The sequence below is a fragment of the Harpia harpyja genome, chromosome 6 (genome assembly GCF_026419915.1).
Source record: "Harpia harpyja isolate bHarHar1 chromosome 6, bHarHar1 primary haplotype, whole genome shotgun sequence".
Taxonomy (NCBI): Eukaryota; Metazoa; Chordata; class Aves; order Accipitriformes; family Accipitridae; genus Harpia; species Harpia harpyja.
The window spans coordinates 2,898,541-3,037,256 of record NC_068945.1 but is presented as its reverse complement, the minus strand read 5'-3'; the positions used below and the strand labels follow the sequence as shown (position 1 = coordinate 3,037,256).

The 138,716-nt window shown below is 40.7% G+C and overlaps 1 protein-coding gene across 4 annotated transcripts; it reads right to left on the bottom strand.

The window, feature by feature from the left end:
* Nucleotides 1–32,386: 32,386 nt before the first annotated feature.
* FBLN1 (fibulin 1) lies at nucleotides 32,387–122,279 on the bottom strand. Of its 4 annotated transcripts, none has more exons than XM_052790136.1 (17): nucleotides 122,258–122,279; nucleotides 99,796–99,895; nucleotides 91,872–92,007; nucleotides 85,649–85,820; nucleotides 83,076–83,135; nucleotides 80,758–80,859; nucleotides 78,723–78,860; nucleotides 76,340–76,477; nucleotides 73,822–73,965; nucleotides 72,861–72,989; nucleotides 72,230–72,355; nucleotides 71,533–71,652; nucleotides 70,561–70,692; nucleotides 69,886–70,009; nucleotides 56,291–56,433; nucleotides 54,154–54,285; nucleotides 32,387–33,598 (listed from the first exon to the last, which is right to left on the bottom strand). In XM_052790136.1, exons 2-17 carry the CDS (start codon nucleotides 99,885–99,887, stop codon nucleotides 33,459–33,461), a joined length of 2,028 nt encoding a protein of 675 aa, XP_052646096.1. In that variant the 5' UTR covers nucleotides 99,888–99,895; nucleotides 122,258–122,279; the 3' UTR covers nucleotides 32,387–33,458. The 4 variants fall into 4 exon arrangements, with proteins under 4 accessions (XP_052646096.1, XP_052646093.1, XP_052646095.1 ...); XM_052790133.1 differs by lacking the exon at nucleotides 122,258–122,279 and adding an exon at nucleotides 116,050–116,744; XM_052790135.1 differs by lacking the exon at nucleotides 122,258–122,279 and adding an exon at nucleotides 115,497–115,655.
* Between the last annotated feature and the right edge of the window lie 16,437 nt (nucleotides 122,280–138,716).

Below are 138,716 nucleotides of genomic sequence, written 5' to 3'. Positions count from 1 at the left end.
ACAAGACTCTGGGTCTTCCCATTAGTCTTGGGAAAACATCTTGTTTATCTCCCTTTCTGTGTGGTCTGATTTAGAGGCAGGACGGGAAGGGCAATAAAGCAGAATATGGCATTTGTGTCTGCTAGACTTCATTTTTGTCTTTTACCCATGCTCTCCCCACACTGATGAAATAGCCATCCTTGCCCGCAGGGTGAATCGGCTAGCAGGCTCATCAAGCCCCTGGGGCTGTGCTCAGAAATAACAGGCATCGGGATTCACGCTGTTCAGTGCCCTGGTGCAGAGGAACATGCAGGATGAGATAGTTCTCATATAATTAATGCAAGGTAAGAGGCCTGAACTCCGCGGGCCACGATCTCTGCTCCTCTGCTTCTGTTTTATGCCAACATCATCGAAAGCCAGAGACGTAACTTAGACAAAATCTGTGTTTTCCCAGCTAGAAACTCCATCCAGCTACATCTGGTATAACTTCCCAAACTAACAACCACTTGCCTCCTAAAATGTTATTTACACCTATGCATGCCTGACTTCTGAATACGATCTGTAGTTTCCCAGCACTGTCACACTCAGTTGGACAAGAGAGGAGTCACTTGATAAATCAAGAGCAGGTAACACTCAGTTTCTCCTAGCAGAAGACAAAGGTTTGTAAGACCATCATGTTAGGCGAAGAGTCTGAGTATGGTGTGCACCTTCATTCCTGAAGCAAGGAGTGCCTCTACCAAGGAATCTGTTATAAATCACATTTTTAGTGAGACTGGCAAAGCTGCATAACTCTGGCCTCGGGGAATCTGTCTAATTTGTCAGCTAAAATTCAGTCTCCTGATAGAAAACTAGTCCATTCATGCTTTGTGAAGGCTAATTACCCATGGAAGGAATCTGCTCAGGGAACTGTCAGCAGTGATGTGGTGTGGCACCATCATCCGGCTGGGAGCTTCCCAGGGAAGGTCGGCAGAGTTCCCCCTCCTCCGTGTGCCGAGCCTTAGCCGTGCAGCTGCTCTCCCCCATCTCTCCTTTATACGTGCACATCACTTCATGGCACGGTCAGCGGGATGTCCTGAGAGAGAAGCGTCCAGATGTGGCACTTTTGCAGCTTGCACCCAGTAGCAGGTTGTCCTCTGCGTCTGGAAGTGGTGGGAGCTTGCTGTGGTCAGGATGGTCTAAAAGAGGCAAGATTTGCAAGAAAAGGTATGTTTTGTTAGACCATTAACAGAGTTGTAGAAACCAGAGGGGTTCTTCTGTACCCACGTCCTTCTTCAGACCTGCAAGAGAAGCTGCTTACAAACTCGCTGTCACTTATGCGTCAAGACAGAAGGGACACAAGTAACATACAGCAAATAGAAGCTTCCAAAAATAATCTTGGGAAGAAACACTACTTAAATTCTTAAGAACTTATTTTTTGTAATCATTCAAGTGCATTATGAACTGTAGAAACTCCAGCATTGAATAAATTGCCACAGATTTAACACTCCCCATATCAGAGAAGACCGTTGTTTCTCTACTGGACCAATGAAAGTAGTTACAAAGATTTTCTAACTACAGATCACAGTTTAATTCCCTTCCATATTTGTTAGGTGTGCAGTGTATTCTTTTTCTTCTGGGAAATAATCCTCTGTTGTTGGTCATAAACTTCAATGAGCTAAGTACCTCTAGCTCCATTTGTTCCATCTTAGTAGCATTTTTAAATGACCATGTTTTAGCACTGCTAAATATGTGGCCCAAACTTTGAGTGTGTCACTAGAATAGCGATGAAAATGGGAAGAGATGTTGGAACAATGGTTGGATCTTGGGTAAAAAAATGATTATTCACAGTTATTAGCAACCATTAGAAACCAGAGGTTCTGTACTTGTCAAGGACAAGTCATGATCCTGTAAAAAATCTCTTCAACTGACTGTTTAACTTACTTTAGGAGTTATTCATCATGCAGTTGCAAACAGGTCTCCTGTACTGGATTAATTGTATTAAACAAGGAAAATAGGGTATGAATAATAAGATAATTACTTGGAAAACAGTTATGTCCAGCCTCAACCTATCTATAGCTGCTTTTTCATTTGTTATTATAGAAAGACTTAGTTAAAAAATACTGTTACTAAAAATTGATCGCTGCAATTAAAAAGTGTCATGTGGATTGACCGAGTAAGCTTGAATTCAGCAGCATGCTGTAACCAATGCAAGTTTGCAAGAAACTGAGCAGTCTTGGGATGGTTAGCAACCTTCAAATAACACCCGTGTTTAAGTTTCTTGGTGTACCAAGGCCCCTCTGTTCTGTTTGGCTCCACCAAGTTTGTGTGTTTGTTCTATTAGATAGCATCAATAACCAGTCTCTTCTCAGAGTGCTGTGTAGAAAAGGGAGCGTAACTGTCTGAAAAGAGGCCTATTAAGTGTTTGCTTTTAAATCAAAGAACACTTTTGAAATATTAAATAAAGAGGGAGTACAATATATAAGTCACTCCAACCATCTCAAAAATACTGATACACATTAATGATTTACTTTGGGCTTATATATCTATTTGCTTTCGTATTCAAAATGCTGCACTGTTACCGTGGTAACCCAAATATCTCACAGAATTTAGCTTATTCACCATCTAAAGTACACCCTCTTAAGGAAATTCATACAGGTTCTCATGAGAGCACTTTTCCCTTTTTTACCCATTGTTTGTAAAGGAAGAAATAATGACTGGTTTTGTTGTGAATGGGCCATTTTTGTCTTTTCTTCTTCCCCTCTCCCATCCCATTAATGATAGCTGACATTTAAACATGACGGCACATTCAGCCACTGTGTTCACTGTTTAACAACGTTCCCAGTCTTGAGTTGGGCTGCTCTACTCCTGTATTGATGCATGTTGATATGCCACAAAGAGCCTTTCTAAGAAATTCCTCTCCTTATTTTAAAGGATACCTTCATTCTCAACAGTCTGGCCTCTCATATATTCCCTTAAACAAGAGCAATGTAGCTCTGCTCTGGTACGCTGGTATTTTACTGGGGCATCATTAACTGGGACATATTTCAGCCCTTCTTACCATTCAGGGCTCTTTCAGCCCTTGGTGCAATGGCAAACGTCAAGAAGAGGTTGCCAGTGATCCTCACAGCCCCGCTTCTGCCCAACGGCATTCCTTGGCAGGTAGACAAGGATGGGGGAAAGAGCAGTAAATACACTGTGGGACACTGTACCTCCCAGAAGCCAGGGATGACTTAAATTGTCTGCCTTAAAATTGTCTGGCCTCCCACCTGCACTGGTGGTGGTTGCTGACGATCCAGCTCAGGGACTTGAGCCAGGCGAACGTGATGGCCGCAGACTGATGTCGGAGCTGGCAGCTCTCGGAAAGGGGCAAGTCCTGCTTTGTCCCGGGTGCCAGTTCCCACCCTCGCTCTGTTTTTTGAGGTCTAGCAGTCACCCGGCAGAAGAACGAGCTGATCCAGCAGGAAGGCTGGAAGCCGACTCCAGGACTCTCTGCCCTCCTTCCTCCCGCCTGCTCTTGGTTACTGGTGTCCCACACCTCCCCATCTCCCACGCTGTGCTGCTGCGAGAGTTTCTGTGACCACTCATCCTTCTGGGTTGGTGACCTAAACTGACCGTTCCGCTTTTGCCACATCATATCCATATGCATATTCTTGTCATTATTTGCATTAGTTCCCGACACCAGCCCACCACGTGGTGGGTCAACACTCACCTTAACGCAAGGGAGGAGATGGGGACCTGCAGGAGTGCGGGACGGGGAGTGTGAGAGGGCAGGACGTGATAACTGCCATTGCCACCCCTCCCGCAAAGTGTGACAGGGCAGGTGGTTTTGGGGAGACAGGTCAGAGCTGGAAAGGAAGATAAACTTTGCAGTTTGTGCTGGGCAGATGGCCACCTGTAGTGCTGTGACACAGCCCAGAGCTACGGCGGACCTAGCCCAAACTGGACCCCAAGCAAGCCACAGGCAACTCCTGAACCAGAAAATGCCAGCAGCATCCCTTCTGTCCCCTCCTGGCACAGGGCAGCCTGGGGCTGCCCGCACCTTTCTGAGCACAGGGCAGAAAGACGCCAGTTGACAGAGCTCTAGAGAATTAGGTCCAGGGAGGAAAACCTTCCTGAGAAGGGGTGGATGGACAAAACCCCACAGAGTCCATCTGCTGTGCAGGTACAGCGTGGGCGCAGCCGCACGCTCACCCTCAGCACTCTGCTAATGCCAGAAACAACAAGACGGCTTCTCGAGCGCTGTGGTTTACATGACAAATCAATGTTTGTTCCAGATGTTGATTTTTTTAATTAAGAAGATTTATTCAGACCGATGTAGAATAAATGAAAGAAGTAAACGCAAGCTTAAAGCTTCAGAAGAGTTTCAAAGCTCGTTACTCAACATTATTTACTTGCTGCGTAATCTCTTCTCATCACTCATTGACCTCTGGCAAACAAAGAGTTGAGCTGACAGCAACTTCCAGCTTCCTTCCTCAAGCCAAGATTCTTAAAAATACCTTCTTTTTATAGCTGTATTTCAACTTCTACAGACGCTTTGTCCAATAATCTCTCTTAAAAGCACTGTCCTACTTGTCTTTCATATTTAAGAAACTTGCTAAGAGGACTTCACAGTAAGCTAGCTAGGTAGATTATTTTTTCGTAATGAGAGTAAAGGGGGAAATAATTCCAAAAGAAATTAAGCCAACCTGCTTGTACAAAGACAAAACCTCTTTTCTTGATTTGTTTTTCTTTGATTTATAAACACATTTTGTTAATCACTGCAGGGTTTCTGAGGGAAAAAATGTCTGAGATCCCTACACAACAATGTAAGTTAGACACACGCATGAAGCAGAGAAGAAAAGATTGACTGATTTAATGATTAAACAAAAAGAGAATGTGTAAATGACTGAGGAATGTATTAGGGAAACATATTAACTGCAGTTTCTCAATGTGTCTACCTTTGTGTTCTTAATAATTCACTTAGAGGAGATGCAGAGGTGGACTGTCTCAGTTAGCTCTTGCTAACAGTAAATATAAAGAGGTTTTACCCATTTCAGTCACAAAAAAACCCCACCAGGCTATATCCACTTTGCGACAGTTTATAAATCTACCTGTCTCAGAGCTCATGAAATCTTTCCAAATTTTGGATGACGTTATCTTCATAACATTTTGAATTTGGATGAAATAAAGTATTTTTCAGATTTTTTCAAACACAGTAACAATTTCTTTTTTCTCAGATAGATAATTCTATGAAATTGTCCAGGTTTTGAAGTGGGAATGAAAAATGTTTATAAACATTTTAATGTGAAGGAGGAAAGAAATTTTCATTAAAAGCTTTGCAGCGCTTGGATAAAACCAGAGGAAATAGAGTGCATCCTAATCTAAGTAGAAATGACAACACACAACTACTTTTCAGTTTAAGTATGGAACTGCAAATACTAAGTGCCAGCAATACAGCCTCAAGGAATATTGTGGAAAAAAGTACAGATTGAATTTGCTGGTTTAGCAAAAGAAATACTTAGTTTCACTGAATTAATTGGTCACATGAGCTGATTGAGCTCAAGTGATGGTATTTTTTCCAGTCACGCTGCAAATGAAGGTATTTTGTAGGAGTTACCTCCAGCAGATGAACAACCTTCTGCTAAGCACAGATGGAAAGTAAATGGCTTTGAAAATGGAAGTTACTCGGCCACCTAGAAGCTCCCATTGACCTCAAACAAGGACAAGCATCTCTGTGATCCCTGTGCACAGGAGCCATTCCCTCCTTACATTCTGATCGCCTCCTGCAGCTCCGAGCATCGCTGTTAATGCACAGGGACTGAACCTGGGCTAGTTTGCTCTATAGTGACTTGTCCTTGGAGAGCCCTTACACTCTAAATCAGATTTGATTTATGTATACTAACACGAACTTCATCTCCTCCTTACATCAGTTTGTGAATTTATTGGAAAATAACGTCTGGGTTCGCCCTTAGAATGAGTACAGCACAAATACCATCAGGGCAGTATCCCAGGAGCTTTTCCCGTTCTAAGGGACAGAAACAGCCTGGGTCTCAGCTGGCATTCAGTTTCTAGCACTTCCATTGACGTCTCTCAGCAAAGGTAGAACCGTAAAATGGTGCCTGTTGAAACACGATCAATTACCGGCTCTGTTGGCACAGGACCAGTCTATCTCAGGCAAGCTACCAGGAAGGGAGGTGTTATTTGTATTGGGTGTTGGGGCAGCAGTGAGAAAGCCATGATTCCCTGTGAAAGACGACCAAGAACAGGACAGTCTCTGTCTGGGGGAGTTTAGCTGCTACCAGCTTGGGTGAGATCTGAACTGATGACCGTCAAGTCAAAAGGTTCTGCAGTTCATTAGCTGCTTCACGCGCCAAACTGCTCTATCGCACCATTTCGGATTATGCCACGCTACAGAACGCGTCTTTGTATAACGCAGTGGAGTTTTGCTCACTGCAACGTGTGAGCGTGAGTTACTGCTAGCTAGGGGCTAGGGGCAGAGCTACTCCAGGAGCACGCCAGGGATAAAACTGGGATATAGAGTTATAATTGCCTCCTTGGAGTAGTCTCTCCTCCTTGTTCCAGTTGGGAACATGCTCAATTACTACCCATATTAGGGGCATAATATCTTCTCCTCCATGAAAGCTTAGCTGTGTTGCCTCACAAATTATTGGAAAAAAATCCAAAGCGCCATCCATTTATGACCGCTTCCATGTTCCTCCCCTCCCGCCCCTGCAAGAGCCATCCCACAAAGCTTGCTCAAGCAGCCCTGACCATCCCTAGCACTGCGAAGTGGTCTCAATGCGTGCCTGTCCAGAGTGGTGAGATGTAAGAGAGGAATACGTGGCTACAGGTTAGAAAGGAGAAGCTTGAAGTGCTCTTTCCTCCTTGCTTTATCGGTTTGGAAATGGAGGGGTGGGGGAGAAGAAGTAGTTTCTGGTTGTAGCACGCATTTTCCTAGCTCAGCTTAGCTGGAGTACGCATGCTTGTGGTTCATCCTCACAAATGCCATGTCAGGCCCTGGGCCAATACAAACACCAAGTCTGTCTTTAATATATGTAGTGAAAAAAATAGTTCCAGCTCACTCCAAATTAGAGTGTGTTTGCAGAGAGAGGGAGGAAATGAAGAGGGCTCTGGTAGTTGTAGCAGAGTAATGATGATCTCTGCCCTTAATAGGTTATGTTGCAGAAAGCACGGCTATTTTCCCTAGCTGGCATGCTTTAGAGTTGATTATAATACAAATAAAAATGTATTCAAACACACCAGGCCAAAGACCTCAAAGGAATGTATCTTAATTCTGTATGGTAAAAGTTTTGACCGGACTGTGGGAATTAAGGTGCCAGCACATCCGTAACTTGAGGGAGACACAGGTGCTTTATGCCACATGCCAGTGTGAAACCTCCATGTTCATTCCTGATAAAGACATGTTAACAAGTGACACGATATTTGTTGATTTTGTCTTTAAAATATTCCCATGTTGTAAAAGTCTGCAAAACCACCTCCCCCAAACTCAGGTGTTGGTAAAAACATTTAAACCTGACATTTAAATAGGCTAAGATCTTGAAATCTTTTTCATTTTCTTGCACCTGGAGATCCAGTCATCCATGCAGCCGAAATAGCATGAACAAAACAAAACAAAACAGAATAAAATAAAACAAGACCTTTGCAAGAAGGGCAGCAACTGAAATGGATCTTGATGAGTGTTTGATCACAACAGAAGACAGGAAGAAAAAAAGAGAAAAGTTAACTTTGTTTGTGGGTCACTAAATATTAAATTGAAAACAAAAGACAGCATATAAATTAATAAATTATTCATGGCAATTAGTTTGCCAAGCATAAATCCGTGCAATTTTCATTGAGAATAAAGATCCCAGTCTGGTTTCCTGGCCTGATTCCAGATAAGGTAATTACATTGTGCCTACTTAAATTTCCCCTTCAGTTCAGCATGATGTATGTGTCTTCCTCTCTGAAAACTGTTGTCTAACAAATCTAAAGCCTGCCACTCGCCTTTCGATGTCGGGTAGCTTTGGGTTTTGCCACAGGACTCTTTATACGCCCAGTAGGCTTCATATTTCTTAGCCTGATAGCACTAAAAATAGAGCTCAAGCCGTAGCATTGCTAAATCCTGATATTTCTAAGGTTTTCACACGATTAAATATTTTAATGCCCTTGAGTGAAAAGTTTCAGCCATGCCAATAACTCACAATTCAGCCCAGAAAGGGCACTGACTTTGCCCAGCCTCCACAAGCTGCTGCATGTTTTTATCATTAGTTAGGAACCAAATTTCAGTCAGGCTACCCTCCGCAGATATGAACCTTGCATCTTAATGCTTCCTTGTGGGCTGGGGATTATCTACACGTGACTTCAAGTTTCAGAGCAAGCTTAAAAACAGCTCAAAAGCAGCTGAAGGCTGTTCCTGCAGCTCCACCTTTTGGGAGCTGGGGATCAACCAGGTTGCTTGAGTTGGTTATTTCTTTACTAGAGAAGGACTTAACCTTGTTGTATTTGTGGCTGACATTAATCTCTCAAATAGAAAGAATAAAGCACCCTGGAGGTTTTAAAGATGTGTTGATTCCTCACAGAAAGCCCTAAAATGCATTAGGCTGGAGATATTTTTATTACAAGTAGTTTCTGAAGGCTACTCAGTATCAGCAAGGACCCCAATTTATATATACACTTATCATCATCATAATAACATTTTCATCTGTCCTTTCTGCTTAAGATTCACTCAAAATCATTGTGCCAGATTGAGATGCGCTGTAGGTAGACCATGTCAAATATAACAGCATCTGGTCCACATCAAATTCAATACTATTCTTGTACATTTGAGATGGATTTGGTTTCTAATCACCCACTTGCACCCTCACAAGTGATTGCAACCTAGAGGCTTCATGAAGTAAGGTGCTGAGTACTTTCAGCACTGTTAGGCAATTTCTGTGTGCCGGTGGGAGGTCAAATTATCCGGTCCCTTTCTAAAGAGGGCCCAGCACGCAGCAGGAGGAGATGTTACCCTGTACTGAAGGGCTGAAGACCTTTGAAACATGCAGAAAGCAACCTGGATGCCATGAACTTCCAAAACACCTGGATCTGGACTACAGCACAAGTCTGCCTCTGCTGGAAAAACCAGGGGTATGTTGGAGACTGCCGAAGGGACTGATCCAGAGCCCGCTGGAAGTTATGATACATACAGCTTCTGCTGGGACTTGAATCATGTCTGTGGTGAGCTTTAAGATGCAAAGACACTGCAGCAGCCAAGAGTGATCTTTAAGAGAGGAGAATCCCCCCTGAATAACTATCCTCACTTGTTGGTTCCAGAAAGTGGAGGGATGAGTGGAAAAAAAAAAAAAAAAAACCTCACAGATCAACAACATAAAAATCCTTTTTACCTCTTTTCACTACTCAGCTGTGGATTAAATTGCTTTGATGAGTATCAGACATGTATTTGCCTTTCATCACTTTTCATGTTCTAAATCTTGCCCCCAGACTCGGCATCTCTGTTTCAGACTACTAAATATTGTATGTGCACAGGAGCAATTTGGTGTATATAATGATAGGCATGATTGTTAAATTGGTTTCCAGTGTCTTTCAGGCCGCGTCCCTGCAGAATTGCAATTAAACACTCGACAAACCACAAGGCTATGCTAATCCCGCTTCAAAAAATCTCTGATGGCAAGGATGGCAGTCTGCCTTCCTTCTCCACTGAAAGACAGAGAGACCCAGCGTTACTCAGGCTCTTCATAAAAATACTGGTTTTCCCCTTTGGCTCCGTGGTTCATGTTTCAGCTGTTACATTCTGCCCGAGTTCGCTATTGCCATGTAACAATCTCCTCTTTGTTTAGCCCTGCTACCTCATTTCTCTCTATTAGCCTTTAATCCCTGTCAGGGTTTCACCTTTGCAACGATGAGGTCACAGCTCACGTTGATTGGGAAAGGAAATCCTGATGATTGTTGCTGACAGAAAGCTGATAATGCTGGTTTGGGCAGCAATAAATTCTCAGTCTCTAAATGAAGACTAATCTTTGAGCCAGAAATCACCTCTTTCAGTAGTTTTTTTGGGCCTCATTCACAAATATTTTCCCATGCTCAAGCTGCTTGACCTTTGGGGCATTCAATGCACCTATGTTATTGTGCAGAACTGTTTTCCAGGGATCAAAATAAGCAGCCATCTATCAGTGAGAGGCAGGTGAAATTATGAAATAAATCAATGATGTTATCCTCATCGGGAATGCAGCACTTGGAGCTCTCTGAAGCCTCTGCAACCCTAAGTGCAAAATTGTTATCTGCTGCTGAGCAATTCTGTCCTGTCAGCATTTTTATTTCTTCAAATGACTGTTGTCAGGACCAGTTATTTTGATTTTTTCAGGACAAGAGTGCATCACGCAGAGGGATAAAAGAGGTGAGCAGGAGGGGTTTGTGCTGTTAAATTCATGTTGCTGACCCGATGAGTGATTCAATAAAGATAGTTCTTAAATAACCCTGAGCAATGCAGATGCTTCTTTTACAACATCATAAATGCTGTCTTTGGTGCCGTTCACCGCTTTAAATCAAGTATGGCCATTGAGCTGGCCCTTCTCCACTGCAGTATCCATTATATGCAAACTCCTTGCACCTCCTGCAATGACACAGCTCCTTGCCAGCAGCGAGCAGCAGGAAAGTTCACCAACGGTAGAACAAGGAGAACTTTACTGGAAATGCACTAATTCAAATCATTGACGATACTGTCAAAAACGTAACTTCTGTACATTATATTGTCGTCTTCCTTCCGTTCCTCCTGCTGTTCTCCAAAACAGATGTTCCTTCAGCACACTGCAATCTAATCTACTCCGTGTCTTATCTACCTAACAGAGCCTCTGTGCTCCCAAATGCAGCTTCTTTGTGCACTGTTTCACTCCTGGACAGCTGTATCCAGGTTCAATACTCCAAGAAATGGGAAGCTGGTGGTTGAAAGCTTCAGCTCGCTCTCTGCCAGTCCAGTCGGGCTATTGTTTTCTGTCTCTGCAGCAGGCTATACTTACTCCTTTGATCAAAAGAACCCTGGACTTTGGTCTGAATGCAGATTTGAACTTTACAAATTGGGTCTCCCCCAACTAATAAAGTGGGCATTTTACTCCCTTTCCTGCTAGCGGTAACAAAACTCCCCGCTCCCATGCACAGCTGGTAGCATTTTAGTCAGGCAATCCCTGTGTAATCTATTATAATTTTTTTCTTCCTTCCACAGTGTGTTGGTCTTCCCAATGATGAAAATCCACTATTGCCTGGCTATAATTCTCTCTGAATACAGGCTCCAGCAGAGCTCCTGAGGGGAGCAATTCAGGTGCCTGAACACAGATGTGCAGCACCATAATAGATGATTTAGGCTAGCCGAGATACACGCACCAGCCTGGCAGATGTGATGTAGGAGCTATGGAAGATATGTACCTTTCCGGAGGGGCAGCCAGAGCCCAGGCAGGCTGTAATACAGTCTTGAAAAGATCTCAGCTGATTTCAGACACCTGCAGCCTGTCCAGGCAACACCGTGCCATCAGAGGGGCGGATTGCTTCTGTGCTCATCAGCTGAATGGATAAGTAAGTTTGCCCCAAACAGTATCAAGGGTCAAAAATGGATCATTACGTGATGGTATAGAAACCAGCACTCCAGCATTTATACTGACATTCCCACCTTTGCAAGGACAAACATCGGTATGTTTGTATTATAATCCTTATGCCTACAGGTAACTACTTTATGTATCTTACACATGCCTGCATCTGTCTGCATGTATCAGCTTTTCCAATCCTTTTGTCAACTGTATCTACTGGCCTGTGAGTTAAACTCTTCAGAGGAGAAAGGGAAAATTTGTTCCTTGAATTCTTTTGACTTTAGGGTTTTTTCCAATCTTGCTTTAGTGAAAACTCTAGCATTAGCTACACTTTGTTTGTGTGCAAGAGAGATTTCTCATTAGAGAAATTTGGCTGGACCCTAAACCTGCCTGCCTCACATCCCAGCCAAGAAACCATCTTCACGCATCTGCATCCCACTTTCTGTCAGGGACAGCTCAGGAGCTAAATGACAGCAACAAACACAACGGCTGTGGGTCAGACCAAAGGTCTAGCTCTCCGTCGCGGACCACGGAGTGCAAGCAGATACCTGGGAAATGCTTAGGGGTCCAAGGAAGTACCGTTCTTGGAAAGCGGAGGCTGAGGAGCCAGCACACGCAAAGCAGAGACCCAACGTCTCCTTGGGGCTGGGGGAGAAGTAAGGAAGCAAGAAGGGTAAAAGCAGGAAAGCAGCTGCGATACAGAGAGCGCAAGCAGAGATGGTGGCCTGCGTAACCTGGTCTCCATTACCTGCCTTGGCTGAGTAAGAGTGAATTTCCTTAATTGCAAGAACATTATCTCTGCAAGGGATTGAGCTGGAGAGTCTGGCTCTTGTTTCTGCCCTTCATTTTTATGCCCTGGGATGCTGGCGAGACAAAATACTGCATAAATGCATGGGTAAATACGCTGCAGTGTAGCAGTCAAACTCAACGGGACCGCGGTGTCATTGCTCCGGCGCTCCCAGGACTCTACTCCAGATTCCAGATCTCACCGTTTTGTGCTGACTCCTTTGAGCATCTGGCCATTTTCTGCCCATGCTGCACAGCTCCATTTCACAAAATTTAAACCTCAGACTGAAAACGGGCATAGTAATACATCCTGGAAGGGAGATATGTGTGGAGATATGCTAATTGCAGATGGATAAAATCCCAATAGATGGCACTTACTTCTCCCAGACCAGATCACTTCCTTCCATGCATTGCAAACAGCTTTTCGTGTGCATTCCTTTACAAGCAGCTCTTAATAACAAACACACTATCCTGCTTTTCATACAGATTGGTTGCTAAAATGAACATGTATTATGGTTTTACAGTCACTTTTTTTGGCATCTTACATTTTATATATCACTATAACATAAAAGGTAAAGGAAAACAATGTAATCCTGATATTGCTAAAACATTTACCTAACCCATCCACACTGGCATCCCAAGGAAAAAATAAGCAGCTCAAGACATGGAAAACCCTTTAAGGAAGAAAAATCGGGATGTCAAGTACAGTGCAATGCCATTTTAATCCAGTTACACAACTAGAACTGAGTAATTAAAGTCACCACAGAGCTTTCTTCAGCTCTGCCCTGAATTCATTATTCCCATTTCAAAATATAATCGCTTAAGCTGAAGTAACCACAGTATTATTCTCACAGCTCTGTGCCACAGCAGCTAGATAGGATACATTTAATCTTTCTCAAGCAATATAACTGAAGGCAGACTCTTGCAGCAGAACAGCTTGAATGCCATACCACAATTACATGACAACCTTTGGGACTGAGAATTGCTTTGTGTTTGGGAGGTTTTATGTAAATAAATGCTCTTTCTTGAAAAACAGTTAATTTCATCAGTATTTTAACCCCATTGGTTTCAGGCATTTTTCCTTCAAACCCCATTTTCCATTTTAAGATTTCTTTTTATCTTTTTATCACCTCTTTTTGTTCAAAGGTTGTATAACGATTACAGCCAGGTCCCCTTCAGAATATTTGGCGTAACCTAAAGGTGGCATATAATTAGTCTAGTCTAGTCTAGTGCCTGAGAAGAAAAGGGCCTGGCACACCTGACAAGCTGGGTTTTCTGGGGAACTGAGAGTCTGCAGAGATGCCCGATCCATGAATCCCTCGTGACCTAAGGCAGGAGGCAGGAATTTCGAAGGTCAGATTGACACTTCAGGGCATGCTCCATGGCACAGATTTAAGCTTCTAGCGCATTTGGTGATGAAAACTTAAGATGATTCAATACCAAAGAGCCTTGGTGAGATCTGGTGGTATCACCTATAACAGATGTGCACCTAAATTCTACCTGCTTAAAAAGATGTAGTGGCTAGGTGCTAAAGCCTAACATACCCCTATTGACTGAGCATTTGCAGGCTGCCGGTTTCCAGAAGTTTCTCAGTTCTTGTATTTTTGTAGATTTTCTTGGAGATGGAAAAAGTTGCCTGCCTGGCAGAAACACCATCCCACTTGGGAACTAGGGAGCACTTGCTCAGCAGCCCGAGAGCATGCCAGCAATAAACCAAAACCAAACAAGCAAAAAAAAGAGGGAAATCCATGCTTACCTTAATAGGAAAACTGCAAATTTAGACTTTTCATTAGCAACAGGCAGAGCATCATATGCTCCTCCATGGCAGGACGCATGTTCACCCCCTCTTCTGGCACCTATCAGACCAGGTCTGTGGTCATTCTGATTTGCCACAGTTTCATCCTTGAAAACATCAGGCCTGTTTTAGCTAAGAAACAAAAACTAACCTGAGGCATAGAAAAATTCTGCCCAAACACTAAGATTTTGCCAAAATCCTAGCACTGAAAAGAGTATCACGTAACAGGGAGTGTTGAGCAGAAGTAATGGTAGGCTGCACTGCCAGCTCCTCCTGTAAAGCAGAAAAGAGGAGCTGGGAGTTTGCCTCTTACTATCAGTTACCATATATTTCCTTTTTTGCAGCACAGAGTGCTTTTGATCTGTGCAGCGTTCTCCATACTTATAAACATACCTCTGATAATGAGAACCAATGTGCTTTCAGGTAACTTTAGAAAGTGGTTTAACTTACCTCTGAATTTTCTGAGAAATTAACTACTCTGAAAGGATGGGGTCAGGTTTTGAAAAAAATCTACTCAGGCTTTACAAACCAGGAGGCTCACATCATGACGGTTTTTTTGTTAGAACTTATTAATCCCTAGGAGGCAATAGATCAATACCAGCTGCTTCACCTCCATAGATGGGATTTCCTAATCGCCACCCCCTAGCAAAATTTTATGGCTTGAGACAGATAGATCCAAAAGGAAAAAAGTGCCAGACCTCACCCAGTCTATGGAGAAGGGGTTAAACAGTATTTCCTGCAATGTCAAGCAGGTTCTAGCCACTGGTGGATAAAAAGTCCACATTTTGAATTGCACAAAGAACTGTGCGTGGGACTGTGGAAGAAGGCTGCTTGCTTTGAGGCCAAAATTTGGACAAAGGAATTACAGTCACTACCAGTATAGGCACAGCAAACTGTGTGTACCTTACTTCTACGATAAAGAGGAGGTAATTTTTTTTTTCTTTTTTTCCACACCCTTATGCTGTTATTTATAGCTGCTTTGTTGTGCTTACGTGATCTTTTAAGGTTATGATCTATATACTGGACTGCTAAAAGCACCTGGGTTAAAACACCTTCCACAGCAAAACAGTGATTTTTTTTTTTTTAATACAGACCATGTAAAAGACTTGGTTTACAACACAAGTTCTTAAAGACTTGCATCAACCCTAGTGATGGGACTGCAAAGCACCAGGGAGGGTTCGAAAAAGCTGCTGAGCAGGAGATTCTCAATCTGGCTTTGAGAAGAAAACCCATCACATGGTATATAACCCCTCTGAGTATTACAGAGCTGCTCTCAGACCTGGTTTGAGCCACCAGAACATCTGATCCCCTGATGAATATGGAAAAGTCCAAGCTTGGCCAACAGTGACACTAGCTGCTTGTGTCCATATAAGCTGTAGATTTATACTGCATCTTATGTGCGCACTGAGGCTTTCCACCAGTGGCAGATTAAAAGCTTCAATGTGAGCCAGTACGGGATTTTTTTTTTTTTTTGCCTGTTGTTTGGTGGAATGCTGAGATTTGGACTGAACAGATTTGTTTACATAAAAAGCATCTGGGTTCCAGGGAAATCATAGTTCCGTGTAAAAATGTGAATGCCCAGTCCCCAAAACATTGAGCCTGAAGTAGCAACATTCGGTTTTCAGTACTCCACCACAATATCATTGAGACAGTAAAGTTTGTGTCCTTCCCCATCAGGGGCCACTTCCCAACTTTGGGGGAAGACTTGTGGCATTACTGTGAGACTGAGTCTGTAGAAGGACCTCAGCTGCTCTGGAAGAAGGAATATCCAGTTTCCCTCTCCCTGGGGAACCCCAATATCATTTCCAAAGAGATATATTTCAAATAAAAATAATTCAAAACCTGAATCACTGAAATTAATTATTTGAATGACTAAATTTGAAAAATCTAAAGCCTTTTAAAGAAGTGACCAATTCAAGAATTGTATAACATGTTAGATCAGAGGTCTATCTTGCTCCATTATCCCGTCTCTGGCAGCAACCAATATTGGGTACTTGGGGGAAGCACAATTCTTCCCAAGGACACTCTATGATCCTCCAGCAATTCACAGCTCAGAATTCCTAACACACAGGAAAAGTCTTTGAAAAGATACCCTTCCATGAACTTTACTTCTGGGAATCTGTGCACCTACTTCTGTAACCTTGTGAAGTTTTAGTATCTACAATATCCTGTAGCAAGGAGCCCCACACCTTAATTACCCATTGTGTGAAGAACCACCTCCTTGTTCATTGCTAATTATGCACCTACTAAGCATAATTTAATTTTTGCTTACGTATTGTCAGGTGAATGCTGAAATAAAATATGCTATTACATCTACTGTCATTATCATAGTAGCTAAACGGGTCACACATAAATGAACCTAGTGTAGCAATATCCCTATGAGACAGCAGGAGTAAAAGGGTTATCGGCATTGGCATTTCAGTTTGCACCATTAGTGCACTTCTGAAGTTAATCTCCTGGTTGTCCCCCCCTACTCTGCTTTGGTTTATACTGTGGAAAGGTCATAGAGTAAGTGGTGGATTCACCCTGGATGACAGTAAATCAAGATGCATACCCAGAGGGCTCCTAATGTGCTCCAGCCTCATGGATGTTTGGTACTATGGACAAGACTAGACTTCTTTTGGGAAAAAAAACCAAAAACCAACCTGTAGAGTTTGTGTGTTTATGGAGGGTGAACATCAACTCCTCACCTTCAACTGTTTCAGTCTCCGGCTCTGATCCTTTTATGCTTCACTGCTCGCTAGTGTAGACAAAGCCTACACAACTTGCTCAAGGCCATAGAGAACATCAAGGACAGTGTGAAGATAAAGCTCAGCCCTCCTGAGCTGCTTCTTACCTCTTCAAGACGTGACACAATTAAGTGTGCAGTTATAACCTATTGCATCCAAACACCTCGGGCTACATATAGCCTCCTATCAGGATGCACACCTGATCTGTCACCAGCTGCAGTCAGACAAGATGCTCCCCTCCATCACATGGGCCTGTCCCTCTCATCTTTCTTTCTTTCCCACAGAAAAGTGCTTTTACTTCCATCAATGAGCTCCACAGTGGGGACCTGGGACAATTCCACCCACCGGCTTCTGACAAGCCAACTTAGTCGTGGATGATGATATAACCTGACTAATAATAGGTCAGCAGTGCAAATACTGTGAAGCCAGATATAATATAGCATGGTGACGACAGCCTCTTCGTGCTGAAAGGATAAGTGGGCAGTATTACTTTTCAAATGAGATTTATTGACTGTAAGCTGAAGGTGAAGAGGCTGCAAGTCATTCCATCAGTAGAGACCTTCTTCCACTGTTTAACAAGTGATTATTTGCTCTGCTGTGCAGGTGGTTTACAGTTAGTTGATCATATTGCCTTGGTGTCTTATAGAATATCAGCATTTCTATTCCTCAGTCCCAGTTGAAGGGCCAATACCATTGTCATTTTGCTTCAAGTTTTACTTACATAATCTCTGTTTTAAATTTAAGGGTGGGCAGTGGGAAAGTACATTACTTTCTAGCAAGTCCAATATATTTTATTTTCATGTCCTAGTCAGGAAAGAATGGTATTTAAAAAAATGCCTTTCTGTAAATACCTTAGCACATACTTTCTGATTTGTTATACAGCCAAATTTTGAGGAGATTAAGGACTTGATTAAAAAAAGCATTGACATACCTAAATATCACAGAGAACTAATCTGTCTTGACTCTTATGACAATCTCACTAGGCATCTGCAGATCTTCAGAAACGTGGCCATGTGGAAAATGGTTTCAAATCCACAGAGCCTATCAAATATTTGTTGGGGCATTTCCCCCCCCCCAAGAGTTTCCTTTTTGGTAAATACAAAATAAGGTTGATGTGTTATAGAGGGTCTAATGCATTTAGCATTGTAGAAGAATCAAACAAAAAGAAAATGGGGTGAGGAGCAACAGAGAAAGAGGTTCTGTCATTAATAAAATTCTCTGGTCAAAACTAATGGCAATGCTCCATTGACTTCAGGAAAGCAAATTCAGGCCATGAGCCACAACTGGAAGAGAATAAAAAGCATATTGTCTGGACAAGACATATGTGCAGTATAAGTTCAGAGATGGATGCTACTCAGTTATTTTAGCATGTTGCATTTATGAGCCAGACCCAGGGCTGCAATTACCTGAGTGCTCCTTATCTGAGCGTGAATTAAGTTTCATACAACATTTACTAGCTGCAGAACAGAGCAGTGCTTGTTTGCATCAACACAGTGGCTGACGTGATATTCCAAAGAAATGCCAAAAAGCATGGCAGGTACTGAAGAGCTGTAGAGGGCAGGGAGGAAGATGACTTGTGCATGCCATTAGAATTGCAACGGAAATTAAATAAGCAGAACGTAATTGCCAGGTTGGTATTTAGCCTATGAACAGGCTATAACATACCTGCTTTCACAAACCCCTCCTTCAAAAAATCTGATGTAAACTCTTTAACATGCTGCAAATAATTACATTCTTGGATTTCCTTTAATTTCACATGTGTGGGGCTTAACACCTTGAGCGAGGCACCTGTGGTTTGAAGTGGATTTGTTGAACTTATCTGTATGTGATAGTCCCCAACACAGCACTGTAAATTAGTCATGGCTAATTTGGTTATAGCTATATTTATCTTTTTTGTTGTTGTTATGACATCCTCTCTCTCCAAATGAGCACTATCCTCACTGCATTTACTTCATCTGTGTTTACTTTTCCAAATGTTCGTGATCAGGAGCAGAAGTGAAGGAAAACAAGCGTTTATAACTCCCTCTTTTCTTGTCAAATCAAGACTGCAGCCTCCCTCCCAGTCTGGGGATCTGTCAATAGAATAAGATTATTTTTTCAGACTCTTTTTGACTGAAGTCCTCAAATTCCAGTTAAATGGAGCAGAACAGGGTGATTTAGAGTTCTGCATTTAAAGTTCACACCAGTTTCCATAAAAAGACCCTGATATTGGAGTGAATTCAGTTCAACAGCCTTTTCAGGAGGATTCCATTACAGACCCTTGCTGGCCCTCTGCTAAGATTCACTGGGCAACGGAGATTACAGATAGAATTGAGTTCCTTCAATTACAGTTTCATCGGACAAGACATTGATGGTCTATATTTATTTATGGCATGCAGTTGATGTGGTTTCCTGTATTGTTCTATTTATTAAGATTTTATTTTTGTAAAATGTGTCTACGTATTTTATATATATTTTTAAAAATATTATTTTAATAAAAAGATGCAAGTAAACTGAGACTAACAGAATGACTTAAAAGAAGATGAGATTTGTTTCATTCAGACTTCATCAATAAGTCATCCTGAACCATAATTTTGATGTGCTTTCTGTGAATGGGTTAAAAAAAAATTCATTTAACTCTGCTTTTTCATACATGACAGAAAAATAATAGGATTTAAACTTCCTAGCCTGCTGTTAGTAGTTCCTACCAATAGATCCACAAAGATGGATCCCACAAGACCCTCAGAGGTACTTCACAGAGAGGTCTCCCTGGGTATAGCTTTTGGCAGGCTGGGAGGTCTAATTGTTGGGGTTTTTTCTGACAAGAACCAGCCAAGTGATAGCACCTCTCATTCATATATTGGAGTTTGTGGTCTATAGATAACTCATTATCTGATTTACATACAGGTAGCTATCAAACCCTCTTCTCATTTGAGCAGTTGCACTGATATTATCTGGCAGCCACTCAACCACTTAGATGTAAACCCACTGGGCTGAAATTACTTTAATCAGATGAAAAAGAGAAAAGCAAACCCATAAACTGCCAAGTCTCCCCAACTCCTTGCTCAATATTTCTTTCTGCCTACATTGTGCTTCCATTTTGGTCAGTTCTCAGTTGAACATTTCCAGCTTCTTTGCCCAGTCACTTCTCGGTCTGTATTTTCCATCTTCCAGCTAAGTAAGATAATACTGAAAAATCTCCTCCAGATTTGCTTCATTGCTTATAGACCTTCCTCTACTGATAGCATCTGCTTTTGCTTATCCTCTCTGAGGAGCATGGCGAGATGACAGAAAACTTTTTTTTCATTGTCTACACAATTCTGTATTTTCCTGTTATCTCTGTTAGATTAAACCTCACTTTCCCTTTTACAGTGCCTTGTCAACAAATGGTTACAAAAGCCCATCAGCGTGAAGCTGTGCCGGTTTTTATGCTGCTGAATTCGGTGGTGAGGTTCCTGTTGATACAAACACCTGGATCCAACCCTGCATAAATAAAGCCAGCTCTCGCCTAATGGAGACAGAGAAGACACCACCAGTTTAGATGTGGCCACACCAGCGGTACCCACCCTGTGTCTCCCCACCAGGAGGCCTTAGTGCTTTAGGGTGCCCTGGACCTGGCACTGGGGATGGGGTTCAGATGCTGAACTCCAGGCAATTAATGACAGCCTAGATGCCTCCTGGTCTCCATCCTCTTCCAGAAGGGTGTGGGTCTCCTGGAAATCCTCTGTCATATCCCAAGCCACACACAGATATCTTGGCCACCCTGAGACATCTAAGATGGCACTAGATGCCCGTGGTTAAGCAAGTGAAACCCACCCACCAGGTCCTTGTTGACAGTGGTATTTCTGACTGAACCTCCACCTTCACAACACGTGGTCTTGGAGCCACATGGAGGAGAGCAGGACAAATTCAAACACAACTCTTGCTTACCAGTCTGCCTGGGGTCATCATGGCAGGACTGGGTGGGCTAGCTGAAGGCCACAGGGGGCTAATGCACAGGGACTGGTATGTTGGAGAAGAGCCTCTGCAGCTGGGCACCACGAGCTACCAACTCACCAAATTCCCTGGAGACCCCAGACTACTCCTTACAGATTAACAGCCTGTCTTGCTTTTACTTCAGACAGTTGCATTTCCATCAGTAGGTGTTTTCAGACCGACGAGAGGTGGTTATTCCAGGGAGCCACTGTTTCCTTGGGAGGCAGCTTGACAACATGGTCTATGGTCTCCCAGGCTGCCGCTGCCTCTCCTCCCTCCTGGCTCTGCTGCTCGCGAGACCTTTGCTTCCCACCCGCTCACCAGGAAGAAAAACTACCTCTCCCACCCCAAAAGCAGGTATTTATGTGATTTTAAAGACTTCAGTCAGTTCAATGAAAGAGGGACCCAGGGACCAAGAGCTGCAGGTGGGAGTACCACGCTACAGGGCATTGAGACCTTAGACCGGCTCTGCGGGATCAAACCACCCCTTTGGGACCCTCCCAGCTCAGGATATGCCACCGCAGACCGCAGGAGCCGACGAACGCCACCCCGTTAGCACATGGCGGGGAGCACCCCACAGCAACATGGGTGCAAAGCTAGATCTCTGCACAGAGCTCAGGACTGCAGAAGATACCTTTCTTTTTGGCCTCCCCAATTACTATCGCCACCTTGCAGTGGGCCCAGCCAGCCTTTCCACTGTTTCTGTGAAGTTTCTGGGTTATGAGCTTAAAATATTTCCACAAACGGTTTTAACATTTTGATACAGCTAAAGCTACCTATTAAGATAAACCAATTAATAGTTTTCCTGTTCTCCTACAGAGTCTCTGCCACCCAAGGGATTAGTACAACTTGCATTTATTAACAAAACATCAAAATATGGATTTTTCAGGTATCCGTCTACGTAGTCTCCATAGACAGAAGAAATGGGTAAAACGGTGTGAAGAGGTGAAATACTTGCCCAAGGCCTCTTCATAATGTTGGGTGCCTGACAAAGCATGAACTTTTCATTAAGTTCAATGGACACCAATTCAGGCTTTTAGTATTAGTGCCAGGAGATGAAATAAAAGTCAAAATGTCCCGACCCCAGTGCAGTCATGGAGAGCAATTGGATAATACTGCTTTATGTAGCTCAGGAACCCCGCACTGGACCTCCTTGGCTTGCACTGGAGAAGCCATCCAGACCCATGCCCCGGCAGCCAAGCAGATAGGAAGCCAGGTCTGGCACAATAAGCGCAGTCAGTTGGAAATGAGCGGAGCCAGCATGGTTTCCCTGTACGCCTGGTGTTGCGTAGAGAGCAAAGACATGACGAGCCCTTCCTCCTGTTACAATCTCATTCCTTCCCTCCATGGGCTCGCTCAACTCCCCCCAGCTGCTGCGGGAACTTCCCCAGCTCTGAACAGCGCACGACTGTCCATCCAGCTCTGCCCAACACTTCCCAGCTGGGAGATCAATCCTGTTGGCTCTTATTTTTCCTCCTCCTTGCTTCAGTAGGAGTGTTTTCTCTGTTCTGCTAAAACATAATGGACTGCCATGGAAAAGAGGCCAAACCAGGTGTTTCCCAGTCCGTCTTGCGAACCCATTGCCTCCGTGTTTCAGAGGAGACAGAGGTCCGGAGAAGGGGGTGTTGAGTTCTGCTGCAGAGATATCAGAGAGGCCCTGTGGACCAAACTGCTCTTTGAACTGCTTATTCTCCTTCCCGTCTCCTTCCAGAAAGGCTCCTGCAGAGACAGCCTCTAGATGAAGCATTGACTACAAAACCACCACTGAAGAGCAGATCTCCAGATCCAGCCTCAACTGACCCCTTGTGCCTGTTCAGAGTCCTGCTGCTGCTGCCTCGGTAAGCCCATCTCTGCCCTAGACACGTAGCTCTGTTTTAGCTCCTTTCTAACCCCATCTCAGTAAACTGTTCATCTGCAGATCTGGGAAATCTTGTGGGTTTAGAAAAAAAAAAAAAGTCTCGTTTTGTCAATACCCTTCAATGAGAGCAATCTTCCAGCCACCCACGCCTATCAGCTAACTGTGTTTGGCCAGACATCAAAAACAAAGTCAAGCCTGAACCACCAATGATTTCAGTCTAACCTTCGCCTACGAGGAACTCAGGGAAGCCCACATGTTTTCAGACTGCATTAATGCCTGCTTCTTGGCTTGCTGCTTCTACCTGCCCGTGTCATCCACATAACCTTCTTCACTGGGTCTCAGACACGGAGCCAGGAACTTTACAAACATGTTGTCTTATGGGAGCAGAACATCTCAGTTCAGTTTGACTGACACAGACATTGGCAGCTGAAATACTCTGCATGTTCCCAGCTGTTCCACGTCTGAGAAACTTAAGGAGGGGAAGGTGGAGTAAGGGGTCAGGTGTGAAGCTTACTCAGGGTAGGGGAAAAAAGGAATTATAAACACTTCGAAAGAGATCAGCAGCCAAAGGTATGTAAGTTGGAAAGAAGAGAGTTGCCTGTACAAGTAGAAGAAACGTCACTGAAATAAGTTTCACACATATAATTCAAGATAAAATGAAACTCACTGTTACTAAAGAAAATGAAGTTTACCGTGACGTGTGAACTGAGGGGGTCTGATTAAAAAAAGTATGAAATTTAGTGGCTGCAGATGAGGTCTCTAATCCATAAGAGGTGAAGCACATCATAAGTTGAAGGCTACAGAGTCCATTTTTCCTTGTTGTGCAGTTGGTTTACAAATTACTTTGTCATCTCCTGATACCACAGATAACCTGATGCTTCCTGGTAGAGCTGGACAAATGGTCACCGGCTCAATATGTACGAATGTACAGCAATTTTTCCACTTTGGAAGGGAAAAAACATTCTTTTCTAATTTCTAAATACTAGACAGCTGGCCACAGTTAAAGCACCATCTAGTACTTTCTGGTTAGCCTTAGTTAAACACATATTTGTAATTTTCAAAACCTAAACTGTAGTTACAGAGTTATGATGGTATCCATTACACTGGTGCTTTTTTATCATTATTACAACTTCTGCCCAAAATGTTGGCAGTATTAGGACAATTCAGCAGCATGTAATTTAACTTACCTCGCATCCAGAGTTGAGGGTGGTCCCTCTGATCAGGTCCGAGGTCACTGATGGGGCAGGTTCAGAGAAAGTTGCTCTTGCCTTTGCCAGGGTCAGCCTGACGAGAGAAACCTGAGAGCTTTTCTCTTTTACCAGCTCTCCCCCACCATCACTGCGTGACCTGCACCAGATCTCACTCATGTGAGATCCATCAGCTGGCGGCAAAACAAAAGAGCTAATCACCATCTTGGGAATCAACTTGCAAAAGTCACTCTGCAAGAATTGCCAGGCCAAGATATTTATCACCTGTGGTGTCAGGCATGATACAACTGTGTTCCTTTCATTTGATTTTTTTTTTTTTTAATTTAAATGGGGTGAGGGGATCAATCTCCATCAGAGCAATACCAATGCCAGACTTAAGCTAGGTGTGATCATAAAAAACCCATGCTTTGCCCTCATGGGATCTCAAACACTGTGCATACTGTTAAATCCTGCATTGCACCTCCACGCCACGTGAATCATCACGCACTTGTTGGTGACCTGCTCCTCTCGCCACAGAGCAGAGGAACTCCCGTGGCCCAGTTGCCGTTGATGAAGTAGAGGGGAGCGAGTCGTGAGTCCTGTCTCCTTGCTCCTCGTGGTCGGCGGCTCAGTGGAAGTTATGAAGTTACTAGAGCCACTAGCAGATGTGTAGATGAAGGCATGGAGGGGCCGGATGATACGCCCAGTTACCAGAATAGTATCAAACAGCCCAGATCCTTAATCCTCACTTTTTGTCATTACCAAACATTATTTCAGCATGAGCTGGGGCATATCTCAGTGCTACAATCATAAAACTTCCAAGTTGTTCATAGTTACCCACATGACATTTAGTTAATCTAGTTCCGCTATTAAGCACGGTTCCAGGGAAGAGCCTTTCTCGTGCTTCTAGACCCCAGTTTCCCCAGTGAGCGACCAGCACTGGTTGCAGGAGGGGAGGGAAAGTCCCAGCTTGCTGTTTTCAAAGTCTCAGGTCTTCTGACGGGACAAGCCAGCTCTGCCAGTTGCCTTTTAAGACAGGCAGACCCCAAATGTCTTCTAACGCACCAAGAACCTGATTGTAGCATGAGTTGGTGGCGGGGCCATGACATTTCATGGAAGGTGAGAACACGCTATCGGTAGGACATGGGAACTAGTGTGGGGAACCTGTGTCTGCAAGTGGTTCGGACTCCATGAGGTGGTTCCCCACAGCCCTGACCCAGTGCCACTTGCTGCAATCCGTTAGTGTGGGCCCACGATGAGGGACTGACCCTTTGCCCCAGCAGCGCTGGCAAAAGTGTCACCTGGGACTGAAGCTGGCGAAGAGCACGGCGGATTCCCCCAAACGGCCATGCAGGCCTGAAGGACAGGTGTCAGCCAGTTCTCTCATCCGCAGCACACACACACACAGAGAAAACCCCAGTGAAACAGATCTGGAGGAAGAAGGGAGAAGGTATGTTTGTACCTTGTGCTTGCGTTGCTTCTTTGCATTAGCCACGGTCAGCAGGGATTTAACCCGGATCCTCCGACCCAGTGTAGGTGAAGCATGATTGATTCACATATTCTCTTTGCCACAGATGTGGGAAGCTCACTGACCCCCTCTGCGGCCCCTCTTCCCATAGGGAGTGACAAAGTACCATCCCAAATGGGAATATCTTACAGAAGAGGGCTTTTGAATCTTCTCTATTGCCCCTTGCTTTACATCGGCTATTGCACTTCGAAGTGATGAGGTACGTGGATTGTATGAAATAAGTTGAAAAGGGGGTGGCCATAAATTGTCCCACGCAGGTGTCCATCCTGGCATGATCTAGATGTGATTCAGAGTGCCATGGTAAAATGTCTGGGGTATGAAAGCGTGCCTCTGTCTGTCTGCAGCGATAGGTTTTCTTTCTGCAGCTCTTCAAGACCTCTCTTCTGGGTCTGGTGGACATGTTTAAGTTCAATTGCTCAGTTACAAGTAAACACTCAGTGATAGAAGAAAAGAAAAAGATGGATGTGGGGAGTGAAAATAAGGAGAGGGAGAAGAGAATCCAATAAAAAGCAAGGGAGAGGGGAAAAAAAGATGAAATAGGATAAGGTGAAAGCAAAAAAAAGGGCTCATTACAGAACAGATAGTGCATTCTTAGCCACAGCAGGAATGAAAAATCTTTCATCAGATCAGTGATTTTGGAGACTTGGTGGGTGTACTTTATGTCTCTCTTGTCTAGTAGCAGCAATTTCCACGCAGCCTCACACCTCCTGCACTCACCACAGGCAGCAGGGAACAAAGACGCTCAGAAAGCAGAAGTGATGTTGGGAAGGGCTTTGGCATTCCTTGCCGTTGCAGAGCGGGGAGGACGGTTCAGCGTCAGACCAGATGGGTAATTTGAGGGAAGGGCGTCTTCCACAGGCCCGTGGGGCCGCCCGGGGAGCCCTGGCCGCGATGGCAGAAGCTGAGGTGCGCAGAGGGCAGGCGAGGGTGCGGGACTGCCTGCAGGCAGGTTTGAAACCTCAGCCAAACTCGGGACCCCGAGATTTTCTGATCAAATCTGATTTGATTCTTGTCCCTCCTGCTTTCCTTAGGAGAAATGGTATTTCTTAACTAATGGCTAAGTACACGCTGGCCGACCAGAAGTGGCTCTGGCATTTTTGTCAAAAGTGCGCTTGCTTCAGACTCGGCCAAGAGAGAACAATCAAGCGCTATTTTCGAGGGCGACTGACTGCACGCCCTTGGAATGAGCATCCCTGGGAGACCTCAGTTGACATCTTTTAAAGAGCCAGCAAAAATCCCAGCTTAGGGAAGAGAAGGATTTTTTTTTGCCTTTCAGAGAGAATGCCTTTTCCACAAATCGAAAGGAATATGTTTAATTAGTTCCGACTGTGTGTTAAACGTACTAAAAAGCAAAAGCGAAGTGGCAGCCAGTGGACCCAAACTCAAATCTTGCTATAGAAAACAAATACCTTTCAAATGAGAAGGTGTAACATCAAGACAGCAGGTATGCCCACAGTAGAAAAAAATTGCAGAATGCTTTCATAAGCAGATTTTTATCTTCTCAAAAAGAAAAAAGAAAATAATATTAAGGAGCACATTTGTTTATTTTGATTCTACTGAATTCTGACAGCCTCGTCTTTTATTCTGCTTGGAATTACCTTGGATTCATTTTGAACCCCCAAATCTTAAGTTACTCTGTTGTCCGTAACATCGTTTGCTTATTTTGAGATGCACTAGATCATCAAGCAAAAAATAGAGAAGAGTGGAGTTTACCACTGCATGAATATTTTTCCTGCTATTCTTACAAATAGTATCCTCACAATTTACTAGCAATAAAAGTTAAATGAAACAGATATGGGGGGGAAAAAACCAACCAAAGTTTTCTACATTAACTCTTACTTTTGTACTGATCTAGTACAGCACACAGATCATGTCCAAAAGACAAAATTATTTTCCATACACTTTACAATCTCATTTAGAAGAAGAGAAAATGCTGACAAGGCACTTAACTGCAAGCGAGCCGACATCCCTCGGTCGTTCGGCCATTTCTGTAACGGAAGAGCGAGCATCATTTTATGTTCACAAAAGCTCTCTGAAATAAGTCACGGTGACATGACCTACGGGGAATTACTACCAGAGAGGATGTGGAGGAATCTGTGCTCATCTGACACGTATGGCAAGGCCGGACCCGGAGCCCCGGTACACACCGAGGCCGCTGCGGGCAGCGGGCTGTGAGCCACGGCACTTCCCACAGAGGCAGCCTCCGGAAAGCCCGGCTGTCGAGGGGTGCAGGACCCACGGGGAGCTAGACAGGGTGCACCCGGCCGCCGAAACTGGTGCGCATCGCCCACCCGTGTGTGGGCTCTCAAACGGTACAGCATCTCCCGCCCTGTGACACCCGGCGTAGCAAAAGCAAGGGACGTCCCCACGGGACGCCTGGGTTTTGACTTCAGATGGAAGTAAGCTGAAGTAGTTGACGTTCCTTTCTCAAAATCCTTGTAGCGCTACTGACTGGTCGCTCACGGGGTGTTTGTAAACTCTTTATTGCCACCGTGCAAGTCGCTCCTGTCTCAGCAACCCGTAAATGCAGTTGCTCCGACTTGCCTGGTCTGTCGTAACTTCCTCCACGTATTTTCCTTGCTCTTCAACTTCTCCATTACCATCAGAGTTATTTGCCCGTAACGGCGGCTGTGAGGGTACCAAGTCCTGTCGCAGCCCTGAACGCACCAAGCAGCTCTAATTAGCACGACCCACCTGTAATGCCCTCTCTCCATAACCCTCCCCTCCAGCTGCTTCCCCCCGCTCCCCCCCACCCGGGACCTTGGCCACCGGCGCTCCGGGCCGGCTCAGTGACGCTGAGCTGGCCCCTGTGGAGAAAACGGCGTGAGGAAGGGCTGCCAGAAGCCGCAGCTGGGGCCCGCACGCATCGATTCGGGACCCGCGCCAGGGCCCTCAGCCTCGGCCCTTGCCCGCGCGGCGCTGGCACGTTTGCCGTGCCCAACCGCGTCAAGCATGGCCCACCGGCACCCGTCCGCCGCGCCGCCTGGGCTCGGCCTTGGCGCTTCCAGCAGCAGCGAGGTGGGGTTTTCCAGGCCGGGCTTTAATGTCTTAGGCTCGGCTGGCCAGTAAATGTGTCAAGCTGTCAACTAAGATGATCGTCGTGTTCAAAAAGGGTATCATCTGGCAGCGTATTTAAGAGGGACAGTACTAAGTGCGTCACCCTTACTTCTGATGAAATACATTTTTACCCAACTGCCTCTAAACCTGGACTTTAACAGGAAAAAACTCATGGTGAGCTTCCCCTGGCTCATCTGTTAATAGCAACTTCCCCTGACTGGACACAGGCTAGACTTTGCTGCAACTTCATGGGAAGTTTGGAATATATGTGACATTAAAATGGCTCCATACGTAACATACCTGACTGCAAAAGGAACTGACCCTTCGTTTCACTTCTGTGAAGGACTACCTACCTGATAAAGCCCGTCCCACCGACAGCATCCCTGGGCTGGGTTTCCCGTCCAGTTGCGTTAGTGATCTCACCAGTGTCAAGAGCAAGAGACTTGGGAGACGAGCTGTCAAGCTCAGAAGGGCAAGATAAAGGCAATGTGGTCATGGCATGAACGTCTTCTCCACTCCAGCAGGTGTGAATCGCTCCTCAGGCATCAGGATTTCTTGTTCTGAAGAGCCTACCTAGCAAGCTACACCTCATACATACATATACACAATTTTCTTAGGCGATATGGATTAACACCATCACAGAATACAGAAAAGTCATGCATCCCTCTAAAAGCCTTTTACGGAATACTAAATCCAAGCCGCTGAAACATTGCAAGAGGATCACTAGATGCTGTTATTCACAGAAAATGTTTCTAAGAGCCCGTGCTCTTTTTTTCTGTCACAGCAGGCACCTACTATTATCTGCACCAATTACATTTTCACAAACAGACCAAAAATACAAACAGTTATTTAAAAAACTAAAGGTAGCAAGATCACATTGACTGATGAGCAGAGCATATTCTCTGTGTTCAGTGGAACAAACAGTGTATTGAAACATCTTCTGACATTTGCTCCTGGAAGGAGTTGTCTTCACAGCGGTACCTACATACCAGCTGATACAAGGCAGCCAGTGTTAAATTGGTGGCTTTGTGCCACTCTTCAGAATTAGATATTAAATAATAATTGCCTTCACTTCAGTTACCAGTATGCATGTTTTTGACTTGCTTGAAATACGGGCTGTCATCCACACACACTTGCTGATTCAACTACAGACCATTTCAAAGACTTATTGTATCTAATCTGGAAACCATCTCTGTTTTAATTCCTTTATAGCGGCATGGATGTAAGAACACAACTGCACTGAGCCTGCTTCCATAAAAAGTGCAGTCTGTCACGTGTTGGTGACACTGGTGTAACTCACCCTGCTCCAGAACCTTGGACCATGCTTTTCACTCCACCCCGCATTGCACAAGGCAGATTTCAGCAGGGCTGTTGGCAGCGCTGATCGATTGCATGTGTTCAGGCACAGAAGCAGTCACGAACTGGCTGGGCAAAGTGGATGCGATGGTATTTTTCATGGGCCTAACTCAGGCGTAGTGTGATTTTGCGGTTGAGACAGGAACACATTAATGCTGCATGAGCTCCAAATAATGGACGTATTCAGCGCTGACAAGCAATTTGCCATGTTGGAGTGTTAGAGTCAGTCACCGGCGCCTTCCAAGAGTGACCGTACACTGTAGTTAGGACAGCTACCCTGGAAAGGCACACGGTATTTCTCTCCAAATCACGAAATAACTTTTGTCATCACTGCACAAGCTTATCCAGCTACCATATGTGGAATGTACTGATTTGAACACTGTTATGAAACTTGTTTGTTTTCCATTGCTATTGTCCTTGGCTGTCATGCGCTCCCTCTGTAAAAGGAGTAACTGTGCTAGGATCACATATCCTATGCTATTTTGCCTTCTCTACCTGCTAATAAATTACGGATCCATCAGGAAGTGATTTTTAAAAGGAAGAAGTAGAAAGTACATCAGTCTATCAGCAAATTGATCTGAAATATTCCAGGTTTGTAATTATTTGACTAAGGCTACGGCCCCGATCACTCAGAACCGTCTATGTACACAGAATACTTACTCAGGCAAACTGTCGTAATCCCACTAGAAAAAACTCTGAGGCAATTTTCTCTGTCATAGGATTTGTCCTAGAAGCAGTCCCTGCAGAACACAAGAAGTCTTCCCATCTGTGCAGAATTCCTGACTTTTAGCAGAACGACCTGAGCCCTGCTGCTCCTCCCATCGGGAATCTGGCTAGCACCTGTGAGCCTTTGCTCATTCGAGTGATTTTTGTCTCTCCATACTCATCTAGTGTCAAATAAATTAGTTTATCAGGTAATTTGATCCTACGTAGTATCTGTAATTGTGTGTTGTTATTACTCATTCTTTTAATGGTGCGCAATTGTTTTTCCAAGGCACATGATACCATTCTGTGTATGACTGAGCAGATGACTCTTAAAAAGCAGACTAATGAACACTCAGCAGTCTATACTTGTTCTCATTGTTTTCTTCTAAATGCTCATTTGCTTGTGATTCTGTTTCCCCACAATGCAAATAATTTGAATTTAGATCTAATCAATCCAAGGAGAGCACAGCAAAAGAAAAGCCCTCAAAGTGAGTGGGTCTCAGTGACAATTTTGTAAGCACGTTCTCACACTTGAACAGCTTTAATGATTTGCCAATAAAAATTACAAGTAGTTTTACATTGTCCCATTTGCAACAAATGAAACTTTGTTGTCACAGGTTTGGATGAGACAAATATTTAATCTTTCCTACCATTACTGAATTACCTAGTTTTTCTGTGCTCATCTACTAAAAGTTAAGACACGTCACAGTGACCATGGCACTAAGCACTCTTTAATTTTATTATACACAAAACATAAAATCATCTGCTGGACCAATCTTCTCACATGACATCAGGACTATTTAAAAAGCTGCTTGAAATTTTCAAAGATTATTTGGGACAATGTAGGAAAGCAGTTTTCCAGGAAGTAGTGGTAATCCTTCTTCTATTTTTACTGAAAAATGCAGACAGAAGAAGGGGAGAGGTGTGTGTCTGCGGTGGTGTGCGGTTTCTCCTTTACAGAAAGGAGAAGTTTGTAAATTAGTTTGTTCATCAGTTTGATCCTAAAATTAGATTTCTGCTGTCCCAAAGTTCTTTCCACTGCAACTAAATACCACTTACAGGGAAATAAAGGATCAAAAATAACAGTCTAAAAAATCAGATGGAAACAGTTTTTGTATTTTTGGTACTAAGGCTACTTACTTTTCCTACACTGGCAAGAAAAAGAACTTGACTATATCAGGAGAGTCTTTCACCCTCCTTTTCTTTGACTGTTAGTGTAATAAAACATTTTACTTTCCAATCTAAATTGGAATTACATAGCTAGTAATCCCTGAAGTCGACAGTATCTCTTCTAATCTGGAGGTTTCTAAAATCTCCATCAGTTAGTTGAATGATGGTCACCTTCTACAAATATATCTGCTTCACGTCATTTTTCTACAGAAATATGGTAACTATTTATTGAAATCATAAGGACTGTAGAGGTAGCCACTGACAACACTGAACACATTTTAGGCTGATGGCACCCTAAAAACTAGGCTATGTATGGGGTTGGGATGCTCTGTAAGTGTGGGCAGAACAAATACTGTCAAAAGGGTATCCTTTAGTCAAATTCTGTTTATGAGAATGTGTTATCATAAAATCTTAATTTAAGGAGTGAGAATGCTGCAGGCAGAGAAGCTTCCCTGCCACAGAGAACGGAATGGAGACTTCTGCAGGTACACAGCAAAGTTGCTATGGTCTTTTATTTGCAATGGATCAGAGAGGACAATCTTTATTATTCAAAGATCATTCAGGTCAATGGAAAGATCCCTTTAAGCTTCAGGGGCTTTTGCATAAAAGGAAGAGACAAATGCCTAGTGCTAATAATGACCGATGAAATAGCAGACTGTTTTGAGTGCGAAATGTGAATATATACATATAATTAATTTGTTTATGGGAAATATATCATACAATTTTTCTGGTAAGCAGAAACCATAGCATATTTGTGAGTATTTCCCATCTGAGTTTCTTTATTTCCTCATATCTTAACAAACATAACAAACTGAAACATGGAGCTAATTATTTTCTGTTCTGTAATAAAAAAGATACATTACTTTGATGCCCAGAAAATACATTAAACATTCATTTATTTGTGAGAGTTTCATTATATTATTACATATGCCTTGGTTTGGTGCATAGGAAGTGTACAGTTTAACATGCTAATTTTATTACCAATTTTAAAAAGGTATGGAGCTTTATTCTATAATAGACAGGAGATACAGGTCTGAGTTTCCCATGTATTGCTGAGTACAGATGAGATGATTGGAATTTAAGCAATATGCCTTATCCTTGTGACAGGTTAATTACAATGACAGGTATTTGTTTAATTAGAATCAAACATAATCTTACAATCAAATAATAAGTACAAAAAAACGGAGTATTTTTTTAATATGTGCAATAGCTTCTTCGTCTTACTATTTCTAATTCCTTTTGCACTTCCTCTTGCAGCCGGAGCTGAATGTTGCTTTTTAAATATCTACGCTAAACTTTTCAGAAATTATTAGCAATTCTGGGTGCCTATTCAGTTATCCTACTGGGGCCCAAAAGCAAATATTTAGCACTTTCTGACAATCTGACTCCTTCAAGGTAGTTAATATTGAGGTGAAATTACTAATCCTTACCAAACTTCCTCCATCCAAAGATACCATATATTCATCCCAATGAACTCTGACATCTATTTTGTTCCACATCCTCAGCCACTCTGGTTATCTGGCCAAGGAACAATAGTTAAGATCTGCCTAAAATTTTAGGAAAGTTTTAAATTTCACTAGGCAGCTGAGCACTTTTACACACTACTTACTTTATACAGACTACTACATCAGGCTCACTTAATTTGCTCCACCCTATGTCTAATCAACATAATAGCTTGTTATTTGTCTTAAACTATAAACCAAATATTTAAAAATAAAACAAAAAAAACACTATTGGGTTTTACAAACAAGTATATGACATAATAGTTTGTGGTAATGATTTAGGTTGGAGCGGCTTGCTTGTCTGGGATTTTAAACGCTCTCTCAGAACCAGTACTCGGAGACAAAGATGTGAACATTGACGATGTTACGATGAGATACCACTCCACCCATGACGTAGTTCATCTCCAGTTTCAGGATGGCATGGAAAGGTCCAACAATGGGCCTCACCTGGCGAACTACACCTGTTGGGATAGAAATAGGTTGCTGAGATTAACAGGAGAATCAGATGGGTTTGGATGAGCTACACTCCCCTTTGTTTTCAGTACAGCTGATGGAAAGTTATTTTACCTATTGGGTCTGTAAATAGCTTGCAAGAAAGCTTGCAAAATAAGAATAAAACAGAACTTTTGAATCAAAATACCTTGAAGATCTAGAAAGAGCACTAAAATGCTGCTCATGGCAGAAAAACGACATACTCTGAAATTAGTAATATATTTTTTTTACCTTTTATTCAGAGAGATAAATTCCGTAAGTAGTCTGTGACACTGCTTTTTAAGTAAGTAGGACATAAGGAGACTTTCCCTAGGTAAGCCAGCACACACACTGCCCTGAGGAGTACGTGAGCACACACACCTGGGAATGCCATGCAATTGCTGGTACCGTGTTGAAAGCTGCATTTCATTTGGAACAGCAGAAATTATTTGTAATGCAGCAGTAAAATCAACGCTTTCCCTATAAACATCAGATGACACTGATCTCTGAATCGTTCGCGTGCCGCATCGTGGATAGACAACCCCACTGGAAGCAACGGGAAGAAAAACAGGGGAGTTTGACGAGGAAAGGGGGACTATCACAGCATGGGGTCCTACGTCATTCCTCACACGGATGGTGGCCATTCCCTCACCAACATCAGGGCTTGGTAACGAGGAAGGAAGTGGCAAGGGAGAAGTGAGCTGTGTCTTTTAGGGCTCTAGTCCTTTGGTTTGTTTTCCATGGAGGAGCCTCAGTGCCGGGGCGCAGCAGGACGAGGACTGCTGGGGGCCGAGAGCAGTGGGGTCCTCAGGGGGTGGCAGGGCAGGGCTTCTCCAGACAGGGCTTGTCCCACCACCCCAGCCAGGCAGCAGGGCAGGGCTGGGGGCAGTCAGGTTCAACCGAGGGCCCAGATCACCAGGCGGGTTCATGGCGACGGCGCTGGGCCAAAATCAAGCTGTGGTGGCAACGCGTGGGTCGGGCTCCAGAACAAGAGGACCTACGGCTGTGATGGAGCTGGAGACCAGGCTTCTTCCAGGGCTGCTCGGGCAGGGGCTGAAGCCGAAATGGGGCTCCTGGCCTCTGGGCTTATCGGTGCCTTGACATGATGTGGCTAAACAGAATACCGTTACAGCTTCAGATCTAAGCAAAAGAAAGTCAACAGGAGCTTTGCCATTGACTCCAAAGGCTGAAGATCAGATCGTAAACATGTTCTCGCTCCATGGTTATTTTCTAGGTCCGGTGTTACAGAGTAGGGAGCTACCAGATGGCTTCCATCTGAAAGGACGTATCCAAAAGGTCAAAATCACGCAAACTCGAAGTCAGCCAGCGGGCACAGGGAGTCTGGAGGAGACCCCCCCCTCCTCAGACACCTCCTTCTGACAACTGACTTATCTGACAGGGCGCTTGATGCAGAAGGAAATACCTAGTTTTATTTAAGGAGTTATTTTATTTAAGGATTATTTAAGATGTATTCCTTCTGCATGCTGGGGGTTATGTTTCACAAGCAGGCACCACACCAGCACCTCCTCGGAGTCCCAGCCGAACTCCTGCAGCAGTCCTCTACGAACACATTGGCTTGAGATCTGATGAGGGAGATAAACGTTTGCTTATGCAGGCTGTCAGCACCTTTTTCTAAGGCAGTGATGACATTACAGTTTTGTCCTGTTTAAATACTAACTAATATCTTCAGCATGCAGTAAAATTGCAAACTTTTCACCACATTCACTTTGCTTGCCATATTTGATGAATACACTTTTTAAGCATCCTTCCCCCTACAATTTATATGTACATACATATACTTGTTGTTTTTCTAGTTTTCTTGGCTACTCTCCTGCACCTTATAAAAATGACTGGGCTTGGCAGATGATATATTGAAAAAGAAAAGCCTTGCTAAAATTGCCCTCCCTTTAGGGTAGCTTTTAAAGCATTTTGCTAACAACACATCACATTATTGCAGGCACTGCTTTAACTGACAACCACGGAAACACACACCATTGGAATCACTCAGTACTGGCAAGCTGTTTAACCCACCCTGTTAGCAGCTCATGCAGTGATCACCAAGCCTCAAATGGCAAAGGTTGCTGTTTCCATTTAGCAATCTTTTTATAGTGTTCTACACTTTCTTGCTCTACTCTAGTAGAGTCTACTCTAGTCTAGAAGTAGGATTGCAAATTGTGGTTTTTTTTCTGACGTGATGCAATTCTACTCAAGATGGTTTATGCCATCTATCCATACATTATTGACGTAGCATTCAAAGCAATTAGTAACTTTCTCATTCTTGTTTGGATGCACTCTGCTAATAGGCAGAAAAATTGGAACATTTATTTTAGAGGTGGAATAGGCAAACACACTGATCCATGTGGCAGTACTTCTCCACAGAGTTCTCTTGCTGCAGTTTTAAAATCAAGCCTAATAATGGTCTGAGAAGCAAATGCTGCACATGTTAAGACAGCTATACTGAAGCAAGAAATTGAAGGAATGTACAAAGAAACACAATACTCTTACAATATTTATTTATCCAGTTTGTTGTGCCAATGTCCTAGATGGTCCTGAAATGACCACCAGGGCAAAAGAACTATTTCCCTTCCTCTCCTATTAAATAAATAGGATGATGCAGTGAGATGGGTTTGTGCTTGTATTGGGTCTGGCTGAGATGGAGTTAATACTCCCCATAGCAGCCCTCATAGCGCTGTGCTCTGCATCAGTAGCTAGAAAGGTGTTGATAACACACCAGTGTTTTGGCTACTGCTGAGCAGTGCTGGCACAGCATCAAGGCTGTCTCTCCAACATTTTTGCCCCCCCCCTCAATGGCAGGCTGGGGCAGGGCAAGATCTCGGGAGGGGACATAACCAGGACAGCTGACCTAAACTAACCAAACAGATATTCCATACCATATGACGGCAGCTCAGATATAAAAGCTAAGTAAAGGGAGACGGAAGGGGGGCATTTTTGTCTTCCGGAGCAACCACTACGCGTACTGAAGCCCTGCTTCCCGGGAAGTGGCTAGACATCGCCTGCTGATGGGAAGTAGAGAATAATATCATTTGTTTTTCTTTGCTTTCGCGCGCGACCTTGGCTTTCACTTTATTAAACTGTCCTTATCTTGACCCACGAGCCTTTTGTTATATTTTCTCCCCCCGTCCAGCTGAGAAGGGGGAGTGATAGAGCGGCTTTGGTGGGCACCTGGCATCCAGCCAGGGTCAACCCACTACAACACGTGTATAAGGATGCAGTCATTCTAAATGGGCAGAAGAAAAAAAAAAAGTAAGAAAAAAAACCTTGAAATGTTCTACTGCACAAAAGCATACGACAGGTTTTCAGCTCTTGGCAGATTTACTCATTGAGAGCTTTCCACTTTTTTTTGGTGAAAAGTGCTAAAATGGAAAACCTGAGTATTTTTCTCCGCCTAACTCAAGGACAAATGCGGATGGAAACCATGCAACAGCAAAGCTGCTCAGAGCCTGAAACCTGGCTACACGCTTATCCAGTTCCCAGTGACCCTGTTGCAGTGGTCCTAGGACTTGTCTCAGAAATGCTGTTAAAGGCTACCTGCTATAACGTGTCACTGCCTTTTGGTGCTACCTGTGTCTGATTCTCTAATGTCTTGTGCCTTTCACGTCAAGCAGGAGGGAGGCACAACTATTCCAGACCCAAACTAGGCCAGCGGTGCCTTGTGCCTACTCTCACAAACGGATGTCTAAAGGAAAAGCTTGAGACTCAGGCCTCGTACATGTAATTCACATACGTGGCTTGATGAATCAGTCAATATCTGAAGAGCATTTAACACAGGACACATCTGAAGATGCCATGTGTAATAATTCTAGAAGTTTTTAAGTGACGTGGATTTACCAGTTACTGCAGCATTTGCATAAACATGTTGTTCCACTATGCCTTTTGGCAGACTAATGCTGGGTCCAGATTTGTGGTCTGGCATCCTTCAGCATTTATGGCTGAATATTAAGTATAAAAACATACTTTATAGTAATAGGAAGGTTACAATTTTTAAATGTACTGAAGAGTCAGGAAATGTAGAAATAAAGCAGCTGCGTTTTGATCTCTTTTGTACCAGTCTAAATCCAAAGTAGCTGTATGGAGCTGCTCAGATTTGACATGGGGATAACTGCAGACTGGGACTTGGTCCTGGATCACTGTAGCAGTACACACTGTCCTGTGAGTCACTCTCTATAGGATGCCACGAGAACAATGGAGTTGCTCATTAAATGACCTGAAAACAGAGGGCTCTCAAATACCACCATCAGCTGGTCCTCTCTGGGATCAAAGCTGCAGACTCTACAGTTGGTAAATGGGGTGAGTTTATTTAAGCAAGTTCACCCAAATCCTTTTCCAACAAAATTAGATTTCAGCTAGGTTAGCATTTTGCACAAAAAAAGCCAGGAGAATATTTGTCTATATTAAAACAGGGTGAATCACTGATAATAAATGAACACGGAGATTCGCACTGCTGCTGAATCCCATGTGCCAGGCAATCTCAAGCATCTGTGTTGTCTTGCCTACAGGCACATCTATGCAAGCAAGCACTGTTACCCTCCAGTCTGATGCGCTGCTGTTGCTATTCATACTCCTCAGTTCATAATCTGTGGCCCAAACATAGACTCAACCTACAGAAAACCCTATGTCACAGGCCAGGCAGACTACTTTCCATCAGCTCACCTTAGTTTGGTTTTGCTTTTTTGTTAACTGAGCAGAGGTGTTATTACGCCTCCCAAATCTGCTTGGGTATCTTCATGGTTGCTGACCTCCTTTTAGAAAACAATGATAAGACTTCTTTTTCTTGCACACTCTGCCCTTATTGTAAACAGAATCTATGCCAATCCTTTCCATCTGCTGATCTGTGTAAGCAAACAGCCTTGGCTTGAGAGGCAGTAAGTTTTTGGATGTCACAGTTATTTCTGCAGTGTTAGTCTGACCATGGCCCAGAACTTTTAAAGCTCTGTTATTAATACACTGAGCTGCTCTCTTGCCCTGTTTCTTCTTCTTTCATGTTTCATATTTTGATTTTGTCTAAGGTAAAACTATGTCACCACGTGTAGTGAAGACATTAACCTAAATAATATATAGTACTTATTTTCAAGTGAGAAATGACAACAACCAGCAATCTTAGAGCCACTGTCATTGGATTACTGAGGCTTTGCTTCTCAAAGAAGATGGGATAAATAAGACAGCAAGGTTAATATTGTTCATCTTCCTAAGCCTTTCAGCAGAATTTCTATTATTGTAATCAGATGCCACAGGTATTCCTTGGCTTGTCTATACCTCCTTAAGATATCATTACATTTCTCTGCTTTGAAATATGTGAGACCCTCAGGCAATTCACTTCTGTGTCTGGTTTCTGCTTGTATTTTTGCATTAGGCAGCTGATTTGCTAAAAAGCTCCATTTTGAACTTAGGAAAAACACTGCTGTTTTGTTACCACATTAACCCATTCTGCATAAAAAGCCCCCATGTTATCATGCATTAACATTTTGTCTCCAGAAATCCAGACTCCTGACTCTGACTTCTGTGCTAAGCTCACTGCCCAGTACACCAAAGGAGCACTTGCAAAACTCTTTAGAATACTTTTTTTAAAAAAACTTTTTTCCACTGCTAACCACAAAATCTGCAGCAATTACACTTGCAATGAATCTGGGTCATTGTGTTCCTTACACCTCTTGCTGAACACTGCATTTGAATTTTCTCTAGAGAAAGTTCCTCTAACGGGGATCTCCACCGTTTGCCAGAAAGCAAACCAGAACCAAAGCAGCTTATTTTCACACTGCCACTTGAAAAGGCTGTTTTGGATTGGTAGAGAGGATGCATTATGTTATCTGTTCCAGAGGTCAAGGTCATGGGATTTTCCACAGGGACTGACTCTTGAGTCTAGTCAAATATTTAAATCTGCATCATCGTAAGAACACAGTACAGACATAAGTTCCACCCATTCCTCAAAAAGAGAGCCTCAGATAACCTGAACTTTTAAGGACCCCCATGAAATCAAGCTGAGAATTGTCAGCGGAGCAGGCAGGGAATCAGAGGCTGAAAGGAGAGGCCACAGGGACTGCTGATTACTGGGGAGCTGTATTTGGTGACTGCTGGAAGAGGGGATGTGCTGAAGTAAACCTCTTCTTGCCTTACCCGCATATGCATATGCAGGCATATATATTTGTGTATATATAAACAATCTAAACTACCGCCAAATCAAAAGTTGTTCTTCCCAATAACCCATGGGCTATGCTCAGGAATATACAATAAACACAGTTATCAAAAATGGGATCAACTCCCTCAACCACATTTCAAGCTTTGTGTTAAGTAACAAGCACAAGAACTCTTTTCCTCTTACCACCTTCCCCTCTTTTTCCCCATACACAGGGTTACAGCTGTATTGTTTTGTTCCGGTCATCACATGCCAAAGGATAGTAACAAAACTACGTGGTTTTTTTTCCTTTGTGCTCACAGCAAGCACCCAGTCTCCTTTCTGTGATTCTTCTCAGGTGGCAAGTTAATGAAGAGACATGTGGCTTCTTACTATCAGTTGAATCCAACAGCATTGCCCCTTTTTCATTAGTGCAAGACTTCATACTTGACATTGAAAGCGGGTACTAATTTAGCCAGTTTTTCTGGGAACAAACAATTTATTTAGGAAAATTTGCTGGGGTTTTTTTTTCGCATTGTTTAATTGTATGATCTGTGGTCAGCTAAAAACTGACCACAAACTGACTAAACTTGGGAGGGATGGTAAGGAGTTACTGAGAGAGCATGAGGTGGTGAAAAGAAGAACAACCCACTTTTCTGATTCATTAATCTATAGTTAACATATTAATCCAGTCCTAAATAGAATAAAACACATCTTTTTATTCATTCTGAGATGTATTTTAAATTAAACACTCTGTAAAAAGTGTCTAAAATAGTAAGAATGGGATATATATTTGAAATACCAAAGGCAGACAAACAAGTCTGAGCATAGCTCATTGTTCGCTTTTCCTTCAAAATAAGCACACGCTGCTATTGAATTTTTTTTTTCATGTTTGCATCCTGGCCATGCATTATTAAAATTAACTTTCACAAACCAGAAACTACGAGGACAACTGAGAATTAGTCTTCATTCACTCTACTGCAAGTGGAAGTACTGACCATATATAAAAAAAAGAATATTTTGCATTAGTTAGAATTAACAGCAACTTGGTATATGAAATATGATATGAATTACTGTGTGGAATATGGCTCCATAAGAATGTTAACATCGGCTCCATTGTAAAATACAGTCATAGACAGCAAAGAGTCTAAGGGCTGAGGAAAGCTAAAGAATCTCCTAGGATCTTCTTGGTAATTCTCATGTGCGATGATGTTTCTTTGCCCCGATACACAGGCTGTTTCACTGGCTGCCTAGCTCTGAGTCCCCGGGCAATTTCTAATCAAGTCCACGCCAGCAAGGCAGGCGGGACAGCAGGGTCGAAAAGCTGAGCAGGATATGAGGCTTCAGAGGTGAGAGGCAGGAATACATACTAGGGCTGAAAAATGCATTGCTTGTTCATCCAGCATGTATGGTATTTTGGTAGCAATACACTCATTTCTATTCCTCATGAGATAAATAAAATCCCATGTGAGATGCATAAGAGCCCAAGCAAATGAGTTTTTCCCCTAAATTTCCTAATCCTTGGGCTATGAGTCTACAGGTCTGACTGTAAGCGAAAGCTAAAGTCCATCACAAAATGTGCCCCCTTCGGAAAAAACGACAGGAAGGCTTGTCAAGAGAACATGCTATTACATGGTGAGACATAGAGCTGTCTGGTTTTAGATGGAACTTTTGGGATGAGCTGCTAGTGACACCTACGTTTCAATGACACAAAAAACACCTTATAATTTTTCCTCTAGCTATTTTCCTTGTGCTTTAAATGGATACTTGGAACATGAAATGATTAATTTGGAAAAATTCAAGTACCAGAGAATGTGGTGAGAGCTGTGGAGCTGGAGCCTAAACTCAACTGAAACTCTGGTAATTTATTGGGCTTTATATTAACTTCCAAGTAATCTCAGCCTATGTTCTGAAGTCCTACATTTGGCTGTTCCGGGATCTCTGTTTCTCCACAAAAGACACTCTGGGCCTTTTTACAGTCTTCTCAGAGACAAACGGTCCTAGCTGCCACAATGCAACAGTAACTATCCTTTTTTAAACAATGGATCTTTGGGAATCACAAAAATAGCCTTTAAATAGTCTGCTAGTGTGTGTCAGGCCCTGGCTATCTATGATTATGTACAAAGGACAGACACAGGCTCCCCCCTAATGTTAGCAAACTTCTTGAATCCCATGTGGACGTTGCAGTAATGAAGCCGAGAGGTTATAATCTCAGCCTCCTGGAACCTAAAGCCATTGCATGGCTACTAAACAAAAGTAGCCTAAAACACCAGCACACTAGCAGTGTGTGGTGAACAACTTTTTGTAAGGGGAAAGCACGTTTATGAGTTTCCCTTAAGCAATACAAGAAGACTGATCTCCTCATGTTAATGCAAGATCTTGGACTATAATTTCAAGTTTGCTTTTCTCCTCAAGGCCTCTTGCTTTATACTGCTGGCCAAGATTTTCGAAATTAAGAGTAAACATCTCAGATGCATCAGTGTTATTTAAGAGCCTAGTCATAGTTTCAAAAGAGGTGTTCAGGCAATTAGGAAGTTTAGGACTAGGGAAATGATCGTTGCAGTGGCTATTGTAAAAGGCAAAGTTGATAGGATCATTCCAGAAATGAGCAAGAGAAAAAAAATCCAGCCATGAATAAATGCTTCCTTGGATCAAACCATAGACAACCAGTTGCAGGTTAGGCTTGAATACCAGACTATCTCAGTCTACAACATGTAAATACATATCTATAGCGTGAAGCCAAAACTATATAGCCAAATTGTGTTTTGGCTCTGTAGACCTCAACTCAAAGAAGTCATGTTAAGATTTGTAAGAAAAAAAGTTATTTCTTATTCAGTATTCATTACAAATATACAAAGTTCATCAATAAGGTTGAAAAATTATTCACATCCTGGTCACAAACAGAAAATACATATTTTAGGCTATTTTATCCATTTTTTTTTCTGTAAAAAGCTTTGTGGCTCTGCACACATTGAAGTTTAATTAAATTCCTTTCCTAAAGGCTGCTCTTTATTCCAAAAGGTTATGCCAAAGTAATGATTTTCAGTGCTTAAATTGCTCTGGCAACATAGTTACTAGAGTACTTACTGACCTATACCATGCCAGCGGAGAAGGGAAGTGAATCAACTGTTCTGTAATTGCTTAATGTATCTTAGCTTTGAAAATATAATGCTTCCAACATTGCACATTAGGGAATGTCTTACTGCATTTGGTAGAGTGAAAGCTGCAAAGTTTTTCCTTTCGTAGCAATCCAGTCCTGTCATGTTTTTAACATCACTGCAATCCAGAATCAGAATCACAGAAAAGCTGAGGCAGGAAGCACCTCTGAAGACCATCTACACAACCCCTTGCTCAAAGCAGAGTCACCTAGAATGTGTTGCTTTGGGCTGTGTTCAGTCTGGTTTTGAGTATCTCTAAGGATGAAGACTCCACAGCTCAAGGCAACCTGTTCCAGTGTTCAACCACCTTTACAGTAAAGAAAGGAAGTTTTTTCCTATGTTTAAATGGAAGTCCTGTATTTCAGTTTGTGCCCATTGACTCTTCTTTCCACACCACTGAGAAGAGTCTGTCTCTGCCTTCTTTACTCCGTCCCATTACATTGATCAGATTCCCCCTGAGCCTCCTCTTCTCCAGGCTGAACAGTCTCAGCTGTCTCAGCCTCTCCTCATAGGACAGATGCTCCGGTGCCTTCATCATCTTCATCACCCTCTTCTGGACTCCCTCCACTATGTCCATGTCTTTCTCGCACCAGGAAGCCCAGAACTGGACACAGCACTCCAGTGGTGACCTCACCAGTGCTGAGTAGAAGGGAAGGATGACCTCCTTCAGCTTGCTGGCAGCCTGATGCTTCCTGACGCAGCCCATTGGCTGCTTTTGGCGCAAGGGCATGTCATCAGCTCATGATCAACTTGGTGTCCACCAGGACCCCCAGGTCTTTCTCTGCAGAGCTGCCTTCCAGCTGGTAAGCCCCCAGTGTGTACTGGTACATAGGGTTATTGCTCCCCTGGGGCAGGACTTTGCATTTCCCTTTGCCGAACTTCACGAGGTTCCTGTCAACCCGTTACTCCAGACCATCAAGGTCCCTCTAAATGGCAGCACAACCCACTGGTGTATCAGCCACTCATCGTGATTTTGTTTCCTCTTCAAACCTGTTAAGGTGCGCTCTGTCCCATCAACCAGGCAATTAATGAAGAAACTGGCCCCAGTATTGATCCTTCGGATACACCACTGGTGACTGGGTGCTAGCTATGCTGCTGATCACAACCCTTTGAGCCTGGCAGTTCAACCATTTTTCAGTCTACCTCACTGTCCACTTATCTAATCTACATTTCCTTGGGTTGCCTAGGATATTAAGGGAGATGGTGTTGAAAGCCTTACTAAAGTAAAGATAAGCAACATCCACTAATCCAGAAATCTCTTCGTAGAAGGCTGTCAGGTTAGTCAGGCATGATTTGCCCACTGTAAATCCTTGCTGACTACTCCCCGTCACCTTCTGGTCCTTAATATGTTTGGAAATGGTTTCCAGTTGGATTTGGTCCATCACCTTCACAGGGACTGAGGTGAGGCTGACCAGCCTGTAGTTCCCTAGATCCTCCTTCTTGGCCTTCCTGAAGATTGCAGTGACATTTGCCTTTTTCCAGTCCATGGGAACTTCTGATCACCACAATCTTTCAAAGATATTTGAAAGCGGCCTTGCAATGACATCAGCCAGTTCCCTCAACACTTGGGGGGGGCATCCCATTAGCTCCCATGGACTTGGGTATGTCCAGTTTGTTTAAATGTTCCCTAAACTAATCCTCCTCCACTGAGGGTAAGTATTTCTTGCTCCAGACCTTCCTATTGCTCTGAGCGTTCCGGGAATCCTGAAGACTAGTCTTATCAGTAAAGAATGAGGCAAAGAAGGCATCGAATACTTCAGCTTTCTCCATGTCTTTTGTTACCAGGTCTCCTGCCCCATTCAGAAGCAGGCCCACATTTTTCCTAGTCTTCCTTTTGCTGTTGATGTACTTGAAGAAGCCCTGCTTGTTGCCCTTCACAGCAGTGGGCTGTGCCTCCACAGGCAGTCTCACAGGCATTATGTTCCTCCAGTCCTCTCCAGTTCATGACTGTGCCTAAAGGCACAATCTAGCTGTCAAACTGCAGGCATTTCCCAGACCACCAGATGTCTGCTGACTTCAGAAAGTTAATGTACACCTTAGATTCCTCCATCTCTCTAAAGCTAAATAGTCCTTTTCATTTTCTCTCTCTTTTTTTTTTGTTGTGAAAGCTATTTATATTTCTCTCAATTATTTGTGACAATAACAATGTAGGCTCCTGCTATGTGATGCTCTATAGTTTCTGATACAATCTGTTTTATTAATAAGTGCCTGCTCTTTGGAAAATGAAATATTTCTTGGTAATCATCACTGCAGGCATCAAATCATATGCAGAAAAATAGCTCTGAAGATATCATTAATCCTTGAGCTGCCACACCTGACAAACATAAATATGGTTAAAGGATTCAGAAAACTCATTAATCAAAATACAAGTACTGAAATAGATTTCCTCTTGCTTTGAAGTATATTGCCCTCATAACATTGTGAATTAGACCTTCATTCAAGTTTGATGGTGAACACTTCACAAAATAATAGATTTGGAGAATCAAGTTAGAGTTGGATATTAACAAGGTTTCCATGCTGATGGAGAACTGCTTCACAGGAATGTGGCTGGCTATGTGTATCTTTGCTGAAGTATCTGGGGACAAGATATTAAAAAACATGTACTTTTCAAACATGGACCCCCCAGATCTTTATTCAAGTTCCTAAAAAACGGCCTAATTTTCAAGTGTTGAGCAACCAAGTGCTTATAAAATGCTTCAGAAGTCAGTTTGGACACATAAAATCGCACTTTCATAAGCTACATGACACTCAGGGGAATTTCACTGTTGGCTTAAGCTGATCAAAAAGAGTGGTCCTGCTATATCCTCCATCCCTTCTATTGGATTAAAACCTGAAAGAAAAGAATAAAAAATGGAGCTTGCTGCACAAGCACTAATGCTGACAAGAAGGAAAGGGCTGGAGTGTTTGTTCAGAGGTAGACAGGAGAGGGGGATTTCCCTTTTGAGCACCAACAAAGCTCTAGATCAGTTAATACAACCCCAGTGTCCCCTATTAGGGAACAGAAAGGCAATGGTGATTTAGGTACTGTAACAGTGAGTGTTGCACCAGTGGCATAAACAGGGCTTCTAATGACTTGGGCCAGTTGGTGCAGCGCTGAATGCAGTGGCATGTTACCTCAGGAACCGGCAAAAATGCCTCTGTCCCTACAGCGATTCAATAACTACTACCCAACAGTGCAGCTCAAAGCTGTACTGTATCCTTCTCTGAGAGGTGTAAAAGAGGATCAGGCGTAGGGCATGACACCGCTCGGAAAAAAAGAGTAGCGTAAGTAGATGAGCCTGGGCCTGCGACCATAAGCAACACCTATTGCTCAGATCTCTCCCATGCTCAGAGTATCTATTGACCACAGTAATCATTTAAAAGCCACATAAAGACAAAGCTCTCCTTTAAAGACTGTCCAAACAATTGTGTCTAAAACTCTCCAGGTACTCATAGCCTTTGAAGTTTCCACTTAGGGTAAAGTCTTCATTTAAGTTTAGCTAAAACTGAATCTGCTTCTCTTTTTGCCTTTCGTTTCACCTCTAAAGAAAATGGAAATTACACTACAGGAATTACATTTCAGCATGAAAAGGGATCTTTCTGCCTTATTCAACAGTTCAGAAATTTGGGATTCAATTTATTATAAATGCTATCCTTCAACCACTCAATGAAGTTTAATTTCATTAACACTTGGGCTTCTCTAGAAAGCTTTGATTGCTGAAATGCATCAAATAAAGAGGCAATAAAGAGGCCTCATGGTATTAATACATTTTTTGGCCAGAAACAAATGGTAAATACTTTCAAAGCTATTATCTGTCATGTTGGATCATATGGAGACTTGGTATTATGAAAGAATTAAAAACAACCTTTGATTTTACTGAGGTTTGGCTAGTTTACAAATACTATGATCTTTATTAAGGATACCAAATAACTTCAGAGAGATGTGCTCTTATCTTGGTTTGGCAAACTTGAAGTGCTTTTAGATCTCTGGTTTGCCTTCCAGCCAAACCTTGCAATGGGTTTTAATGTTGACAATGCTGCGAAATCACTCATGCCGAAAATGCAATAACTGTACTTGAAGTAGCCTCATTAAAAAATAGTTTCCACCATATATTTTTTAATCCTTCCTGTTCCACCTTTGAGAACGTGACATGCTTTATGTAGTATAAGAATCTTACATATTACAAAAACAGGTGGAAAAACTTCAAGGCTGAATGTCCAAAACATGCAAAATCACATATATCAGCCTCCTGATACTTTACTCCCACTATCTTATTTACAGGCGTTTAGTATCCATCATGGCACATCATCACGTACATGCAATCTCTCCATTTAGTGAGAGTGGCTTAGTTTACCCTACCTGTCCCACAACCACATTATTCTGTTTCAGCCAAGTTTTGATACAGTAGCATATCCATGACACCTGAGCAATTAATTATTGTAACCCTAAGCATTTCTTGGCAAAAAGCCACATTATGGCGCACAGCACGATACGGCTCTGTGATTCAATTTACCACGGAAGAAAAAGTACCTAATCCTGAGGATTTGACATGAAAGCCCTTATATAGCTGCTCAGTCATCACCTAGAGGCAACAGCTCTGCTGGTATTGTTAGCAGAACTTCTGACAAGGCAAGCTTTCTGAATCTTAACGTGTGTTAATCCTTGACCAAATTCTCAAAATAAGGCTGAAATAAGGGGTCACTTCACCACATTCGACCCCTTTAAAAACAAAAGTTAGGGTGGGTTTTCTTTAAGTGACCCATGCATCTGTGCATCATATCGGGAAAGATTTACGATATGCCCCGAGTCTCTTATCTTCTGTCTCCATTTTTATAGGGTGTGTAGGTGCTACTGCAGGAATGAGATGTTTGCAATCAACACACAAACTCAGGAGCAGCAGCAGAAGCAACTGAATCAGTCACACAAATATTTCATGCTTGGAAATCATCAGAAAAGCAGGTCTCTGACTACTCTAAACTGGGGCAAAGCACCTCAGAAGGCTGAACTCACACAGACATCTCTCAGAGGAATTGCTATAGTATGTTTCTTGGTGTACTGGATTCCAAATCTGGCTTTATTTGCTCACTTATGTAGTATCTCAGCCCACCGTTTAAAATTAATACCAAAAAATGCATGCTATGTAATCTGAACCGAGGACCTTCGGTGGTCCTCTTAGCTGTTCCCTGACTCAGTCCATTTCTTTCCCAAGTCGGCAGGTTTTATACTTCACGCCACAGTTCACAAAACTTCGTCAGAGTTGCAGTGTGATTTATTTGTCTGCTGGCTTTATGGAAACTGTAACCGAAGGTGGTCTGTATGAATGTTTTTGTAATACGTTACACCTTCCTACCCGAGGGGTGAGATGAACATTGATCAAGGAGGAGCGTTTAATTAACCAGATACTTGCAATGTGCTAGAGTGAAATTTGGCATTAGGAAGGTTGTTCCACTTGAGCACGAGACTCATTCTCACCAGAAAAGCACCTTCAGCATTTCTCGGATACAAAATGAAAATTCACCTCCTGCTCGAGTTGCTTGTTTGCCTCCAGAAGAGCTCTCCAGCCTGACATTTTTTCTGGAGGGGAGGGAGGGTGTTGAGAGATTTGACTACTGAACAGCACAGTCATCAGCATCCCAAGAGGGCAGGTTCAGGCAATAAATCTAGGCTCCCATTTACCAAATGGCTTCTGGGCACCCTCATCTCAAATGCGTAGCTACTAATTTCGACAGGGCAACCTGGCATAGAGAAAAACTCACAAAATATTCTTTGCTGAGGGGCTCCTTTTGTGAAAAGGGCAAGCCTAGATGAAACCAGAACAAAGATACTGAAAGGGACTGTGTCTTTTTTAATGTAAGGCTGGAAGAGCCTGTCGAAAAACCTGCTGAATTATGTCCCTGCTCTGTGCGCTCACTGTGAATGACTGGACAACATCGGTTTTGTATTGCCAGACACCATTGTTGTTTCATGCTAATGACATTATAGTCATGACAAAAGGCGGCTATTGTTGCTTACTTTCTAGTAAGAGTATCCACAAGGGGAGATAACGTATGTGCTGAAATCCTCACCCCTGTGAACAGCAGAGCTCTCCTGGACGCCCTGGCTCTGCCTACACCTAGGCTCCACTTCCCCACAGAAAAGCAATTGTACGTGAACTGCTACTTTCAGCATCACAGCCGTGCCAGGAAGCCCAAATCAGTCCGGGGATCTCATTATGCTAAACACCGTAACAAATGCATGGTAAGAGCCAGCCAGCCTCTGGCCCAAAGATAGAGTCTAGAGCAACAGAGGATAAGGGAGAAGCAGAGAGGAATGTGAAGGTACTTGCCCAGCACTGCAGAGTGGGTCCAGGGACAAAGTTCAGAACCGAATCCTTTGCAATCCCGTGACTCTGAATTTAATGTCAGACCATACAAACATTTGCATGGTGGACTGTGAGAAGACTTGCCACACTGGGAATGTCCAAAGCACTTACAAGATACCCCTGTGCTAAGGACAGGTTTCCCAAAAAGTCAAATAAACCTCCAGTCTCCTTCTCCTGCCCCCAACCAATACGGGATCCCCCAAGCACACTTTCTTATGGTGTCTGGTTTTGTTTACCTTCCGATCATTTTTTAAAAGTCTCTCCCCAGCCTCTGGAACATATTAAACAATCATGATAGCATAGTAGAAATTAGACTACTAATAAATCCAGTGTTGTGCTATCAGTAGTTGAGACACTTTCTGTAACGGTTCAAAGGTAACATCATGAACTATCACATGTGTAAAAGAGGCTGGAAAGTCAGGACAGAGATAGCAGTGAAATCCTTGCAAATAGCAACGGAGAGCAGTAGTACCTTACCTGTAAAATTATAAGCAACTGTTGATAATCAGTGTATTCAGGCACCAGCACAACACCCCTGAGAAGCTCTATAGGTATGAGTGAAATATTATAATTGTATTGGCTCTGGATGTTTTTGATAAGAATAGTACCATTCTGCTTAATAGGCAAGAATATATGCTTAGGTTAGTATCAAATACAATATGGAAGATTTCAGCCTATCAAAACCACTTCTAGCTGTATTACGAAATTTTAAAATCTTCCTGAAATTTACCAGACTACAAGGTGGTATTACAGTCACCTAAGGAAATGAATGCATAGCTGAAGGGGGAAATGTTTTATAGTATCTGATAATACCTTAGGCATTGATAGGACATTTTTGTACAGGTTGAAAATGCATTCTTCATTTTTCACTGACAGCTGGTTAAGAGAGGAATGCAGTGAAAAGTCCATAAAAGCTTTTAAAAAAACCCCAAACCTGGATAGGTCTGCACTTCTGCTTTTCTCCCACCCATGCTAATAAGTGATGTCAGTTATTAACAGTATCTTTTGGATTCAGTGCCACCTTGGCCTATAACCACACGAGGCAACAGAGAGCCTACAGCACTTCTTGAACTGGGGAAGAATGGGGTTTCGCATCTCTTTTTAATACAATAGAGTAGAAATATTGGAGGCAACTTTTTACACAATTCTTTTTCTTCAGCTTGCATGAAGTCTATGCACTGCCACTCCAGCAGGCTGGCTTTCGTTCCTTCTCTTCCACTGGAAGATACTTCCTGTAGGTCAGCATAGCTAGTTTTGGAGTCTGTTCTTACTTCTTTTGGCTCCTCCATGTCTGATACTGCTGATCATTGATTCCCATTTGATGTATTTTCTTTCCGTGACTCTGCAATACTGTCCGTGCCTCTTTCTTCTCCTACCTTTGTGCCTGCTCCTCCTACAGCTCCTTTGGGAGACCGTGTTCTTTCTTTTTCTAACATTCCCTGGGGCAGCTCTTTCCTCTGTTTCTAGTTTCTTCTTTTTCCTTCCTCACAACCTGCTCCTACACACTCTCATCTCCTCCTATGACCTCAGCTGCTATCTCTCCATCAACAAATCACAAACCAGCCTGATCAGCCACTCTCCATCCAATCCCACATACTTCTCAGCTTCACTAACATCTTCTCCTTGATGTCTCAGTGTCAACTTAAAGGGATAATGGCTAAAACTGATGACATGACTCTCTTCAGTCCACAATTCTCTATCAACGTTGAAGTCCTCACTTTTTTTCTGTAAATCCATCTCTAACAGCTCCTCCCACTGTCTAAACCTTTACCAAAAGAAACCTGTACCTTTTCACTTTTTTTTAGTGTTACACTTTTGAGGGCATCTTGTTCCTTTCCATCCACACACAGTTTAGATGCAGGTCCTTCGTAAGGCATCATCTCTCTTCTTGTTTGTGACAACCTAGTAAAAAACTGTTTTACTAATGAAGGACTTCCTGCAAGAGCATCTTCATTGGTCTGTCCTTTCTTCCCCTCTTTTCTCAGCGCTCCCTCCTTTCTTTGAATTCCTTCATTGGTTTCCTCTGCTCTGACATCAAGTCAAGGTTTATTACACTCAGCTCTATCAGTAACACTAATAACTGTTTTCCTGCTTTTTTCCATATACTCTTATACATTTCATCTCTCTCTGAGCTAACCCATGTCTTTTCTTTAAAAAAAAAACAACCAAACAAGCTCCTGTAGAGTTTTTCTATATTTTCTCTTGTAGAAAAATTTGTGTTGTAAAGATATTTGGTGATCTAATTTCCATTAGCAGATAAAATAGCTTTGATACTCTAGTCATTTCTCCTGAAATATTACAACAGAATGAAACATGCTTATTATTCCTTTTACCTGTGCATCTATGATTTATTATCAGAGTAAATGTATTCTTTCCCCTACAATATAGGCAGCAAAAAAAGATTGAAAAATAGGCTACACAGATTCAAGAGGCATATGTCCATCAGTGGTCATCAAGGATGACAGTCCAGGTGTGCTTTCCCAGAAGCATATAAACTGATGATTGCAGCAAGTTGGAACATTGTATTTGGAGAAAGATTCCTGTATAGCTGTCTGTTACTGGCCCATATGTTGGACACTGTTACTGGGCTAGTTGGACATTTGCTCTGCTAGAGTCCCTATATTACATCCCCACAGTTCTGATGTTCCTGTAACTTAATGGGATAACCAATAAAGCTTTCTGATAACCAGTAAATCTTTCTGATATTGTCTATGCCCTTTGTCTTTTTCCACCCTTATACAAACCCTTCCCCTTTCTTTACAAGAGCGACTCACTTTGTGCTCCTGTGGACTAGGATCCCATCTTATTTATTTATCTTGAAAACTTCCCAGCACTTTTATGGGAACACCTAACATTCTGATTATTAATAACAAGAAAAACGATATTATGATGAGAGCAGCAAAACCGCTGCTGGCAGAATTATTTGCAAACCTAATTTCACACATACAACATGCTGTCCTGAACCTCTGCCCCTCCAGGTAATATCAGCTGGGGTTTTGTTTTGTTTTTCCTTTTCCAATTCTGCTGGAGGCAGTTTACTTTGCAGTTTCCATCCATTAATCTCAAAGTACTTTTACATAGAGGAATTAATTAAGACTCTTACATACAAGAATTAATTAAGACAGTAGTAGGCATGTTTTATCATCTCCGTGTTGCACATGGGGGAACTGAGGTAAAGAAAATGTTACCCAATTCTTTTGCAGAGCTGGGAATGTACTTAGGCATATATCATATCCTCTCAACCAGGTGTATAAGAGTATCCTTTCTCTCCTAATGTTGTGAGGCAGATATCCAGTTTACCAAGTAAAATACCAGTGACATGCAGTCCTGTTATTCAAAATGGAAACGCTTCCCTCAGGCGAATACCTCGGCCAGTCAAATTTCTAAACACATCCTTCTTTCTTATTTCAGACAGAAAGAAGTACACAGCACGGAAAGCAAACTACTGTAACTACTGCGGGATCTGATAACATTTATACTCTTCTAAAGAATCAACCCAATACCTGAAATCTGTAATCTTATCATCTTGCTTTAACAGACTCTCCCTCTTTCTCAGCATTCACATGTATACTTCTGTTTGATAAAGAAAGAAATATAAACCTAATGACTTATGATTTTTATCTACAGTTCATAAAACCTTTGCACAGTTGACGCTGCACTATCATGCTTCTGAAATGCAACAGTGCCACCTTCAGATCATGCTAAATATGACTTTTTCACAAACCATCAGTATGGAAGAAGCACAACAGCGATTTTTCTTTTCATCCAGACAAGTCCTGCTAGAAAGCCCAGAAGCACATGTATAAACCTGAGCTGAACCTGCACATTCACAAACTGAAACACAAATGTTCACTGGGAAGAGTCATCCTTTATTTTCACAAATAAACATTAACAAAGAAAAATCACATGCTACTTTTTAATACCCGGCATACTCATTCTCTAAGCATGAGAATCACAGCATATTCCCCTGCCACTGCACTAGCAACACACATTGGGCAGAGCAGCACATCAGCTAGGACCTGCTCCTGCTTTGCTTTGCAACCTTCACATAATTTGCCAGCTGCTCCTGGGTATGTTGGGTCCCAGAGTGAGAGCCAAGCTACAGTATACACTGGAAATATGTAAGTATCTGTATGCATGGATGTATATATGCTAGATACACTTTACACATTACATACTGGATACAGTATGCATTACATCCCCCAAAGGGGCCCTGCTCTGAAAGAAACCTACCAGAAAGTACGACCCCAGGTTGTGTTGCAGCCCTTCCCTGCTAAACGAGGAGATGCAGGTCTTGTGTATGACCCATGTACACAGGTATACCTCCTGCCATGTCTCCTCCCTGCCAAGTTGAGACTGTAAATCAAATGTATATGTTCCGTTCTGAAGTTTCTTCTAAACCACAGCATTTGACAGATCCCTTTTACCCTCAACAGAGGTATTTATTTAAAATTGAACCAGCCTGTCATTAAATATTAAAACAGGTAACAGTTTTGGTAAATTCAGTCCTGCTTTAAAAATTTGATTATTATCCAGAAATTGGTGCAATGCTGTTTAAACACGAAAGAACAGTTAATTAAATTTACAGTTTCTTTGCTGACATACTACATATTTTATATTTGGTTTGATTATAATGGGCAAACCTCATCATTTTAAAGCTAAGCCATTTGCATTTGTAATTAGACCCAGTTCTGAAAAAAAGTTAAAATACTTCTGAAATTAAAGGTTAGGTCTCCAGTATTTTGAATAAAAAGTTATCTGTGATATTAGTTGAAATTACACATATTGGACTGGAGAATATTAAATCAATACAGGCTTGAAAATCAAGGTGGGAATTAATTACTTGAGTTAATTTCTTTGACTTTGTTCTACAATATTATTGAGAGAAGAAAGTAAACAGAAAACATGCTACTCACCCACTGTCATACCATCCATGTAACGCTTGATGATATCAAAGGAATCCCTTAAATTTCCTTCTGTTATGTCAAATATGATATCTGCCTGGTTGGCCGGATATGTAGGTGTGATGGCACGAAGAAAAATAATCTCTGCAAACAAAGAGTATCACAGAATGTACTGAGAAGTATTTGAAAACACCACTGAGGAACCTGACAGAATTTGATCCAAAATGACTTGCACTCAAAGCTGGTGGACGACACCCCCACTGCCACTACTCCCAGTTTGTCCTTTAAAATGGAAAGAAAGAAGATCTGGGGGAAGGAAGGATTCAGATAGATTTATTTTCTCCTCCTGCACCATCCAAGAAGCCCTGAAGCCAAAACACTATTACTTTTAGAGTCTAGAAAGACCACTCTTAGAAACCAGTCAGACTTCCAGCATGTACCCAAAGAGGACAACACTGAGGATCACTGAGGGCAGTGGAGGGGGACCAAACAGATAAACCCCTGAACTCTGATTCCCTTAGGCAGTTACACAATGTATTACCATTAAATATTACAGAGTCCTTTTGAGTACTGGAGGAGGGGTTTAGGTTTTTTAAAAAGTGAGACTATTTTTCAAGCCCCTTGTGAGGGAGGTTAAGTATTATTATTCTCATGATTATCCTTGCTCTACAGATGATGAAAGTAAACCATGGGGCTGTAAGAATTCACCCAAGGCCATGCACAGAATTCAGTTTAGGAACGTCTTCTGGGCTTCAGTAGTGCTCTCAGATCACTAGGTCTCATCTCTTTTTATTAAATCATGAGGATGGACTAATGAGGGAACAGTTTGGTAAGCATCCTGGGCCAAATCCTTAGCTCTGCTGCCAGTGCACCTGGTGAAGCTGAAGGGGTGTGTATGGGAGTAGAAGTGGCTATGGGGCATTCCTCCGTTCCCTGTGAAGTAGGGCCAGCCAAGGTCTGAAACAGGCCTGACGCAATCTATAGCAGCTCTACACAGCTGAGTTACTGGTGGCTAAATTGTTCCTACATGAACAAGGATTGGGACGTCTCTTGCCCTACTCCTTCTGCCTGGTACAGAAGTCAAGAATCAGCTTCGGCTTTCATTTAGGACAACTTTCAGCGATAGCAAGGCTGAGACTGGGTGCATCAGAAATAGGGATTTAAGACCTTTAAAAACCCCTCCAAAATAATCTTCCTTTCCTCCATCCCCTTCTTCTCTGTGTCTGTGGCATGCAGTAAGTTGCTGAGTGGCTCGTCCTACAGAGAAGCAGGGCTGAAGGCAGTCATCCCACCTCTGGATGTGTAGGCAATCCCCAGTGAAGCTGCCAGAAAATGAATATAAATGCCAAGGAGCAAAAATTGGCTCTTGATCTGTAAGTTTATATGTGAACTAAGCAAAGTGAGTGTGATCCTTAAGAAACTGCAGGACTTAAAAACTCGCAGGTACTGCAGAGGCTGATGAAACTGAAGAAACACATGAATGCCCATGAGAGTGCAGCATCTGGGGCTGGAAAACTCACTTTGGATGACTGGACAGCCACTCACTTGGATGCTTTTTGAAAATCTTAGCTTAAAAACTTTCTGTCCAGTCCTTGGAATTTCCCTTCCTTTATTCTACATTTTAAAAAACAATACTTATTTTTTTCATAGGTCAAAAATAGGCAAATCACAGCACTAGAGAGTATATTCAAGATAATGTATTTTGTGATTAATCTTTGCATGTAGATAAAGACTATATTCTTGGAACAAACCAAGAACAAACCACTGTCAATAGTGAACAACAGACCATAAACAGATGAGAGAAATATAATGAGCACCGACTTCCTATGGCAAAATCTGCAAAAAAGGGAAGAAAAAAGTCACGCGGCACACAGCTATTATGTGAGTAAATGTGGTAAATAGGAATTCAGACTCAGTATTTCCTTAGACTGAGAAGCTGTATGAGTTAGAGCTCAGAATGACTTTCTTTGCCCCATAAAATTAAAACTCCTGGATATCGAAGGTTTTAATTAAATGAATAGTACACTGTAATTTGGAACTGTGCAAACATTTTACTGCACCAGTAGCTAGTCTGGCTTTAGGCAAGGATTTCCGGTGGAGGTTTTATATGTTGTAGTCTATTAAATGGAACAAGGAACAAACCACTTACCTTCAGGTCTTGTAAATTCTCTGAACGTGGGCAGTGAAATGACAGTGTGGGAAATTGTGTGGACTGGATCCAACACACAGGTGACATCATTTGGTCGACAAGACTTAATGCAACGGATAGTATCTGTCTTTTCAAGTCTGACACTAAGAGAAACGAGAGAGAGATGCATATACACCCTGCAAATGAATTACTTTGTGTTTTGCAATCTGGGGAGCTAGAAATTATAATTGATATAAGTGTTCGTTCTTCACCTCAAGAACTTAGACTAATGCAGATCATCAGAACTGCTGGACCACTGAAAAATTTGGCTTGGCTAAGAGTTGCAGTCAAAACCCCCTCAAACCCAGTTCTTCAAGCCAGGCATGTAAAAATAGGGAGAACTGTAGTGCGTAAGATGCCACATAAAGTTGCTTTCCAAGTACAAACAGGACCCAACAACTAGGCCCAGATCCTCAGCTGCAGTGTACTGGCGTGGTCTCAGCCATTTCAGTGGAGCTACACTTATTTGCACAAGACTTTTTGTATTCTATGTGATAATCAGTCACACAAAGCAGGAACAATTGTTTCCATTCTGGAAATCTGGCAGGAAATATCTGAAGGACCAACTCTCTTTCACGATTTTCAGTGCAGCAAGAGCCAGAAAAGCCTTTCTGACGTCTTTTTTTTTCACACACAGCCCTTTCCATCTAAACTGAGACAACAGAGAGGAATAGGAACTGGGGGAGGAAAGAAGTTAACCACATTATTTAAAACCTCAAAGATTGAATTCTGAGTTTGGGGAAATGGTAAGGGTCATTTCATATTCCATCTCAACCAGCTGCTCATTCGTCCTTGAAAGTCTATTAAAAGTTAAATGACTTCTTCTCACCCTTGTCCACTAGAGTGAATTTAAAGTCACTTACAGTTCAAGAACTTCACACAATACCCGGTCTGTGTTCATGAGAGATGAAAGGGCTATGCTGGGACTCACAATGTGACTAAGCCCCACAAATGATCTCAACTTTGACCTGCCCATTTCTTCATATTTCTAAGTGGAAAAAAGAAAAGACTGCAGTGTCAGTGGGGGGGAACTAAAAGATTAAAAGGAAGAAAAATTCACTGAGTAAAAGGGAAACAAAAATGGAAGCTTTACTTTGTCAGATACCTCTAGAAACAAATGGTTCTTGCTCTTTTCAAAATGTGTTACCCAAGTCCACACCTACAAGCCATCTTTTTTCAGATGTTCAAAGGGACTTTATGGCTCTATTAATAATAAATACATCAGTAACTTCTTATTATATGCTACCCACATTTGCTCATCAAAGAAGACAAAGCCAAACACGCTGATATTGTATGAAGCTAAAGTAAAGATAAAAGAGAAAACATGAATCAACATTAAGGAAACCACGCTCAAACAGATGTGAACGGGCATAGTCCACGGGAAGGCAATGAAGCTGGGTTAATTTACACCAGCTGAGTCTGGCTTGTTATTCTCACTCTGTAGTTGATGTTTTGAGACTGGCCAGGAGATACAGGCCAGGAGTGACCTTTTACTTCCCACCTTTACCTGGGTACAAAATTTCATCATTTCCTAGGCATCTCACAGGGAAGAGAATAGGGCTTTCTGCTGAAATGCCTCAGGCTGGTCATTGTAGAACAAATTAAGTCTGGATATATGGACATAAGAGCCTGACCTATGATAACAGATTCCATCCCCTTATTTTAAACATCAGCTGCCAAATTAAGAAAGGACTTCCAGCTAGCTGACCCTCGCGTCTGTGAAATAAGAATCAGCTAAATTCACAGTCTAGTTCCTGTGTAAAATAGTCTATTTCAAAACACGTAACAAATAGAATTGAGGTAAAACATACATCAGTTGCATTTGTTTTCCTCTCTCCTTTTTTTTTTTTTCCTTACTGTTTGTAGAGACGTTTAGTAGACATTTACATCTATACAGCCATACAAACAAACACTGCATCTTTCCTCAGGATCCTGCTGAGCTGGGGTCCCAACACCTCAGTCAGACTGGTGTTACTTCCAATAACGTGCTTACAAGTTCTGAAGAAGTTCTTTAAAAGTCTCTTTGCATTACATAACACATAAATAAATATAGCACCACCTAAAGGTTTTAGGGACACCAATAATCAGTAGCTTGCGTAACTCATTTTGGGACATTATTACCAAAGAAGTACTGGTACAATACATAGAGCATCCTAAATTTTCATAGCTGTATTTAGATAATAGAATTTGTATGCAAAAACATTGTGGTTTGAGTGTCTGAAGCGTTCAGTATTAGTCTGCCTTTACCCCTTCTTGGGAAGAAAAGGGAGCTTTACTCTTGACTTCAGCTGGAACAAAATTTGGCAAACACAAACATTTCTGAAATTCTCATCCAATAAAGCCATGAATTTGTTTAAGATGAAGTCCTAAGTAAAACTTACATTCATGATTCTCACTTCTGATTCACTGGAGTAAAGCATTCTGACATGAATTAGGTACCCTGCATACAGAAACGGAGGATTACAATGACCATGAGTGATTTGTGTTAGTTCCTAAATAAAACTAGTTTCTAGATCCATCCAGCTTGTAACCATACACGTGACAGATAAACGTTTGTGTCAGCTCTATTTCTTTGCACCGTTTCTTTCTCCTCTTACAAATCCCACAACCTTTTTTTTTGCATGCTCTGTCCACACTGCTAAACTTGAGTTTGTGCTTTCATTCTATCCTGCCTAAATATTCATTCTCTGCTCTCTTTTCTTTTGATATCCCTGCTAATTGCTTCAGCATATGCAAAGTGCAGTTGATAACACTTTTTTCTCTCATTGCTTTGACGGCACATCTTTAGACATCTTCTGGAGTAACTTCTTTGACAACTAGCATTTATTTCAAATCCTAATATTTGCTATTAATGATGTGCTCTGATCAAAATACTTTTTAATTTTATCCTTACACATCATCTTTGCATTTGATCTTCTGATTAGCTGATGTTTTCCTTTTTGCTCGCATCCTCCTATAGTGGGGACTGTGACTGACAAAAGTTTCTTCGTAAGTGCTGAGAACTTTTTCTTTATTCAAATCTTTCCTTCAAGTTTTCCCCCTCTAATAAAAATTGCAGCTTTGCAGCTGGTATCTCCTCCAGGCCTTTTTCATTTAAAAGACAAAAAAGTTAAGAAACAGCTCAGTTGCTCTGATTATTTTGCAAACAATCCTTTCCCGAATATATTTTTTTCTTTCTTCTGGGTCCTGGTGTCATTCCTTTTCGTATTCTCTGTTGGATTCAATTAGTAAGTTCCTTAGACCAGGAGCCATGATTTCATTTTCATTTGGAAAGAACCATGCACATAAATGGTGCTGTGTAATTACATACATGTTCTTGAAAGTTCCAGCTACACTGCAGCATTAAAGCATCTAATACAGGAGAATCTGAGCTCCATGTTCTTGAATTACTTGCTGAATGCAATTAATAAGGTAGCATTTTACAATACTGAGGGCCAAATTCTCACACTCCCTTCTTTTCCTGCCAAACGAATATATATTAATGCTTGCAAAAATGAATTTTATTTTTGAATCTTTATCCTACTTAATTATGGCCTCATAATGAACTGGTAGCCAGAGGGCATTTATATACAAGCATCTTCTGTGGCAGTAAGAAACCCCATTAGCTCAAGTAGCACGGGCTTGTGCTTTCAATATTTAAAGCTGGGACTCTATCCCCACTGGCAACTTCTGGCAGCTTTATAAGTATGTGTCAACAGACTTATTAAACATTGGCATTCCTCGTGAGACTTGAACTCCTGTCAGCCAGCTGGGATAAACTTTGCCTTAGGGAACATGTAATACTCTGGCAGAGTGCTGTGATCATGCCCCAATCTAGTCCTTGGCTGATGATGAGCCTGAGAGCCCACAGCTTACAGCTAATAGAGTAATTCCTTGTGTTCAGGTGGTTAAGGCCTGTGATCTTAGTTCAGAAGGTTCCCAGTTTCTAACCTTGTACCTTGTCTGTGCTGTCTGCATTTACACAGTGAAGCATTTTTTTTATATGTGCATTCACATGGATTATTCCTCATTCATCTATGGACTGACTATTCTGCCTATGTACCAGGCAGCAGAGATATCTGAGCCCAGGATGGTGTAAAACATCAACTTTTAGACCATACCTCTGGGACTGAGTTTTTAATATTTATCAATACAAGGACTGAAGAGTAAAGTAAATCCTTTTCCAGTCCACAAAACAAAAGAATTCCAAAGAAATTCCAGTTGTGTTGTCTACATTGTTCTTGATTGTATTGAAGTAAAGGAAGAAAGTCGTAAATGAAGAAAGATTTGGATATTGGAATTGTGGCTGACCTGTCAGGGCTGCTAGGGTCTGGTTGGGGTTTTTTTGTTGTTGTTGTGTAAAGTCTTTACAGTTAAAAATTTATCAGCTTTGATATGGGAGTTGGAGAGACAAAAATGTTATGAGACCAATTAAATATCTTTTTCAAATGTTCCTGTAGACACATCTCAGGATACAGCCTGTGAAATAGAAAGGAGCTCTCTGCTACTAGGTGAATGCTGTTAGGAAGTTCATTGTTGTTTTCCCATCATTAGTTTTTCAATTCCATGGAAATTCCACAGAAAGGAAGATGAAAAATCTGTAAAATGAATGTTCTTTAGAAGAGATTCTCTTTTGCACTGTCCTTAAATTTAGAACTGTGATTTGTACCTGGTGGAAATCAGCAGAAGCTCACTGGCCACAACAGAGCAATGATAACTAGCGCAGCTTGAGAATCTGGCTCCACACTTTCCAAGTGACTTGTGTGCTGGGCACCTCTGAGGTCCTAAGGGCCTAATTTATGCCCTTTTAATAGATTTTCAGAAAATGCACAGTATTTACTCCATAAGTAAGGAAACTCTCTAAAGATGTCTCAGCTGAGACAGCTGAAATTATGTACCTATTTTGTTTTGAAAATTTAGACCTAAACATATGCAGCTGTGTATCATCAAATGAGACCAACTCCACTACTGTGTGAAGTAAATTAATAGTTTTCAGTGCTCGGTATATTCAGGTAATAAGCTCTTACACACCAGTTTCTGCTTTTTATAATGATGCAGAGTACACATAAGAATCTCCCCAAATTGAGACATTCAGTGATAGGAGAAAGTGGAGAACTGTAATGATGATGGCAAATAAAATGCAAGTGCAGCATGCAACAGATGAACTAAACCTTTATTAAAATTGGGGAAAAAAAGCTACTCTTAGAAGAGAAAAAGTAGCCAATGATGCCTGTAAGATAGGGATCAGAGCTGTGCAGAGACAAAGATAAAAAGTTTGGCAATAAACGTGTTGACAGTTCCATGGCGGGAAAGTTGCATTTGAATTGTCAGAAGAAGGTCTCTGGGCTCTGTGATTTGCCGCTGCATGACCACAATGCCACTGTGGTTGTTCACTTTTTTTGTGGTGAAAAAACCCTCCTGGTTCCCGCTGATGATGGACAGCAGAATTTTATCCCCAGGGACAGCATTGGAAGGGCCCATGCGGAAAATGTCGGTGGGTACTTGAATGTTGGTAGGAAAAGAGAGGTGATAGTAGGTTATTCTCAGAGGCAGGCTCTGGCACTCCTTATTTTCATTACAAGGCAAGCGCTCACAGCGACTGCAAGAAAAGTGAGAACACAAGACAAGAGGAAGATTAGCGTACATTTAGCAAGCGTGATAGGAAAGCAAGGGCAGTGGGGGTGGGAAAAGATATGTTGACTTGCATACTGTCTCCATTCTTCAGCCTGGCACCTCAGTCATATTGCAAATGGACACTTATTAAATAAGGATGAACTTGTCTGTAGTTGGTACTTTTGGAGAAGCGTTGCCATTTTCAGAAGCGTTGCCCTTTCTTTGCATGCACAGATGGATTGAGTCTGACACCTCGGCATGGGTGAGAGTTTGTTTGCATTTAGATCAGCTAAGCTCTTCCTAGGGAGAACACTGGCTTCCCCCCCCCCCCCCTCCGCCCTGCCCCAAGTTTTATTCTTCTGTTGACCAGACATATGTTAAATAAAGGAAGAGATTTTAAGAGGTTAGTGAGTTGACTGTGTCCTACTTGGGGTGTCTGGCTGGATTTTAAGACTGGGCAAAGTATTCTGAAATCCACAAATGTACAAGGAGTTGGTCTTTCTGAGAGAGAAGAGGCACTCTAGATACTGCACTATTTATGTTCCTCATCTGACAGCATACAGAGGAATGTAAAACTTACTTCCAACACTGCCTGCATGTCAAGGTTTATTTGTTTTGAAGACAAACCTTCTTCCTCCCACTGTGGCACAGTATTTCTCTGTGCTACCAGGAGAACCAACTTGAGTCAGTCTAACACCCATCTAGGCAAGCATTGAAAACAAGATCCAATGGCCTGATGTCTCCAGCATGTGCCCTGCACATTCAGTCCACTCTTACACAGCCTTGAGTCACGGGAATGACGTTGGTGAGTGGGAAAGTTGCCCTCTGCTGTTTCCTTCCCTTATCACTAGGCACTATATTACAGTGAAAAAGCCAGAAAACTAGGAAGAGATCACCCATACAGGCTGAAAGTGAACAATGAACATCAGCACTAGAAATCATGATCTGCATGGAGGGAGCAATCTCCTCTCTTTCTGTTACTGAGACAAGTAAAGTTTGCCCAGTAAAATATGGCACAGACAGGTATGGGCATTAAAGTCACTGCTACTAAAGAATGTTGTCGTTTACCAGTACAATAATGAAGACCTGACATGTCATGATACCTGGTGGGTTTCAGAAGTGTTTAAAGAATTGCATACAAGGAAAGTTTATATGAATTTCAGATTGAAGATATGCCCAAATCACTACATTCAAGTTGGTATCTGAACATCCTCTCACACAGGTGCATAGAAGTAGAGGTAGGCATGACAATCTCAGCTGGATGTTGACTTTGCAAAATTTGGGGATGATCAGGTTGTGCATTTAGCTCCAAACTTGCCTCACGCACAACTATGAATCAATTAAATTATGTACAAGAGTCTCTCCACTCAAAAACAATATTCAGTCCACAGGCTGAGGTTTTGGAACCTGAACTATTTAATCGTTTCTTTACTAAGAAATGCTCCAGCATGAAAGCATGGTTTGTTTCTTACAACCTCAAGGAAATTTGAGTGCCCATTTCATGTATTTTATTTTGACAAAAAAAACTGAGCTCCTGTCAGGACTATCTGGTATCAACAGAACTGTGGCTCATAAGCAAGCCTCACTTTGTTGCCAGTGCATGGTGACCTGAATTCCAGGAACTTCTCATTACATGCAAAATAAGCATTTTCAAAAAGAGTAGTTAAAAGCACCCTCAGTTCTTCAGTTAATGTGTTCTATGTTTTCTTTTAATACCACTTGCAAACGAAAGTACAAAGCAATTCTTTGAAGACTTAGATGCATTCTTAATTTTATTCATGTGTATGAAGAGCACGCACAAGTCTTCACAGGATGGCCAGCTAATTAGGTGTGGATACTCTTGGAATATTTTCAGGTATAGTGAGTTCTGCATTCTTTTCTGAAATGTCATCAATAACTCCACTAAAGAGAATTACTTGGTTTTGTTGAAATCACAAGGCTACTTGGTTTTGCTGAAATCATGAAGCAAGTCAAGACAATTAATTTCTTAGCTGGAAATGTTTTCTTCATGTAAATCTTTTTGGAAGCGTGTACATGCTCATGAGCACTTACACGCTCATAAAGATGCCCTGATTTATTCTTTTTATAAAAGTAAAATACATTTTATAATAATAGCCAGAATTTTTTAAGAGACCAAAAACCCAAGGCTTCCAGCTTCCTAAGATTTGAAAAAGGACATTCTGCTGATTCAGAGTTATTTGTGGAGACAGATGTGCCTGAGGCTAGGAGCTAGAATTATTCAAAATTCATCTTCTTTTATCTTATTCTTTGGTGGTGCACACTACACACTGCACACTTCACTACAGGTTTAGTTAATGTGCACTAATTGTTCCGTCAAATAACCACAGAGGAGAGATAGCGAATATTATTGCTTTCAAGAACCACAGTTCATTCTGGGGTCACGCACCACAAAGGCAATAAGCAACGAGCATTTAAATCTCAGTGTACTCTCGAGACCTTGTTTAAATGCTTCCCTTCAGTGGGCAGAAGAAAATCATACGGCGGGGGAATCCAACAACCTACTGCTAGTGAGTGAGCAGCCCAAGATCCCGGGTGCTGCTCCAGCTCTGTGGCACGTCGGGATGGATGAGCTGGTCGTACAGCTACCGTGCCACCACGCCGCGTCGCTGTGGGAGACAGCAGGGGGGACCTGGCGGGAGAAGGGGAGTGCTGAGGAGGCAGCAAGATGCTACCAGAGAAACCCAACACTCAGCCCAAGTAAAATATGGGCTGCTTTGCAGTGAGGCAATTTTATATACATCTTTGCAAACCTCTGCAACTAGGCGCATGGGCTAGAAAAATAAGCATATAATGCTGCTAAATGCTCCTTCCTGAATTCGTTCCTTATTATTTTAGCTCACTTACTACTCTGTTCTCTTAGGTTTATTTATGTGGCTGAAATACTGGTTTCAAAGAATTACTCATAGTTTGAATTTCATGTCCCGAACACTGGTTACTCATAAAGGAAAACTACCAAAACTAGAGAGATTCCATTTTAGATAATGAATACAACATTTCCTAACAGAGAAATGAGGAGAAAATATTTTCTGCCTTCCCTCCTGTTGATTTCTGAGCTTGGTTTTCACGTGGTACAGAGGCAATTTATTCCATTGTGCCTAAAGGAGTTAAGTGGTATACAACAATTCCTCATGCACTGAAGGGGAAAAGAACTTTTTAGCAGGATTTATGACTTCGCAATTTACTTCATACAGGGGAACCATCTCAACATGCTGAATGACTAACCAAGTATTATTACTAAACTACACACTACACATCTCTGAAATTCGACCCTGGAGATTTCCAGAGCTGTAACAATCTTCCAGATCTCCTAGAATATACTCCACTACGAAGGCACTCACTCATGCTATCATCAGTGTGTATTTCTTTTCAGCTGGTTGCACCACACCTTGAGGCCCAGATGAGCCATCAGCTGGGCTGTATCACCACACTGTGGATCTCTACATTTATGTTAACAGAGCAGCTGTGTAGTGAAGGTGGTTTTTGTCTTAAACAGACCAGAACTTAAAGGGAATGAAACCAACCGATGGTTGGTTTTCACAGATATTTCTTAACCAGAGGAGAATCTGGAGTCCCACTTCAGGCTCAGGCAGGAATACAGTATACAGCAGTACAGTAGACAGAATGGACAAATACTTTCTATGTTCCTCCTGTCTGGAGCTGGAAAAGTCTCAAGTAGTTTTCAAGCTATAGAAGAGACAGACCCATCTTCATTTTGCCCTCAGCACTGAGCTTTTATGTCCTATCCTTGTCTTCTTCATCTGTCTTTCCCAACCTGGCTCCTTCTTCCTATCCCCTTTCCTTGCCTACTGCCCTTCCTGCTCACTCAAACATTTGGTATCAGGACTGTCTCCTCAGCCAGTGCCAATCCTCCTCTCTTGCTCCATCCTCTCCTGGCTGACACCTGGTTGTCTCCGTTCCTACACCTCACAGCACTAGTCCCAAAGCATACACCCCTTCCCTCAGTATCTTTCTACAGCCATCCCAAATTATTCCTTGCTCAGATGGTCTTTATCCGAATCTGGCATCAACCACCCTTAACCATAAGCTCCTGACTCTTCTGCTTGGTTTCTCCCTTGTCTCTAAATTGTTTTACCCAATTTTACCTTCCACCCCTCAAGTGTCTCCCAGATTCATTCTCCTCACCTGGTCATAGCTTCAGATCCATCCCTCTCTCCCTCCATTCAGCCTCTTTATCCCTAAGTACGCCTTTCCTTCTTACCAAGTCATCTCTTCTCCTACCCATGCTAGAAACAGCTTTCTTATCCACGGAGTCTGAGTGGTCTTTGAAAGCACAGAAGAAACAGGCTCTGGGGTTGTTAGGGCTGGCAGCACCTGGCCCAGGACAGATAGGAGCTGACATTATGGGTAAGATTGGGCTTCTTTCCTGTGGCTATATGTGGGAGTAGGCTCACACAGTCTCTGGAGTTGGTACCTGCACATTTTAGACTGCTTTAAAGAGCTGCAAGAATCTCAGGTCTGCTGAATCAGAAGAGAAATGTTGGTTGCTAAACAAGAAAGACCTCTCTACTGATAGGAAGAATTAAATTGTACTGAGGAAGATAGTCAAATGCAAAGACAGGTTGCCACTGAGGCTGTGAAATCCTTATCATTCAAGGACTTGAAGCAAAAGTTAAACAACTCTCAGAAATACCCCACGTAGACCTGACTCTATTTTGGCATACAGGGGTGGATTAAGATTACTCATCAAGGTCCTCATTTCCTAAGGTTTATGAAAAAAGGCTAAATGCAATTTCACGAAGTCCATAATTTCAGAAGTTTCAGAGGTTTTTGGTAAGGATGACTAAAAGCGTAAAAGTAATCTCCTAAAAAATTTCAGATTTCTGCTCCAAAACATGACAGCAAACTGTTAAAAGAAAAAAAAAAGTCACCAAAATGCCTTAAACACAAAAAACAATGTGTTCCTCCCTACCCTTGTTCTTGGAAATGACTGAACTGCTTTGGCTGAAATTTGCCAAAACTTGAGCCTGAGTCAGACACCTGGCATGTAAAATTTCAGTCGTTGGTTACGTTTTGGCAAAATTCTAAGCAGTTAAAAACAGGTCCTAATAATGAGAAGCAACAGGCAACCTTAATAATAATACACAGACATGTCTAGAATATAAAAATATTTCCCAATCTGGCTCAATGGAGCACACACTTTTCTGACATGCCGTCATAACTGTTTCTTTATCTTTTCTACTATTTTTCTTGGCTTAAATATTACAAATATTAGACTTCAGTGTCACGTAAAGAGAATTTGTTATGCAATTTGAAAACAAAAAGTGTTTGGCAAGGCAGTACAGCAAGTTAAGTCCTATTGTGAGTAGCAGTAGATCTTAATTTTCCTTGGAAAAATGCCAAGCCTATAGGCTGATCAAGGTAAAAAAAAAGGCAGAATTTAAGCAAAAGAGATAAGACCTTCAATAAAATTGTTACCATTAAGGATCAGACCACACCAGGCACTTTGCTGGTCTTTGGGGAAGGTTACACAGGCTGTTTCCTCCTGAAGCTCAGAGTATCCATATAGCATCCTGAGCTTTCAGCCTGTAGCATGGGATGATCCTGCAATTACTTCACTTGATGACAATCGCCACTGCAACAGCCACCATGCAAAAATCTCTGCTTTAAAGGTATTGGGTAAGGAAGCTTCTGGATCACTGAAGGCTGTTGCCTGTACATAAGGATTTTGAGGAAAAATAACAATGAACAAACTTGGATTTTGAGGACTGAGGCCTATTAAATTATAGCTGTTCCAAAGAAAATACTGGAGATAGGGTAAAAAATCCCATGAGGTGCCAACTTGATTCAAATGGAAAATGTGTTGTCTGTCTTATGATGTGCCAAGTTGGTGATACCGGAGTGTGTTCTGAATAAAAATGAGAGGAAAATGGTACCTGTAATAGATACGATGTTATGAGAAGCCAACTGTTTTGATTTTAGAGTCCTGGCACAAGGTTGGGTGAAAAAGTGATTTAATGTCATTATCATGCAAAAGCTAATGAAGATATGCTATCTATCAGCTATGCTAGGTTATATATGCCAAAAATAAATGATTCAAGAATACATAAATTAGTTTGGATGTAAAAAGGTGCTAAAAAGCTGCTTATGAAACTGTTCCCCAATGGGCACAAGGCAACCCAATACATAAACCCTGATTCTGGCATGTTGGTATAATACTCGTATACTGGTTAAGTATGAGAGTACCTATCTCCCCATTGAACTAACTTGGACTTTTTGCAGTAAAGATAATGAACTCATATTCTCTTTGGTTTATGCAAACACATTTTCGACAATAAATTTAGTAACTGTGTCTGTAGCTGTTGAGAGGGAAAAACCTAATAAATCCAACAAGATAATAACTCAAGGAATTAAAATAATTAGAACTTCACTGAGCAGCTACAGGATTTGTGTCTGACTCATAGCCTAATTATAGCCCTAGCACATCAGAAGAATCTCTCCCTCAGAGTCTGTTTGAGTTAGGCAGAGTAAGCCACTGCAGGGCCCCAACAACCCAGACACAGAAAAAAAAATTCAGACATTCTACTACTTCCCCAAAAGATCCCTTACATCTCAAATAGCCATTAATTTCAACACATGCATAAAAATATAGATAAGAAAGAAGATGAAATGGAATGTGTGTGTACGATGCGTATTTTATAAACTGAACTTTGCAACTCAGGGATGTCCATAAGAGTAGAAATCTGCTAATTCTGCTTAGTGGCCCATTGCAAATGACTTTTTGAATTAGGATACAAACAAACCCACAATATTACAAATAAAGAGCATCTGCATCACGAGGCACTGCTTGTTTATTGATATGATAAATGTAATTTAAAAAGTAATTACTACTGACACTTCTCAGAATACAAGCGTATTTTACAAATATCTGTTTTTATACCATGAACTCCCTCTACAGCATTCTAGTCAAATACATCTGCTCTGCCACTTATATGGCATTTCACAGACTAAGGTTTAAATGGAAACTAACTAATCCCCACGAAGTCCCTCTGATGAAGATGAGCATTAGCTTCATTCTACAGAGGAGGCACACAGTACTCAATTTTATGTAAAAGATGCTGGGCATATGAACACTGACTGTGAAAAGCAATAGCAGGCTGATGAGAAATGTGGTTTATCAGCTTTCCTCCCTAGCTGGTGGAGCATACACTTACCTGGGTATGGGGCAGATGAGGGGGACCATGGAGCAGCCTTTGCAAGAATCGCTGGAGTACAGGGTGGCCATAAAGCCACAGGGCAGGAGGAAAAGTGGTCATCTGCATCAGCCATAAACTCTAGCTACATGACTGAAATTTTGCAACAATTTCTCCGCTTTGCTAGCACCATTTGATGGGTATAAATGAGCTGCCAGCTGCCCCTCCTCCCAAAGCTGTCTCATATTTTCAACACCAGAATGCATACACTTTCTCTGAGCTAGGTTAAGAGACACAAGTTTGAGCAGCAGCTAACGTACCACCCTTGCTAGGATTCCCAGCTTTTTTAACAGAGGTGAAATGGTACTAAAAATAAGACATTCTTGCAATGCTTTGCAGCAGCACTGGTAAAAATTCAGAGGGAGCTAAAAAGAACTCTTTCACTGGAGTGTAACAGTAAGGAAAGACTACGTGTGAAAGGAAATAGAAGTCAGAATTTTGAAGCTGAATGTAACCCTCCTAACAGGTTGCCTGCAAGGTAGCCAGAGAGAGAACACCTGCTCATGGCTGTGGAGATCATTACGATGTAAACTACTGACACATGGCATTTTTTTAAGGCAATACCTTTTTCTTAGACTGAAACAGGAGCATGAGAAAGGGACCAGACCCGTGTGTGCAAAACATAGGGTAGGCCTACCAACAAAATACGTATTTGCCAGAATCCGTTATGTATTCAGTCGGCAGTGGCATGTCACCAAAAAACTGTTCAACCTTCAAAAAGAAAGTACTTACGTATCTCCTGACTTGCGGTAATTTTCTGGACATTCCAAAGACAGACAGCGAAAGCCCCCCTGGATGTTAAAGCAGGTCTCATTGAAAGAGCAGTTGTGGCTTTCTGCAACACACTCATCAATATCTGCCAAATGGAAAAAGGTGAGTGGATTAAACACGTGCCTTTCCTCTACTTGCAGGTGCCAGATGATGAAATTATCATATTAGGTACTACAGAACATGGAGTGCTATTAAATTTTATTACAGGATTGGAAGGGGAGGGCAGGAGAACAAAAAAGAAAAAACATAACCCAAACAACAGGCAAGAACAGGAAAAGGAAGAGCAGCAGTGCCACTAAGTGGACAAGACCTAAATATTTGCTGAAATGTTTACAGGGTATTTCCTTTTAATGGCTAAACTAACTCATACCATTTCACAGTGGGAATCTCCATCTTCAGAATTTTGTGTAATTCCTTAATAATGTTGTAAAAAGTATTCTCTACTGCATTGTATAGTTTGTAAGAGAAATTTCCTGTATGTTTATTATAAAATATTGGTTTCTTCAGATTTCAAGCTGATGTTTACTGCTTTACTTATAATGTTCTAGGAAAGGCATTTTTTTAAACATAAAAACTTGCTAGAACTTTTCAGAAGTCCACAATCCAGTTAGGTCTCCCTGCAGTTATTGAACTCACCTTGGCAGTTGCGTGCATTGGGTGCCAACCTGTAACCAGTGGAGGGACAAGTACACTGAAAACTCCCAGGAATATTAATACATCGAAAGGAACAGATATGCCCTCCAGTAGGTAAAGCACATTCATCAATATCTGCAAGAAGAAAACACCACTAATTTACTATGTGTTCATGACATTCAACCAAGTGCACATGTATGGCGTTGCCGCTGCAAGATTCAAACACAATTTCATGATTCTAATTGCTGGGCAAGGAAGAACATCATCAGACAGGTGTGGCTCTAGTCAGTAAGGTCTGTCAGGAATAAATGGAGGTGTGAAGAAAATTAAAAGCAATGTAAGGGCCCGAGACAAAGTAAATGGGTACGAGCAAGCACTTTACAGTGATGCGTATCATAGTACTTTACAAAAGGGAGGGAAAGGAATCGTTTTATCCTTGATCTTACAAAAAGGAAATTGAGATGATGTGTTCTGCCCAAGGTCTTACTGTCTAGTAAGTCCTGGAGACCTAAGTTCAAATTCAGGATCTTACCCGCAAGGTCACACCCTCCTTGTATTTGAGGAGAACCTACTTACACATTAGTTTAGAACCTGCCACAAAAAGAGGATATATAAAATACTACCTAGTAATATTATATATTACATATGTAACATATAAATGTGTTTGTATCTTCACTTGCTGAAGACTAGAAATTCTGTTAGTTCCTCAGAAAAAACCCAAACATTTCTGACAAGTTACAAAAGTACGCCAAGCTAGAATTCAGTGTAAACAGCAAAACTGACACCACAAAAGCAGAGGTATTTCTAGACTAGGACATGGGTGGGAGACTCATTAAATACAGTTTCATAGTTTCACAGGAAAGAGAATCAAATGTTAAAATGAAACAATTACAGGTACATGGAATTGTTCATGTATGTTACGGTGAGAATAAGAAATGCTCACTCATCCTCCATCTGCAAAACAATAATGCTTACCTTCACATGAAATCCCATCTATGTCACTAAGTTGAAAGCCACGGCGGCAGTAACACTGATAGGAGCCATACACATTGGCACACTCTTGACTACAGGGGCTGCTCTCACACTCATTTAAATCTGAAATACAAAATTATATACCTGAACCCCAAATTTCCTGCTATGTTCCTCACTCCTATTACAGGACTAAAACAAAAGTTTGGAAGACAATTTTTTTAATTAAAAAAGGATGGTATGCATGTTACTGAATAAGCTGGAAATAGGAGGGGTTGGGTGTATTATTCTCAACAAGGTCTGGCAGTATAGGTTAATCTATACTGTGCTATTATTTCCCACTGTCCTTCAAGGTGTGTGACTTGGAGGGAGTCTTTAGGACTACAGTGGCATTTTTGTATCTGGGTATCAGCAAGGCTGGTTTTGAAGGTCTTGAATCTGATCTAGCTGAATCACCCTTCAAAATGCAGTAAATGCGGACCCACACACTTCTGCATGATCTAGCCTGAGGGCAATAAATTTGAACTGTGGGCTAGAGTGGCCTTGATTAATCATAACAGCATTCATGTAATCAAAGAGACCACACTGGGTTGATTTCTCATGCCATTCCAGTGCAATCTTACAAGTTAAAATCAAATGAAAATAGGTAAACAGCAATGAGCTCTATCTCACACTATATAGCCAAAGCATATGACAGCTGTACCTTCACATGACCTGCCATCAGTTGAAAGTTTGAATCCCATGGTACAAGTGCAGTAATAGGAACCAGGAGTATTCTCACACTTGTGAGCACAAAGGCGGCCTGGATAGCGTCTGCATTCATTGATATCTGCAATGATAAACATATAGAGAGGTCTATGTATTGGCTGGCTTCACTGCAGTAGTAGTCTGGACAAGAATGTGGTCATAAAAGTTTGATTTTTAATTTCCAGATCTAAATTTCATACTAGAGAGGGAAGGACTTGCCCAAAATGCTCATTTAGAAGCACCCCAGTGCATAATTGAATTAGATCTATAAAGAATAAAGTTCCTTTGATCTTCCAAAGGAATGTTTTGCTGTAGGTGCATATAAAAATATCACAGAAAACAATTACACACGCTGTCATAATCTTACCTTTTAACAGGATAACAGATAACATGTTGACAATACTAATACAGCTTCCTTTGAAGTATCAGCAGCTCTTTAATATGGTATTAGATTTATACAAATAATATAGTAGTCAATTTTACATTCAGATGAAAGAGGTTATGCAGAGAGCAATAACATTCTTTACACAGGATCATTTTTTAAAACGCCATGGCTGCATGTATTTAAGTCGACAGGTGCAACTTACCCATACAAGTTCTACTGATGACATCAAAAGAATAGCCAGATTTGCACTCACAACGGTAATTGCCTGGGGCATTTATACAAACATGTCCTTCTCCACACGGCTGATTAGAGGATGAGCATTCATCCACATCTAAAAAAAGGAGAGAAGTGATTGAAAGTACACTTCTGAGCATGCAAGTTGAGAGAAGAGCAATATGTTAACATATTTCCATGTCCCCTAGTAGTTACAAAGTGTTTTGAAACAGAAAGCAAGATTTTGATCTAGCGCTCAGCTTCTACAAGAAGATCAGAGTCCCAAATCCAAACTATTCCTAGTGAAGCAGGTTATCTCTCGGGTGTCCCGTTAATGTTCATGGACTTGGGTGGGAAAAGAAGTCAGGAAATCAGACAATCTTCGGAGGGAATCAGTTGCAAAATTGGTTTATTATGCACACTCTATATTCATGGATCAGATCTTCAGCTAGTGTAAGATGCCAGAGACCCACAGTCAGTAGTGCTTTGATAAGCCTTTTACAAAAATGAAAAACACATGCAAAAATACCTCTCTTAGCAAAAGCCACCTTAGTTAAAAGCCAGCCAAAGGCATATAAGCCTTTCAACATTACTTGAATGGCTTCTGTGGGACATTAAGTGGGTCTTGTGTTATACCTCTGTATTGAGGAGATTTGAGACCACACAGCATTGTTCCAATACACTAATATAGTCACAGAAAATGCCATTTTTGGGAGGTGATTATCATTTCTCTTATTCTCAGAATATAGGGTTTCATGAGTTATATGAAGGACAGAGGGTGGATCCTTGCCATTCTACACTTGTTGGGACTGCCATGAGGGAAAGAACAGGATCAAGAGTCAACTGTGGGAATGAGAAAAACTTGGGCAGAGTGCAAGAAACTGGTAACCATAAACAATAGATGTGATTTATTGTCTTCAAACTGTTTTTTCTTCCAAACTGTTACTTACCTACGCATCTTGTTCCATCTTCATTGAGATGATAACCTCGGCCACAGCTGGGTGAGATTCGTTGGCAGGTATACGAGCCATCAGTGTTAATACATATCTGTCCAGCTGGGCAAGGCATGTTGGTGCTTAGGCATTCGTTGATATCTACAAGAGCACAAGTCAGTGTAACTATCTGCTGTCTGAAGATGTTGAAGGTAAGATGCTTTCCTAATGTAATCCTTCAGAGGTTTACATCCTGATGTATCCTTGAGAGTTACAAAAGTTCTGCCTATGGGAGAATACAAGTATTTCTGCCACTTAGTTTCACCGATCTAATGCTTCCAGGGTAAAGATCTGCAGAGGTATGAGAGGCCCAGATGCCACTGAAAAGCAGTGGAAATTGGGTATAGAACTTGTATTTGTTTAAAAGCCTTTGGAAGTCTCTCCTAAACATACGAAGAGAGGATCAACAATTCAGTTCACCAGCTCAACCAGTTCTGCTGCAGTCTGTGGGTTGTGGCTCACGGTGAATGAGCTATTTGGTAGTGTGTCCTAATATAGGTATTAGCTCACTCCATTTTTACAGAGAGATAAACCACTGCTCACAGGTATTCACCATGAATACCCTACCTTGTCTTATGGTAAGTTGTCCATGTAAACACATAAGAATGTGAATAGCTTATTTCTGTATTCATAAGGCTATGCAGCCCTCTACCATCCATCAAATGTTATGTCTGTTTTTTTACAAACTGGACATCATATCACTTTGTGACAAAGATAACCTTTGCCTGGTAAGAACCCACTATAAAGTAGAATCTCAGAAAATGTAGTGAGATGAGACTAAGCTGTATTAAAGTATGATCTGGTGTGCTATATCTAGCCAAGAAGGTAAGGAACTCACTGTTATGCAAGGTTAGCATGTGCTATTAGTTTGGGGGAAAGGAGTTTCAGAGTTGGGAATCAGTGGCTACAGGAGGTACTGAGGCAGCCTTTGCTGCCTGGAAATGTTAATGTAACTAAGACCTGACAGTTTGTAGGAGCAGCACTGCTTGTGAGTATATGGGCTTGCATTCCATAACCTTCAGCAAAGTCCAGCTTCATGTGAGTACTTCTCTGCCTAAAATTTTCCCAACTGTTTCACTAGGATATTAGCATCATTTTACACAGGGGGACTGTTAACTGTTGAAGAGCTACTGTGTTCCAGTTGGTATGGTATGGTATGGTATTAAGTACAGCATCCAGCTTGCAAAATGTTGGCTTCCTGAAGATGGGGAAGGGGACGTAGTGTAATGTGAAACATTTCAGCCAGGCCTATCCCAGCTCACTACAGTGTAAAATTTTCAACTTACGAAGACAGTGGATAGACAGGGAAGTTTTCATACTTCTTCCCCTCAACACCACATAGGGCAGCATTTGATTCACAGTGTGTAAAATGAGCCTGTGGAATTGTTCTGGTACATATTTTGAGCAAATGCATTTTAGGGGACATAACTATTGCTGCTGCAAATTGATGTGGGTTTACTAATGTCAGTGAAGGCAAGCTAACTACTAACTGCTGTGGACCTGGTGCTAGCTATGGCAGATACACGTCTTCAAAGGGTTTGTTGTGCACAAGCACTGGCCCCTTCATTTTAAAGGCTGCAATTTTGTTTTCAGGCTCAGTGTTTCCAGTGTCAGATTTCGGCACTACAGGGTATGATATGGTCAGGAGAACGAGGGGTTGACAATGAGCTAGACTTGGCAGCTACTGCCGCTCAGCCAGTTCCACAAGTCCAAGACACACTACGCCGATGGGCAAATTCAAAGTTAAGTTGAGACTTGAAAACACTACTCAAGGGAATAACTGATAGATTTGTAGGTCACATTAGACAATTCCACTTAGAGTCTGCTGGAAACCAGTAATTCTAACATATTTATATAGAGGTTATAATTCTGTTTTGTAGGAGTCTTGGAAACAAGGCATTAGCCCGACAGATTGTAATCAGTCTTTAAAATAAAACTCCTCTCCGCGGTGTGTTACACCTGGCCCACCATTCTCATACATAGTAAGATCCTTGATAGGCTATAACTAACGGGGGACAGGTCTGGAAAGACCTACATACCTGTAAAACCACACATACTAGTATCAACAAAGTGTGTTACAGAGGATGTCATAAATTACAGCTTTTTATACTAAGCTTTGGCTAAAATCTTTTGGATAGAGGTAGATAAAACATATCACAAATTTTTTTACAAATTTTGTTTCAGATAGAATACCCAAAGACTTAAGGAAAATGCTCAAATGCAGCTAAGTGCCTTAGGTAACCAAATCTTATTAAAAATAGAGATCTAGTATTTAAATCTTTTATTTAAATGGTTTTCGTCTGTAAGTCTTACCTGTGGGACCAAGCCTGTCTTTAAAGGAGCAGAAAAAACACACAGTAGAGCAACGCATACATGCATGAAGAATGACTTGAGAAGCTCAGAACTCACCCAGTGAAACTACAACTTTTCTCATAGGCAACACTTAATTATTCACTGAGTTAAGAATATGTCTTACCAATACAGTTGCCTAGCGCATCTTGTATAAACCCATTCATGCACTGTAGCTTGGGTCGGCAACGGAAAGATCCTGGAGTATTCTGACAGATAAAATCGGGGGGGCAGTTATGAGTACCAGTCTCACATTCGTCAATATCTAGTACATCACAAAAAAAAATTGTTAGTAAGAGTTTGACAGAAGCTTTTTCATCACATTTAAAACATAAGACATAGTTAAAAATGTCAGACAGATTAATCCTCAGCGTACCTTCATGCAATTCAGTGCAGTGACCCAGGATCAATCTGACCTACTACCTCAAACAGAATCTCAGTAAAAACAGGTAGAATAAGTTAAAGATTTTTTAATTATTTCATTATTAACATTATATATGTGGGGGTGGGGGGGTGTTTATTATGCTTTACAAGTTTAGTTCTCACAACTAAATGATTCAAAATTATTACAGAGCACCCGAAGCATCCTGTTCAGCAGTGTTCAGCCTTGATTCAGCAATGTGCTTATACATGGGCTCAGCTTTGAAATCAGTAAGATTTAATCATATGTCCAAGCACAATTTTAATTTTAACCTTAGATCCAATGCAAACATTGTTCATTTCTTTCATAAGTGAATTAATTGGCCTTGATTCTCATCCATATTAAGGCTTGCAATATCCTTGCATTATTGTGCTTTAAAATGCACATAAATATGATTTCTGCTCACTTTAATATTCCATTCCAGTTCAGAATAGACAATAAATATTTGTGAATAAGTTATGGTTCGGATAAAGCAAACAAGGGCTAATGAGGCTTCATTCACAAATGTAACCCCGTCCACATAAAAGCAACTAAAAACTTAATGTTTGCCACCTTGCAATGGGACGAATTCTCCTAAAGCTATTAAAATACAGAAACTTTATAGCAATAGGATGCTTCAGCCTTCGCATTTATGCAGCTGACACAACAGTAGATGCAATTGCTTATCCCTAGAGCTTTGTGAGACTTAAGTAATGATTGTGGAGCCCCTTTTAAGTTTAGGATGGGTTAATGCCGAATTGGGTTCAGCAGGGTTCTACATGTTGCACAACTCAGTTGTTTTACTTGGGATTTAAAAATCATACATGAAGATTATTCATTTTCTATTTTCATTGCTATTAACATAACATTAATAATTAATATTATTAACATATCTTATCCAGATAAGAAATTTCTAACATTAATGGCATGCATAATTTACTGTCTGTACTCCTTTTTTTCCACCAGAGAAAGATTGTTAATACTTGCTGGTGAGCTATTTGTTGGCCTATATCTGATGTGATTCAAATCAGCAGAAATTTTACTTCAAAGGGATCAAAGTTAGACCATGATACTTTGAAAAACATTGTCTGTATGTTCTGCAGGTTTTGCGTTGGAGTTTTTCCGTCAGCTGTTTTATTCAATCTATTATTCATCACTGATCAGTTTCTACAATAAAACCCTACCCAGAATTTTGGTTGAGTTAATTTACTCAGTGGAATGAAATTAGTCTGTTTATAAACAATTCTAAGCACAGGGGGAACAGACTTTCTCATAGTGGAAACCAACTCCACATCAAATGGAGTTCGCTGCTAATGTATATCTCCGTGAAGTTAGCATGTCAGGTGAAGTTATGGATGCACATAACAGCATACATTGAGCTAGATGCAACTTGAAATCAGTCATTTCTTTAGTAAAAAAAAGACTGTTACCCTTGTGTTCAAACACAGGTAGTCAAGAACAGTGCTTTTAACTCTTTTTCATTTGTAATCCTTAAGAATGTTGTGATTAAGAAATTAATCCCTTTGTAACACATTTAAACCTCCTGAGGATAAAGGCTTACTTTTTTAAAAAGATGCATCTACCTTAGCATCTTCAGATTGAATCACCTAGTCACTCCACTTGCCACACTTTGTTTCACACTCCAAAGTGTGCAAACTTGATTCTTTCAGGTGAAACTAAACTATTAGGTATGCTCCAGGAGCAGAATTTAGGCACTCCATTCACTAATGAGCAACCAATTCACAGGACCAGATTAGAGCTAGCCAGAAGTAAACACCAGAAAAATGCGTGTGGTCTGAATGCTGGGCCTTCAAAATCAACTGTTTCAGTTCCCAGGCCAGCTCCTGTCACGCAACACAAATTGTCAGTGTAAAATAAATGTAGTTATCTCTCCTGGAAGTCTTTGTTGTAGTCCACAGACATCCTGATCTGGTATCTGTAAGGTGACAGGCGGAAAATCTTTGACCGAGAAGAACTAGCACTGTCTGTGTGTCCCTGTGTAACTACAGCTTACATGTGTATTTACCAAAAGTAAAAGAGCATGACATGATGATGTACTTATTTTTTTACTTAAGTCTGGAAGATTTCAGTTTCTCTGCACAAGACGTACCTTTGCAACGACTGTCGTCCGTTAGTTCGTAACCAGTTCCGCAGCTCGTGTCCCGCTGACAGCGAAAGGATCCTAATGTATTCACACAGGTCTGTCCAATCCCACAGCTGTGTGTCCCAGTGATACACTCATTAATATCTAAAATATGCAAAACGATTAAAAAAAAAAAAAAGAAAGTAAATAGGAAACATGAAATCACTGGGAAGAGATGAGGTCAAAGGCTAGCTGTGGGCATACCTCCAACCAGTCATTACTTTGAGCATCAGGATACAAAGAATGGTGTGGATTTGGCCTCACACTCACACACCCACAACATGGCCAGTAAAGACATTTTGACCCCGCTGGTAACAGCACTTATGACTGCTGATTCACTGTACTTAAGAAAGAGGAGGAAGTTGTACTGAGTGAGAGCAAAGGGCCAACTTCATCTGATTCAGCCCAGTAGCAGATGATTATAGTGACTATATGAATGAGGCAAACTTTCAGAAATCCTTCCCTTGCACTGCCTCCCACCAACATATGGCTTAGGGACTCCCCGAGCCACAGATTGCAACTTTCTACTTAATAGCTACTGATAGACATTTCTTTTGTGAATTTTTTCATTTTCTCTTTGAACGCATAAGAAAATTTGGCATCCACATGTATCAAATGTAAAAGTTCTTCCTTTTTATATTTCACACTAGGTTAGTGTTAATCTGACCAATCATCAATATCTTTTTTATATTCTGAAGTTTGTATCTGAGCTACTTACCCAGACTCCCTCTTCAGTCAATGACAAAAAAAGGCACTCCTGATGAGTAACGCTTTTTATCCTAGAATAGCTACAGAACAGGCAAGGTGAACTGTGCCCTGGAAGCGCTTGTTTCTCTCAGTTAGCAACAAAAGGAGTCTAGACTGACTAGCTCAGAAGCAAATGTCTACATTGCACATGTCTGAAGTCAAGTGCGATGAGATCTATCCCAGCCCATTTCATTTTATGTCCCTGTAGTTCTTCTTCTGAGAGAAACTTAACAATTCTTCCCCCTTGACTATTCCCATACCACTCGCACTAGCCAAAACTTTCATCCTTTCTGTCAGTTGTTGTGCTGATTTTGGCTGGGATAGAGTTAATTTTCTTCATAGTAGCTAGTATGGGGCTACGTTTTGGATTTGTGCTGAAAACAGTGTTGATAATGCCAAGATGTTTTTGTTAGTGCTGAGCAGTGCTTACACAGAGTCAAGGCCTTTTCTGCTTCTCTCACCACCCCACCAGCGAGGAGGCTGGGGGGGCACAAGGAGTTGGGAGGGGACACAGCTGGGACAGCTGACACCAACTGACCCAAGGCATATTCCAGACCACAGGACATCATGCTCGGCATGTAAAGCTGGGGGAAGAAGAAGGAAGGGGGGGACGTTTGGAGTGACAGCATTTGTCTTCCCAAGTCACCATTATGCATGATGGAGCCCTGCTGTCCTGGAGATGGCTGAACACCTGCCTGCCCATGGGAAGTGATGAATGAATTCCTTGTTTTGCTTTGCTTGCGTGTGTGGCTTTTGCTTTACCTATTAAACTGTCTTTATCTCAACCCATGAGTTTTCTTACTTTTACTCTTCTGATTCTCTCCCCCATCCCACTGTGAGGGAGATGAGTGAGCAGCTGCATGGTGCTTGGTTGCTGGCTGGGGTTAAACCATGACAGTCCTGTCCTTACAAGCAGAAGAATCCTACTCTATTTCATCTGCCCTATCAATTACTATCTACTATTGTAAAAGAGAACATGTATTTTATTTTGGTTTTATGCACAACAATAAATTCAAGATCTTCTGACTCTTCTCCACTCTAAATCCTCCATCTCTTCTACCGATTCTTTCTTAACTCCATCTTCCCACAACTCTCATTCCAACACTCCATTTAAATCAACTTTTAATGATCTCACCTCTTTCCCCAGCTGGCATAAGCATATTCTGATCTCTTCTGACTGGATCTTTTTTTATCTATTCCTGCTGTTTTAAAACAATGATGTTGATAATTGAGGCAATGGTTTTATTTCTTTTACCTTCACAGTTGACACCATCTGGTTGAAGCTGATACCCAACAAAGCAGGAGCAGACGTAACTGGATCCTGTGTCTCTGCACTGCTGAGAGCAGGGCCCACCACCTAATTGGATATTTTAAGAAGTCTGATATGTAAGAGGCTCTTCACAGGAACTGAAACAAACCATTAATTTACAGGATGCTTGCTGATTTATTTAGAAAAGCAGATAACTGAACACACACATATACAAAAGAAGGAAAGGGCTAAACACTGAAAGAAGCATTTGTAATCACTGGATTCTTTTAGTTCTGAAAATGAATACAAGAAGGAACTAAATTAAGGCATCGCTCATGGCCCATCATTGTTAGAAGTTGAAGGGAAAATGCTGATGAGCTCAGACACCTCCTAAGGTTTTGGCTGGCAAGTTAAAACTTTATATGGTGATTACTGTAAAATGAGGAAGACAAGATGCATCACCATAAGCTAATGAAACATTTTCACTATTAGCTGCATTAGGCTTTATTTTTAGCCCATCATTATTAGGACAATACTCCTGCATTAGCTATAGCACATGCTCTTTTCCTACTCAGCAGGCAGGAAACATGAAAGGGAGAAGAGGGTATTGTAGGTGACAAAGGCTTCAGAGAACCTAAAGGAACCAAGACTTACTACTGGGGTACTAACGACCTAGTGAGATGTGTGCAGGAGTCACAAAGGATGTGAAAGAGAGCTGGGGTTATTCTGGCAGACAGAAAGAGAGAATACTATAGGAAATTTACACAAAATTTGGCTCATCATTAAGAAAACTTACTTCTTCTGATCTTGTTAAGAAATAAATTAATATTAAAACCATTTAATATTCTCACAATAGAGAAAAGGTTATATACTTCCAACTACTTGTTGTAAGAGTACTGATATTCTTAGTATAAATAGAACCTGTTGTCTTCCATTTTTCAGAATAGCTGAATAGGCATTAAACAAAAGGTTTGGGATAAGCACAATCAATGTGGTCAAATGCAGCTATAATACTTTAAACTTTTGAGTGAATTAAAATAATTTTTTAATTTGCAACAACTTCTAATGAGGACAGGGCCATTAATACACCACAGAAAATTAGGTCTGTACACAGTACTGGCAAAGGCAATGACATTAGAAGTAACCACAGTCTTGTGGTTGAGATGGACAGCTACCGCTTTCTGAACCTCTGCTAATACTGAGAGCTCCTGACAGCCACAGTAAAACCTATCGTGGAGGTGTTGGAAGAACAGAATTAATTTCCTTATATACCATGAAGGTGCTCCAAAACAAACTGCTAGAAGTTCCTCTGCCTAGGAAATTTGTTTCCCCTGGTGAAGTTTGGAAAATCACAAGTAATTCTGGCATGCCAAGTTTATCAGAAAATATACTGTAGACAGAAACTCTAATTTGTAATTAGTCATACCAATTCATCTCTTGCAGGCAGCTGATTAACTGACAAATGCAACAACTGATTACATAAAGAAATAATGCTAGGAAAATATATAACACATTTTTCTATGTCATCTCTTGTAATCAGCAGCTGGAGACAAAGAGGAGAGCCAGGGTTGGCTTTGACTAGCTAATGACCTAGTAGACATTTCCATCCTCTCTTGAGTGTAATAGCTATACAACATGCAGCACAGTAAATCATCTCTCAACTGGAATATAAGTCTATTAAATTGATTTTATCCTAAATACATTACTTAGTTCTGAAATGCTTGTAGAAAATAATAAATCACTGCTGGTTTAAGTTTATAGACATGTAAATTGCATGCGACAAGCAATAAATCAGAATACTTAGCAGAACAATATCCCAATAACACATTCTTCCCAGGAGGCAGAACAGCCTGACTAATGAGGACAATAGCCGCTTTTCTTCCTTTTTTTCAGGTGATGCATCTCAAAAGGAAACAAGTTTCATTTCATATTCAATCACCCTGATCATCCCAAGAGGAGAATAAAAGAATGCACCTATTTAATATAGGATCCCCATGTTCTGAAGAATCCAGAGTACTCCACGGGTTCAATGGGTAACACCTCTGAGGTATTACCCACTAGAAGTTAAATAAATTTAAATGTATAGTCTAAGCTTCAGTTGGATAAGACAAACTCCACTACGGGAGACAATGCCTTGTATTTAAGAACTTTTGAGGCATCACATAATGGCCTGCTATTTCTTAGAACAGATCTTCATTCTGTTATTTTTACCCATAACTAGCCTAGGCTAAAGGTTTTGGCTAATCTCTAGATCTAAGTTTGCTTCACTTTTATTGGAGGCAATCACAAAAGAGCTGGCTAACAGGACTAGTTACCTGACTTACCTCTGCAGCCATCATGCAGATAAGGATCTTCTTGGTCTAGTTCCTCCTTTGAAATTTCAACTAAAAAGAGGCGAGATAGGCATTAGAGGAGAAAGCACTTTTCTTCTCACAGTAAAAAGCTGCCTGCTTGGGACAGGACTCAGACCAGGGTTCTGCATAAACCAGGACAAAATTAAAGAGCATTATTTACATATTTTACAGCTATTTCACACTTAAATTTGACATTCAAATGCACACAGCCATGGGGCATTTTCCATCTGACTGATTCAATATGAAAATCACGCTGTGATCATAGATTACACACGCATTGAGATTTTCAAATGCAGGTTCTTAACATTAGGCTTTTAACCAGAGCTTAACCTCATTTTCATAAGACATGTTGTTGAGGCATGCTTGGCTTCCACTGACTTTATAGTAGCTTGGGGTACTCACAGTTTTAATGAAAATCAGATTAACCTCAGTTATTTATTTAGACTTCATTCCAAAAAGAACTCCACACCCAACTTTTGGGCACCTACTTACGGCATTCTTTCAAATGTACTTCCTATACCTTAATTCTGAGAGCTCTGATGAGTGGTACTTCTATGTCCATGTGTCCTGAGAGTTCTTTCTCTCCACAAGGAGGACATAAAAGAGCTGAGTAAATCCACTGCCTGAACCCATTGCTTGCCCAAAGGACTAGCTAATGGACTTCCTCCAATCCTGCCACTTTGAACACAGGGGAAATGGTAGGTTGGTAGTGAGCTGTGTAAAAACACAATCTCAAAATACTCTGGTTATTGAATAGGAAGCTTAGTCTCATTTCAGTGATTGTCCATAAGCCTATTCAACCAGCAGTCACTTACAAGCAAATAATATATCACGGAAGTGAAAGCAAGTTTTTGTGCAGTGGCACAAGACTGGGTTGGTACACTGAGTCCTCAAGCCATAGGGGTACATTTTGGTCACACAGAAGCTAATGAAATCAGTTTGCCCAAGTCTGGTCTGATTTTGTAGAGGTCTCTGGGGACACAGTACCAGACATTACTCTTTACGTGACTAAGAAAGTGTCATACAGGAAGTTAGCTTGCCCCACCCTGTGCAGCAGAATGCCTTGCATGCCTTGCTATTGCACAACACAAACACAAGGTGCTAGTCCAAGAAGCTGCCTTAAAAAATGGAGACTGATCTCCCCTTCATGACTAACAAAGGTGTCTATTCATGTTGCCTGCTCTGCCTTTCTACAAGCAATTTTTATTGTCAATAGGGATATTTGACATACATTCAACCACCTGCTTGTTTCTTAGTTTAATGATAAGAACATTGTCCTGCCCTGCTTGTTGACATAGACCTATCTTTGCGACGCATAACGGTTATTATGTGTGCCATAATAACAATACTAACCATATGCATAATGGTTGTTACGCGTGCCACTTGCCCACAAGGGTAAGTGGGGAAATACTGTACGCTGTGCTCACAATTCTGGATTTTCAGGTGTTGGTATATTTCTCATGTCATGCAGGTACTCTTGAGTCTGCGATGTTTTGTTATTAGCAGAGTGGTCCAAGTACAAGGTATCTACCAGTCCAGTCACTTCAGCCAGTGCTAATGGACAACGGGAATTCCCCTGCTGAGACAGCAGTACACAGAGGAACTGGCAGGGTATTTCTAAATGTTATTGGGTAAGTGTGTACACTGACATAAGACAGGTTTGAAAAACCTGAAACAAGTCTGATAACACACTGGCTCAAGCAGACCAAGGCAAGCTTTTGTGGTGGGGTTTGGGTTTAAGTCATTGATTAAGATGAGGTCTCCCAAAATCTGTCACTGGTGATCTGCAAGCCAGACTGCATGTTTTCAGTGCTCAGCTGCCCGCAAGGGAGGCAACACTATACAGCATGACTTTTCTGCACTTTCAGGTCTGCCTGCTAAGTGAAAAAGGCAAAAAAACCCCAAACCCCAGGTCTGTAAGGGTCAGTATGTCCACACTCACTCACTCTCTTCAGCTCTGTGGACTAGGTGCGGAGAAGGGTGTCAGGAGCTAATGCCACCTAGACGCCCCTCTCTTTTGAAAATGTCGAAAGAAATGCCGATACCACGTTTCCCAGAAATGTTCAGTTCTCCCAGACAGTCCAGGCATTTCAAATGCCCCCAGTTTGTGGACATTTGCCTCTCACACAAAAGGCAACATCTGGATTCTGCCAAGCTGGCAAAGGCCATTTTAAATCCAATTAAAAGCATCGGTTGTCAAATTTCTTTTTAATTAAGAATTTATCAGTGGGAAAAATACTATTAAAAATTAATAGCTTATACTCAGTTACCAAGGTAAGATCATTAGTGGCCAAAATAACCTGTCTTACAGTTAAGTTCTGACACCAGGAATTGAATGACCACTTTCCAGCTCTTTCAGCCTCCTGTACACAATGTCTCAGCTATTACTATTCAAAAAAATGAGTTCCAAAACATGCATCATTAAATTACTCAGAGGAGATCTCAAGTTAGAGGAATTCCAACAGAAATAATTTAAAGTACAAGCACTCCTTGTACCCCATATCATTTTGTGTCTCACTCTTTTATATTGCAACGTAAAATACCTTGCTCCTTTTTAGGAGCATCATCGCTGATGGACACATCAATGCCTTCTTGACCCTTCAAACAGCAAGCTCTGAAGACAATTCCACACTGGTATCCTATCTTCGGGTTGGGTTCACAACTCTGTCCTTGAATTTGGGCAGCCCTTCCCAGCAAACAACAGTAACAACATATCTGTTAAAAAAAAAAAAAAAAAAAGTCAAATCCTAGCTCTGAACAAATCAATACAAATTTTGTCAGTAGTGTCAATAGCGTTATCTCACCTTGGCAAGCTGATGGAAAATTTTCTGCAAACTCTTTAAGAACTCTTGGTATACTTAGGCTCAGACATTTTAATTGTAGTTGAGTTCCATGAGCTCTGCATCTGGCCTACACAGAGCCTGGATCCAGTTCTCACAAATATTGTGCATGTGTGAATGTGTGCGCAAGGTGATGTGAAGGACCAGAATGGTCCACATATGTATATGGAATTTCATTGCTCCCTGCCTGCATAGCCTAATTTCAAATACCAGTGAACAGTGGGAACTCTTAACATCTCTGCTTCCCTTTTGTGTCCAGTCCAATTAAAATGGGACACGATCAATGAAGTGCATAACTCAGTTTAATTATAAACTGCTTACCCAACCTCCCAGCAAAAAATACACCTCTCTGAACTAACAGACAAACCAGCAAACAAGCATGATTCATCCAAGGTTAGTGTTAACAGGTCATAAAGAGAAGCTCTTCTGCTCTGAAAAACAGACTACAGAGTCAAACATTATTTAAAAGCATCCCAGTCCTGACATGGCTTCCAGCAACGAAACATGATCTACCTCTTCCAGACCTGCTGAACTACGCCCCGGAATACACCACAGAAGTGAACACAGGACAAGTTAATCCCATGGAGGTTTCCTTTTCTTTTAAATTAAGGGGACACTGCTGATTATTCAGTTTTCTTCCTTGCTGTTAGAAAGCAGCAAAGATGTTTGGTTCTCTGGAACTGGTGTCTGCCAATTGCTACTGTCATGTAAAAGCAGATTTAAGCTTTTATTGTTAATTTCACTATTCTTCCAGACTCTTTTTTGCTTGAAGAAAATAGCCTGCGCCATTAAACAGAGCAGATGGAATGTAAAATAACTAAACATGGAACTAAATTTCTGTAATTCTGTAATTCGGTGCTTTAAGCACCACACCTATTGAAAAGAAGGCAACTATTACATTTCTTTCATTACTCTCAGATGTATACCCTGCCTATATTCTAAGTTTTCCCTTATATGGTATTATATATGTTTCTCTCTCTGCAAGGCAGTGAAAGGCTCTTTTAAAACCTACAGCAGCATGAAAGTAAAAGAATAAAATCTTTTTTCCTTGTTTCTTCAGTATTTTTTACTTTACAGCATTTTGAAGTATGTAAGTATGCTATTTTGTACTTTGTCTTTAAATACACAGCTGAATCCTTTCCCTGCTGCAGAATGCTGTATGGCAAGAACTATTCCATCCTGGCCAGTGCTGGGGTGTTGTTTTCATGCCCACCGTAACTTTAAGGTACATGTTTTCCCTTATTAACTACTGTTTGGTAGGATGGTTCCTCACTACCTACTTTTTTTACTCGGTTCTCCAACTACTTTCATCCAGTGGCGGATGCTCTGGTTTCATCACTAATATGTCTGGGGTATTTCCATCTTTTCTTGCTTTTCTGGATAACTTTAGAAATAAATACTTGAAGATCTCTTCCAAGAATTGCAACATTTCTGAATATTTATTCTAACACGTCTAACATTTTCCTGAGGCATCCTTCTCAAAGTTTTTAACATCTGTCTATAATTTTGTTGGATTTCCAATTTTCACAACCATAAATTAGAAGACAGAAATGAAAACTGAGCTAAAGATTCTTTGTTTGACTTAAGCTTGCATATTTTTGATAACCAAATCTTATTTAAGTTACTGAATACAGCTGATGCCTTGCCAAATTTTGACATTATATACTTCTGGATATCCTCACTGGCTTCTACTGTTAGTTATATGAATTGACTCAATCTATTTCTTTGTCTTGTCACACAATGCTCAGTTTGGGAGTTATGGAGTTTCTCTGGATTTTTTTGTAAAGAGCTATCATTAATTGCCATTCTTGAAGTGTTGAATAACCTTATGTTCTTTATTTCTTCCAGGTTGAGCCACCACTTGAAAGACCTCTGTCTCCAGCTAATGTAAATCTTCAAGTACAGAACTTGCCAAATCTTGCAATGTCTGTAAGAAACTGTATCCTCATTTAACATAATTGTTGGAACCATTTGTTCCAACCTGTATTTATTCTAACTGTGCATGATGCATCTTCATTTAACATCTTGATAATGATAATAATTTATGTTGCTATACCACAGCCAAAATGATCCGGAGATGGAAAGTGTCAAATGTTTTCTTAACTGATGTTTATGGTAACTGGCTTTTAATATTGACCCTAGAAGATTCTGCACTGGCAGTCCTAAAGGCTAACATTTCCTGTTCAACTAAAGAAAAAAGATGGAGAAGCTGATGAATGGCCTTGTGCTCAGAGCACAGCCGGGACTCTGTAGACTCGCATACATCTCCACATCTCTCACCTGTGAACTGGGAAAGTCACTTTTTCTTTCAGTTCTCTCACTGTGGAATGGTAGTAATATAGCAGTGATAAGGCTAGTTTAACTCATGTTCATGGAGCACTCTGGTATTCTGAGACACAAAGCAGTATGTCATTATAACTATCACTATCCTGGTAAGATTAATCTCAACACTTCCTTTTTCACACTGATTTTTTTCAGGGTTGTTAGTCTATTCTGAAAGACTTTAATCCTTTAGTCCGGAGTGCAGTCTAGACTCCATATTAGTTCAGTTCTTGATGTGTTTGCAGCCATTTTCGAAAGATTGCCAGCTGCCCAGAGGCAGGTTGCAATGACCATTCACCCATTTGCTAGAACCATCGCTGCCTTCAGGGATGGTACAATCTAACAATCGAGTTGTTATTACACACTTTCACTGCCTGTAAGCCTTTGCTTCTTAAGTGATCCCAATAATAATCTCAAACATTTTTTCCTTTGCCTTTCCCCTGTTATTAGCAAAAGCCTATGCAGCTTCAAAGCCATGCCTTGATCTTTGTGTCTGGATACAAAGCTGTGTCCTACTTGAAGTCCTATGATCCCTTGACTGCTCTTATACCTGGCCTTCTCACAGAAAAGAATAAAGATGGAAGGAAAAAAGGAATAAATAGTTACATGTGAGAAGTTTCAAGATTTATTTTTGGTGTGATTAGGAAGAATCTGAAATTGCTTTCATCAATAAGCTCTCTTAATTAGTTAAATTTTCTAATAGTTCTTTATTCTTTATGTCACCATATAAATTACCAGATCTGGAAGAGTGGACCATGTATTAACATTGCTTTTGTGTATCTGTCCACAAGAGGTCTCTCACTTGCTGAAATCCAGACTAACTAGTAGATGCTATGAAAAACAGACAAAAAAATACAAATAACTCAGCAGAATTTTTCAGAACTTTCGAAGATCTGAACAAAAATAGAAAATATGTTCAACAGTCCAAAGCAATAAAACTTCTGCGCTCACCTGATATACACAACCAAAGTATTCTTGACAAAAGTGGGGAGATAAGGCCGTATCTCAATCTTTGGAAAAAGAAAGTACCTATGACAAATTTTGGGGAAAATTTCAGAGCACCTTAAAGAAGGTCAAATTTCTAGAAGGTTCACTCCTTTCTCCAGGGCTGTTGTGGTGGAAACTTTCATAAAACCATTTCTACATCCCCTGTATCGGCAACAAATCTGGAAATTGATTACTGTCTTTTGATGAAGATTTTAAATATTAATTTTGCATCCTTTTTTTCAAGGCAAGAAAAGCTATGCTTCCAAAAAAATGGAGGAGTAAAATTATGCCCATCATTAGCTATGCCTATTGCCTTTAAGTGTAAAAGCTGAGGCAAGTGTTTTCAAAATATGGTCTTTTTATCTTCTTTCCAATCACAAGTTTTGGATTCAAAAGAAAGATTAGCTGCCTCATTTGCTGCAAAGTGCTGCGATTAATCCTACTAATTGAATTACTAAATCACTCTTTCTGCTTCCTTGAAGGAGACAAAGAAGATCCAAGAGATTTCCTATGCTACCTAAACTAAACAAGAACAGACCAACTCAGGCAAAATGAGATTCAAGCCCATGTGAGATGGGCTTGGTGTGAATTAAGAAGTTTGTTTACCACAGCAGGGAACAATTGCCAGATACATGTATGTCTCAAGGTCATCAGATTCAAAATGTATTCAACAAACAAAATGATGAATTGTTCACTGATACTAGATCATAAATCATCTATGTCCATCATGGATCAAAGAGATTATCTACAAAGATACTCCTACAGCTAACTCAGTACAGTTATTAAGTGTAGGATATTCCTATTGGGGGGGTGGGGGGGTGGGGCAGAACATGGCGCACAAAGATTAAATAACACTGACTACGTCTATACCAGTGAATTAAACAGGGACAGAATATGGGCTCAGGCATTGTCCCACAATCATCCGTAATGTTTAAATATTAGCAAGCTCTACTGGCAACTAACATCCTCTCAGACAATGCTGAAGCATGTTTGGAGGTTAGGACAGGCCAGCGAGTGTTCCCAACAGCCCTCATGCACTGTGTTTTGCAAGGGAAAGATGTCAATTATGTGACATGAGCCCAGGCCATTTTGTTTAATAATACAGCTGTCACCATGAAAACCTGCCATCTTTAAAGAAGTCTGGCCATTTTAAAAAGCAAAATCATTAACTTTTCTTCCTCATGCTGACAAGCCCACATAGGAAAACATCAGTCAACTGATGGGAAGTGGGTTTCCTTGAACAGTTTTGTTCTGTTTTAGAGTTGTCTCATGGCATGTGTTTAAAACAGTGCTGCTATTATAAACCTGTCCCTGGTAGCAAGCGCTTGAATCTGCAGAGTACTCGCCATCGCAGTCCTTGTTCATCTGTTCATAGCCCTTCAAAAGTACTGACACAGAGGGCTAAGTATTTTTTCATGCTACATTCAGACTGGGGTGGACAGGCTTCCTAATGGTAAAGGCTGCACAGAGGAATCTCTGTGCTAGGAACAGGGCATACCCTGGACGTGGTCAACAGGTAACATATGTCCTCTCTGGGGGACATGCTCCACCATGGGACAAAATCACACTACACATGCAGACAAGTTTGTGACAACCCAACAATGCCAGCCTCATCAGCATGTGTTACCTTTCTTCTACTCACAGCGAGAACGTGGATTACTTCACAGCCCTGGCATCAGCAGCATCCTACTGCCAGGAACACGATCAAGCAAGCATTTTAAAGAAATATGAAACTTGTGAGTCAGACATTGTCTGCCATCTTCTATAGAGTAGATTTTTTAACTGAATGAACCAAAACATTCAGCATCTTTGAGCAATGGGAAGAATTAAAATCACTCTATTTTCATCACCACTGAAAGAATCCGTAACAGGACCAGAGCTGTTCATGACTGGGTCATGGTCAAGATCATGATCTTAGTGGTGGAACTTTCTTCCCAAAACACTCTGCAGAGTGGTATGTGGTATGAATACGCTCCCTTTCAAGAAATGAGAGACAAAGACAGTAATAAAAGCAGAGGGCAGGGCACAGATTAACTAACGATGCAAATGATAGGCATTTTTATTCTAATATCAAATGCTATTATCACAAGCTTTCAGATGTCTCCATTCAATTGTAAATCAAAGTCATGTTAACTAAGGACACATACACAAGCTGGAATTGTAAGTATGCTGAGAGTATTAACTTCAGCCCTACCCCTTTGGACCACCAATACTGAAAACCACTGAGTTTGCTGTTAGGCCGTGAGGCTCTAATGAAAGCTAAAGTCTGAAACGCATCTGCGTTTCTCACCCATCCCTTCCTACAGCATTGATGTCTTCTCTTCATGCAAAAGTAGTTTCCTAGCCAACTACCCGTTCAAGACTTTCAACCCTTTTGCATTCTACCCTCTGCCTCTGCTAAAATGTAATGAGACAGTCTGCTTCACTCAATAAGGAACTGTCTCTCTCAAAGAAGCACAAAGTGGACAGCCTTAACAGAGACATGAGGTGTAGATGGGAAAAACTTGTTTATGTGCATCAAACTGAGTACAGTGATGTTCAGGGTCAACCCTTAATACCAATCTAGACAGTCAATACCATTTCTTGAAGCCAAACAGGACTAGCTCTAATGTCTTACCTTGAAGTATTCAGCTTCACAGGTAGAATTTTCACCAATATGAGAGTCACACTCCTCACGCACGTTGGCAAATTCAATCCCATCTGAACAGTACTGCTTCTCCAACTGGCTGCGGCAGCACTGTACCTGAGTCATGCTGACAAAAGGATGGAAGCAATGGGAGAAGAATGTCATATATAGGTCAAGAACAGATAATGCAAGTTTTGATAATTAACATTTGTGCTAGTCTCACAGAAAGAGGTTACTGTGGGCACACATTTTAGTTACAAAGTAAAAATATTCTCTAGGAGTAGGCAGAATGTCTAGGTGATATGTTTAATACAGTTTAACTACTGGTCTACCTTGCAGTCTGTCCTAAAAATTTTTTTAAGCAAATGGATAACTTCAACCACATTTGCCACAGGAGCCAAGGTCTCCAGGACTTGCATTCTTGCATGTTTTGTGAGAGCTGGTGGCTGAAGAGAGGACGGTGAGAACCAAATTGGTGCTCCGACTGATGGAAGGGAGAAATCAGGCCCTGGACATTGTGAGAGTCTGCAATCCCATGGGCAGTGTACCCTCGCACCTGCTGCCCCTTGCTCAAACAAACAGGTACGGTATGTTGAAGGAAGCTCAGTGTTGCTCTGTGGGACAAATGGAGATATGGGGAGAAGCGAAGATACCAAGCGAAGTCATAGTGAGAAACAGAGTATATTTGCAAGCAAGAGGTGAAGAAAGACAAAGGAGAGAAGAGTAATACAGGGCAGGAAGATGTGGAGAGGAGACAGGATAAAAATCTGCAGGAAACTCAGCTCTGTTAGTTCCACTGCTCATAAAATCATTCTACTTTATCTCGGTTTCAGTGAATAAATGGAAAACTCCTTCCTGTGGGAAAAAGATCTACGTGAGGAAGCTTTAAACTCCTCCACTCCTATTGCTACTGCCACTTGAATGCAAGAATGAAAGCTCACTGAAGGAGTTATCTCCCCTCTGTCCACTCTGTTTTTATGTGTAACTCTGCTTTGTTAGGTAGCATTGTGGGTGGAGCTTGCAGTTTAAAGCTCTTCCACTGCTATGTCCTGTAATAGACACCAGGAAACACAGAAAAAAGTTGAAGAAGAGTTACAAATCAGATTACACATACAAGGACATAAACATATCCATGTGTTTTGTGATAACCCAATTTCACTAAGAATAATGTTACCTGAGTTCCTAGGGGGAACGGAAATTATCCCAAAGGCAATCCAAGCTGATAAATTCTATTTATAGTACAAAAGGGGCACCTAAAAGGCATGCCCTGATATGTTACAGCTCTGTAAGAAATGTACAGAAAAACCCTATAAACACACTTTTATACCCATCAGCATGGGAAATCTTATGCATCTTACAGACCAACAACATTGAATGCATTCTCTTTGCTGTTAAGAGTATTCACCTATTTTTTTCTTCAACTCTAGTTATTTGAACTGATGAGTAACATCTTTTCAAGGATTACCTAGAAATACATAAAATTATGTAAAGATATTCAGCACACCAATACCTTTTACTCTTAAAAATCCTTTATTTACACTGTTGCAAATTTTGGAAGTATAAGGAAGAGGGGCAGGTTAGCTGCACCACTGAACTACAGGCTTCTCCTACTATCATCTGAGATAAGTGGATTTCCGTGCACCACCTTTGGAGGAGCCTCCCTGCTCTTGATGACCATAGGATAAGCTTTCAGCTCCCAGGCGGCATGAGAGACTCCCTCAGCTCTAAGATCAGGCCATCCAGTCCAGCCCACTAAAAGCAGGGGACATGTGGGTAGTGGGCTCAGATTCCGCATCTCTGTGCATATTGGTGAGGCGAGGTTGTCAAACTACATTCCTGAAGATTCCCCATTCTTATTTATTGGGTTTTGTAATGGTCTGACTGTGCAGTTCTCACTTGGACAAAAACAGCTATGAGATTTCAATGCATAGGAACAAAACCAGGATAAGTTCATGAACAAATTATTCAAAAATAGACTCTAAAGTCAAGAAGTTAAGCCCAGGACAGTAACTTTACTTGGCAGAATATTTGAAGGTTTTGATATTTGATTTAGTTCCAGTTTGGAAGAATATGTAGCTTTTTTGTTGCTGAAATTCCCTCTGAAGCAGAATTTCCATTCCCTGCCCAGCTCTGGGGTGGTCTGACTGTCAGGATTTTGGAAGCCTGTAAAACCTGAACTTCAAGCCCAAGAGTGTGGGAGCTGAGACTTTCCAGCTCCTTCAGCCCTCCAAGTCCTGTTGAGGAGCTAGATATGTTAGCCACAGACAAACAAACAAACAAACAATAGCAGTCTTTCAGTAGATCTGTTTGATTTCCAGTGTGGCTTTTTTTTTTTTCAAATAAAAGTAATATCTTTGAAATCTCTGACAAATTGGCAATTTCAACCAAAACAAAAAAGTTTCTTAAAATGTTTCCCACAGCTGTATTCATAAGTCATGTGGCCCACCCCAACTGTAACAAGGAATTAAACATCAATTGAATACTAGATTAAAACACCATTTGTTCATTCTCAGAACAACAACAATAAAAATCACACTTCATTGCCCAAATCCTACAGTGAAGTTGCACTGGTAGCAAATATTGCTGGAGACTGTAAACACTTGTGTGGCTGTAACAGAGGTAGAAATCCTTGAAAGATGGCAGAGAAAAATGCTAGAAAAATCTGCACAGCACTGGTCTTCCAGCTGCAACTTAGCCTGCCCAGCTGGCCATCCTCTTCCCTTTGCACACCAGCCCACGTGCGGATAGTCACTAGAGTATACCACCACAAGCTCTTCAGACTCCAATACTGTTGAGATGAAGAGTGTTTCTCCCTGTCTTTGGTAAGTTATGTGTGTCTTCCTGGCTTAGACCCTAATATAATAAATACCCACTTTCTACTTCACAGCAGAGTAAAGGAGCCATCTCTACCTGCTAATAGGACATCTGGATTTGTCTCTTCGTGTAAAACCTTTCAACTCTTCCTGTGTAGCATTCCTATTAACTTCATGTCTACAGACAGCTTACAATATTGGTGTCTAAAAAAAGAAAGCAGAGGAGTACTTTCCTGTGGGGGTTTTTTTTTAATTACTCATAATAATTAAAAAGGCCAAAGGCTACTTCCTCCTTATCTGCCCTATTTTGAATTTCAGTTAAAACAGTGCAACAGAAATTTATTGAAATAAATAGGAATTAACAACATGGCTGAAATCTTAAAACACTAAATATGGAATCTCTAGGAGCATGAGGCCTCACAACTGACATTCACTCAGGATACTTCAAGTAAAATCATGCATCTCTGAAAGACAAGTTTTATTCATGGCTCACTAGTGAATGGAAATCACTCAGACATTTAAAAAATCCTTATTCTTTGTTGCAGATGCTGATCTAAAATTAAATTTATTTCATTACTAGGTAATTTGATTATAAATCAAGTTAAGGAATCATGTTTTATATTCTCACTTTTACTTTCCGTTAAAATGTAACCAATGTAACTGATTTTTCATGGAATAAATTTCCAGCTGAAAATCTACAAGCCCATTAACCTCCACAATCCTTTCACATTTATTATTCTCCTTCCCAGAGGATGCACTCCTAAACCAGCACGGATTTTGTAATCACCTACTTTCCCTTTCATTTCTTTCCATACAAGCATTAAAATTTAACTTTGCTCTGAAAACAATGTCTTTGTTGTCAGTCTAATTTCATTACCCCCTGCCTCTCTCATTCTACTTACTAGCCTGTGTTCAAACTATGTCAGTGCTATTCATGTGCACAGTGGAAGGTCTTGGACAAAAAATATTAAACTTAAAAAGGGAATGATTCCACTCCAGAATTATTTTGCAAAGACAAGCTGGGTCTTCCACCCTTAGTCCTTTCAGTTTGCAGTTCAACATACAACAGAAATGAACTTAGGAAAATTAAGAGCAAGAGCAAGATCTGGTATTATGAGTGCCACAATATGACAAATGAAAATAATAAAGAGTGCCTTAACAATGAAAATACATATATTCGATCATGTGCTATAAATTAGCAAAGGACTCAAGTAAAAATAATTGATTCAACAAACCTCAAAATTTATCAGCTGCAATCCATAAACAACTTTGTAGATTACATAATAAAAGTTTTCTTGAAGGTGAAGGGCAAAATTATATTGATATCATATATTATGTAGAGAAATAATACTGATAACATTGTGGCAGAGAAGGACTGAGTTTGACATTATTCACAAAGTGAAGTAAGCAAGTTATCCTAAATGAGTGGGAATAAAACCCTGACAACATAGAAGACTGTTCTTCTATCCCTCTGACTGTGAAGCCAAAAATCTCAGTGACTGTGAGGCACACTTAGTAGGCTACAGTGAAGAGAGAATAATTAATAAAGACAACTTCTCCAAAAATAACTTTAACAGCTTTTTCAGACATAAAACTGTCACAACTTTGATGTCCAAAATCTCAGGCTCTTCCAGACTTACAATGGCATAAATCAATAAACATCTATCAGCAGTTAAGCATCTGGCGCCTATCACTCCAAACACTCTTGTCTTATTATTTCCTTGTGTTCCTGTCTGAGTCTGTATCCAAGTGCTGCCACTTGTCTCTGCTTGGGAACACAGATCACCTTTTTGTTCTGTTTTTGCACAGTACCTAGCAAAGTGTTCCGTAGCTTCTTCTTTTATGCATTCTTGCAACACTAATAATAAATAATGTTATTCCCAATGTAACTCCAAAAAGACTTCACACAGTGCTAAAGACATGCAATTCTCATATGGAGATACGCTGTTTCTGGCCCAGGAATTAAGTTCACTTGCTAAGAGCTCTGGGCAGGGGAAACTCTTCATTTTGAAAGGAAGAAGATTTATTGGGCAGGTTGAGTTCCAAAAATAAATGGCAGCTGTTTCCAGCTGCTGCAAGTTTAAGCACATCACAAGAAAATGGATGAAAGGGGAAAAAGCTGCTGTTATGACAGCCAAAGATATTATTCATCAAAACTCTACACTCGTATTTACTGATTCATGAAGACACAGAGAAAAATACTGTCATTGTCCAGAGTGATAATATAATGAGGTATACTCATTTGTGGGACACGCAACCACTATAAGAGATTGCAGACATCACTGGACATTGAGCCCAGAGCCTTGTTTCAACTTAAATGCAACTGAGTAACAGTAGCCAGATGGATCTTACTAATTCAGGTGAACTTCAGACAGCGGGCTGGCTCATCTGTGGTGTAGGACAAGTACATCTGCAGTTTGAACTGTACCATATTCAGCAAGTAACACTCACACAGATGGCAACTCCCTCAAGGACCACAAGAAATTTCAGGGGAAGAATGCTAAAAAGACATTGAAACCCAGAACTGTCAGCTTGTTTCTAGGATGCACAGCAAATAAGAGAATGTCAGTGCTTGTGTGGAAACCCTTCTTGATTACTATGAATGTGCTTTAAATGCCTGGGAAAAGGTCAAGGGAGTGCAATTCTAATTCAATAAGGCAGCCTGTTCCTCACACAAACAAAATAAACGCAAAAGAAATCCTAGCAGTGGTGGGCTTGCTTTGAGTGAAGGACTGAATCTGAGATGTCATTATGTTATTACTATTCTAAGAAGAGGATTCAAGAACAGCACGTAAATTCTTGTAAAGCGTGCTGGGCAAAGTACTCACATCCAATCTGTTCTGTGTTGCACGGTCTTTGCAAAGTAATTGCACAAAATCATTTTTACTTCAGTAACTTCATCAAATCTGCTCACTTCACAATGTATTCTTCCCTTGCATTCAACTGCTAACCTTGCAAACCCAAGCTGAAATAGGCCGGGCAAACAGCTCCATCTGGCATGAAGTAATATGGGTTTGTACACCCAAGAGGCTTGTTTTTTAGAGCATGCACTCACATGATGTACACTGTCCAATGCTGTGCTGCACTAGACAGTCAAAAGATCCCAGCTGGGGTTTAAACAACCACATAAATGATAGGTATCTGTCCCCCAGCAGCTCCCACTGCGTGTAGGTATCTAAATGGGAAGCAAGTTCTTTTGAAACTCTGTAACCAATAAGGCATCCTGTGCCATATTCTCACCTGCTTAGACCTCAGCAAGTGCAATGAACCTGGTTTTGCTCGCATCTCTGTGCAGTAGGAATAAATGTACCAAATCAGTGTCATTACCCTCATGTGCTTGCAAAAGCAATCATGCTCCCTCACTGTTCATCCTGGCTCCAGTCACACCAGCAATTAGGAGAAGAATTGGCCCTTCTTTTGTGTCTGAAATGGCATCATAAAGTGACTTTGCTGTACCTCTCACAGACATGCCAGTTTGCAATCATAACTGGAGCAAAATAGTATTGCCATTGAAGAAAGTAGTCAAAGGTGCCAATTTTACTTAGTCATTTTTAGAGTGGAGCCAAGATTCAGGGGGAGCTATGTTTATTTATCATACAGTCATGAATAGATGCATGAATTTATCCACTTCTTTTTTTGTCAATCAGTGCTCATGCCTCTCACAGAATATGTGAGATTTCCAATTTACCATTACACCACTATAATTTTCTTAATTATACATCAGTTATGCACAAAAACTAGATGAACTATTAGTAAGCTTTTTTCAGTTCCTAAGAAGTCCTAAAGACTCTCTAAAATGGCAATCTTTAAAAGAATAAATTACACTTACAGCAGAATCGCAACTCACATTAATCAAATGATCATTAAATCATCAAGATTCTCGCTCCCAGATTGTTCAGTAAACTTGGTTTCCTGTTTTTCCTGCCTCTGTTTTGTCTGTAACTCTTCTGACTCTTCAAGTATTTCCTAAATTGGGATTTAAGTCCTATCTGTCAATTCTTCTGCGTAAGAGACTGCTTTCAATGCCAATATAAATGCAAAAGTCAGAAAACATGGACAAGCTTGCCTGCAAGACACATTCTTTCCGTAATAAAGATCAATCCAACACTTCTACTATTACCAATGTTAAATGTTAAATCACTTTGCAATCCATTTGAAAAGATAGAGGGAAGCAATGTACTCTGTTTTAAATATAAAGTTCTCTGTGAAACTGCCCCCAAACTATCAACCACAAATTTAGCTCCACAAATTAAATGTAACAAGTGTATTTAACAGCAAAAATAACACAAACTATCAATAGAAAAAATATGAATGCCCCAATCATATAAAAGATTCAGTTTAACCAAAATATTACTGTGGAAATAATTTTAATATTTAACTTCATTATTTCATTTTCTAGTTTATGTAATAGAAATTAGTATCCTATTAAATGTCTGCAGAATTAAGAAATCTATTTATAAAGTAAAGGTTACTATTTTCTACGGTGAAATATGTTTGACAGAAGTCGGACACTCTAAGTAACTAGGAATCTTGAGTTAAGCTTGAAGTTCCCCCATCCAGCAATACAACTAATAACTGCAAGACAATTATCTGCGTGGCACCACACAGGAGAAACAGTTTTAAAAGACTGTCTTACATACATACATCTGTATCTATGCAATCTATAGATTATTCATGTAGAGGATCTGCTGTGTTTCTTGAAAAACTTTTGGCCAAGAATTTGGACTGCCGCTGGGCTAGATTCACAATCAGCATAAACTGAAGAAGCTTTGCTGACATTAGTGGAGACATGCTGAGATACATTGACTGTAGGCAGAGTCCAAGCTCTGTGAGTAGAGTACAGCAGAAAAACTGACTAAGAGAAAGCACACGTCAAACAGGTTAGAGCTGGGTGACTCTGCATTAGACTAACAGCAAAAATTAGAAGGACTTAATGGAATAAAAGTAGGTACTCAGGTTTTCCCAAGGCTAGACATGGATTTGGAAAACTCGGATTTAAGAGCTGGGTGCTTCATCTTATAATCAGTTTTCATACTTGCCATTCCCATGGTTCTACATGAAAACATAAACTATAGTTTAATATATAATACGTAACTATATACCTGCATTCTCTGGACTCAGATATTAACGGTAGAGAAGTACATATTCTGTTTTTATTTGCCCATTCAATACCCTTGTCACAGCATTCTTCCATTGAAAGATCTGCAGAAATGAGGAAAAAAAGAAAAACACAACAATATATTTAATACAACCTTAGTAAATGGTATTGCATCTGCCAGTTAAAAAAAACAAACAACAAAAGAGGGTCAGTTCATTTTTCCCTCCCTAATGTACACACAGAATAGCGCACCCATCCAAAAGGCAGCCATGGCCAAATGAAGCATCTGTTAGCACCCTGCATCAGCCCAAGTGCTGGAAGTATTCTTTCCTCAGTGAAGCAAACTGCAGTTTCGCTTAGCCTTCCACAGGGACTGATACTCCAGCAGAAAACAGTTCAGATAGATAGAGTCCTGCACAATAAAAGGATCTGTTGGATTGCACTCCTTTACTATCAAAAGCTGCAGTAGCAATAAGCAACCTTTTAAAATCCTGAAGAATACAGGATAAATCACTATCTGATATGAAAGAAAGATGAATCTCATTACAAGTTAATTTGCAGAACTATTTTTTCCTGAGGTTATTATCCAATTAATCTGTTTTACTGAAAAGTAAAAGTCTGTAATTGCTAAAGTATTGTACAGAGAGACAGAAAGGTATATGGTATTTTGATCACTTAACATATGAAAGAAAAATTAATATAGATACCAACCCTGAAACTAAGGGGAAAAGCATACTGAAGGTAATTATTTGTGCAGAGTATGATTTTTGCAAAGGTACCTAATTTAATAAAACTAAATACTGTTAATGAACTGACAAGCACTACAGGTTTGCTTCATATTCCAAGTGCAAAAGTTCACTGCACAGCAGGTGTATCAGAACTTGGAATAAAACATGAGTCACATTTTCCTATTAATTATCTTGTAGTCCGGATGCTGAACAGCTCCTTGTATAACAAATATGCAATCTGTGTAAAAAAAAATTTGATTATCAAGAGGGACAGCTTTGTAATGTTTTCTCTTTGATTCCTAAGTTTTTTGACTGATGGCCCTGACAGGCTGCACTCAGGAGTGCTGAGGGAGCTGGCTGATGTCACTGCCAGGCTACTCATTATTATCTTTGAGAGGTCATGGCAAATGAGAGAAGTTCCTGAAGAACGAAAGAGAACAAATGTCCACCCTGTCTTCAAGAAGGACAAGAGAGAAGGTCTGGGAAACTACAGACTGGTCAACGTCTTCTCACTGTCTGGGAAGGCGATGGAGAAAATCCTCCTGGAAACAATGTCCAAACACATGAAGGACAGGAAGGTGATCAGGAGAAGTCAGACTGGATTTATGAAGGGGATATCATGCTTAACCAACCTCACAGCCTTCTACTAGCTAGCTTGGTGCATGAGGGGAGAGCAGTAGATGTTGTTTACCTTGACATCAGTAAGGCTTTTGACAGTCTCCCATAACACCCTCATAGACAAGCTGACAGTGTACAGATTAGGTAAGTGGGCAGTGAGGGGGACTGACAACTGGCTGAATCGCCAGGCCCAGAGGGCTGTGATCAGGGGCATGAAGTCCAGCTGGAGGCAAGTCACTAGTGGTGTACCTCAGGGGTCAATACTGGTTCCAACGCCGTTCAGCACCTTCATTAACGACCTGGACACTGGGAAAGAGTGCATCCTCCACAAGTTCACAGATGATACAAAACTGGGAGGAGTGGCTGATGCACCAGATGGTTGTGCTGCCATCCAGAGGGATCTCAACAGGCTGGAGAAAGGGGCAGTGAGGAACCTCATGAAGTTCAACAAAGGGAAATGCAAAGTCCTGCATCTGGGGAGGAATAAGCCCTGTGCACCAGTACACACTGGGGGCTTACCAGCTGGAAAACAGCTCTGCAGAGAAGGACCTGAGTGTCCTGGTGGACACCAAGTTGATCATGAGCCAGCAATGCACCTTCACAGCAAAGGCTGCCAACACCATCTTGGGCTGCATTACACAGAGCACTGGCAGCAGGCTGAGGGAGGCGATCCTTCCCCTCTGGATTCCTCCAGGAATCACACCTGGAGTACTGTGTCCTGTCCTGAGCTCCCCAGTTCAAGAAAGATAGGGACTTACTGGAGTAAGTCCAGTGCAGGGCCAGCAAGATGATTTATGCACTGGAGTATGTTTCATATGAGGAGAGACTGAGAGAACTGGGACTCTTTAGCCTGGAGAAAAGGCGGCTCAGGGGGGATCTGATTGATGTTTACCTAATGGGAGGGGATGAAGAAGAGGGAGCCTCTCAATAGTGTCCACTGACAGGACAAGAAGAAATTGGCACAAATTACACCACATGAAGTTCCATCTGAACAGAAGAAAACACTTTACTGTGAGAGTGTTCAAACACTGGATGATCCCAAGAGGTCCCTTCCAACCTAAATGATTCTGTGACTGATTACTTAATGAAATATAAGTAAGTCCCTTTCATCTGTAGGTTGCTGTGCTGCACAGGGGAAGGTAAATCTCATTTATTTCTTTTTGATGGAGAAGCCAAAGCACAGAAGGATTAAATGACTTGTCCAAATTACACAGCAAGCTGGTGGCAGAACAGGGAGTGCACACCAGGTCATTCCCAGACCATCTCTCTCCACTGGATCATAAAATGCCTCACATGATTTTCTCATTCTTAGTTTTGCTCCAAGCACATCTAAAGGGTGCAAAATTCAGTAAGCAGCAGCATTATATTCAAGACTATCCATCTTCACAAATGACTTCCTGCAGAGTCCGATAAGGACAAGCATCTGTCTCCTCTGGTTCTCCCTATACTAGTTACAAAGCCCAGGTGTTCCTGATGTATGGGTGCTATAGCCTCTTCCATCTGTCCATGTATCCACCTCCTAACCTGCTGCAGTTATCAAAATAAGCAGAAATATTATTTAACCTGTTCATGATCACACTTACTTTGACACACATCAGACAGAGTTTACATGAGTACCTCAACTGGCAGATCTTCATATATGGGAAAGTAAAAAGCAGCTGAAAGCAAGTAGAGAAGATAACCCCCTCCAGTAACTCAGATGTTTGCAGGGAACAACGTATATTCCTGACAAGTGATTATAATTGTGATGGGTTGACCCTGGCTGGACGCCAGGTGCCCACCAAAGCCATTTTATCACTCCCCCTCCTCCTCAGCTGGACAGGGGAGAGAAAATATAACAAAGAGCTTGTGGGTCGAGATAAGGACAGGAGAGATCACTCACCAATTACCATCACGGGCAAAACAGACTCAGCTTGGGGAAAATTAACTCAATTTATTACAAATCAACCAGAGTAGGGTAATGAGAAATAAAACCAAATCTCAGAACACCTTCCCTCCACCCCTCCCTTCTTCCCAGGCACAACTTCACTCCTGGATTCTCTACCAACCACCCAGCGGCACAGGGGGACGGGGATGGGGTTTACGGTCAGTTCATCACATGTTATTTTCTGCTGCTTCATCCTCCTCAGGAGGAGGACTCATCACACTCTTCCCCTGCTCCAGTGTGGGGTCCCACCCATGGGAGACAGTCCTCCACGAGCTTCTCCAACGTGGGTCCTTCCCACGGGCTGCAGTTCTTCACGAACTGCTCCAGCGTGGGTCCTTTCCACGGGCTGCAGTCCTTCAGGCACAGACTGCTCCAGCGTGGGTCCCCCACGGGGTCACAAGTCCTGCCAGCAAACCTGCTCCGTGGGCTCCTCTCTCCACAGATCCGCAGGTCCTGCCAGGAGCCTGCTCCAGCGCGGGGTTCCCACGGGGTCACAGCCTCCTTCGGGTGCCCACCTGCTCCACCGTGGGGTCCTCCACAGGCTGCAGGTGCATATCTGCTCCATCGTGGACCTCCATGGACTGCAGGGGGACAGCCTGCCTCACCATGGTCTTCATCACCACGGGCTGCAGGGGAATCTCTGCTCTGGCGCCTGGAGCATCTCCTCCCCCTCCTTCTGCACTGACCTTGGTGTCCACAGGGTTGTTTCTCTTACATGTTCTCACTTCTCTCTCCGGCTGCCGTTTCCCGTCTGTCCCAAATTTCTTCCTTCTTAAAAATGTTATCACAGAGGCGGTACCACTATCGCTGATTGGCTCGGCCTTGGCCGGCGGTGGGTCCGTCTTAGAGCCGGCTGGTATGGGCTCTCTCGAACACAGGGGAAGCTTCCAGCAGCTTCTTACAGAAGCCACCCCTGTAACCCCCCCCACTACCAAAACCTTGCGACACAAAGCCAATACAATAATCCAACAATTCAAAGCAAAAAGGAAAGAGTTAAATGAGATTTTAGGATGCATCAGTCATCTTAGGGTAGGTACTCTTAAGATAGTTATCAATTCTACCTTGCAAAGCTCTGGAGTACTGAGCATAATTCTGGCTATCCCTCTTTAGGAAAGATTACATCAAAATGGAAAATCTGTAAAGAAAGGCTAGGAGCATGGTCAGGGGAATCAAAGCCCTATTTTATGAGGAGAAACTGGAAGAAATTTTAAGCCTAGATAAGTAAAGCTTGTGAAAGGATGTGGTGGTTCCTGTCAACAAATATTACTGCAGTAAACAATAATCAGAATTATGGGATCAAGTAAACCAAACATTTTTTAATAAGAAAATCATTATACTTATAAACAGAATTACATTAAATGTTAGTTTATAACAGCGTTCTGTACTCTATGACCCAGGTCACCCTTCTAGTCTTACTCACATACCCAAAATAATGGTTAAAATTCTGTCATTATAAAGTCAAGCCAATATTTCTCTTGAATTCCTCAGCGTGTCCAGAATTCATGCCAGTGTCTGAAAGCTAATTGTAGTTTATAATGCTACAGACAAAATCAGTCTTGTAAATAAATATCCGTCTGTGGCGAAAGACATGAATTTGTGTCTGATCTCTTCTTTGGGAATACAGACCCTGTCTGGTGCTCTCTGTCTGCCAGTGTATTGCTAACAAACATTATATGCATCAGATTTCATACAACGTGTTACAAATAACCGTATTTTTAGTGCTGTTGTCTGCAATCAATCTTAACTGTGTTGAAAAATGATGCACATTTAAGTGAAGTGCAGAGCTGGCTGCAGGTTTTTGCAAGGCTTTGTACAAAAGGGTCTTCAGCCAAGTTCCTGCCCAGAAGGACAATCCCTGGCTCTGGACACCAGTTCTTCCCTCCCAGCTCTGGCAACACACCTCTACTCCAACCAAATAACTCAAGAATTCAAAGCAGGCCAAGCTAAGCAAGCTCGTCTGTAGGAGTGCATCCAGACAAAGAAGGATTTCGGATAGTTTGTTGAGGGAAAACTGTGGTCCAGGCTCATTGTTTTGGTGACATCACAATTCATATCCTCCAAAGATCCTGCCAAAAATCTCTTGAGAATAGAGGGAAGTGAAAAACAAGCAGTAAAAAAAAGACTCCACCCTCAAGGCCATTCTTCTAAAACATAACAATAAACCAGTGAAAAACATTTTCTCTAGCTTGGCTTTGCAATTTGCTTTTAAAAATGGTCATTCGCAGACAAATCTCTACTCTTTCAAAGTCTCAGAAAGTGCGTGTCTCACACTTTGGGTGTCAACTCCTGATTGCACTGGAATTGGTTCTGACTATTTTGGCATTAGGAGTTGTTAACGAGTAGAAACAGGACAGACTTATCGTCTCATAACTGTATTTTTCCAGTGTTGTGGATTCAACTGTACATGTGCATATTCATGTGGCTCCCAGTTGGAAATCTTTGGGCAGGCAGTTCATACCGAGGCCATTTGTGCCTCCTTACAACCTCTTCAGGGGACCAACAGCATGGGGGGGCCATGGCCTCTCTTCAGTTTCTCATAACTAGAAGTTTGTAATGCAGGGTGTCTGAAAGGAAGGGGTAGTGGAAAGCAGATGGTAGAAACTACTCCGATTACGACATCTTGGAGAATCTCACTTACTGTGCAGAAAGTGATGGTTCTTTTTTCTCTGAATGTGACCATGTGTCTTTTACTGCAGTTTTTGGGGTTGTGGCACCCCTCAGAGCTGGAGTGCCAAAGACGATCAACTAGAAATTACAGTACTGCTCTTCTGAATCTGGTGCCCCTTCAACTGTTTTGCCAAGTGCATAATGTTTCATGCAAATCAGACAGAGAAATCTCAGGTGTCTGAGAGACAAAACACTTCTAGGAAAGGCTGATGATATTGTGTGTGTTCAGCTGAAATGTGCCCTTTTACTTGGGGGAGAAACCCTACAGGAAGGTTGTAACATGCAGGAATACACTGCCTGGTCCATTTTGTAAGTTTGTGGAGCAATTGTTCAGCTTTTTGGTATCACAAGACAGAAAAATATGAAGATAAAACCAGAGATCTGTTAAGATGGTAGCATGTTTACTTCCTTTTCACTCAGATACATTAATTTTGCACACCAATTGACTAATTGAGAAAAATCCAAGTCTATTTTGGATAAAATCAAACACAGCTTTATCACTACATTGTCCCTGTAAAAAAGTATGCGCAGCAAGGCATCCAAAAGAACTTGAGTCATGTTAGTATGATAACAGCAAGGATGCCTGTCTTGATGTTAAGGTGGTATATGTAGTATTCTGAGAGAGATTTCAGGAGTCTCAGGAAGAGGACAGTAGAAACACAGCTGGAAATCAGATCTCTAATTTTACTAAAGCTGTCATGAAGAAGAGCTATCAGATAAGAAGCGATTAAAGGTCACACAAATTCGAACATTTTGTGCATGATGCATTCATGTGCTAGCTATGAACTATGCTTACATAGACAAAATGTGTATGAGCATATGGTTGTTTTAAAAAAAGGTAGCTTACTAATCTTAACAGGATTGCCATACTGTGTGGGAGTTCAAAGCAAAAAATGTGGTTAAAATCTGTATAACCTTAGACTTTTATGATGTAATAACTGCTTATTCAGCTGCTACAGTGAATATTTTCTGCAAAAGAAAGATAAGCTTAAGAATGTTACCCAAAAGCATGATTCCTGGAATGAGAAACCCTGAATTGTTTCTCGGAATTCTGCAAAAAATAAGCAGAAGTAAAAAGGACTGGCTAATTTTCAGGGCAGTAGCATTCCAGCTAGATCAAAAAGGGACAGATTTTTTTAAGTAACAATCTACAATGGCAGCTATTCTGTACCGCTGATGATGATGGAAAAGCCTATGTACAATCTGGCATTAGATAGCTGTTCATTACTCAGTGCTGATCTATGGAACAGTTATAAAACTGATGATAATATCAAACCAAATCTACACCTGAGCCTAGGCGGGCTTATCAAGCTCGTGCTAGTAAAGCTTTCCAGTTCTTCAATGCACTAAGTGATGCGACTGTCAAATTCATCGACTTCCCAGCCCACATAACTAGTTATAGTTGGGTATGGATTTGGAAGTGAGTCCAGGTCAAGGGGTCAAAGTCACACCTCCTTATTGAGATGTTTTCAATCTTTTAAGCACATTAATTAAGTTTGTAAAATGTGGTGCAGGTCTTGTCATTCACTCAATTTACTCTGTAAGAGACTCAGCACTATGGAATGTGAGAAAACAGAACATGATTATCACTTCTCAGCATATGCAGATACAGGCAGCAGATGGACTCTGTGAAAGCTCAGCACTAGTCCAACACGTTTCAGTAACAGTATGTCATCCAGAATTTTTGGAACTCATGATTACAACAGACATGCATTGGTTTAGGTTTCCAGTAAGAAAAATACTTTCAACTTTCACAGCGTACCTTTCTGATGAAACCTTTCATGTCCTGTCAAGAAAACTGTCTTACTAGTGATGCTCATCCATCTAACTGTCAGCTGAAAAAAACCCCTAGACTACATACACAATTGCATCCTCAGAATGACAGACTGGCCATCCGTATTATTCAGCGTCACATTCTTTGTCTTCTAACTTCCTTTAACATCTGTACTCTCCTGACACAAAACCACAGCAACTGCATATCCCTTTGGCCAAGGCTCCACTGTGCTATAGATTCAGGGCAGACAAAGTGTGCTTGGCCTCATCTGCTATGCCAGACCAATTGTTCTTGAAACAATGATACCTGGCTCATATTAGGTGGACAAGTCAGCTGCCTCTGTGGCAGGGACGGCAGTCAAGTGCTGGCAGCTGGGATTTGTAGTCTTGATTTTTTGGCTGTCCTTACAATAAACTGTGGAAATGCTGTTTCTGGCAATGCAAATACACTCTGGCTGGCCACTTAAGGCATCAAATAGACCCAGAGACATGTTTAGACAAGAGGGAAGCCAGATGACTTCAAAGGTCCAACTGGTAATAAAATAACATGGTAAGTACAGCCTTGTTGCATCTTGATTTTGCGTGTAAACCTAGGGATTAGGCACACAGAGTAGAGGAAAGGGTGAAGGAGACCTGAAACTATGAAAGGGAAAGACATAAAACAGATAATCTGCCCTCATGATTCCCAGAAACAAATGCTTTGAATTGGGAGTAATGGAGTGATGCAGTAAAGTATTACCATTCTCCATCTGAGATGATGTGAGTATTTGCTGGATCTCTTCAGACTGGAGTTGGAATGAAGACACCCTCCTCCATTTTATATGCAGAGAAAGAAGTAAAGTGAATAGGACCTTTTCTTTTTCTGCAGACGTTCTCGTTTACCTCAAGTCTGTACATCAAAAACACCAATACACTGATGGGGTAAGATGAATAGACACAGCTGAGCTGTGGCTTTAGTCACCTTTGGACAGTAAGCTATTCTTAGTTCTTCCACTAGGTTGTTCTTAGAATACCAGCTTGAACTTCATAACAAATGCATGAAACTTGGAGCCAGGATGCCCTCTCCTGTAATACCCACAACAGCACAAGCCAGGAGGCAGTCTCCAATGCTTCTGTTGCAGCCTGCAAAGCTGTCCCTCTCCTGTACTGCTCTAGACTACTGTTTGCCCTCAAAGAGGGCCTCTGACAATAGTGCTTCTCTCTTCCAAGTGTGGAGGTCGTACTGGATCTTTATGGACTGACAGACAATCACTCACAGTTTGTGTGCTGCTAAGAAATATGATACTCTCTCTAAACTGGCTTAAAGGGTTTGAACCTTTACCTTCAGATTAATTCTCAGCTGAATGTGATTATTTTAGGATAGCTGAAATCACTGAAGAAACCCAGTTAGCACACTAACTAAAGAAGCAGCAGCACCCTAAAGGAAATGCTTGGTATGTTAGTGTGTTTTGTGGTTGGTTTAAAAACAGCCAACATTTTACTGGAAATTTTCTTAGGTCTGGAGAACACTCATTTATGGGGAATGTGGCTCTGGTAGCACCAGCAGTGGCCATCACACAACTAGGGGGATTTTTCAGATATGACCAAACCTCATTTTACGAGGTATCTGTTTGCAGTTTATAAAAGCGGCTCTTAAAATCATTCATGGCAATAGCCGGTGATGAGGTAGCTGCTATGTTTGGTGATAAGGACAGGCCTAAGGGAGGCAATGCTATGTTGCAACATGCCTTGTTTTCTCTGGTGGGGAAAGCAAGTGCTTTACTGTGGGTTTTTTATTTTGCCTCAGGCCTAATAAAAAAAATCTTTCAAAAAAGCAGGCAACTGGCTACTAAAAAAATTAGAAAAGACAACTCCCATCTATTGCAGAAAGACTGTAAGGCATCCTATATACATATCAAAATACCACAAAAGATAGGGATGTAGGAGCCCTCAAGAGGTTACTTTGTCCTACCCACTACTCTCAGGAAGAGCTGATAAAATTTGGTCAGTTCTAGGCAGATTTCTGTTTAGTTGTTCAAAACGATATCAAGTGAGGCTGATTCCACAATCTCTCTAGGCAATGTGCTCTTGTGCTTCAATGTCCCTAATGACAGAAAATTTTTAATAATATATTACCACACTGTCCACTCCAAAAGACCATTTAAATCTGTTCTTTTGTTACTACCTCTTATACACAGGCTCTTACACACTTCAACAACCTTCTACGTATCTGAAGACTGCTACTTCATGCAGATGTCTTTTCTGTGAACAAATTAACTTGAATTTTTTCATCTTTCTGGATAGGTTATTTTTTGGACTTCTGTGAGGGGGCTGGAGTTCAAAAGATACTAAGACTAGAAGACAGAAGGCTGTTCTGAAGATTTCTAGAAGACGTAAAGATATTGAGAGAAACTTAATACTGGAGTCCACTGAGTCAGCATCATGTAAGCAACTTAGTATAAGTAATGGCTGTCCTAGACTTTACATACTCAAAAGAACATGAAAAAAAAGAGAGTGCATTCACAGCTCTGATGGACACTGGTGGCCTTTTAAAGAACCCAGTCTCACCAAGATGACACAGGTGGACCTACAAAAAAGATTCATATTTGGAAGAACAGCAACTGCTCTTTCTGACAAGCACGGGCTAAATTTTGTCCTTCACTTCTCCTTGTATGAAAAAATAATGCAAACAACGAAATTACTTCACAGGGTGTTGATAGCCCGAAGTGGCACTTTTTCTTTCTCATTTAAGAACAAATTTTTATCTTCTCTTGACTTCTCATTTCAAATCTTAAAAAAATGTGCAATTAGAAAATTTTATATAAGGTGTTACAATCGATCTATTGTTAGTCCTGCTCATTTGTATAAAGGCCATAATCCAAAATGTACTGCAGTAAATAACAGTCTTTAGCTAGATCTTAAAGATCTTTGGATCGAGTCCAAGTATATGTATATATTCAAATCAAACCAACTGAAATAGGAAGGATACGAGAATATGACAGAGCAGCACGTCTTAGAGTATCAAACATATATATGCTCAAGAATTCCTGTACTTTCTCATGTAAAATGGTTACAGGAAAAACATTTTCACACTGGCATTTCTCTATTTTCATCTGACCAGAAAATTAGCAAGAATAAATATGCTTTTATATACTGCTTAAGAGAAACATATCGACGCTGTAGGCATGTTTATTGCCGAATATAAAAAAGGGATGGACAATGATGAAAGATTCTGATGTTCTACTACTGCCATATTTAAAGAATACTCTGGAAACACTAAGTAGATGGGATAAAATATATGGCACAATGGGACAAGGTTTAAGTATGTAAGGAACCACAGACTTTACAGAACAGGGAGAAAATAAAGATCCATTTTTTTGCACTTAATTATATAGCAATGATTTAGGGGAAGGTTCCCTTTTGGAGAAAACATTACTAAAACTCTCTCTTACATGAGATTTTCCTCATTTTTTAAATTATGTATACTGAGCTGCGAATTGGTTATCTAGCTCTTCCAGACTTTCTGCCAAAGTACTGATATTAGAAGTATTCAGTAATTGAAATTTAGTCAGTGATAAGAGCTTCAAAGCTGGAAGACTGTAATATTTCAAATGGGTGTACTGCTGGTAACATTTGTACAGTTTATTCTTCCAGTGCTTAGTAAATCCTAGGAAATACCCTGAAAAGCTGGAATATACAAGACAAAATATTCCTATATCCATACACTTACTTCTGCATTGATACAAAAGATTTTTTTAGGTATTGCTTTCTTTATTACTAAGCTTAAGGTCTCAATTCAGATTTTGACTAGACTCAAAAGTGAACCCTTTAGCAGGGAACATCTTACATCCTTGTGCAGCATGCGTCGTTTGTGGGTGCTACCATAATACAGAAAATAATGTACTTCCTATACTTGTGTATAAGTGCCCAAAACTTTAATTAGAGATGCCATTCAGCTTTTTTTGAATGAAAATTTTCAATTAAATTGATTAACTGAAAAGAATTTGAATGAGAATTCCTGAGAACCTAGAAATTCAGTTTCTTCTTAAGATCCAACAGCACATGCTTGAAATCCAAAGGGCAATTTCTCAAAAGTTTTAAGTCTAAAGTAGGTTATACCAAGTACAAAGCAGAGACAAAGTACTCATGAGTGCTGGGGAAAAAAAAAAAGCATTACTTGTTTGAAAAAGACAAGAAGCTTCATTAACTGCATTAGCCAGAGATGTGCCAGTGTATTCAGGAAAGCATTAGCACTGGAGATCCTTCTCTAGAACTGCTGCATCCTGTTGATCAGAGACGACTTTCAACACAACTTTTACTGGACTGCGCCAGTGTCTTGCCAGAGATGATTTCAGCAGGACAAGAATCCTCACCAAGTCTGATAATCAGGCAGGTTACTGTCACAATTTTTCCCATACTGTACGCACTCTCCCTGTCACTGTAAATTACCCAGTACAACATCTTTGTAGGTACTACTTTTACTATTCCTTCTCCACTTACTTGACTTTATTCTGAGCATTTCTAAACTAATTTTTACTCACAAAATATTATGGCCAGTAATTCTTTATATTCTTCTAGGGCTCTTCACTGATCTGTACTGATCCTTTCTCTCCTTTATATTCTGTCTTTTTGCTTCTTGTGGCCTCTTGTTCTGTTTTCCCTTTTGCTCCCAATGACTCCTTCATGGACTTCTTTGTGGACAATTTTTCTATTTTTTCCTCACCCTACAGTCTTCTCAGTCTTCTGCCTCCACTTCTACATCTTATCATGGAGCAATGTTATCCACTCTCCCAGTTTAATTATCTGTGATGACTTAGCTATTAAAATCTCAACACCTGGCCTACTTCCTTCCATCGAATCTACATGTAAATACATGTGCCTGACATTTCCTGAGTGCTTTACAAAAACTTTTGCCTATTCTGGCTAAAATGACCCGCTTATTTTGTTCTTTCTTAACTTTACTCATTTTCCTTACTCCCTGTCACTGTCAACCATCACTTTTTGCTACGTTTTTCACAAAAGCTTTTGTTCATTTATCTCTTTCATACTAAACCACTCTATGCTACCATTAAAATTCTTGCTCATGCCCTGATTTTTTTTACTTGGATTTCAGCTCTCTCTTTCTTGACCTTCTCTGTCTCGTCCCCTTTTAGTCTCTACAGATATTTTACTACATCTAGTAAACCCATATTCTCTGTTTACTAAATTGATTTTGCCACCTACTTCTTTAAATCTATCCATAACTCACAAAACCAAACTTATATTTTTTCATAGTCCCAGGTAACTCTATTTCTGTCAAGTCCCAGAGGGCTAAGACCCATCTTTCATTTCAGAAAATGTTAATAAAAGTATTGTAGAACAAGTTGGTCTTAACACAACTATTTATTAAAAACACATGTGAAGTTGATATGAAACTCGCAGAATGGGCTAAAGTGCAACAATAAATAAAATAACTTTTGAAAATGCATTGACCTGCTATCAGATAATGCCTGAAATCTGACAGAATAGTATAAATACACTGCAGTAACTTGATAAGCTAGTTTATGGATTTTCATCTTGGATTTCACTAACATGTCTGCTTTCAATTACACAGATGAAAAACGAAAGTTTAACATCTTGCTCTTCCCCTGATTGCAATAAAATGTCATGTCTGAAATTGGACTATTAAAACAAAACTCAACTGAAAACTGATTTAGAGATAGCACTCATATTTTAGAACTGTATTTTTTGGTAGTATGTGATTTTGGGGGGAGATTTTGTCTATGATAGCAGGCAAGAAAGCATAGATTTAGCCTTTTATAAGTCCTACCTCCACCCATATAATTCTTATAAGTTTAGTGCTATAAAAGCACATGTAAAAATCATAATCTTAAAATAAAACTCATTCCACAAAGTCAGTGGAACATTTTTTTTATTACAAACTATAAGCTCACCCTGAATAGACACGTTTCCAGATGTTTAGTGAGTTAAACTGTCTGTGCCTGTAGTACCAAGACATGACAAAGACGCAGCTAGAGGATGAACTATTCATACACTGACTGGACACAATGATGCGAGTAATTAATCTTCTTTAGTAGATGGTAGTTTATATCACAAGGAAAAAAAAAGTTTTAAAAAAATGCAATGTTTACAATAAAATGAAGTTGCATTATAAAATTTAGAAGGCTTTTAAGACCATTACTCTTGCAAAGAATGACGTGCATACCTATATTCACATGCACTGGGCAGTTCCACTGAAGGCAGTCCCTTCTGTTTTTTCAGAATGAGGACTTCTAATTAATAGATACTGATGATTTCATGATTCATTAGTAAGGAAAAGCAATTAAGAAAACTGATGGTCACAAGCTTAGGAGGAGGCTGTATTTCAGAAATATGTCGTCCTAGTAACTTGGCAATTGTATCACTAAAGCATTAAGGAGCTCGTCTTTGCCCCAAGCCCCCTTATCCTAGTCATACAGAGGAACACAGGCTCTGCCCCAAAGAGCCTGCACTTAAACAACATGATCTCACAAGGTAATTACTTCCTTTGCCTGCAAAACACAGATGGCCATGTGAAATAATGCAGAAAAAACCCCACACCCTCTTACAGCAATTACTAGTAATTATTAAATTAATAATTACAATTACTAGTAATTATTTCACCTGAGCAAAGTCTACTCTTCAAAAGGTAGTGTCCTAAGCAAGGATCCTCATCTGCTTTTAGACATTTAAATCTAATTTTATCCAGTGCACTGTTTTCAAAGTTCTAAGGATGCAGAATTCTCAGTGAAATTAGAGCATGGATTTTTATTTGAGAATAAAAAACTGATATACCCTTCACTACCCCATTTGGCTATACTTTGTGTTAAAAAAACTCCAAACTTTGAAAACCTGAACTTGTACATTAATTACTTACCCATAGTCCAGTAACTATGGTTAAATGTACAGAGATTACAAAATGAAATTCTTTGGCATTTTACAATAGTGTTGAATGCTTCAAATTACTATGTCCGTTCACTGTGATACATTAAAGCCACAGTTTTGCTGATGTACTCTGTCGTCTGAGAGAAAGTAGGAGCTATCTTGGGATTCTGGCAATACATGTTGCTTTTCTAACCTTCTTTATTCTGTCCCTCCTTCTTTAAAAGGAGTGGCTAACATCTCTCTATCAAAAGCAAGTATTCTGAAGGATATCTGTGACAAGTGCTGTGCTCTATGAAAATCTAAGAGCCAAAACGCTGCGATAGTAACAAATGAATTACTTCACTGACTTTTGTCTGCCATTGTTAGGCCTAGGCCAGAGACCATATGTTTCCAAATGTTTGCCCGGAGTACAGCATAATCAAGCCTCAACTTTGAATGGCGCCTTGGGGTTACTCTAATAGAAAAAGTCACTTACCTGTTAGCTATGATAAATTCATTACCACCATATGAAAAGTAGTTTCTTTGTCATATCTTACCAGTTATATTCGCACTGGATTGCTGCACTGAATTAAATCAAGTGAATATCCTCTTTTTATACAGTATTAAGAGAACAGGAAAAAAGCGCACAGTACAGAAAGGGACTTATGGCCTGGATCCAGATCCCTGCTTTCAAAAGCAACCACATCACACAATATCTTTCATAAATGTTTCGCATTTTGTCATCAAAACGCCTGCATCCTTTGCTTCACTATTCCTCCTACTCCACCGAGACCTGAAGTAACTGTTGATCCTGTCTCCCATTTTTGGGGGGTGTAATTTGATCAGACCTGACACCCCTCCTGACCGCCGGTTTCGGGACACATCACCTTCGCGGTGTGCAATTTAACCCGACGCCCACCGCCGGCTGCCTTTCCTTGCACAGGGTGACCGCGCTGCGGCGGGCGGCAGCGCCGACCGCCCCGACGTGTCGCGATTCCCGGGACACGGGGCTGCGAAAGCCCCGGAGCCGGCCCCGGAGGCCCGGCCGGCCCCGGGCTACGGGGGAAGAAGGGGGGGAAAGCGCCGGGCGGACAGCACAGCGCAGCCCGGCCCCGCGACCGAGCGACTCACCACCTCCCAGCAGCAAAGTGCGTCCCGGCGGAGCCTCGTATCGACCCTCCGGAGCGGAGCGAACGCGCTCGGGTAGCAGCGGCCCCGGGAGCCGGCGGTGGCAGCGGGCGGCTGCGGCGGAGCCGGTGCACGCCACGCCACGCCTTTCTGCTCACTTGAACGTGGCAGCGGCGCTTTAAAGCCTGCCCGGGACGAGCAGGGGTACGGGGAAGAGAAAGGGGGGGACACCGCGGGAAAGGAAGCCCAGCCGCCCCATCCCCCGCGGGCGCGCAGCCCGGCCGCCGGCGCCCTCCGGCCCCGGGAGAGGGAGCGGGTACGGCCGGGGCGGCCAGCCCGGGGGACCGGCGAACCGGCGACGCGCCCCGCAGCCTCCCGGCCAGCCGGGGCTGCGCGGACGCCCCGCAGCCCGCCGGGGCGCCCGGGAACCCCACGCCGCCCGCCCCGGGGGCAGAGCCGGGCCCGCGGGCGCCGGGACGGCGGCGGGGGGGAGAGCGAACGCGGCGCAGCCCGGCGGACGCCCGCTGGTCGGCTCGGCGCCGCTCCCCGCACTTACCTTGGCCCCGGAGCGAAGGCACCAGCGCCAGGAGCAAGAGCAGCCGCAGCGGCCGGGCCCCGCGGAGGTTGTCCATCGGCCGGCCGCAGCTCCCCGCCGGCGGGAGCACTCGCACCGAGCGGGGGCTTGGCTCTCCTGCAGCGTCCGGTGGGCTCCCCCCTTTTTGCTTGCTGCTGCTGCTGCTGTTGCTGCTATTGCTGATGTTATCCCAGCCGCCTGAGACCGGTTGGAAAAGAGCTTGCAGGAACCCCCCACTCAGTGGGCTTTACAAAGATTTAATTCACTGCCTACCCGGTTAATTATACAGCCTTCAAGTGCTTAGCAGAACAGAGCCGCCACCGCAGCTCGGAGGCAGAGACCCTGTTGCTTCTGATACCCCTACCTCTCTCCCCGCCACCCCCACACACGCTCTCAAAGTGACTCCCTTCAGCTCGGAAAACTTTACAGATACTCAGCGTGAACCTAGGGCCGGCGTGACTGATTCTGTGAAGGAGAAATGCAGCGACTTCTCTCGGTGCCAAGTAGGAGAAAGCCACAAACAAAGGCCAAGCAAAGAAAAAGAAACCACCTAGCAGAGAAAGAAAGGTTTAACCTCTGGAGGGGAGATTTTTCAACCCCCGTTCTTGGCCTTGCCGTGGATTTTACTCCAACGCAACTTTTGTCAACAAAAAGTATTTTAAAAAGGAGAGAGATTCTAGAATGAAATTCACTGGGGAAAAAAATACCCTTCTTTCCTCCCCCTCCTCTTAAAAAGTCAGGATGAGAATTTCAACCCAAATGAAGCAGTCAGCTCTGCTCTATCTCTCTCCTCCCTTCTTTTTTCTTTTTCTTTTTTTTTAAACCTCCTTATCTTATTTAAACAGGAACACAAACACTGATAGTGGTCAAAGAAGAGCTGGAGTTGAAAGCACTCAGTTGGCTATTCTGTTGCCAAGATCTTTTAAGATAATGTGGGGGATAATATTTGCAGGCAAATGTGCATAGAAACAAATGGAGAGTTCATCACCCCTCTATACTTTGCCCTCGGTTTTACTCAAAGAGTTGGAAGTCAGTTTATGTTTACTTTCTAGTTGTGCCACATGAGCTGTGATTGAACTATTCCTCTTAGAACTACTCAACGCAACTTTTGAATATCTCTCCTCAAAATGTCCAACTGGAAAAAGTATTTAAGGCAGTAAGAGTTGAAATTGTGCATGTTTTGTTCTGTACCAGGTTACTTGCTCTTTTATTTTCTTACACGAGAACATAAAAATGGCCATATGGCCAAGGGTCCAACTAGCCCAATAGCCTGTCTTTAGCAATGATCATAAATGGTCACCAAAGGAAGAGTATGCACAAGGAAAACACACATAATTCTCCCAACTACTCTCCCAGCCTCCAGTTGCTTTTGAGTTTGGAGCATTTCCTCAGTGGAACGTGGTTTCTGTGCACTCAGTAGCTCCCAGTGAATTTCTATTCCAGGTATTTATCCTGTTTCCCCATGAGTTCTTGTAAACCTTTATCATCCAAAATATCCTTTGGCAACACATTTCATGGGTCTACCAGTGACTGTGCAAAGGGCCATTTCCTTTTGTTCCTCTTGAACCTGGCTCCACCAACCTTCTCATGGTGCCTCCTAACTCTACTGCAGGAAGAGACATCAAAGAACTGACCCCTACCCACACTCTGAATGCCCAGGTCATCTTTTTTTCAACTGCTGTTTCTTTTTTGTTTGGGTTTTTGGGTTGTTCACCCCCCCCCATTTTATTGGGAAAAGCTGGAAAAGGGGAAGAAGGATGGACGGCTGACTTTATTTGGGGGTATTTTTTGCTTCCTTCTTCTACACATGCACGTCTACTTCTGTCTCTTCTTTAAATGCCCTAACCCAGTTTACAAGGATCTTACATCAGTTATAGTGGGACCTTGGCAGTGTTTCAGCACAACATCCAAGCTACTGTTTTTCACCTATCAGACAGCTGCAGGACGTAACTAACAAAGATCACACCTTGTCTAAAGTCTGGACCAGCTTAATTGAGCCGGTGGAATCCCCTCTATAGAAACTCTTGATTCAGTTCAGTATTGGCTTATTTCACTTTACTTTAAAACCTCTCCTAATTGATTAAAGGTGGGTAGAAAGAAGTTCACCAGTTCGACTACAACAGTGTAAAGTCACACATAACAGCCTGTCCACACATGGAGTTACCCTGATTAACACCATGTGTGGACATTCTTACTCCAGAGTAAGAATTCCTTGTTCCTGTTTAGTTTGCCACCACAAGCTGTTTACCAGAAATGAGGCAAACTCAAGTAACAGTTTAAGAAATATTTCTAGAAACCATCATGGCTACGGTCATCTGCAGATCTGATAATAGGTTTTCCCTTGGTTTGGGGCGGAGTTTTTTGCATAATATTAATACACATTTCCAGTATAAATTGGCACTCTCACCTACAATTGGATTCAGTGGCCTCGAGTACATGTGATTCTAATTACTGACCCCAAGCTTTGTAGTGAGCTAAGCCATGCACTTCGGGCTCAATTCAAAGGTCCTGGAAATCAATGGAAAGTAAGGGCTTAGAAGAGGGAACATTTTGCATAACCACATTTTTTCTTACATCTGTTTGCAAAGGCCCTGTAATCCTTTGTGTAGCTTTTAAAACAAACAAATTCTTTAATGAGGATTTTATTTTTACTTCAGAAGAATAAAAATCATTTGCAGAAGCTCAGATTAATGAGTAATGACAGCGTAACAAATCATTGCGCAAGTCATTTCCAGGGATCGTGTTGAGAGTAGATACACGCAAGTAGACTGACAAAGAATTTAGAATTACTCTAACAAATCCATTACCATCTATGGCAGCAGGTTCACAGTTGTCATTCAGCTACTTAGTTTCATGGGAACAGGAATTCTTGAGATGGCCTGACTAAGCCTATGTAAGGACATCAACCTCTGACTAACAAACAAAGCTGCCCCATGGTCCCAGCTGTTGTACCTCCCAGCTCCTCAGTTTTACTGCAGCTCCCAAATCCTGATTTTTTTTTTCCTCCACTCATCTGTCCCAGAAATAGAGCAAAAGAGAGGGAAAGGAAATTGCTGTATCTTCCCTGTTTTCTGGAAGAATGTTGCAAGGAAGAAAATAGATTCACCTAGAAATGAAATCGTTACTAAAGGGAAACTCCTTGGGCCCTATGGCAAAAAATGAAGCTACATATTGGCTCTTGTTATGGAAACATGCCACACTAAAGATGCATAAAAAGTCCCCTCTTCCTTCTTAACAGGAAGAATACATCACTGGCTGCTACAGATGCACAAGGATTTAGAAAAGCCCATGTGGATCTTGCCATCTCCCACCGTAAAAATAAGACCCCAGACTCTATAGTAGGCAAATCCGTGGCTATTGGAGTACAAATGACCCACTCGGCTTAGCTCCAGACACTAGTATGTGCAAACTACAATTAGCATTCGGCTTCTTTCCTCGAGAAAACACTACCTGAGTCTTTTCTGAATTAGAATAGTAAGGAAGGCCTCTGTCCAAAAGACATGTGGCAACTGTGTCACATAATCATTTTAATACTGGAAGTTCTGGAAATTTTTCAGTTTTAACATCTTAATATTGGAAATGGATTTTTAAGGTTTATGGGCACCATTCTGACTCTTTTTCCTGTCCTTCTGAACAGTATTGGCAGGTTTTCCGATTGAACTAGAACACACCTTTTACAAAAAAAACTTGTCAGAGTTTTCAGAGATGGATGCACCATAATCCTTGGTTATTTTTTGAAACAATGGCACTACAGATAACAATTTGCTGCTTATTTTGAGTCTAAATCAATCCAGTTTAGTTTTTAATTGATCTCTAGGCTTGTATTCACGTTGAAGTTACTGTGACGATGTACTCAGTGCTTTGTGCGTCATCGGTGTCCATCAAAGCACCTTAGGGTAGTGTACGGGTGGTGTGGTACTGAAGGGTGTGTGTATGATAGTGAAGGGTGGACACTTCATATGCACCTACCATAACTTTGTTAGGGATTAGCTTGGAATAAAACCTCCCCTTAGATAAGTCTGTCCCCCATGCCACTGGCTCATCTTCATTCTCAAATCCTAAACTACTAACTATCCACACCAAATGGCTACCAGCCTGAGTCATGCCAGGCCCTAGATAAGCAAAGGAAGGTGGGAGGACTGAGAGCCTCCTCTGTTCCCTAGTGTGTATGAAACTGTGCCTCCAAGTCTAGTCAAGAATGCTGACCTAGCCATCACCTTTACGCCATCTGGCTTATGATGGCATCTTGTAGCTAAAGTCAGGCAGAGAAGCTGGCTGAGGACTCCTTCCAGAATAATTACAATGTCAGATGAAATTTATAACCATCCTAAATTTGGACTGCTCTTTATATAAATAATATTACATATATATATAAGTAATATTACATACATGGATATATATAATTACGTGGATGCCAATAGCCCAAGCCGCTTATACCGTATGGGTAACAATACAGATGCTTGTATCCAAACCAGGCTATCTACCTGGGCTCTATGTTTCAAATACCTAAAGACTGTTAGAAGAGGCTTGCCTTACTTTATAGAGCTTTCCTTGTACAGACAAACCCTTTCACTGCTTGATTAATCTCTGAACATTTTTTCCTCTTTGCATGGATCGGTTAAATATTCCAGACTGGGACTCATTACCCGGAGTCCTTTTCAACAACATTGCTTCTAAGAGTTTTGAGTTTTTACCCATTTTGGAGTTTGTATCCATTTTGTAAGTGTTGCCTACGTTTTCTTTTCTTTCCTGTCTGATTAAGAAAAACATATATAGCTATCTTGGACACTCAAAACACACACTGGTTTTCTATTAATATGTATGGGGTCTGCTTCTAAGACAAGGAGGAGTTTATTGGGGCATAAAGGAATGCTTTGATGATCCATGTCATTTCCCTTGTGGCATTACTTGTAGAATTCAGGAATAACTCAATCTGACATTCATAGGGCATTTCTGGCCTCTCCTAGAGATGCATCCTCCCAGTCTCTCAGATCTCCCCCTTCCCATAAATTTCCTTTCCCCTTCTAGACTCTCTCATGTCACTGCAGGCAGCGCTAGTCTTATGTGTGAATAAGCAAGGCGTTTTCCAGGACCTGACGCCTAGGAAGGCCGGGCTCTGTTTGGTTAAGCTGGAGAGCAGTGTGAGTCACGCACACATGGGTTGGAGGAGACAATGGCATCTGCCTTAGACTCTGCTTGGGGCCTCCACAAATCTAACAACAGCAGGGATCAGTCATTATTTTAGCTGCAATCTCTCAGAGGGTGACTCTTAAATTTGTCAATCAGCATCTGTACCAATGGTTATTTTCACTGTTCCAACAAAAATAAAATCTCATTAAAAAGGGTGGGGAAAAGCCATCAATAAAGTAAATGGCTATCCTGGCAAAAGGCCATTTCCCTTCCTGACATCCCAGATAAATCTGAGCTCCATCCCTGTCAAACAAAAATAACATCCAAGTATGTGACCAAATGATCTTTGGGAAACAGAAAATATACAAGTGAATATAAGACATTTCAGGTTTGCATAAATAAAACTCCTGAGTCTGTTGTATCTAATAGCTTAAAAGCAGGAGCACACAGTTTTCTACGCTTCCTCATGATCACTTAAAATCTGCTTCATTCAGTGCTATTTCATTGTTGTTTTATGAATTTGCTGTATTATTTACAAATGTTTTTGCATAAGTCTAAGAAAGAAAGAAGCCATCCTATCCATCTGCAAACAGTCCCAGCCTGCCAGAACTTTTATCTTACCAGTAGAAACTGTGATTTAAACTCAGTATAATGTAAGCAGACAGTCAGCGGAAAGAGTATGAACATTGATAAAACTTTACAACAAATTCATGTATACTGGGTTTCCTCCTTTTCCCTCAGCCTCATAGACAGCCTCTGTTTCTTTTCCTCAGTCTCAGTTTCTTTAACAGAGGTTCCCAAACTTTATTTATTCATGTACCACATCTTTTAGACTTTACAGCCTTGGGCTGTAATATCTTTGTCCCAGGAACCCCAGATCATCCTTGGTGGCCTGATCCTACAAACAGATGTTAATAATATACACAGGGAGTGGGGCTTGCATTTATACAATGCTTACACAGTTGTGAGCGGTGTCTATGGGAGGACACCTTAATACAAATTAATTTAAAAGTTATTGTAGTGTAGCAAACTGTTTGGAAGAAAAATATTATAAGCTTACCATATTTTCTGGCACGATTCTACAGAAGCTGGCTGACATCTGGGATATGTGAAGTTGGTGGACACTGTCTCTTAATTGGAAGGGTGGATGGATCAGAATGTCTCTGGACAGCTGCAAAAGGAAAAATAAACAGATTAGCCCTATTAAATGAACCTAATGGGTTAAGCTGTTCCATGCTGCATGTACCCTGTGGCTCCCAGTTCTCAGGGCAGACATTTTCATTTGTATATACTACATCATTAGCCACAGGCCATGTAGATGAGGAGACTGGCTCAGAGTCTTTGGAGAAGAGCTGTAGTATAATTTAAGTTTTGCATAAAAATGGAGTTTTCTGTCTGTCAGGGACTACTCTGACACTCCTTTCTTAGCTCCTGGCTGAGCTCTGGAAGCAGAGCTAGCAACAGAATTTAGGTTCAATCTAAAAAAACTCAAACCAACCAGCCCTGTACTACCCATTCTATTCAAGAAAACCCTTTGTTCTCACTCTTATTTCTTTCAACTGCGATCTCACAACTGTTCTTAGATCTAGTCATAGAGTTTGGGACTGGATCAATGAGATACTCCTATGAGAGGGAAGAACAGTCCCCAGTGCAATGTCTAAAAAGAGGGTGTGACATAGAGACAGCAGCAAGTTACGCCAAAGGGAGGTAGAAAAAACATGCTCAGTCTGCTCTCAGAAATGACCCTCCACCCTCCCAAGTCCTAACTATTTAGGAATTAATTATCTGGGAGAAACGTGGCCTGCTAAACAGCAAGTTTGAGCAGACTTCAACAGAGGTTCTCTTTCCAGCTCTCTAGCTGGCTTATGTCTTTTGGCAAGATATTTACCACTCTGTGCCTCATTTTATCTATAAGAATAACCTGATTTGTAAAATGTTTTGAGCTCCATAAAATTAAACACGCTGCATAAGAGTTAGCTGTTATAAACTAGCAACCTCGAGCCATTAACTTCTCATGAATGTGTTACGAAGTAATTTAGACCAATTTTAGCTTAACTTCTATTTCCCCTGTTTAAAAGCAGCATCCTATATAGTCATCTATATTAGAATAATGTTAGCATTCAGAATAGCTCTCATATTCTTTTCTCTAAACTTAGAAATGTACAGACAGCCAAATTTCCAGCTGAATAGCAGATATATATATTTGCTTTGATAGTTATTCCATAATTTGTACTTTACTTCCGAAATGTTCCAGAAACATACAGGCCAGTCATTATGAGGATCTCACTTGTGCATGTAATAGCTTCATTGCAAGTCAGAAAACAGGATTCTTTAAAGATTTTATATTTCCCATTAAATAGGTATATTCTCTGTGTATTCAGGAGTAATATAAATTGTGTTAACTCTGCTTACTATAAAGCAGATAGCTAGTAAGAAAAGTATTTGCAGAATCATTAACGTGAATCCAGAAAAAGAAGTTTCTTTATTTGTAGCTTTCACTTTTTCTCTCAGTTTATGCAATATACTGTATTTAATAGCTCTGCTAAAGACGAGTGAAATCTTGGCTCTACAGAAATCATTGGCAAAATTCCCACTGACTTCAGTGGGGCCAATACTGCTGTTAACTCTTCCCTACAAGGAAAATCCAGATTGCCTAAGAAACTGACCTGCCTCTGTTAAGACCACAATCCAGACTGCTTGCAAATTGAACTGACCTTGTACAATTACTAATGCTGTTATTCTTGAGAGTTTGCCAAATCCTTAAGACAAAACTAGCATCATAAATTATCCCCAAACTTTTACCCTGGGGTAAAACAAACCTTCTCACTTTATAAATGAAAGCACCTATGCATACTTATATCTTCCAATAGTTTCACTGACAGTTTTACTTTTATAGAAATTAAAAAATTAATTCTCAGTTTCAGAAAGAAACTGTGTTTCTTAAATAAATACTGATGAAATGTTTTGCCCTCAGGTCCAACTTTTTACTATAAATACACTAAAATATACAAAATTTAGTGAAATATTAGTATATTATTTTGTATCTCCTGAAGCTATCAGAATTAAGGATCATTTAAATGTATGTTTACACCAGACCATTCATTACTGTGCTTGGTATGTTTCAGCTTGCTTGTTACCATCAAAATATAAAGATGACTTTGTGAAAAGAAAAAAAAGCACTTAAAGGACATATACGCACAAAGTACGGAGATGCACAGATAACATCTCCACACCTTCCATTAAACACTTAGCAATCTACTTCAGTAATCTACTTAAGTTTCTACACTCATTTTTTTATAATGTACCTTGTTCCTCAGATCTGTTCCATCTAACAGCAGCAATACCAAAAGCCAACACTGTTTTGTTTGCTTCATTTACTGAAGCCAGGCCATTAGTATCAATCATAATTTGACCTTATACTGCATATTCTACTACTTAGCTATACATTACAATCATGACTGGTTTGGTCACATCATGTTTTATGTGATGCATTGTGTGTAACTTAATTCTACCCATTCCCTGACCACTACAGAAGGATTGAAAGCCAGGTCCTGAACTGTCACCAGATAAGAAGAAACTCTGCATTCAACATGTAACAGGAAATTGAGCAACATTGTCATAGTGCAACAAAACCCCTAAAAATCCAGCAATGGAGAGTTCTCTGTAATGATATACTGAGGATCTTCCATATTTAAAGCGCTTTGCTAAACATACTGAATGCAGATGCATGTTAGTGGTCATTGAATAAATCTCTGTGTCCCCTTGAGAACTCTTTCTAAGTGCTTAGATGCATTTTTCTTTTGAACTCTGGGAAGTTTTGCAATGGATGTTAAAGTACTGTTGTCCTAGGTGTTCCTAGGTGAAAGAAATTTGACTGCTCTGAACCAGCAAAGCTAAGAATAGCTTTAACTTTGTGAGTAACTGCCACTGAAGTAAATGGTAATATTTCTATTGCAGTGCTGTAAGACTTGTTCTCATGAGATGGTATGTAGTCTGATTTCAATATAGCAAAACACTTCATCATTTTTTAATAGTCTTATTAACTTCAGTGGGATTACTCACACACCTTAATTTATATATGCCCTTAAATTCTTTACTGAACTGGGTTATATAAAGTGTCCTAAACAGAAAAGCTCACTCATGCTTTTCATTTTCCAAAGTATATGTTGGGAACTGTAGTCTTTCACTACTATTTCTCAAGTGCTATTTAAAAGCTAGCATTTGCCAGACTCCATCATGGGTCAAAAGAATCTTTTTTGCATACACGCTACTCATGCCTCCTTCTGTATTTTCTGACAGCTCACACAATTTGACGTCCTTTTGACTTCATTTGTTGTTACAGTGATCTATTTCCTTTATTAGAAAAGCCAGCCTTACTAGAAATGTCTGTAAATTCTCTCCTGTTTTGCTGTTCTCTTTCTGGTAACAAAATCCATGCTGGAGCTCCTAAAATTTGCACTGCTAGATTTCTATTCAACTCAATATTGGGGAAGAGGACATGAATAATCATGTCAGCATTGCTTTTATATGTCTAAAACTGACCTTAGATTTCAAAAAGGTGGAATAGTCCGTTTCTGTGATATTCTGAGTTTATTTCTTCTGTGAAGGAAGCAATGACTGTTCTCCTTTCTAGCTAGCTTGTCACTGAACTTTTCTTCAGAAATTACCTTCTTGGTGAACAGACACAAGAGTGTGTTTGTATCTCAGGAAAGTGTATCCAATATTCACTTGAATCAGGAGTGAAGACACAGTAGTGGGGACTTTCAGTAGACTACAGGCAAACACACTGTCATATCACCGTGACTATTATTCATTGTGTTAGCTAAATGTAAGCTGCTTCAGGCATGGTTATACATGGTAGAATCACTCCTTTATTTCATTACACAGACATTAGCTGTATACTGCTAGAGTATCTGGCAGTGTGCTAGCAGGATAGCAAGGTCAAAAAGTGCTTATCAGATTTTATCAGCCTTTATACTGCTTTCAGCATGGGCTCTTTCAAGCTTATTATGAGTATTCACAGTATTTTCTAAATGTTTTCCTACGGTCTTATGTCCTATGTGGCCCTTACGTCCAGACATACGATGACAGGGGAACCTCAAAATACCTCTTCCTAAAATTTTTTTTTTTTAACTAATACAGGTCCTAGAGAAAGCTTCTGTCGTATCTATGAACAACCATCTATAAAGCTTTCATTTAAGAATATAGCCAAAGAGCAAGAAGTTATTTGTACTTTTCCTCCATCTCAGGCTGTAGTTTTAATTATTTCACACCTGGTATTCTTTGGGTTTTTTCTTTTTTTTTTTTTTTTTCTTTACAGTCATTTTGATGATTGCTTTGGCTGTCATGGAACCATTGTGTTCCACGGTTATTCTCTGCTTTTGTGACGCACTGATTAATAAAGTCACTTTAAAGTTCCTTTGTTCTGTTTAGAGTAATGTAAAAGGGTTTTGTTTACAATCTCTCTCTTATTAACAGACACAGTTGAGCAATATATACAGCAGCCTGCAGCAATTTTAAGTTATACACTATGACTGCAAAGGCTGTATACCACTTGAGAACCAGAATGCACACATAATGATTTTTGTCTATCTCTGTCTGTCCCATGTGACACTGTTTAAAATTTATACTTTTTTTTTTTTAGAATATGAGAAAATGCTCAGCCAATGTGAGTTTGTCTGGCTCACATTTTACTCAGTTTGTACTACTTTCGGCTTTGGCTTTCCCATTTACCACCCAGGTTGTATTTTATTTGGAGGCATTTTCATGGTGTTCCTCTCTATTTCAGAGGACTCAAATAAAAGTGAAAGGAATAGCTGTTTTCCATTGTACATAGGACAGTGGGCTGACATTTCCTTTGCAATGTGGGATTGGAGCTGTCACTATAGCACATGTGTAATTACATTTATACAATGAATTGGTTAAGCACTCTTAGCTATCACAAGAATAGGATATGTATTTTCTGGGACACACACACACACACACACAATTACTTAATTTACTTAAATTACCACCTTCTCTTTTGACTCTATGAAAAGCACCCATAATTATTTGTGAAACAGCACCAAAATGCTAATTTTGAGCATGTATTTCTTTGCTTGTTTGTGTATTTATGTATATATGCTTGCGTTTTTATGCTGGCCTGGTTTTTGGATCAATACATCCCCAGTTCCAGCTGAAATGCATTGGAGGTTAATGTTCAGGGTCTCTCAAAATGAAGACTTCTTGTTTAAAAGACCATTTGTACATTTCAGCAGGTTAGATGTTTTTGCCTCAGGACTCCTGCACTCCAGCCATAATTTCAGAAAAAGACTGAACAGATACATAGTCTAAAAAGTCATCCATGGCATGAAGAAAAACAGAAGTCATATCATAACCAAAAATGCAAAGAAGTATAAACATAAATATAGTCAAGATTCTCAACTGTGCAAATCCTCATGGCTCCACTCATTTTAACAAAACTGTGCCAATTTACAACAGAAGAAGATTTCCAACTCTTGGAAAAAAAGGAGGTATAGTATCCTACATATTTCTGTATTTCTATATGTAGGATAGGAAGTTTATTAGTGTTTCTTCAAAGATACTATAGTTCATATCTTTATTAAAAAAAAGAAAAAGAAAAGCCTTTTAAGACATCCTAGCCAAAGTTTTGAAACTTAGACTTGGAAAAATATCAATCACTGTAAAATCAGACCTTTAACACATCATGGTATAAAGCACTACACTTAGCTGTAATACTTAAAAATATTCTGACACTGCTTGTAAAATCATATATAGGACTTGGATTTAAAGTTCTTTCTGTTATTACATTTCCCTTCTCCTTTTTTTATGTCTTTTTTTTTTTTTCCAGAGTAAAAACTTCTTAAAGCCTCTGCTTCAAATGAAAGAAAATCTGGTCCCAGATGTCACTAATTGGGAACAGGTTAGCAGAGGGATTTAAACAGAGATGCCTGAAGTTACAATTTATCATGTGGGATCTGACAACAGCCTATTTCACTAGGCTCTTTCATTAAGTTTGTATGATAATAAGCTTTAACTAGTACCATGCAAAACACAGAGGATACATTTAAGCAGGAAAATTGCATTAATACAGGTCTTTCTAAATGCTATTAGTGTTTGCAATATACTATATACCATATAAACATCTCCTTTCTATCCATAGGTTTGGCATAAGCACAGATTGAAAAAGAAGTCCCTTAATCAAAGTATTTTGTCTCATAACAAGCAACCTGTTTCTTAACTTCTGACATTTAAAAAGTAAATTTAAATTGAAAGAGTTAAATGTCTTTCACCAGATCATTAGTTAAAGAACATTTAAAAATTAATTTTCTGTAATAAACAAGATATTTGGAGAGGGAAGGAGTAGAGGGAATTGTGGTTAGTTATGATGTAGACTTGGTTTTGCTGCTGGAATCAGCAGGAATTTTGCCATTAATTTGAAGGGTAGAAGGATCAAGCTAACTACATTACAGTTGCACTAAACAAATCAACGGAAATACTTACTGCCCACAGGGTTAAAATAGGCCATACTTAATTTGAAATCTAGTCTTTAAAAAAATAAAAACATCTAATTACAAATAATCAAGACAGTTTTGTACATTTACATGCAAGCTTGGTCCAAAGACCACTGAAGTCAACTAACAATTCTTAACGCATTTCAACTAGGTGAAATTGCCTGATACGGCTTACTATCTGCTAATTATTTAATTGACTAAGATACTAGCACTTGTGCTCAATTAAAAATGTTGAATTAGTATTTATAAGCCTCTTTTCCTACAGTACAATGTAAAAATGTAATCGGACATATAAATTCAGGCCTGCTCCAAATTACAGTATTTTGTGGGCCTTATTATCCATTGTCCTGTGTCTCATGGTAGTCATTAACACTAGTACTAATTGTGCGTAAGACAGAATAACAGTGGGGGTCTTCTTTCATTTTCTTTGCATTGTCTCAAATGACTATATAAGCATCTGAGCAAGAGTTAGGTCCATTGAAGTCTATGGCAAAATTCTCTGTACTTCATGGGAAATAGGATCCAATCCAAGTTATGTGAAACATTTTATGTTGTGGCAATGACTATAGACATACTCTGTCCTTCAAATAAAATGAAAACTAGCAGGCAGTTGGTATGTACACATATACTAATTAACCATATATTTATTATTCTAGGATGTCATTTATTAATGTGTAAATTCTTCTTACTCTTAATTTCATGGTCTTGTGAATATTAAGATCTGCATTTGAATACTGCACTTGAGATACACTGGTTCTAAAAAGAAAGGTTTTAAATGGTGAGATCCCATTTTCTTTTTCAAGATTGCTTTTTATTGCTGGATCCATAGCTCATTATAATTATTCTGATATGCAATACTACAGAGTCTGACTCCCTTTCCTGTTATATTAGTCTTTGCATACTGTGATGTATTGTGGGAGCCAGACAGCTACTGGACATTGAGGAAGGTGTATCCCCTTTGGAAGCCTCGGCTCAGAAGGGAGATGGAAATTAAAACTGAATTTCAACAAAAATTGAGTTTTTCACTTTGAAGAAAATCGTGGTAAATTTTTTACTTAGTGCAACTGGCAGCTGCACCTGAATCCTAACATAGAGTCATCTTCCTGTTCGTGTAAAAAGATTCTGTAGTTTTTCTGTTCATTTAATCCCTGGTTTCTTTAATGGGTTCATATAAAGCCTCCAAACAGATCAGCTCAGAAGGCTTAACAATGTGGATGAAATGGAGAAAAGCAAACTGCCATCTTCTTATAACAATTGTGTGAAACAAGCAAGTAAGGCCACAAGTTAATTTTTCACCAATTTGTCTTAACAGGATATTTCAAGACCTCGAAGGCAGTGTCCAAAGTACCCTTTCAAGCTCAGAATGTCTTATCTTCAGCATTTAGTGAGGAAACAAAATGGTATCCACCCTGAACAATAGCAGGAGTGGCAACTTTGGCTTGGGAAGATGACGGGAATTGCCATATCTGCTTTATATTATGTTATGTAGCCATACACCTCCACACGAGACTGGGAGAGAAGCAGGCACAGCCACAGACATTTTCAGTGCATGCAACAAGCTTGCATGAAGACTTAAAGCAGACCCTCATGACACAAAACACTGAGGTGGCAACATCACTACAGAATGCAGTAGTACTTTTTTGCCCATGAACTGGAGCAGGCAAACACTGACATACACTACTCAGCTCCCATCAAATTGTAAATATATGCATGCAATGTGACCAAACACTGGAAATACATGAAGTACAGCTGTTTAAAGTGATAGCCAGACATATCCAGCATAATCTTATAACTAGTAATGCAGGTATACAGAGGGATAGGAGCAACTCATTGAAGCATTTGCTCTGCTGCACTGGATTTGGGGTGTTTCCTTCCAGCTCTGTGACTGTTTGTGTCTAGTCTGTAAGGGTCTAACAGGTCCCCAGTTGAGGCACTAGCAGAACCTTGGAGGGGACCTTGGAGGGGTCAGAATGAAAAATGTTAGTTGGAGGCAAAATGTACAAATGCTATTTCTGGTTTTATGATGTCCATAGTGTGCTCACAACATTACTGGTAGTTACTTTTAGTTATGAGTTGGACATTAAATTCATTATGGAAACTAAATACAAGCCCTGAGATTACTATGAGAACGAAAATCAACATTATAGCATTTTTACAATTCTCTCAATCTTCTAGAAGTGCTAAGAGAAGAAGAAAGAGACTGTAATGTCCCAAAGTAATTTAAAAGCACATCTTTTTGTTTGTACCTTCTGTGTCTCCTTTCAAATAGCCAGTTTGGCTTCCCAGTGAGGAACAGGAAAAATAAATCTATTATGCTCATCGGAAGTATAATTTTCAGACTACACTCAGTTCCTATTAAAAGATAACCATACAGGCACAGGTCTCAAATCTGTCCTACAGGGCTAAAGAAAACAAGGCAATGCAACTTCTGCTGTAGACTAAAATTTTCATTGCTTCTTAACTAGCCATTTGCAACTGCTTTAGAATCTGAATTTCAAACAGATTTGCCTATACTAGGCCCTCTGATGTACTAAGGAAATTTTTTAACAATACAAGAAAGATAATATAGTGGAGCCTTTTTGGCAATTTGCCTGAATCCAAACACGTATCATCTGTTGGCAAGATAGAAATTGTTTGGTTATGTCAGAAGTGGCATACATTACTTTAAGAAACAGATCTATTCAGCAAGGAATTTAAACAAGACCTTAACTTTTAAGTACCTGACCAATGCTCTTAATCGAACAAGATGACTCCTGTTTAAAGTGATAAACTATGTTAAGCATCTTCCCAAATGAAGGCCCAATACACAGGAACTGATGCACTCTGTCTTATGATTTAAGTAATATGCTAAAATATAAAAAATTCTAATTGCCATCAAGCAAACTGGCTAATAGCATTATTTATTAGAGCTAGAGGAGGAGAAAAAAAGTTAAAATAACAAAATTATGATCTACACTGCTTGTATTTTTAGACTTGAGTCTTGGATGCTCTGATGTTGGTAGCAAAATTCTTAGTGTGTTTTCCCTCCTTCATTCAAAACTTCAAAAATACTCTTATTCCAACTGAAAAATTTTGAATTTTTGCACTTTGTTATTTACTAGATGTGCAGACCAAGAAACAGGCTGCTGTCTACTACCTGATATTGTTTTATTGCACATTATCTGACATTAAGAACTAAAGTGATGTGCTAACTACAGAAGATTATGATTACTGAGGGTTAATATACACTGCAAGCAACAAATAATATAAGCAAAAGCCTTAATGTAGTAAGAAAATGCCTAATTTGATCAGAAATCTTGTACTAGATTGCTAGATATACTATATACGTGTGTGTATATAAATATAAAAATACATAAATTTTCTAATCACTCAGCAGGAGTCTAGGTGGAATTCAGAGTCCTAGTGTGCTAACTAGAAGACTTACTTAACTGTGAACTGAGTAGGCATGTTAATGATGGACAGTGTGGTAGCATCTGGATAGACAGTGAATAAATAGTGATTTCACTATTTATCCCTTCATTAGTAGTTTTATGCTAATATAACAATATTATTTTCAAAATCCTAAACTTGCATAAATCTCATGAAGTTGAACAAAAAAGAGGATTAATTGCTGTTAACAGCATTAACCTGAAGTTAATAATGTAAAATACACTCATCTTAAATCCCTGGAATCCATTAAAGAAATGTTATGCATTGTAGCTGTGGTGGACTGAATGTTAATCTAATGCATACGCTTTGGGAATGTCCATTCATACATAAATTCTCAGATGAAACATTTGAAAGCATTAATATAATCTTGGACAGCAATATTCTTCTAGATCTTAAACTGTTTAGTTTGAGGTTTTAAGAAATATATGCATTAAGGAACCACATAATTTTTTGTTGAGTCTTAGCTGAAAAAAAGCCCCAGTTGATTATTCAGAAAAAGACATTCTAAAGTGTTACACATTCTGGAGTGTTATAGGAGTCTCAGTGAATCAGCAAATGCAGAACACTATTCTGCTTGAATGAACAACAGAATGCATTTATGGAACAGTCATGTTTCCTGGAAAATCATGATTAAAATCAGCTTGGGTTTGAGCTCTTTGGTTTTTTCTCTTTTAGGCTTCGGGGATGAAAATTTAAAACAGGAACATGAGTTTCTACTCACCCTCTACTGAAAGTGTGTATGGCAGCTCAATAATCTTAAAGAATAAGAGAAGAGATGAATCCGTAATTAAAGTGCAAAAGTCAACATAATTTTAACCAGAATCATTACTCTTTAATAGTGCCTGTATGTTATTTTATGCCCCAGTTTTCAAGGACAACAAATACAATGAAATATCTAAACCTGACTGCAATTCAGTCAGATTTGGAAGCCAGGCTCCCTTAACGTTTTATGAAAATATCAGCTCTAAATTCTTACTTAGGTGTCTCAATAGCCTAATAACACAGAACACCACATGCCCAACAACCTCTAACTGGGTGACTTTGGTCTTTATTGTTTTTTAAAAAGAAACACATTATTTGCACTTCTTATATTCTCAGCATGAGTGCTCAGCATCTGCAACTGAGCAAAAGAAGTAAGGCTCATACAAGATCAGAAATGCATCTATGGATTTGAATCAGGGGTCTGTTTAGCCTGGTATCTTTTTTTCTAACACTAGCTGTAAGTGGATGCTCAACGAAGAGCAACAGAGGAAAAAACAGACTTGACTTTCCCTTCAATAGCCCCTCAGTCTACAATTATATTCAGGTCACACAATTTCCTGAGCTTAATGGAGTTTTTCTGTTTTGTAATCTTCAGTGGATTTCTATTATAAGTGCTTGTCCACTCTCCCCTAAAATACACATGAGCATCTACAATGCCTTTTGGAGAGCAGTTCCATGGATCTATTACCCTTTGCCTGGAACAACGTCATCCACAAATGTGTTGATCCTCTGAAAGATCACCTAGAGGTCTGTAAGGCAACTTTCCTTTACAGAAGCCATATTGAGTCTCTTATGTAGATCATATTTAGTTAGGTTTCCATGCATTTTAATCTGTATTATGAATTTATAATAGAGTTCTGCATGGAACAGATGACTGCACATTATAAACACTAACAAATTAGTATTTCCAAACCCAAACAGGTAATGTTTTTACAAATATGGGGGCAATAAGGCAAAGAAAGAAATGCAGTGACTTAAGGAGAGTCAGATGATCCATCTGTGCCATAGTTCCAGTGGCCCAAGCTATAAAGGATGGGGTAATACCTTACTGTTCTGCTAGACTGCTGGGAAAATAATTATGGTTCAGAAAATCAGAAATTCCTTCTTGCTATCCTGGCACTTCTGAGGAATACAAACTGACTTAGGGGCTGTGTTAGCTGTAAATTTGCACTGTCATGCACTAATAGTAGCCGAGCTCAGCAAGTAGCTCACCAAAGCTACATTTAATCCTTCTCACTTATGTTCAGGCTGCCTGGTCTGGAAAGGGAGCAAATGAGTATGTTGCATCTTTTACTTTTGCATGTCAGATCTCAAAGTTGAGAACGACATAGAATGGTCTTGCTGCTCTTAACTTCTTTGCACAGATGTGCAGCTGAATTGTTATCTTCTAAACTTCCATTCAGGTTTGAGAACACATGAAAGAGACCTTGTTACTCACAAAGCACAATCTGCCATTCTGTGCTTCTGAAACCTGCAGAGTCAGCTCAAACAGAAGACACTAGCATCTTTCAGGGTGAAGGAATGGCTCTGCTATATTCAGTCTATACTACTGTAGCCTTAGCAGAGGACACAGCCAAGCTATTTCTAGTCTTTAAGCTGCTAAAATATTAGATTTGTTAGTGTGCAAAAGCAGCTGCTGATGAAGCTGTATTGATTTACATCAATGGTAAACTGGATTGCTTGGCTTTTACTTTCACTGGAATGTGCCATTCTGTAAGCCAAAATCACAGGTTTTACCAAAAACGTAAAGTCAGATAATTCATTCTTTTTCTTTAATTCATGAGAGGGAAAAGAACTAAACAATTAATTGTGAAAACCTAGAAACCTGGAAAGCTAAAGTTATATGGGAAGCAAACTCACACAGTTATTATTTGAACCCTTTCTAGGCAAATGAAAGGTTATTTAAAGTACCTAGGAAAATCTTCAAAGAAAAATACAGCATTTAACTGCGAATATTTTCATTCCCTATTATAGAATTTGATTTAAAAATACCTGCATTAAGTAAAGTTACTTTTTTTAAGTGATACCTACAGCCAGTGTTCCACAGCCAGCTGCACTACCCTCTATCCTCTATCCACCACATCAGCTCATAATCCCTAGAATGCTCAATCTAAACAGAAATATTTTCTTTTTCTACTGTCTGGAGGACGACTAGTCTCCTAGGCCCATCCACAAAAACTCCCTATGGTGCAAAATCAAAGATGAGTGAAAAAATATTGTCTGGATCATGGCATTCCCAATGTAGTGGATACGTTTCTAATTAGTATTTGTATTAAGGGTGGCTACATTTGTAAAGATACTTGTTAAGGCATTTAATTCTCTTTGAATTCAACATGAATTAGCACCTAAATACATTTAAAACTCCACCATGTAGGACAAAATGGGAAACAGAATTTTCTTTAGAGGCCAAACAAAAGCACACATGTGCTAAAATATTCGTTATTAAAATTTAGGACAGAAAACTAAGAGGTGAACACACAAATGGAGGACAGGCTAATAGAAGGATGGCAGTGTTCACATAAATTAGTTGTCTTGTTTGTCATAATAGTTGAGCTGCTTAGCACCATCCTAGTGAGTATTTTCAGCTTTTTTTTCCTTTATCAATAATAAGTCATTCATCAAAGTAACTATAAAGTAAATTCAAGAGGTGTACAAGGACAAACAGTGTTAGTAGAGCAGCCACAGATTAGTGTCCTGGGTGCGGGCAGCAGCTTTACATATATAGAACCACTGACTTCAGTTTCTCCTGTTTTAATGAAGACTAGTTTATTACAGATCTTTTGCAAAAATGAACTGATGTAAGATGCAAGGAATAAAGAACATGAGTTTCTGAAGATGTGTTGTTCATGTCTGTTGGTAATAGCCAGAGTCTGGTCAGCACTGAAGTGTAGAAACCATATGGTAAGCTTCACAAACACTCTGAAAATACTGCTGTGAAAACTACTTAAGACAGCAAGGAGCATGTTACAATCACAGCATTCTTGCCATAAGCTTCGTCAGCATGGATGAAAGAGGCAGCTATAGCAACAAGATGAAAATCAGAGTATTTTAGGGGCAATTGCTGGGTCTTCAGCAATAGAAGCTGTGCTTGAGTGAAGAACGTTTTGGCCTTTTGTGGTTATAATAATAATAGTTACAATTAAACACTATTGCATATAAAAAAAGTGTGTTGTAAGCTTTACAAAAAAACCCCAATGTACTGTAATCATTTGAGACTGTAATAAGTTGTAGGTTTGATTTGTTTGCAGGGCATCTCAAACAAAAAGCATCTTCAGCATAAATACATTTTTTGTCTAAAATAGTAGCAAAACCCAACGTCCATTCAACTGCATTCAAAAAGCCAGGCCACTGTCTGTTCCCCACTCAATCTGCTGTAGAGTAAACAGACATTCAGTACCCCATAACCTTTTTATACCTTAAGAACTGGGTGGTAAAAACAAAATCCTTTGCTTTTAACACCCCTGGGAGCACAAAGCCTAAGCTACAATTCTGCACCTACAGTTATGCTTCTACCTAAACTGATCTGTTAGGAACACTTAGCTGTCCCTGAGAAGGGAAGCTTATCTCCAATGCAAGTTTGAAATTCAATTTACCTCCCTCTTCAGTGCACCATATAACATGAGATTCAAGAATTTTCCAAAAGAGAATAATCTTCTTAAGAAGAAACTTCTTAAAAATAAAGAATCTTATTAGAAATCCCTCCTTTCTCTATCCAAACACTGCAACTTGAAGTACAAATACTGCACCTCAGCATCAAATAAAGACTAATCTCTACGCAATAGAAAACCCATAGGTAAATGATCATGATTTGCCTTACTAATGAATGCCAAATACTTCCCACTGTGAACTGCTGCTTCCCTGGGTACACTTAGGCTGTGTTACATCTTAGGGAGCTAACGTAAGGGGACAATGTATTAGACTGGTCTATTCAGCACACTGGCAAATTTGCAAAACAATTTTTACCTCAGCACATTAAAATTTCCCGCCTGCAGCTGATTCTTGCTGTGTGTTACTCCAATTGCATTACTGCAATTTTCTTTTACATTTAACTCTCCTGCGTAATTTCTAGTTGAGCTGGTATAATCTTTGTAGATAAAAAGTCTTCTAGGGGAAACATTAAAGGCTAAAAAAAAAAAAAAGAAATGGAGTCAAAAAGGAGGTTAGATTGTCTAAAATACTTTTAAAAAACTAAATTAAATTGCTCTTTTGTTTTCCTAGTGCATTCACACTTCTGTCTCTTAGGCAGTATTTTCACAGCCAGCACCAAATTCAACAGACACATAAATGCACGAAAGACTATTAACTTCCATTAAGGCTTGTGACAATAGGTACTTGGATAAAGAATGACCTTATCTGATCTCAGGTCACTACTTAATTAGATGCCAGAGAATTATTACATGAGAGGTAGCAGGTGAGAGAAAGAAACTTCTCAACCATGGGCAAAGCTAAATTTGCAGCTAGAACTTCTTAGACTCTGAATATGAGACACGAATATATACAAAGCAAGCATCATTAGTTGTTATTTTGCACATAATTTTACAAAAAATACTAGTGATAAATTAGGAACTGGCATAGCAAACTGCAAAATGATCATATGCAGCTGCCTCAGAGATTCTCAGAAACAGAAGTTATAATCCACAGATTGCTTTATTTCAGTTTTATATGAGGAAGATTGCATTACAGATGATAAAAGAGATTTTGTATCATGCTGTAGGAAAGTTTATTAATTCCTAATCACTCGGAGGGAGTCTGTGAACTGGAATGTGACATTGGCAAATATATATTTTTGTATGTAATAGGCTGACTATAACAACTAAAAATAAGCAACCAGATCTTGGATTCTGTCATTAAGTAAGAAAAAACATGTCATTTGAAAAGATGGACAAAAGATGGATTTTTTTTTTTTTTTCCCCCCACAATTTTAAATGGCAAGTTGTGTGGCATCTACACAACTCCATGGCTGCCTCAAATTGTAAGTGATACGGTTTCCATACTCTTGAGAAAGCGGGAATCCACAGAGTCGTGGATTTGCTCTTCATATTCCAAAATAACCTGGGATATTCTGCCTCAGCTGGGAGGGAGCATGTCTCACAGCAGCAGAGGACAAACCACCACCTTCCCTACCTCCCCAACAATGGTACCTTCCCTTCTCTGTCCCATAGGACTGCTTCAATTGCAGTCTATTGGTACTATTTATGCAGCTTGAAGTGCTTTCTCCTATTTAAATGATAGAAAAATATTGGTTCTGCTTCCCTACAACTACCAAGAATGTATAATTTCTGAGTCTTTGGAAAACCTACATTTCATATGTATATATGGGTGGCTTCATTATGAACATAGAATGATTAACTCTGTCCACAAAAACACTACTGAATAAATTTTGGAAACACTACTGAGTAATGGAACCCTAAACTCTTCCCAGAAGGGATTAAAACTTCCTGGTTTTGCATAGAATTTTACTCCATAGGAGGTTTTTTTTTCTCCGTGGACAGCTGTTACTTTTATTACAGTATTCATTTAACCTTTTTTTTCCCCTTTGCTTTTTCTCCTTTTTTGTTATGTTTTTCCTTTCTCTTTCCTTTCTCTTTCCTCTGTCCAAGACCTTTTAAGACTAATTTAATAACATGGAAGAACAAATGAAAGCAATGAGAAACCAACCTATGGAAACTAACAATCTATTTTGCTTGTATATTATTTCAGAAATGGCTTATAATATCTTACCTTGATAATTATAGTTATCCAAATGGTCTGGAGGTTGTGCTTTACAATGGTATGGTACGTAGCTGACATACAGATGCTCCTTCTTTGTTGCAC

Bases quoted from the DNA above. Each gene is read 5' to 3' on its own strand.
- FBLN1 (XM_052790133.1), bottom strand. From the start codon at position 116,125: ATGGACAACCTCCGCGGGGCCCGGCCGCTGCGGCTGCTCTTGCTCCTG. The intron at 76,478-78,722 runs GTACGTCTTGTG...GTGATGTACTAG, and splicing joins GGACGACAGTCGTTGCAAAG to ATATTGACGAATGTGAGACT. The intron at 73,966-76,339 runs GTAAGACATATT...GTGCTCTTGTAG, and splicing joins TGCGCTAGGCAACTGTATTG to ATATCAACGAATGCCTAAGC.